Raw genomic sequence first — 132,402 nt, 5'->3', positions numbered from 1 at the left:
TACATAAAAAGTAAGCCATACAAACAGATACACAAATGTACAAAGAGAGTCCCAAGTACAAAGACAACGGCCTTGAATACACATACAGCCATGTACTATACACCCACACACGGTGAAATGCACTTGCATGTTTTCCCTAAAACTAGCCCCCTACGCCCACTTCCAAACAGACACGCAACCACCAAAAAGAAGGACTCAAAGAGAGCTCAGCTGAGCTGCACTGGTGCTAAGCAGCCCTCTTGAGGAGTGACAAGGCCTTGCTCTGACGGACATGTTGACGAGGCAGTGCGAAAGGATGGAGAGCTGCGTGACAGACAGACAGTGAGGTTGAGGTGGTGTTGGTGGGGGCTGTTGACCTGGGAATGTTGCAAAAGTCTGGTTCACCGATTAGAGCTTTAGACAGATCAGACAGACAGCTGAAAGACTCAGTTTATGACCTCCAATTGGCCCTTGCAGCTGTAAACACGGGGATGCTGGAGTGGCAGAAGGCTGACCTTTGACCCTGACAAGTGCATGAGGGAAAGGAAATGAGTTGGCGTTGTGTGTTTGTGCACACACTTGTGTATACATCAAAGAGGAAGATGATGCGGGTTGTCAATCACTGTGTTGAACGCCCCTCCCACCTCCATTCTTCCTTTTTTTCTATACAGCCTTTTCACTTTCAGATCTTCATTTAGTCTGTTTTCTCCCCACTCACCTTTCCAGCACGTCTTTAGGCTTTGATGTTTAAAAGCACATAAAAAATCTGCAACCCTCTGCTTTAAATCCCTTTTCACGTCTCATAAACCAACCATACTTCCCCTTTTCTTCTCCTTTGCTTTCTATGCAATTACTGCCTCCCTTTCTTCCTGTCTAACTATACTTGTCTCTCATTCTTGGGTTTGCTGTGTCAAAGGGTGGGCAAGCGCGTGCACGAACATGTCTGTAATACTAATAGCATGCGCCATACTGTGCAGATGGCCTTGTTGCTCTCATTATGGTTACAGCAGCTCAAAGTGAGCAGAGGCAGCGCTTATGCGAGGCCATTTTTATGTGAGACACAACATAGAATAACTGGCCCACAGTGGGAGTATTTTTTTCCATTCTTCCTATTCAATAAATAATTTATGTTGCAACACTACATTACATTTAAAAGGGAAAATAAATCAACAGTTATACGCTTCTGTCATATTTGTGTGAATATTTCTAATGGTGTACATGTACAACAGAGACAGTCATCCAACAGCTGATTATTCTGACCACACAGCGAGACGGCTACGCCACACTGCTGTCACAAAGTACTCCATCGTGCCGGCTGTTGCTACTGTATTCTGTTTGCTCCCCACATCAGTGGTCTCTTTCTCAATTTACTCTTCATCAAAGTGTGTCTGCATGCTTGTGTGTGCGTGTGTGTGTGTGTGTGTGTGCGTGTGTGTGTAGCATGTGCGAGTGTGATGGCGTATTGATCGAGCCCAGCTGAAGTGGCGGGCTTTCAGGTGCAGTCGATCAAAACAATGGGATGGGGAGCCTATCATGGGAGCACAGCATTTCACAGGAGCTATCTGATTGGCTATTACCAAGAAGCAGATTGCCATGATGACAAATAAGATCCTAACTGAGGATATGCCTTCATCAATGATGGGATGGAAGCGGTGGTATTTCATTGTTATTGAGAGCTATTGACAGCATTAGACAGAGAAGATTACAGCATCTATACTCAAAGCAGAAGAAGGGGGGGTGGAGGAGATGGAGAGCCGTGATAGAAGTAAGGAGAATGAGAAGCAGAGGGAACGGTGCTGGGGACGATGAGGGAATTAAAGAACAGAATTGAATACAGAGAGAAGAGATTGGAAAGTGTTTCTGTAAAAAGGGATGCGGAGCAGGATAGAGAGAGAAAGACGGAAAGTAACCTCGTACTGAAGCGCTGCACTCAGGTATACTCGCTGCATTTCAGAGGGAAACATTTTAGTTTTCACTCAACCACTATTTATTGGACAGCTACTAGTTACTTTGCAAAAATAAGATGAACCTACAAAAGACATGGTTCATTTATAAAGTAGGATGCATCGTTATAGTATATTAAGTCATTAAAATGATCTCCACCTCACCAAGTCGCCACGTTAAAATGCTGCTTTTACATTACAGTAATTCACAGGGATCCATAATAAAAGGTAGTATAATGGGGACACTCAGAACAGTCACACTGCGCCGTCTTTACTTCAGCAGATAAACCCGGTTTATCACGGTGTGTTACGCTTTAAGGTCAATCACAAATTTCATACCCGTCACTGCTGTGTAACTAATTTGTATGCACTCTCTTACCGACAAGAAGAAATAATCATCACATCGTATTCATTTCTCAAAGCACTACAGCTAAAGCTTCTAAACTACCTCACATCTCTCCTCTCTCCGCAACTTAACTTAAGTCTCCTGTTCTCAGGTCTCTCTTGAAAAAAAGGGGGCTATTTTGTGTAATGAGGACTTTTGATGAATTACTGTTAGTATAATGTATCTCTAATACTTCTTTACTTTGGTAACATTTTTAAAGCAGGGCTATTTTTACATTGTGGTATTAGTGGTTTTACTTAAGGATCGGAGAACTTCATCCACCACTGCAGGAGAGAGGCAAGTATACCGTGTTCGTGAAGGGGGGAGGGAGTCAGAGGTAATTCAGTCAGAGAGACAGAGAGAGCAAACGGTGAGATGCTATTGCCGTGTTTAATCTGCGAGGACTGCGTGTCTGGCTGATGTATGTGCTCTGTTGCTGTAGTAGTACACGGCCGAGTCCCTGTAGCAGTTGGGTGTCACTCTGCAGGGAGCTGGAACAGCAAGAGGGCCAAGCGGAGCCAGACTAGTCTGAGCTGTACAAAAAAATACTGCTTCTTGCCCCCCTCGCTCGCTTTCATTCTGCACCCTGCTGTAAATCACCCGGCACGCTGGCACCACTGACAAATACACAAAAGCAAAAATACATAAATATCCGGACTCGCTGTGTGCGAGAGAGAGAGAGAGAGCGAGAGAGAAAGTGTGTGTGTGTGTGTGTGTGTGTGCGTGTGTGTGTGTGTGTATACAAGAGAGAGAGAGAGAGAATTGAGAGTTTGAGAGGGGACATTCATCCTAGTTGGAGATTTAGTTGTTTGGTGCATGTATTCATCTTAGTGTGCATAAAGGCATATGCATTTGTGTGTGTTTGCTGCTCAATGTGTGCGTGTGTGTGTGTGTGTGTGTGTGTGTGTTTGCGCGCACAGGAGACTTGGCGTCTTGCTTATAGTGTCTGCAGTGCCTATTATGAAAGAGAAAACCGTAAAATCACAGAACTTAATTATCTAGAGAGAGCGTGAGGGAGAAGGGGGGAGTAGGAGAGGGAGGGGAAGCAAAGGGAGGGCCAGAGTGGGATGAAGGGAAGCAGGGAGGGGGGGGGTGGAGGAAATCGGAAAACGAGGGAACGCTATCTCGCCTCACACCCCCAGGCAGATGAGGAGAGGATGAACAGAGACTAAGGCAGAGGAAGCAGGATGAGGGATAGCAAGGGGAGAAGAGAGGGATGCAGAGAAAGACAAAAAAAACTGAGCTGGAGAAAAGCAGCTTGGGGGGGGGGGGGGGGGGAATGAAGGAGAGGAGAAGGGTGTCGGTGGGGGGGCTGGCAAATCATTTGTTTTTCCCCTTCTGCCTTATTGTATGACACAAGGAAATCTGACAGTTATCACAATGGAAGGATGAATCATTCCCATAATTGAATTTGCAAGTGGAACGTCTACAGAGGCTGTGGATTTAAGACGACTCTACCGCCGGCCATTACGGGACAGAAGTGTTATATTTTGCTCATTCTTCTCACAATTAAAAGTCATTGTTGACGAGAGAGCGCCTGCAGACAACCGGGCTGCTGTCCCTGAATGAGCACGCTCAGGCCATTTCAGAGCATTTGTCTTCCCCCCCAAACAATATGGATGAGCAGGGAGGTCGGGTTGGTGTGTGTGTGTCAGTGGTAGAGGAGAAAATACCAAGGACCTTCCGTTCAACCCTTTTGGCTTTTTGTAGGATTAAGTGTTTCGTACTTTTTGTCTGCATCTAGCATCAAATCTAATCTCACCATCTCTGCCTTTTACTTTTTATCTCACCATTGTCCTCCACGCTATACCACCATCTCCCTGTTCCTCTTACCCCTTTCGTTTCAGTATTTCCAATTCTCTATGAGGATTTTGACTCTCACCTCTCCTTCTTGTTGCCATACGGGCTTTTGAGAATTTGTATTTGAGGCATGCCTGTAAGGTGAGGTTAAACATTTTGAGCAAAACATGATTTATTCATGTTATGTTGCCTGCCAGGAAGCTGGTATGTACGTATATCTTAAATAGGATTTTTGAAAATGTTTACTTGACTGCAGAATGCTGGGTAAAAGGTATAATCTTAGCTCGCCCATACGGAATAAGAAACAACAATAACAGGAACAGGTATTACAAATAATGCAATTCAATACAAGTACTGCAATGAACACAACCTTGTGAAGCATATAGTGTTGAGTGTTTGTCCCTCTAACTCTAGTAAGGGACACTAAAATAAGGAAAATCTAACAATGTAGTGAAATCGAATACGGCAACATCACAAACTTCAGCCTGAGCAAACTGAGCAAAACCATTTTCTCCTGCAGTCTTCTGCACAAAACTCATAGGCACTACATAAAAGTGCCACTGCCACATTAGAGGGCACACCACTTCCTGCAATGTTATTATATTATTTGCACCGAACACTGGCAATGGAGATAAATTATGCACCACAGAACTCTACAATGCGAACAGAGATGCTGGGCTGTTCAGACGAGACAATTTGATAGTTGTTAAATGTTTAAATCATTTATGAAGCAAAAATCGGCAACTCATATATGAGCAGTTGTTGCGTAACTTTTTCAAAACTTTGTAAATTGAGTTTCTTTGAGTTTTGGGATGTCTGTCGGACAAGATGAGCAGTCTGAAAGCGTCGCCTTGGTTTCTGGGAGAGTGCATTTTTGACAATATATGGAATAGTGATGAAAAGAGTTATGCTCCATTTATCTAGTTAAGTAGACAATGTTTCGATCCCAGTTGGATTTGGTCAATAACAAAAGGAGTCAAACGCATGTCCGACTGGGATCGAAACGTTGTCTTTGTAGACAAATAAGTGTGTCGGTTTTATAAAAGCCTTGCACCAACCTGTGATGTGCACACAGCTACATGCCTTCTAATTGTTCCAACCTTAATTATAAGCATCACAACCTTTATTTCATGGCAGTCATATTGTGGGTTGCGTTAGGTGTTTGTGTAATTGTGTCCAACCCAAATATCTCCGGCTTTCTGTCTCACTGTTACTCCCCCCACTTCCTATAGGTTTTCACCTTGTCCTCCCCTCAGCAGGGCTGCGGAGACTTTGATCTCTCATTTTCAGCCTCTCTGCCCTCTCCTCTCCCTCTCTCTCTCTCTCTCTCTCTCTCTCTCTCTCTCTCTCTCTGTCGCACTCTCTTCTCACACAGCCTCTATCTATTTTGTCTCAGGAACACTCTATACCCCTGTCTCTTTACTGACCTCTCTCTCTTCTCTCTCCCCATCTTAGCGCTCACTGGTCTCTTCAATCTCAACAGTGCACTTTCTCTGTTACAGTCCCCAGCTATCCGTCTCCCTCTCTCTCTCTCTCTCTCTCTCTCTCTCTCTCTCCACCTCTCTCTCCCCGTTCATTGGACGTGGATAAATTCTTCCCCAGTGTTCTCCTTGACAAAGAGGCCCTCAGTCAGTGACACAGCCTGCTTGGGGAACCACCGTGCTCCTCTGACACTGTCACATCCGAGCATGTCACGCACAAACATACCCACACAAACACACACACACGCGTCCACTAGCTGCACATACGTACACCAACTCTCGAGGAAGGTTCAAAGAACATTGTGCGTGTGCTTGCTTATGTGTAAGCGCGCGTCTTTTTGTTTCATCCACGTCTGCATGCCTGCGTATTATGTGTTTGTACGTGCCAGCAGTGAGTTTGCATTTCAGCCGTCCTGCATGCATATTTACCACCCGCTGTTCGGATCAGTGCAGCTGGGGGTCGGTTGGGGGGGGTGAAGCTCGGTGTGCTGCTTTCCCCAGGAGCTGTTTGAAAAAGATGTACCGTTCAGTGTCACTAGCTGTCGACGCAGGTCCAACTTGTTGCAGCTGTGGTTTATGTAAGCACAGCAGTTTAATCACAATTAGGAAGCTCTCCTTGAACTCACTCGCCCTCTGGCTTGTTTGAAGAGCTAACATTTGCATTCAGAATGAAGCCTTGGAAATACAAGAATGATATTATTACACACAGCGCTGAAAAGAGAACAATGTCTGAGTGAGAATAGAGTGCTGTCAATTAAAATCAGTGTTTCCTATCAGTGAACTTTCATCATGGTAGGTTTAGTTATTGGGTTTTTTTATAATAGGATTGGTATTTCACTTATTATAATCCCATCGTTGGACTATAAACCCCTTGTGATTTGAATTTTTACAAACTGTTACAATTTCTTGCTCTTTTTTTGTACTTCTTTTTTCCCCAACTGCTGCTTCTGCTGAAGAGGCGGCCATCCGAGGAGGGATGTCTTTTTGAATTTCTTCTCTCAAGGCTTCTCTCTATTATTTTTGTTAGAGAGCTTAGCACCAATGGTGTGAGCCTGTGAAGCCCATTGAGAAAAATGGGTTTACTTGGCAATAAAAATAAATCTGACTTAATTTGGTGCAGCGGCATCAGGACCTCGTATCAACACAAACATCTTCTGTTACGTTTCAGCCGACTATTGACGCAGCATATTTAAATAACGTCTGTTACTGTAATGTAAGAGAAGCTTTGTTAAATCAAGAAAGTGCTTCAGTCGGGACTTGACTTTGTTCTCTCTGTCAGAGCACAAAGGCTTCACAAAAGAGATGTTTGTGAATCACTTAGAGGGCACATTGCTTTAAAATAACCAGAGATTTGCAGCGAACATGAAATAGAAAACGGAAACAGCACTGCTATATGCAGTAAGACAGACAAAGGTAGTGTTTGCCTTCGCACTGCCATAGCTCTGTGATGAACCGATGAACCGACTCCACGCAGCTTCCCACTTAGACACCCACGCGCCATACACACACACACCAGACACACACACACACACACACACAAATACACATCAGATACACACACACTCAACAGATACATAGAGATGTACACAAACATATCCAACATATTCACCTACATGCTCTCACACACACACACACACACACACACAGGTTGTAGATTAAATGACTCAGATGGCATTTGCTCACTCTGTCTCTCTCTCTCTCTCTCTCTCTCAATGTCATGTTTTGCTGCCGTGGCAACAGAGTCGAGGGTGAGAGGAGGAGGGAGTGGGAGTGGGGAGGAGAGGGAGGGAGACGGAGAGGGAAGAGAGGAGCCATGGAACAGGTAAAAGAGAGATCGGGAGGGTCAGAGCTTACTGGTCATCTGAGGCGGGGCTTTGTCGCTGCTGCAGTTTGTTTTTTTCTGTGTGTGTGATTGACTCTCGAAGTGAGAGGCAGAAACACAAGGAATGTGTTTGTGCCACGTGGCTGGAAACAAGTGTGCACACTGCCCACGACTCGAGTGTGTGTGCCGTATGACTAGGACATGTTGCATGTCCACTCAGGAAATTGGTCATCTGAGATCGAGCCATCACACTCTCAGTGCAGACAGAGAGCGACTGGGAGTGGGAGAGTAAAAAAAAAAAAACACCCCCAAAAACATGAAAAGGGGCAACTGAGTGTTGTCAAAGTGCTCTTGTGATTCAAGTTTACATTTGGGGCTTCTGGTTTTTGTTTTCGTCTGTACTAATTTGCTCTGCAGAAAGCAGCATGCTCAAATTTGGTTTGTTTTCAGCTGCCGCGGGCAAGAGACAAATTCTCTCTGACTGCACTTCTCAGACTCAGTTTAACATCTAAAAAGGATTCACTTGCAACTATGCAAAGTAACTATGCAAAGACCGAAGTATGTAGGCCAAGCCTCTGTTGCTCATTCAGGAGAGGAATGATCACGCTTTCTCATAGAGTGAAATAGTCGAGTATTCATGTAGAATGCCAAATCTTACATCATGCTTTTTTTTCCCCGAGGATTTGTATCAGATCTTTCATTTGAGACATTTCACTATGAAATGTATGTAATGTGTAACAGATGAGCAAGACTTGAATCATCTCTGAGTTATATGAGGTGTGTTTGTGTGATCGCTACAGGTATCAAGGAAGGCTTTCATCAATATGACAAGATGAAAACATCATTATGAGTTTCCAGTAAATGTCCTTCTGTGAACAGACGTTGAACTTGATCATTAATATCATCAGACACGGTGATGATTTCAAATCAACAACAGCACAAGGACAGTGAGTTTAAAGTAATTGCCATTTGTAAGTACTTGCCGTAAGTAGCTTTCTTAATATTATTCACTTCCGTTACTGTAATACATGTTTTTAAGTTGAGTAGGCACCAGGCAGTGGATGGAAAAATAATGTAATTTAATGAGCACAAATGTAGTAATTATCTTGTTTACGCCACGTTTCTTAGTCTGACATTGTTTTCTGGGTGAGTTTAGGATTGTGCCTTGGGATAGATGCATGAAAAATACATTTTTACTTTTGCTGCTGCTAAAATAGCTGAGAACTTTGCATTGGTGCCAGACGGTGAATATAAGCCCTGAATAATGCCATGCGACTCGAGACAGCGCCAGTCTGTGTTGACTCAGTGACAATCTTAAGTCTGCGTCTTAATAGATAATACTGACTTTGGCCTTCGTGTCACTATAGCAGGAAAATCTGACTGTCGTCGAAAAACAAATTCTAAATACGGAATCTACAATTAAAGGAATAAATAACTCTATTTGTTATCCCTAAACGTGCATGTGCACAGATAAAAGAACACAAACTGCGAACACTCCTGCTGGCCCTATTGGATTACATAATTGATCAAATTATTTATGAGCAATTTCATTGCAACAGAAAGAAACAGCACCATCCATTTTAAAAAGGTCACAGAAGCGATAGGATAACACAATGAAGCCCTGAGGGATTTACTTTCATCGTGTCTCATGTTGAAAACAACATGGGTATGAATATAGCTCATGACCTTGGTTGATGTCATTCCCTCTCTTCCATGGTGTCTTTCATTCTGCACTCTGCAATATCCAGCACACTGGAAATGCCAGAAGAATATTTTTTAATAATGTCCTTTGTCAGATTGTGGAGTTGCTTTAATGCATAGAAAATGCCATGTTGCTGGAGGATGCAACAAAAGGACTTTCAGTATTCTATTTGTGTTAGGTCATAAATTATCATTTTATTCAAATGATTTCATCAGTGTTACTCTCCTTATTCAATTTTACTGCAAAAGCCTACGGACCATAACAACATTCATATCTGTACTGTAATAGTGAGAAAAAGCTGCTTTCATCCGACCATATTTTATTACACTAATCCTAAGGCTGTGCATATGTTCTATCATGGCTGCTTGTTACAGATTATAATTATATATTATGAAATAAAAGTTTCATTCATTGGTATTTATGTAAATTGCCGAGAGATAGTTTGTCTGATTGATGTCAGCCTGGTTGAGCTATTTTACCGGCTGCGATACATTTTAATCAGATCAAATTAGTCTTATAACTTTGTTTCTATTAAGACGCAGACTTAAGATTGTGGTCTAACCAGGGGCTAATGGTCGATACTTATCTGAAAGTTATTCCCTTATAAGTATTTCACAGTTTTCCTCAATATGTTCAATTCAATTCAATTTATTTTTGTATAGCCCAAAATCACAAATTACAAATTTGCCTCAGAGGGCTTTACAATATGTACACATTTGACATCCTCTTGTCCCAGGAAAAACTCCCCCAAAAAACCCCTTTAACGGGGAGAAAAGAGGAAGTAACCTGTGGGAGAGCAATAGACATCATGACATGACATCATGACTCCTCGGGATGTTGTGTAATTCTGTCACCCATGACTGAGTCTGAAATTGGTCATCTCCACTCAACACGAGACATCACACTATTAGGCCTGATAGGGACTGACTCGAGAAGGGAAAGGGAGGAGCAGCGGGATTCAGCAAAATACACAAAAATGGAGTGACTGGGCAATTTCCAGAAATATTGTTGTGCATCAGTTTTGCATAAAAAGCTTTTTATTTGTGTATCCATCTGTGCTAAATGCATTACCGACAACAGCATTCTCAAATTGTTTCCAGATGCCCCGGGCATGAGGCATTTTTCTCCTTTTCTGTACCTCTCAGGCCTAGTTAAGAAACAAAAAAAGGGACATCGTGCATGAATCAGTGACAACGTTTTTTAAGGATTCAACCACTTTGTGTGATTAATGATCAAAAGTTTTATATCCATGTTTGTGAAAAGACGAATGCTATTTACTGTCGTTAAATCAAATCCCTTTTTTTCAGTGTAATACAACAGTTGTGCAAACTTCCAAAGAAGTCTTTTTTACAACATGACACACATTGCTGTTCTGTACATTACTAAATATGCAAGGAAGGATTTAAAGGACTGCAAAAAAACTCTCAGCTACCAACAGTAATTACAAACAATTGATTTAGAAACCGTAAAATGATTACAAAAATACAACTATCTTCTGTAAACAAGTATAAATAAAGGTAAAAGACTGTTTTGTTGTGAGTAAAATCAGCAATATTCTCCTAGCGCACCAGATGAGTTTATTATCAATGTTTTCAGCTGCTTAGATTAAAGAAGTAAGCTGTTAACTTTAATATGGATTTCATCTTAACATGGGTATGATGGGATCCAGCTCAAGGTCAGCAGCACTGGAGGCCAGAGGTCTGAAACATAACAATGTCTAAAATGATCAAAAACATCGTATCAGACAAATGTTTATGTTTATTTTATTTGATATGGACATCACAGTAGCATTAGAATTGTAACATACATTTTTGCACAAAGCCCAGATGCACTGTGTTAGGTGTTTGTAGCGAAATGCTAATTTACAACACCTGTCCACATGATGAATCATTTCTTGCCATTTGGGCCTCGATTCTATCTGTGAGTCAATATTTAATGTCCCTCACCAGCAGGACAGATTGGCTCTTCAACCATCTCCACCAACCAGCTTAGTAGGAGAGCTGCTCACTGTAGAACTATAAAACTAAAACTAAGTGACATACTGCTTATTTTTAGCAAAAACTGCAGGTCACTTTCAGGCCGTGTGTTTGTGTGTGTCATCATGACCGGGGTGTCACATTCACGAGGTCAATTAAGTGATTCAGTTTGCCATTCAGTGGTCAAACACTGCTGCACTACATTCAGTTCGGCTTTCTCATGCTAAATAGTTGGTTATCCCTCCACCGGCTTTATGCTAATAGATGGTAGCATATGCTAAAAGCGATGTCTGTTAGAATATTTATGCAACAGCGCCGTATTTAAGGAGGATTAGCATTTGTTTGCTCCATTGTTCAGTAAATCAGTACCAGGCACTGGTGAATAAATGCATACTCAGTTAGTTAGCCCATGGTACATTAGCCTTAGAAGTTCCACAACTTACTACAGAATTATGAATATCCACATTAATTTTTTTATATGTCGTACTACTTGTATCTCAAATTAGAATCTCTCATTTACGTAACTTAATCAAAGTCAGGTTTGAATTAATTATGAATGAGAGATGTGTGTTTATTGAATTGCTTATTTATTTGAATTACTATTTGTAGTGTAGTATCACCTTTTTTCATGCCTGACAGCTGTATTTTTCCACTTTTGGATTCAGTCTGCGTGAAATGTATTAAAATGGCATGGTTTAAGAGTCATGTAATATGCACTATATAATGTCTGATCACACAATGTGATTTCATGTCTATTAGCATGCATTTATGTACTATTTGTGCTGCACGTTATGCAGGCGGGAATGATGATAACACTTATGTGTGCTATGTTAGTAATGATACACACTGCACTGCATTGCACTTGTTTATGGAAAGCACCTAATTAGGTAGTTGGCATGCAGCACATGTACCAGAATTAGGTTTATATATGTACAGTATTCATAATAGCATCTGGCCTGAACCCAAATGTCAAAGGCTCCCTCTATTAGATCAGCTCCATGACACAAAAGCTATTCCACTGTCAAAGGACCTGCTGCAAAAAGCTCTGTAATCATTACGACAATGTCCAAAAACTGCCTGAGAGAAGAGAAAACAACTCTATTTATTCATAATAATCCATAAAAGAGTCGACACAAAACACTACAAAATGGTGTTATGGGCGATGGAAAAGAGATTGTTTAAATTGAATCGCCCATATTAGCATTTTAACTGGGGCGTATGTCTTACAGTGTGTTGCTGTCCATGCTGCAGTGGTGATTATTGAGGAGCAAGGCTCAGGATTTGGCAACAACAAAGCAAGCTGGGTTTGTTTTCTCTAAAAAAAAAACGGCACTTTTGATATGCTGCATGTCTGAGATAAATGTAAAACAATATAATATGACGGCAAGGGAGACTAGTCCCAGCAGTTACTGAATTTACTCGTCTGTGTTATTACCGGTGTTCTCATGGTCAAAAACACGTTCCCCGGGGAAGAAAAAGGGCGTGATTTGAAAGTTGCCCTATATTTGGCTCAGAGGCTTTCAAATGCAGCCTGTCAAGTTGCCCTGCATTATGCAGCACCTTTCCATCCGCTTGCCTGCCTGCCTGCCCGGCGGCGGTTCGCTTGGTCAGGTGAGTTATTGCCAGTACTGTTCCTTAAACACCCCCAACAACCACACACGGGCGTGCACTCCAAGCCGTCCATTACTGTGCCTGTCAGCCAAGCGTGCAATCAATACTCCCCCTCCGACAGCGTGCACACATGTGATGGAAGGCAAAAAGCGAGCGGAGGAAGAAGACAGCGAGGGTACCGAAGGGATGCTGGAGGGAGGAGGGGGGAGAGAGGGGGCAGAAAGGCTGGGGAGGAGGGGAGTGTTAGTGATGGGGAGTGCAGGGCTCGGGGGCAGCGGGTGAAGGAACAGGGGGAAAAAAGAGAGATGACAAGAAAAATGTCCAGAGACCGGACACAAACAACATAGAGCGGTAATATATAACAAAACACAGAGATAGAGTGAGTGTGGGAGTAGGAGATGGAGGACAGAGATGAGGAGTGGCAGAGGAGAGACGGAAAATAGAGGCAAAATAAAAAGAGAAATTGGGTATGTGAGAATGAGAAATGGAGAGAGGTTGTGGGTGGATGAGAAGAATGCTATATATGATGGCAGAGGTTCAGGAATAGACCAGAGTGATTGTGTTTTGTGATTACCTAACACTCACATCTGCAAACAGTAGCAGCCACCAAGCTGACATCAAAGACCACACACACAAATACTCTACATACACACGCGCACTCATTGACACACATGCGCGCAGGTATACGGTCGGCAAAGTAGCGCTGGCACGCGCGGGCCGGCAAACCTCATCTTCATGCTGAACTGAACTAACTAAAGAGCTTCTGTCGTCTGGCCTGAAATGATAACAGCAGCAAACAAACACAAACACTCGGACACAAACACACGCTTGTCGTGCTATGAACACATCTCATACACATAAAAAGATTCATAATCACATATAAACACACAGACATGGCTGTGTTGTAAACACTCCACCCAAGCGGCCACGCTACTCTTTGGCCACAAACAGGCAGACACAAAACACACACAATGAGCCAGGAAGGGGCTTAATTGTTCATTTTCAGCTCTGCAAGAACTCTAACCTTTTTCTTCTGTGGTTTGCACGGAGGGCTAACAAGAAGGGTTGGATACTGACAATCGAGCTCCCGTTGTTACCTGAAATTCAAGTTTTTAAAGAGATGAATAGCTGTGGGAACTCACTGTGCTTGTTCATATTTGTTGAAACAAAGAAAAGACGTATTGAAACTGGTAACAGGTTTTATTGAAAAGCATAGAATCAAATGATTCAGTACGATTGGAACTGCGTTTTTTTTAGCTCAAAGATAGTGTAATTTTAAGAGAAATTGTTTTTCAACTAAATGTATTATCACATAATCTAATAAATACAAATTAGTACCATAAAAAATATACATTATCTGCAGCTGTGTGTTTAAAATCCAACTAAAATCAGAACTGAGAGAGCAATCATTTAAAAATCAAGGAAAAACTTTCAACCCTAGTACTGGGGGGGTGCATGATTGTGTGTGTGTTGTGTGTGTGTGTGTGTGTGTGTGTGTGTGTGTGTGTGTGTGTGTGTGTGTGTGTGTGTGTGTGTGTGTGTGTGTGTGTGTGTGTGTGTGTGTCTGAATGCCAAACAGCTTCCTTCAGCCTTCCTCCTCCTTTGATTCCCAGCGATTGTGTGTGTGAGTGTGAACCGTTTGTGTGTGTGAGTGTGAACCGTTTGTGTGTGTGTGTGTGTGTGTGTGTGTGTGTGTTTCCTTCCAGTCTGAGGTGGTGAGAGGGAAGGCTGAGGGCTCAGAGGGAATGCTACAGCCGGGGCACAGGAGGAGCCTCTCTCCTCTCTACTTAAGACAACAAATTACTAACAAAAGTCAGCGATCACAGTGTGTCTCCTTACCAAGCAGTGGAGTGCAAGAATATCTGAGCGGGGAGGTAGGTATGGAGGTGCTCCAGTTTCATGCCTGCATAGAGCAGGCGGTGAGCTGCAAGCAGCCAAGGTGATCCCTGCCAGCCATTTTGCCCTGCATTTAGTATTCATTTTCCAGGTGATCAAACCCGCTGCCAGGAGGTAGAGAGTGTGTGTGCGTGAGAGAGTATTAACACGCACACACATACTGAATGTGTGTGAGAGCGCGCCTACATTAACAAACACATGGGTGTGGGTGTGCAGATGTAGGCTTAACACCCTCACAGACTCATGTACAACAGAAGTGTTGGTGCACATGCGTGAGGATGTGCGTAAGTTAATGAATTTGCAAACACGTGTGCATCATGCAGCAGGGCTGATTAGGAACACGGGGATGGAGCCAGAATAGGCCAGGGGCCAGCAGACCCCGGCTCCCTGTACACAGCCAGTGGAGTAAACCTGGATGCACACAGCTTCCTGCTGGGGAAGGATAAGGCAGAAAGAGGGGGAACATAGGAAGTAATGAGAAGGGAAAGAACAAAGGAAACAGTAAAGAGGGGTGAAGCGGGGAGAAGGAGGATGAGCGGAGGAAGCGGGTTTGGGGAGAAAAGACAAAACAGCGCAGTAACAGGATGAGCAGGAGAGGGGAGCAAGGGAAGCGAGTGATAAGGGGCAGAGTGAGCAGAAAGAGAAACCAAGAGGGGGATGAAACGTGCTCTGTTCTGGTGGTGCAGAAGGAGAAGAAGGAGGAGGAGGAGAACACAGAAGAAACGGGGATAGACGACAAGAGGGAAGGAGCTGAGCAGCAGTGCCCTGGCAGCATGCAGTGGAGGCAGGCAAGATGGCTGCAGGGGACAGAGCACCCGGCCAAATATGGTCATCGGGACCCAGCTCTGTCCTACTTTCTCTAATGGGCTAAACCAAAGACTGGAGGATGCAGGAAGAACCATGTATGGTCAGCGGGGCAGCAGCGTCCGCTCCTGCCTCTCTGATGTGTCGTGCTACAATGAGTGATGCAGGACTTGGGCCTAATATACAAACAGAGCCCTACAGCGTGCTTACACACACTCACACACACACACTCTCACACACACACACACACACACACACACACACACACACACACACACACACACACACACATTCACAAACTCATTTCTCTAATTCCCTTTCTTTCATGGCGAGCAAGTTGACATGCCGACCCCATCTCGAAAATGGTGGTGAGTGATGCTTCGAGAGTGCGTGAGGGTGACTGAGCAGGTGGTGAATACATTGGGCCTGTCTATTTGTGTTTGTGCGTGAATGTGTGTGCCTGCTGGCCTTTGTGTGACTGTGGTCACGCCATCCAGGGCTCCACTAAGCTGTGTGAACGCCCATCAAGCTATGAAGGCTACCCTCAGGTTTCACTTCAGGCTCTGCGGTGTGTTAGACCGGAGACAGGTACCGTTCCCACACCATGTGGCCAGGTCAACAACCCTCAGCTGTAACAGCTGTATGCATGGTGGGCAATCAGGGATGTACAAATACGGATTGACCAAGGGCATCGCCGCAAGTGGCTCTCCTTCTGTTGTTGTTTTGTGTCCTCTCTAGCTTTAGAAGTGAAGGCAGTGCTCTCAGATAAATGCAACAGTGTATCTACGTTGTAAACATTCTTTTTCTTTTTAATTATTCCCACTCTTAATTAGCTTATTGTATCCACAGTGTTTTTCTTGGCAATGTTGTCTACCCCAGAATGTGGGGACAAATTGACAAACGCTGATTACAAAGGCGGTGCCGTGGCCAGGAGATAAAGCATGCCAACAGTAAAGCACTGCTACTGATTCATCTCATCTATTTCAGTTGTCCTACGCAGGTCTTGTTGCTATGTGAGTTGCTATGATTGACCAGCGGGTCTCACATCCGTATATCCACAGCGAATTCCATTCCTGCCTGAATTAAGTCATTATATGAGAAGCAGTGCTTCTGTTATGGCTGCTGTGTCAGGAGCTGCAGAAACAATCACCATGCTGCAGCTGTGGAAGCAACTTACACGACTCAAATACTGTACGGCAAAGCCAGTCAGGCTGCAGGAAGTGCCTTCAAAAGAATGAGGCTTCTAGGTGAGGTGGCTCTAAATGTGACAAAGTGAAGTCCCTTTACACTGTTCAATATATGGACACATAAAGGGAGGTGTCACTCTTCCTGTCATTGAAGTGAATAAGTCTTAAACCATCCCATCACAAGGGCCTGCAGGCTAAAACAACAACAGCTGAAAAAAACTATATACAAGCTGTTGGGGCAGTCAGGAAGGCAGCATATGTATTTAAAGAATTGTGACTTTATTATTAAGATTCAGAGGAGTAAACATACATTCTAGGGGGAAACTGAAATATACACCTACGATGTATCTGCCAGCATACTGTAAACACTGAAGAGATGCTGCACACAGTGTGTTTTGTAACAACCCACACACAAATGAACTATTATCATCACAAAATATGCGCAATAACAGCACATTTTCAAATCCCTCCCCTCCGCCGAGGAACTGTTTTCAACAAGGACCCTGGGAATTGGACAAGTGTTGAAATGTCACTTGCATCCTTCTGCAAGGCACCGTCTTTTTCATCAACCGCGCATCTGGTGTGCACTTGAATCAAGCCCCAGTGTGGGTCTTATTCCTGTTCTTCCTGACAGCTACACTTACAATGAGGCCTGTTGGCATCACAGTATTGGTTAACATTCAGCTACAATGCTGCTTAACAACTCCGCTGTGGCTGCTAAGCCCCGTATTAAAGCATAGATAGCACGCCAAAATACTTCTCTGCATGCCATGTTAGACAGACACGAGTCCTGCTGAGCTGGGAAAAAAATGACAGACACCCTGAAAACTCCCCAAAAAACACCAATTTCAAATAAATAATTACATGTACAGTGTATCCTGGCAACTGCAGTTTAAAAAAAATGATGATTAAAACTCCACCAGTGGTCAGAGACAGAAACTAGAAATGTGACAGTGTTAAGTCAACTTCAGTTGAATTTAAGTGCCGAGGTTAAGAGTCTGCCTCGGGTTAAATGAGGTTGGACTGAAGGAAAATGGGATAGCGAGGGAGGAAGACAGCCCTGAGTTCCTGTCAGGTGAGCTGACACACACTCACAGTTTCTGACAGTGTTTTGTTACGAGTTTGCATAACATGGACACTCACCGACGGCCAGTGGGAGAACTGACAGAGCAGGAAGCATGTGCGCGCACGTGGGAGCACGCGTGTGTCCTGTATTTGTCTATGCTCGCAGAATGCCTAATAAGGAGTACATTACGCACGCCACTGTGTGTGCGTGTGTGTGTTTGTGCGCATTTAAATAGTTGTGCGTTTGTGAAGGTGCGTCCATCTCTGTCAAGTGTTCAGAATGTAGCCAGCAGTGCGCTGATGGCTGCGCTGCGTGGATGACACCTCCCGTTGACAGGGGGCTCGGAGCAAGGACGCTAGTCATAACATAACAGCAGGAAGGTGGGAGGACATCACCTCCAAGCACACACACACACACACATACACAGTGACACACTATGACAGTGTTAAAGTCATATCAAGGTCCTTATTTAGATTGGCTATCATCTCTGACCTCTCTCTCCATCCTCATTAGTCGGACTAGACAGCCTCTGCAGGCCTGACGCTGCCACAGGCCCACACACAAGATGTCACATTGCTTCATCAGTGGCACAGTAACTAACGCACACAGCCCCTAGGTTTCATCCTGCTCGTTTGTTGTGCCACAATTGACTGTTTGATTGACAGGTCTGGTTGTTATGATAGCCTTTTTGCTAATCTGGAACCAGGTCCCAAATAAACTCAACATTGAGCTTTAAGAATCAAAATACAGCATTTTCTCAGAATTTGATGTGAAACACATGACAGTGACTATTATACAACACCAGGGCGGTGAGATTTGAAGACTCCCGTTGTCATTGGAGGAACAGTTAGAGGTGCAGAATGACTGGAGAGCAGGGCACAACAAGTAGTCAAGCAATGCTCCAGTACTGACATGAGAGCCAGAAATGGGTTTAAATCAGGCCTGTGTCACATTTCTCTCTCTTCACATTTTAGCTTTAATGTACTGTGCAAAAGAACAAAAAAAACACGAATAAAATGCCAAAGTGAAGTCCACTGAGTACTCCTTTTAAATGTCAGATGTCAAAATGTCAAATGCCCCTCGAGTACGACCTTAAAAATCAAAATGAAGGTTGAAACCAGCATTATCTAAGGACGTCATCTGCCCTTATCGAGGGACCCCATCCATCCAGCCTAGTCTTTAATTATTAATGTTAGCAGGGGTGGCAGAAGAAAATGGCAGGTCTTCTTCACCTGGAGGACAAAACCTTTCATTATCTCTTGCTTTCGTCTGGTCTTTGTTCCTAATTCCATTTCTCTTTCTCTTTTTTCTTCTCCTCCCCCTTTCTCCGCATGTCTCAAGTCAATTCGGTTCAGTTCAAAGGGTCTTTATTAGCGTGACCGACCCTGTGGCGTAGTGCCAGCTCACTGAGAGGGAACGCTATGATGGAACATCAACAAACCACAGGAATCTCAGCACCGCTACGTATCAGGTGAAGAACAATCAACATAGATATGAGAAAATCCATATGTGTGTGTGTGTGTGTGTGTGTGTGTGTGTGTGTGTGTGGTGTGTGAGGTCTGTGCATGCGATCTTGTATCGTATGTTATAATCCAGGATTAAGTATATTTAGCAAATGAAATTACTTCATCAAGCACGACAGGTAAATGTGAGAATGCTCTCGCCCACACACGTCTAGCTTGCTTTGACTGGCAGATATATTGTGTGTTCCCTGCATTAGTCATGTCTGCAAAAGAGGACACATCCACAGCATGCCAAGCAGCTACTGCTGGAATCACAGCGAGAGAGAGAGAGAGAAGGTGGTGATTGGAGGGACTTATTGGCTGTAGGAGAACAGGGGATTAGCATCAGTGACATCACTTTAAGGTGTCTGATGGGAGGTTTTAAACCCTGAAGTTAGATTAATTGCCTGAGATACCAAAGCCAGAAATTCAAAACTTTGGCAAAGGCCCAGCGGCTGTGTGGAGCTGACATGGTCACTCCATGGAGCCTAGATAGCCGTTTCCACTAGCTTTATGCTTTATGCTAAGCTAACGATAACCACCTCCAGGCTTTAGCTCCATAATAAGCATACAGTATCGATCTTCTCATTCAACTTTCCGCAGAAACGCGTCAAAGCGTATTTCCCAAAATGTTGAACTATTCCTTCATCCAACAACAGGCTTCAGCATGTGGGACAGAGAAATGTTTTTGAATTAAGGCCCCTGAAAACCAGTCTTTTTTTTCTTTATTTTTTAATGACCACCCTGTCTACACAAATGGAGCGCTGCACAACATATAAGTGTGGTTATGTTCGGTTACATTGGGCAGGAATCATACGTTCTGGTTGAACTTCTGGTTGAGCACATAGCATCCACATAATAGCCTAACGAGCTCAACCAAGGCGAACGCAGCTACACACTCTCACACACACACACACACCGCTGTCAAACCTGCCATGAAACACGTGTGCACGTACAGACACCCAGGTGGTCCCGTATACTCGGTGTGTCTCAAGCCACCTTACCTATTAGAAAACCAATCATGTTGTGCACCTGGGCCTATCAACCGTAGAGATTTGGAGCAACTTGTTTTCCTGCAATCTGCTTATTTCTTGTCCTACAAATGCTCCATTTGTCGTAGAAGGAAAACCATAAATACTACCGGAAAACCTGAGCAGCATTTGGTAGACTGTTTGTCAATTGGAATAAATGGTTTGTGTCAGGCAGGTACGTTTTTGTGTGTTTGTGTGAGTGAGAGAGAAGGTAATAGAGAGAGAACGGGAGGCTAAACAGGGCAGGGAAAGAGCACACAGTTTATGTGTACAGAATCACTTTAAACGCATAAAGGATAACAACGGAGATGGTCAACAAAGGGCAAAATGGTCAACACCCTCTCTGTGTTATTTTGTATAACAATATAAAGGAAGGGAGAGGGAGAAGAGTTGGTAAGTGACTGATTCAAACATTATGGCAAATACAGGGGTCAACACAATAGCATGAACTCCTGTATAGTATAATATCATTCTCAGGGTGTTTATGAATAAAAACCTTTCTGACAGAATCAACAGAACGGCATCACAACGGTAGTGATTGCAGAGCTTACGACCTAAACAGCCAAATTATTATTTCCCTCACACCACTTTGTTTTCTGGTTCGTAATGAGCATCACAACCTCATGGAATTCAATACACTAGGGCTGTCATTTTATATTGCAAGTTCAAATTACCTTTCAAGTAAATATTGGATCTGGTAGGCCGTGCCTTCTACTCTAGAAGGGAGCTTTGCTAAAATGCTTTCGTACCAATAGGATACGATACAATATGTATTCAACTCCTCGATTTTCCTTTTTGTATTGCATTGAGCAGAGTGTAAATCACATGGATATGCGGCGGAGAACTGGATAACAAGTTCAAAGATAACACCAATTAAATTTACTAACTTTCTGCTGGCCGAGCCGGCCAACTTCCTGTTGGCTCCCCACAGACATTAATGGGATAGAACAATTATATAAAATGGCTCCCTCTCGACTTTCTAAATGTTACTGGGCCATTTCGGGGGGGGGGGGGTTGAGATGCTCAGAAAAATGTAGTCACTGTTTTACAGCTGCTCCGTTTCCAGTGATTGTGCAGCTTTTTAGGACAGCGTGCGTGTTGAGATGATCCTCGACGCTGGTATTTGGTATCAACAAGACACTCAAAAATCAAGCAATCTTTGAATGCTGACTGTTGGTAATAATGGAATAGGGACACAGCTTCAGTCTTGCTAAACCTCAAAATATGAAAGTCTGACTAAATTCAGAAAAGAGACTTTTAAGTGTGCCTGTGTCCTCTGTGACACTGTGTTAGCAAACTGCAGCCCTCTAATTATCCCGGGGTGTAAATGTTGTATAATTACATATTGAGCACAGGGGCAACACATCCGGTACTAAATACCACTGATAAGAGATGACACTCCAACGCCTCCACCTGTAGCCGCGCCCCCTGCCTCACCTTTCACCTGTCTCTCAACATGCGTGATCATCATCCCTCCCACACACACAAACCACCCAGTGTGCCATCCACCACAATCACTTTCACACCACAGAGGGACAGAGACAGGGACGAGAAGCAGAGAAAAAAAATTTGTGGCAGAGTGATTAGCTTGACATCACACAAAATACGGGTGTGATAGAGGAGGGAGCAGCGAGTGTAAGAGAAAAATGAACAGGTGAGATGCAGGGAATGAGAACAAAGCTAATGAGACTGTGAGACACAACAGAAGCATAGAAATGAGAGAGAGAGGGAAAAAGAAAGAGATGGGGCAGTTGGCGCTGAAATAGAGATGCGACGTGGAGACAGTGAAGGCAGACAATGAAAATCAACACTATTTCATTTCTATTCAAAAGAGAGAGGCAACGGAGAGAGAGAAGAATTCCTTAATGGTCGAGGAAAAAAGAGCGATAGATGGAACATGCCTGAAGGATATCACTATATTTATACTCTACTATGCCATTATTTATTTATTTCTCTCCCCTACTTCGTTGCTCCCTTTGACAGACCTGATATTTAATAACATGCATATCTTTGTTCTTCTTCTTGATTAAGGGATAGAGATTGGGAAGACAATGCCGCAGGGGCCACACTCCTGCTGGATGGAGGACAAATCCCCCCCCCCGCCTTATGTATCTTCATCCTATATCATCAGCATTCCCTCTGGCTTGACTTGTCTTCCCTCGCTGATCCTGGGGGGTAGCCTCCTTCTGCCCCTCCCCGACTCCCTCTCTCCCCCGTTTCCCCGTCTACACGCCCCTCATCTTCATCTCATCAACCACTTTCTGCATCCACGATCATTTGGCCTCTATTCCACTTGTCTGTTGAATCATTTTGTGGGAATACATCACGCACTGAAGTTGGTCCTTCTATATTAGAGCGGGAAAACATATTTTAAATCAATAACAGGATATTAATTACAGTATTTTTCGCATGTTAATATGTATCAAAATATCTATATGCAAAATCACATATAAAATAGTCAATGACGTCCAGCAATGGTCCACAGAGGACTATGACCAAAATGAGTAGCTAATGATTAAGTAATTAGTAATGAATGAGTCGTTACAAGTTTGTGCCGCTCAGCTAGTTTAATAGAGTTCCTGATTGGAGTTAATCAGGAACAAAATGATTAACGTCATTTCGATTCACAGATGCATATGAACTGATTCATTATTATCTTCCAGTCTCTCTAACTCATAATTATCTGTTATATAGTCTCGAATCAGAGTTATTCAGGGTCTACTCATTAAAGATGCGTTAATCGTCGGGTCATTCTTTAATAACTACTTGGTTTTGTGTACCATAGTGTTACCGATCTCTCCATGCCTAAATCTTCTTTTTAAAATAAAAATATGAATATTTAAATAAATAATAAAATATTTTTGTTCCCCCCTACACAGCCCCCCTTCTCCTCTCCTCGCCTCTCCTCTGCTCTTCTTTACTCCTCCAACTCATCCTGCTGGTAACGACCGAGTCCTCCAGCCTCCCCGGCATATTAACATGACAGCCGTCAGCACGTCTGTGCGCCGCGGCCTTTGCGCTGGGAGTCTGTAAGGAAGCGTGGATGCCAGTGTATCTGCAAGATGTGTCACGGCACATGTGGTTCAGTCAAGTGTGCGGGAGTTGTGAGCGCAAGCACCCATGGCATGCATGAATACTTGATCATAGTTGAGAGTTGTGTATTTTGAGCTGTTTGGTGCTCTTTGGTATATTGTAGATTTTACTCCATCACTTTAATGTGACAGCTATAGTTACCTATAATATAATATATAACAACTTTGCATAGTACTGAGTTCTGTTAAATATCTTAATTTTGATAGTTTGGGCTTTAGTTGGTCGGATTTTGCTGTCATTGGTTTTAATTGTGACTATTTCTTGGTTAGAAAATGGTTTCAATGAAAACTGTTGACTGTAAAGTCTGTGGATCATCCAGAGTAATTGGGACATTGTTTCTGGAAGGACACGATGCTGCTGAATTTTTAAAAGGTAATAATTCATTGCTGTGAGCGCCACACCAACATAGGGGAAGGGGAGAGGAAGCGGTAATCTCAGGGACGGATGTCTCGGGTGATCAAACTATCTTAAGCAGCGGATCTCAACACTTCCTCCATCACTGCTTTCTGCCTTGGCGAGCATCACCACAGCAACCAACCCCAGACAGGCCTCTGCCTGCTATTATTTTATTGGTCCAATGAAGCTTCAACAGCGCGCCGTTGCCTGCAATCAGCTGCTATAACTAAATATGTGGGCGCGTGGCACTGCATTTGTCTTCTGTGAATGAGCATAGAACACTTTGTGTGTCTACAGAATGTATGTGCCCGTGTCATATATCACATTTAACGCATCGCTTCACTCACCACCCGTTGAGGCAAATCTCTTACTACCATGATGATGATCTCTGCATCTATCACTCGTTTCTTTTTGCCATTTTGCGTTATCCTTCTCAATGTGACGCATTTCCCCCCCTTAAGCCTGTAATGCACGCGTGTACACACACACACACACACACACACCCCCACGGATTGCAGATTTGCTGACACAATGATATTCTTCCTTCCGCATGAGCCTTCTCCTCTAAGCTTCTGGTCAGAGCATCCACACACCAGTAACAGCTTCAAGACTGGATTGCATTCTCTGAAACTGACTACACACACACGCGCACACATACGTGCTTTTTCATTATCCTTCACCTTTTCTGGAAAACAACACTTGCCTATAGCCGTCTTTCCCTCCCTCGTTCCCTCCTGGAACAAAGGTGAAGGGCACAGAAAAGAGCAGATGAGGGAGGGAAAGAGAGGAAGACTATAATGTTGATGTTTTTCAATGGGGTTGATTTATGGCTGGCTGTTACCGTTATTTTACCATTTGCTCCAGCGGACTGGAGGAACCAGGCTGGACAGCTCAAGCCGGAGGGGGGGACAGAGAGCGGAAGAGGGAAAAGGCAAATACCGCAGCAACAGGAAACATACAGTCTAAGTGGGACACAATGAAGTAGAAATCAGCCAGGCTTTTAAAGGCAAAGACAACTCGGGCAGTGAGTGAAAGATAGGAGAGCATGAAGGAATAAAGTAGTGAGAGGGAGAAAGATAAAGAGGGGACAGAGGGGAGAGCAGAGGGGGCTTAATGAATGTAAAGGCTGTACCAATGAGGTGAGGTAAATTGTCCATTAACTCAAGAGTTTCTCATGCGTGTGTGTTGCCTCACCATAACGTTCCAATTTAGCAGGTTACACTCTGATGCTTCCTGGACAGAGACATGCAAAGCGTCTTTAGGATACGGAGTTTGGCTGAAGTGAGAGAGAAGAGAGCGATTGAGGTGGACAGGTGGTGAGAAAAGAAAAGGTAGGAGAGTGAGACAGAGAGAACAAGATGGAGGAAATGTAGTGGTGAAGCAGAGATAAGGGGAGAGGATGGTGACGCCAGAGAGGGAATATTGAAAGTTGAGAAAGAGAGCCATAGTGGACGAATGGTTAATTCAGCTGGAGAGGAGGAAATTCACAGGGGGAGGGAGATACCATCAGTTCTTCAGACACGGAGGGAGACAGCCACTGCAGAGGGACGGGATCGAGATTTCAATACAGACTCGAAAGGAACAGAGAGCACCGCATTATCACACAGCAAGAAACACAATTATTCGTTTCGACAGCCCCCTGAGAGAGAGGAACAAAAAACAAAGATTGAGCCATGATGCTCAACAAATGACACAACAATTTGGTGGCAGAAAGAGGCAAACTGGATGGGAGGTTAATCCGTTTTAATTGGTCTGTGCAATCACAGGGTGCGATGAGGAAGATAATGACAGGAGGGACAAAATGACTTCTCACTCGGGTGTGGCCTAACTGGCTAAATTGAGTCTGTCACATCAATGTCATTAAAGTGATTCAACAATGGATATCAAATGTCAGATATCAATTAATTTTTAATGAGTTGAACGAGTGCGCAGCACTAGATAAGGCAACCCGTAGCTGCAGAATATTTGCACACCGAAGCGTTTGACGCTAGTAATGGCAGGAATTTGGCAACGTTTCCGTCCTGCAAACCAAACACAAAGGGACACCTGTCATTAGCACTTATAATGAGTCAATTTGGATTCTAAGTAGCTTGTAGTGCCTTGCCAGGAAAAGTCCCACACACACACACTCCTTTAGCACCTTAGCCGCTAGCATGAGCGGAGCAATGCTTTCCGGCGATGCTCTTTGTAGGAGGACGACATTTATGGGGCTACGGCTGCCTGAGCAATTTTGACAGATGTCGAGTTGAAATGATGAAACACGTCGAGATGTTATCAACAGTTCAAATGCCTCTCCATTCATCAGTTCAGCCAGGACTACTACAGTGTGTGTTGCTGCACTGTTTTACTTAGTGTTGATGAATGCATGTGTCTGTGCCTGTGTGTGCACATCTGTGAATGCTTTTGGATGTTGCCAATGTGTGTAGGAAAGGAAGACAGACAGACACACACACTGTATGAAAAAGGATTAGCTCACTATTGTGGAGGAGCTGTCAAATGCCTTTAAGACCAAAACACATTCCCCCTCCCGTCTCCCTTTAACCGATGTTGCTTAATCTCCACGCCGATCCGCCTCAGAAAGACTTAAGGGCTGTTACTGATTCCTCTAATGCTTTCAGATGAAACCTATGCTCTGACATGTATTCAGTTAGCAAGAAAGAAAAACTCAAAGTGCAGAGCAAATAACACTGAAAGAAAGGCAGTGAAAACTGTGTGTTTCACCCTGAGTGATGTGGGGGAGGGTCGGTTATGCGGCGTGTTATTCATAACCAGCAGCCTGCCATACTGGAGGCTATCAAACTCCAGTGAGTGTATTAGCTGTTGACCAGGCAGGGTTTCTAACCACACCACCGCTGCACAGGGCTGCATGGGCTTATAAGGTGCTGGTTCATATTCTCAGCCTTGGGGGAGTACTGGGATAATATTACAACTGCCTAAGGATGAGTTATGATTTGGAGTGGAAATGCAGAGAGCGTTATGTAATTAGCGCTGTCGTTATCAACAGTACTAGACATTATCATCAGTTTGTTTCCGTCAATCTACCTAAAATTACTTTACAACGAAACTCCAGAGAGATTAATGGCTTTCTTAATACATGTTCTGACAAAACAAAGTATCATTAGGGTAATCTACAACATGATTGGTGGGTTATTTTGAAATACTGAGCAAGGAATAGATAATACAGTCGAGGCAATGATCTCTGATGTTTGCGTGTCTGCATGGTTCACTTCGGCTTTGGGGAATTTACTTTTTAATTAGTGCCTCTATTTCATTTCATCGGTGCACACGAGATTAGATGAACACAATGGGGTTAAAATGATGAATACGAGCGGATAAACTTGCAGGGCCTTTCAGTGCAGTAAATGATCGCAGCCACAGACCTTTACATCAACATGGCCTCTTGGCCTCTAATGAGCTTCACACCATCAGCTGTGCTTTGCTCGAAAGCAAACATTGCTCATGTGTATTCATGATATGCCAATATGTGCCACTTCAAAAGATTGTCCGGTTGGTACTTTCAAGAGAGTTGCTCTCTCTCTCTCTCTCTCTCTCTCTCTCTCTCTCTCTCTCTCCCCCCCCCCCCCCCCCCCCCCCCACACCCCCGAGTTACAGTAGCTCCCCTTTGGCCCAGCCTGCTGCACCTGTCTCCTTGCCAGGACTCGAGCTTTATTTACCGTAAAGATTTCACACAGATCATCACAGCAACACAGCACCTGCCGTGCGCGGGCGCGCGCACACACACACACGCACACACACACACACACACACTGGCACGCTCTCCGATTTTGGCTTGCGATCAGAGCAAAACAAAACACAACTGTTCTGGCCTCGCCTGTTAGTTTGATTCCTGTCTTTCCTTTTTGTCAATTGTTCTCGCTCAACACACACATTTTTGATTGCTCCCCCTCCATCTTCAATCGTCTCTCTGCTACAGCTGGACGTTCCCGTGAGAAAGCAGCGGCCTGAGCTGCAGGAGGTGGTCGGAGGTGGAGGGTAAAAGGGAGGCTAGGGAGAGAGTTAGCCCGCCCCTCCCTCTCTCTGTCTCCCCCACGTTCCTGACGGCTAATCGATGTGTTTGGGTTTCCCCCTGTGGCTGTGGCCCAGGCGCCTTGAAAGGTGAGCCCAGCAGAGCTTTCGCCTTCCTCCGTGAGGGCACGGAGAAAGCCGGCCGTCCTAAGCCTGGCAGATTAGCTAGCCACTGGAGGACTTTACACCTTTCTGCTGAGCTATCGCTTCCTATCTTCTCACCCCCCACACCTTCCTCCCCCCTGCCGCCAACATCCCCTCACTAAAGAAGCCTCGGAGGATACGGTTGTACACACACACACACTTCCTATTAGCATATTTCTGAATTTGGGTTTTCTCTTCAAATTAATTATTGTACAACAGGTGTTTTAATATTAAAGCCTTGGTGGGAGAATAAATCAGGATGCTGTTGCAATGGCAGGAGCCCCACGTTGTCTGCTTCAGAGCATCACTGAGTGAGATGGATACGTGGCGGCAGCATTGATGATGGCCCACAGGTAAGCATTTAGGTGACTTACACACACATATGCAGACAATCACACACTTTACAAACATCCAAATGATGCATCGATCTCTGCGGCAGCTTGGCTCGACAGGCCAGATTGCCGAATGAAAACAAAGGCTGCATGTACAGTGCGGACACACACCATCAGTCACAGATAGCCTGCAGTCACAATGATTACCTGCTGTATGTAAATTGAGCAATAAGGCAGGTTATCCCCTTATGAGACGCAGTTGTTATTATCGTGGACGGGATATCACCGGCAAGTGCCACTGGCGAACTGCTTGCCTCTGATTATGTCCCGTTGAGACTCGATGGCAAAATTGGAAAACGGTGTTATCAGGGGACCGAGGTTACACAAGTCTTCAGGCAGTGCAAATGACGGCTGTGCCTTTTGTCCTCATTTGTCAGAGTGGGCAAAGGTCTGACATTGTCAGGGAAACAATGAATCGTCTCTGGGGAAAGATATAAACTGGTAATTAGCTACCTGGGATGTATTTTCACCAGGATACAATCAGCCTGACATCTTATTTTCTGCATCTTATGCAGATCATTCCTAACTGGACCGTTCAATCCGCTGTATGTAATGTGAAAGGGGGTCGTTTGTAGTTCTGACACAGACAATTATCAACAGACTCTGCAGTTCCCCTCAGCCTCAAAGAGCACAAAAGAGAACAAAACAGATCTGAAATCAGGCGACAAGACGACTGCTTATGTTTCTCCGTATCTGTTGGGTGTTCAAACACGCAACTGTTTGCTAACGAGGCCGCCATATAAACTTTATGAGGAGATAATAAGTCAGTGTTTTGTTTCAAGCTTGTTTCCCCAGTTATTGTTGGTTTAGATGCCATTCAATGAAATTAAAGTCAATATAGCGCCTGGTGTAAAATATCTAAAATCTATTCCTGATCCACAATCTGCTCACTAAGCCCAACTCTTAACTGCTTTATTAATCTCGCATCTTTTAAGTAAGACACACAATATGTTGCGTCCCACGTTATCCCTCTGACTTTCTTCTGTCATCTTCTACGACTGACCTGCAGACAGCAGAGCCGAGGCTGATTGCAGGTGCTAATAAACTGTGTGGATCATCAGATTATCTGCTCTCTCGCAGTCTGCTGTACTTTCAGATCCAAGACCGTCTCATGAGCAGTCTGGAATCGCCTGTGCCTCTCAGCATTGATACATTGACTCTACCAGACACCAGCGTAAACAGAATGCACAGATGAAGACGCCTACGCAACATTTATATTAGACATATAAGCGTGTGCATAAACATGGCTCACACATGCACACATGCTACATCTTATGGGCACGTATAACCAGACACACAACACGCTCACGCAAAAAGACAAGCTCGTCCTCAAACCACTTGTAGTATTTTGTATTCTTGCGATAACATTTTTGGGGTTTGGTGAAGGTGAAAAATCCCAGCTACACGAGGAGATCCAGTGAAGAGCGCAAGATAAATTGCTCGGCTTTGATTCCTCAGCAAGTGAATAGCTCAGGAGGACTTGAAATGAACACTGGTCAAACAACTCTGTGGATTACATCAAGTACCACTGAAGCAGAGACAAAAAATTGTTTTTTCATTTGAACTGAGCTTCTTGGATGATGTGCTGCTATTGTTCAGCTTAAGTGACGCAGAGAAGTATGGCCCTCAGCAAGGTGTCAAGCCGTTTCAAGAGTTACTTTGCTTTAGCGAAGCATTTTTGCTTTATGTCGCGCACACCTCCATATGAGCTTAATTACAGTGAACGCTTCTTTCCCTGGGAGTCTGATTTAACATTATACACCGTTAATCTGAAAGTTACACCCCCGCAAAGCAAATGATGCAGATAATATTGTACTATTTTGTGACATCTCTGTACGTGGTCGTCATCACAGCCAAGTTTTGATTGGAAAAACAAATGCTGCCACATTTTCCAGACCCACCGATCAGCGGACAATCTAAAACCCATAAAACCAAAATGTGTAAATGAATCACAGCTGTTGTATATATATTTTTTTTAATTCAGTTATAAGGACATGGCTTCAGCCCATTTGGAGTATTATGTTTCATTGAGCCAATTAAATATTCAGCAGTATAAAATCAAGCAGTAGCTCATAATCAACTGCTACATCCCCATTTGGGCCGAGGCAGCTGAGCTGGAACGGACTCGTGTGTTACTTCTGATTGGTGGAGCTGATTGCGGGCTCTTGACTCACAATCCCAAATACCAGCGTGGTGGAGACAAAGGGACACAGGGCAAAACATGGGAGTGGTGAGGAAATTTGGCCTCAGATTATATTTTTAAGAACAAAAAGCAGAGATGGCATCTTTTGTATTTAAATCAAGCTGTATTGATATACACTGATGTAACATGTACACATCACTGACACATATAAATCTAACCTGCTGTACATACTGATTATACTGTAAATTGACATGTTTACAGGCACATACTGTACATATCCACCTACATCATGTACATAAAGCAACATGTTACATTAGTCATTTAATAGTAATTCCAGCATATTTGCACCATTGGACTTCTGTATTATCGTTTACAATTTACAGAAATAGCCCGACTTATAGACACTAATTGAATGTTATTCTTATTGTTTGTGTTGTTAATATTATTATTATAATTTTTAACATTGTTGTTATTATCTCATTGAAACTGGACCAAGATAACAGTGCAGCAGTTCTTATAACTTTAGTTTTATGAGTTTTGAGTTGTCTTTAGACACAAGAAGAAGAACAATTGAAAGTGCTAACCTCTGATCGCTAATGTTCAAGACCACAGAGTCAGAAATCTTGGTGTAGTCACATTATTCTTAACATGCACATTAAGAAAATTACAAAAACCTCACCTTAAGAATAAATCAAGAATTAAAGCACTTACTGTGTCCCAGCAGGGTTTAGAAAAACGTCTCCGTGGCTTTATCTTCAGGAGGCTCTTCTACGGTAACGCCGTCTTAGTCCTCACTAGGACCAGGAGATCACTTCCCTCTTGTTCTCAGATCTTTACTGGCTTCCTGATTTTCAAAGATTTGATTTTAAAATATAACTGTGGGTTTATAAAGCACTGAATGGTTTAGGGCCAAAATATCTGCTGTGAACCGTCCAGACAAGTAAGCGTTCAGTTGTTATACATCACGTATTTGGAACAAAACTCCCCAGAAAACCTGAGATGTGCTCTTCTATTTCATTTTGTTTCATTATTCTTTTTAAATCTTGTTGCGCTTTTATTTAAATAGCCGTTTATATCCTGTTTTAATGCCTTATGTAAATCATTTTGAATTACCATTGTTGAAAGGTTCTCTAGAAACTTGCCTTGCCTTAAAAGTGCTATATATCAGTAGGCTGCAGTTTTGGCTGTTCACAGTTTTAATTAAGAAATTGTTGAAAGACCTGGATGACTAATTGAAGAGTCCAAAGTCCCATATGGGGGACAACGTCTTGGTAATGAAATTAACATTCTACTGATTATTTAACAGAGGACGATGCATCTGCTGTGCTGTCCTCAACTACACAAGTATTTCATAGCATAGTTGTTGCTTTTGGCCAAATTGTTTGTGAAATATGTGGAAATTCTATCTGCTGCAGGTCCACCATGGAGTCCTTTTCCTCTGGGGACCCACTTTTTAAAAATGACAAACCATCACAACCCAGTTCACAGAAGGCATTATCTATAAATCATGACGAGAGTGAATTTGTGTGTAAATGAACGTCCCTGATCATTTTCTTACGCATCAGCTTCTATTTTCTTGAAAAAAGAAACCAGCAATTTTGAAAAGATATACGTTGGATAAATCACAACTCTGTTTGATGCACGTGTTATTGAAAACACATACACATGTTAGATACTTTGTAAATGAGACAGAATAAATGCATTTTGGCGGAGTTTGTCAGGCTCACGTTTTTTTTCATTTAAACAAAGAACATGTGTGCAAGTCTTTTATGTTAGATTAAATGTAATCAGTATGCTACAATTATCAGGAAAAATACGAACACGATCGCTCATGTCACCAAAAGTGTACTACAGATTTAAATGTTGAATAAGACGAAGGAAGAAATTCTGCAAATGCATTTGGCGACCCTTAAGTCCTCCTGCGACCCACCTGCGGGTCCTGATCCATCGCTCTAGAGTCTGGCAGAGCTGATATCATATAATATATTAATGACCGGCTTCAGAGAGAGGCGATACCTGTAGATATCATGATGAGTGCTATTATTACACTGTCAGGAAAACTGCTGCTCGGCAGGAGCCACAGTGGAACATTAAAATGGAAAATAGACTCACTAGACCAAGGCTGACAATGCTGTTACCTGAATGATTTTGGAACAATTTTTCACACAAAAGCAATTATATAAAATTGGACAAGAGTGGATAAACAGTACAAGACTGTTTGCAGAGTGCTCCAGTTTATACATTTGTAAGAAAAGACATTCTACTGTGGCAACACTTACTAAATATGGGGTTCTCAAACATCTTCACAAAAAGGTTCAACAAACAGATGCACTATTGGTTACAATGGTTTATACTGTTGACGAACGACAATGAAATGGCTGATCACAGCAGTCACTCCTGTAATATGCCCTCACTATCATATCTCAAAATAAAATGACAAGGAAATTAAACAAGTTTTCCTCATTTTGCAGCATGACCCCCCAACTCCTCCTCTGGAGTCTGCAGACGGGTTTGATCGGTGATTGCAGTATGACACCCCCTGCTGAGTCTCCATTTCCCAGCTACGGGCTTCGCCCGCTCAGTAACTGATTAGATTAAAAGGTGCGCCCTTTCACTCTGATACATGGACTGACACCATTGGACAGATAAATATGGTTATTACCCATGAGTGCGTGTTAAACAGTGTAGTGAAATACACCTCTATTTTGAGTTAAGTGCTTTGCAAAGTTGTGTGTTGGTCAAACTATTGACCCTCCGTCTGGGCTCAATATAAAGATTGCTCTTTTCCGTTTCATTATTTTATCCTGTGATTGAATGTTAGGTCTGCCTACAAACTAGTTTCCCCTTGTGGTGCAATGACGGCTGCATTTCATTGAATACAACACGTGAACGAGACAAGCTGGACCGCAGCTGAAGTTTAAAAAACATGACGAGCACAGTGACATGAGCAAACCCTCCGGTAAGAATCAAGAAATTGACATAGAATTAATGAGCAGTCATGCCACCATGAAAACAACACGCAACACTACCCAGAATGCCTTTCGCCGGCCTTGCCACATTCTCTCGGGGACGCGTCCTGACATGACCTCAAATCAAGCCTTCCAGCCTTTGTCACGACGCTCACGACGCTCACACAAGGCAGCGGCACTCTAGCGGTGAAACCTTATAGCTGTGACTTTCTGAGCCTCCGCCAGCCGGCTGATTAGGGCGAGCCGGGTCAGGACTGAGCCTCAGACCGTATTACAATTACACTGATAGAATACTGACCTTTTCTGCTGAAGCTAATGCAAAAGAGTGTCACTTGCCTCCTTTAGTGTTGTCCTGGATGCATCTCCTGGGTGTATCGTCTGACACACTAAATAACTAGAAACACACAAAAGCGGTTCCAGTAAAAGTACAAATATACAAACGATCACACTTCCACTCGGTTCACACACATTATACACATTTCTTTTATCTTCTTGCAATCCAATCTTAATGACTCCATTAACCGAGAGGCCATTAGCAGCGTTCGCTTTATGGCCATTCAAACTGCCCAGCCGGGAGCACATTATGGAAAGGGCATGTGTGTCCTAATGTCCAATTGTTGTCATCCTCCTCGCTCACACACACACACACACACACACTCACTCACTCACTCAATCTTTCCCTCCAAGGCCAGCTAGCCTGCAGGCAGGAGTGGACAAACGACTACGCAAACAGGGCCATTTTTTGTGCTCCATTAGGCAATGAGGAGCAAAGGTTTAGTGCAGGCTGCAGTGCCTCGCGCTGGTGGTCAAGCGGGCGGAGGATTGAAGGCAGAGGAAACCGAAGTGCTGCTCAGTGTTAGAACAGATCTCACGTCCCAAATTAAGCCCTGCTCTCCTCGGAGCAGAGGCTGTCTGAGACACTTCAGGGGTGAACTACCACGCGAGAGGCAGCATGGGGCACGATAGCAGATGCCAGTCACAGAAAATGATGGATTCAGCGTTGATCACAGTCTTGCAGTTATCTTTCCCTGCGATAACACCACAAAGCTACATGGACCTTTTTGAGAAGCGTTGCCTGCTACGTTACAGCTCAGTTAAAGAAACAACAGCTGCCGATCACCTTTAAAGAAACAACAGCTGTTCCCACCAAAGAACTGCAAAACGATTAATGATGCAGGCAAATGAGGAAATGTGTTTTTGCCTTAACAGTAAGTAGAGAATCATCAAGGAACGCTGTTGTGAATTGGAAACCAGCAAATACAAATCTGCAATATGCAATTACAAAATCCAACCCTGAGGGATGATGGGACCACTGATCTGAAAGGACCTCACTGGTAACAAACAGGGGCACTGGGAAGCTCTGAAACCCAACGCGGAGGAATATCATATGAACCGTGTGACTCTCTGCTATAGATCAGGTCGAGTGAAATGATTGGAGCATACTGTACCAACGCAGAATACTGCTGCGGTGAAAAGCACTTAAAAAAGGGGAGACCGAATGACAGGAAACACACAACTGATCATTTGACACATCGTGTCCATATTGCCCTTCTGTTTCTGCATGTCTGGACACAGAGTGTATGTGAATACGTGGATGCTTTTTGACTGGAGCTGTACTGGTTCTGCTGAATGACTCACACAGTTACTTTGTGACTGTGGGGCTCAGCTGGGGAGGGTCCGGTGTCAAAGTTCATTCGATGTCACTGAAGCAAATACACTCCATGACATGTACAAGAAACCTCCATTAGATGACAAATGTGCTGCACAGGAACAGAAAAACGGAAATGAATGGTTGCCAACGTGCTGTGGTTTCGGGCTGTTAGAAGCTGCATGTTTGTGCCGTGTGTCATATTTCATTGATTTTGTTTTGTGCCCTCCGCTCCGGTTTGTTATTTGTTACTCTGGTACTATAACATCACATGCTAAATGCATCCTTTTCTATTTCCTGCTCCCAGCTAATCTTAAGCTCTGCAGGCAAATGGTTGTTCCTGCTGAGAGGAGCGCGGAGATACTTTTTATCTCTTGGAGGGAGGTTTGAGACGAGCCCAACCCTGATATTAGCTCGCTACTCTGGGAGCAGTGGGTTTCAGACGGTTGTACTTTACTTCCGCTGAGCAGAACTGGACAGCGGCTTCTGCTGCCTGCTTGTTTTTCCACTCTCCAGAGAGGGGTGTGAGACCATTTATCAGCTACCAGAAGAACACATATCGATGTGCAACACAGCCTGGGAATTCAGCTTTTATTACACTTTAAACTGCAAGGTCAACTTGGCAGGAATCTGTGTCAAAGCTGTCAAGCGTGGAAACATGAAACAAATAGCCCACGCAGAGGGTGCGGTGTAAAACATCGAGATAAGGGGGCCGACGTCTCGCCGTGAGAGCCGTGGTTTATGTTTACACATGTGGAATCAGGTCATATACTGAGAGGTTCCTCTGTTTACTTGCTTTTTAGTCCCTTTTGGAGCTGACAGCGCAACATCAACAACCGGAGAAAATATAAGGCGAGTCAAGATTTATGTCACATGATCGAAACCCGGGCTAACATTATTTCTGCCTCGGCGTCCCTTTGCATACGGCCACTTGTCATATTAAAAGTCACACCGTGTCTTTCCACTTTCACTCAGCGGCGAGCGGAGAAGGGATGTTGTGAAGCACGGGCCCTTTGTGACAGCGTAATGCAGTCAGTGCTGCCATGCCTTTGATGTCGTCATATGCCAGTCCTCCTCTCTTCTCTGGGTTTTCTGACAGTGACAAAAGGGGGATCGGCGGCAGTGTGTTATCAGCGTGCAGCTGCAGTAATCGTATTATTTAGTAATCTTAATTCTGAGAGGCTGACCAACAGTGTGAACAAAGCGGGGTCTTGCTAAGCCCATCAGAGCGCTCCCATGGAGCAGAGGTCTTTTCCTGCTCCGCGGCCCCTCTAGACCTACACCCGCCCTTCTCCCCTCTCCGTTTCTCACCCTCCCTCCTCTCTGTGTCCTCCTCTCTGTTGCTTTCTGTCTCTCTCTCTCTCATTCCCCTTCTGTTATTGCTCTTCAATCTCCAGCATGTTTCTCATTCTCCCTCTCTCGCCTTTTTTCCTTCCTTTCCTTTTTTTTTTCCACCCTCCCAATCTTTCTGTCCCTGTTACGCTCTGAGCTGGGAGTTTGTGTAATGGCGTTATTCACAGTTCATTGGTCTGTTTGAAGGGACTATCTTGATTGAGCGTCTCCCGGTGCAGGGCCTGGTGACTGTGGTAGTGTATAAAGATGTGGATGTGTCCACGGAGATAGATGGGCTTAGTAATACGCAGGACATTGCAGAGGCCGGGTTTCAGTATATGGTTTCATCCAAGGCAACACATAAGGAGATAAAAGGAGGCTGAAATTATCTGCAGCCGGGGTGTAATGCTCAGGGCATTAAACGTGAAATGGAGGCAACAAAGAACTAGTCAGGGAATCACAGTCATTCCCATTAGCTGGTTCGCCCTCTTCAGTTTTAGCCCCTTTCCATCTCACCCTAATGAATGCAAGTACACTGACACAGGACCCAAAAATGCTCTGAGAAGCAAAAATACTCACCACTAATTAGCTCAAATTAACCTCAGGACCAATATGTTGGCATGCACACACACACACACACACACACACACACACACACACAGAGACAGATCCACACACACAGGGAAAGGCAGCTCCTTTGCCTCTTTCTGACACCACTCTGATGCTGTTGTAAGCTTGGCTGTAAGATCAAAATCTCTTTCTTTGGCACACACAAACCTACACACACACACACACACGCTCAAATTGCCTGGAGCAGAGGAAGCACAAGAAAGCAAATCCGCTGTGAAGACACCACAAAACCAACACTGCAGGAAGAGGGACCACGCCGGTGTTCCTGCATACATGAGCTAAATACACGCTAATGACATCTGAACACATACGCACACACACACAAAGAGAGAGAGAGTCCTACTTACAGAATGAATCAGACGGTATCAGAAGTGCTGTGCCATATTATCGCTGTAGTAGTGAGTCAACACAGGCATGGAGATCTGAGACCACAGGGTTTTAGCACTTCAGCTGAGGGGGGGGGGGGGCACCGTGGAGGAGTCAGAGGGGTTCACACTGTGTCATTGGGGGTGAGGACACAGAGGGAACCTGGAGGATTCCAGTGTTTGTACTCGGGTGGAGAAAATAATCCCTTTTGAGCAAGGCAAGAAAAATCAACAATTGATGAAAGAAGAGGTTCAGTTCTGTGCACAAAGAAAACGAGGGATTGATTGGTCCGCAGGTTCTTTTTCCTCTCTTTAACTTTAAGAAAAAAAGTGAAAGATACAACAACAGCCCGTCTTGACAATTTAGAAAAGGAAGAGAGGGGAAATTAGTCTCTTGAAAAGGGCCCCGCCTTTCCTTGTATGCTGTCTGTTTTTTGCCTTCTTCTGTCTGCCCACCTCTTGTTTTTCTCTGGATTGCAGAGGGCCTATGAGCAGAGGAACGCCGGCATCACAAAACCAATCACCTCGCCAGACGACGAGAGAACATAAAGGAGTAAATGACAAGCAGATGAAGGGGAGGATTTTCGACACCTGCTCTCTCTCTCCCTCTGTTTCTCTGCCTTCCTCTATCTCTCTCTCTCTCTATCTATCCAACCTGTATTTCCTTTCTAGTAACAGCCTCCTCACTCCCGGCCTGTTCTTTTTAGTGCATGGGCTTGCCACAGTACTGACTGAGGTGGATGCAGAGGAGGTGAGATTCTCCAGAAGCTACAAACACAGGGATGTTCCCCTTCTTTCTTTCTTTCCTTCACTCTGTCTCTCCCTCACACACTGCATAGAATGACAATGAATTGCAAGCTGTCTACTGTGCCAGCACTGGGTTTCTGTCTAGCTCTCTGCCTGACACTTGGAATAGGCTGTGTACCCGTCTTCCTGTCTGTCCGTCTGTCTTACCAGCCTCAGAGCTTGTCTGTCAGTATAGCTGTCAGTTCACCAGGCCATATTTCAGTCTGTCTTCCTGCCAAACACTAAGATACAGACCAGGAAGGTACAGGGGGGACATAACCCGACTCTCCTGCTCAAGTGCCCCCCCTGGTGTAAATCCTGACCCTGCCCATCGCGCTAACTAGCCCCCAACAAGGCACGGGCGAATTAGAAAGAGGCTTTGAGTCTCCAAGAGGATTTGGAACAATCCTAGTTAATTCTCTATTTTACCTCTTCTTCTGTCTCCTTCTACCTGTTTCCTTCTATTTTCTGCCTCTTTTCCACCGTCTCCTCTCCTCGGTGCCAGTCTCCTTGCTCGTTATCTATTCTGGACAGTCTGTCCCTCCTCTCTCGCCGTCACCGAGGAAGGATGAAGAAGAATGGCGCTGCTTCATAATGTATTTCTCCGCAATGTGTGAGAAAGATGGTGAAAAAGAAAAAAAATCGGAAAGTGTGGGATAAAAGGGAGGGTTTCTTTTTAGATTGTTCCTTTGAAAAAAAGAGAAAGAAATCCCTCCTCCCCCACAACAAATCAGAATAGAGACCCTCTCGAGGGGGGATTTTCAATTACTCGCTTTTGCCCACAAGCCAATCTGTAAAAGTGGCCCAGCTCTGAGGTGTGAACGAAAATGTCGTAATCTTGATACGATATCCGGGCGATAAATCCAGACATGTCTGAAAGCTTCATACCTTTGCTCAAGCATCACTGCAGCCTATTTCATTTCAGATGAAGTTCAAGGAGCTCAATCGTATGCTCAACAGGTTGATCGGTTTGTTGTAGGTCAACTCCTCCGAGGCCTGTCGCCCTCTGCCTTCCTCCGCTTCCTGTAGACAGCTTCTGGTATCTCAGTCTAGCTTGACCGGCCTCAACCCTGCAGGTTCAGTCCTCGCTGGGAAGGTTCGAGCTGATGGCTGGAGATGGTGGAGGCGGTTAGGTGTGGAAAGCTCGTCGCCGGAGGGTGTATGTTGGCTTCCATGATGCCCATTTGGTGTCCATCTCTGCAGGGCTTCCGATCTGGAAGGAGAGGAAAGAGGAGAGGCAAAGTAGAGGGGTGAGAGCGTGAGAGTGCATGAAAGGTTAGTATGGTGACATTCATGTCACTCTGCCTTATCACGTACGTCATTCTCCTCCTCGTCACACTCCACCCTGCCTGTCGTCCTGCTGTCTATTCCGTCCTTGTCACTCTTCCTCCGACTTTGCTGCTTGTTTGCTCCTTCCTCCTCTCCACTCACTCTATGATTTGATCCTTTCACTCTCTCCCAAACAAGCCCCATCTTCAAACACTCCCATCTGTCACGTCTCTCTTCTACTCCCCATATCCCATCCTATATCTACACCTCGCCTCCTTTCATTATCTCATTTTCTCCTGTCTTTTTCTATAATTCCAGTTTGGCTGTCCATCACACTCCACAGTATCCAAGATGCATGTGATGGGAGCCCACTGAGGGCCGGGGAAGGACCTCTGACTGGTAAATGTGCCTGAGGCAGCTGGAGGATGGCAGACCAGGCTCAAAGCATCGGTCAGGTACAAGAAGTCACACTTGAGGGGTGAAGACAGCCTGGAATTTTAATTCGAAATTCAAACTAGCATACGAACTTGGGAAAACGTAAAATATTTGATCTGCTAGGACGTATTCGAATTTGAAATTCTGCGGTGCAGAAGTGCAATGGGATGTGCCTTGTAATCCAGTCCTAAAACAAACTGTTCCTCTGATCCACTGCGTGCCCTGCCCCGAACTGCCTTTGCTCTCTTCGCTGGAGTAAAAAAGGAAATGAGCGACATGAGAGCTGTGCTGAATGTTTAATCATGACACCATCGCAGAGGTAATTGGAGGAAGCATTTCGGATTCAACACCATCGATAGAGAAATGCTTGTGGGTGTTTGCAAACTTTGTTAACTGCCTTCTAGCTACGCTAGCTTGTCACTGAAGTGAGGCGGCTGAGGCACCACGAATGAATGAAACATTCTAAAGTGTATTTTATGAGAAGGGTACATGTGTTGCATTCAAGCAAATTACATGTCAGTTAGAATTTGTTCAACCTGAAAATGTGACTAATAGGGAGGCAGGTATAGTCAGCTAATGTTCCGGTATAATACACGAAACAGGCATCATGTAAACATTGTTGGATTTGTGCTTTTGAGTTTTACTTTTCACACTATTTCTTTTAGGGCAAATGCAAATATTGGAATCTCTCATATTCGTCATCGAGCAGCACTGAATTGTTCAAGTTTTATTCTACATATAAATAAACAGAAGAATAAAATTAAATAATATTGAATAAAAATGTCCTCATTAAGATAACTTGCAGATGTCTGAACTCATTTCCATGTTGTTACACAAACAGATTTTAGATTTGGAAATAACACGGAAGATTTTCAGGCAGCATTTGAGACCTCTGTCATAACGTCGGAATTTGATTGTGCTCACTTGCATTCAATGGATGGAAATTTGGATTAGTGTCTTTTTTGAAAGTCTGATCAGATTTAGTTTACACTTTGATCAATTGTTCATCTCCATGATGCACGTTGTCACATTTGTGTTCCTTTATATTGTGCCAAAACATTCTAAGCTTTTAATTCCTCTCCATTCCTTCAGACTAACAATGTTCCAAGCAGACAGGTACGCACGCAGAGACGACAGATGGCAAAACTAATACTGGCCTGAGCTTAGACTGACGGTTGAGTTTCTTTTTTTTATCATCTCCTCATAATTGTACCGCCTTTTGTTATATAAAGATTGGCTAAATCTGAAAATAGCAGCAGGGTGACAAATCCTAACAGGTAGTCTCGCTTCTGTTACTATGCAACAGTTTGCATCTGTTGAATATATAAAAGTGACTAAAGGGACTCTTTAACAGAAAGTAAATAAAATCATGAAACAGGTTTAGTGACCCCTTCCTTCATCCAGTCTAGTCAGATGATGGTCCATTGAAAAAGGAAAATTAGAGGCCATTCTGTGTATCAGCTCCAATCAATAATGCTGTGTGGATAGATGTGACCCTCCTGTGACACCTACATCCTCCAAGGACCATTTAGTATGAGACCATACGTTTGTTTGTGTGTGTGTGCGTGTGTGTGTGTGTGTGTGTGTGTGTGTGTGTGTGTGTTCGCTCACTGGTTAGTCAGGGCTCAGTGTCTGTATGCGTGTGTGTCACACGTGTGAAAAGACGTAGGTGGGTGTTAATTGGTGTGCAGAAGGTAGATCAGCAAGGAGTGCAAAGGGGAAGGTGCGTGTCAAGCGAGAGACAGCGTCTGTCTCTGTGTGTCTCTGTGTGTTTGTGTGTGTGTGTGTTTGTGTGTGCGCGTACATGTCTCAGCTGTCATGCTTGCAGCAATTAATCACATTGATCCACTTCATAAGCTTTTGTTCTACAGATCCCACACACTGAACACACACCTCTGCCCTCTCTGCATTGTGGCACAGATGCACACACATGAAAACGCTGTGGAAATGATTGACACAGACGCAGAAATAGCAATCCTTTCACTCACACACACAAACACGCAGCATCTCCATTCATTGTGTCAGGAAAGAGACTCAAACGTCTTCGGCGTGTCTGAATTCAAACAGAATGTGGAGAGGAGCTTGAAGAGACCGAGAGAGGGTTTCAGGCGACGAGGGGGGAGGGGAGGGGAGGGGAGACACAGCTGAAGACGGGAGGAGAGAGGGCAGCAGAGAGGGAATGGGGGGGGGGGGGGGGGAGAGAAGCAACAAATAGAAGTGAGCCATTCAGATTCCTTCCAAATCCATCAAACTGGACAGGCCGGTTTGATGGATTTTCAGAGGACAGGCGGTGGGACGGGGGGACACAGGTGGGGGAGTGGTGGGGGAGTGATGGGGGAGTGGGTTGGACTGCGTGAGTGGGTGAGAAACACAAGGAATCGAAGGGAAGACCCATCAGTGGTGAAAATGCTCTGAACAGAACTGCACGCTGAAGACGAGGAAGCAGACGGAGAGATTCAAGAAACGAGAAAATGAGAGGTGATGGAGAATGGAAAGAGAGAGGAGGAAAAAAAAAGGGAAGAGGAGGACGGACACTCACTCATTTCAGCGGGCTCTCAACAGGCGAGCACAATCCCCGCTCTGTGATCCCATCCTGGGGGAAAAGGCGCAGCGAGATCCTGGAGCTCCCTCCGCTGAATACCAATGGGGCTAATATCAGCTCACACTCGCACACACCAGCGCTGTGGAGGAAAAGGCACAAACACACAGAGTCAAGTCTGAGGTAGTTGGTTGAAGAATAAAAAGCTGTTCAGTGATGCAAACAGCAGATCACAATAGAAGAGACGTTGCAGCACAACTGCCTTTGCATTCCTTTCTTCCTCTCTTATTTTCTCTTTCTTCATAAAAAAAAAGCATCAGAGGCAGTGCACAAGCTAGAGGCATCCACACACACACACACACACACACACACACATACACACACAGATATTTGCAGCCTATACAAATACTTACTGAGCATATATTCAATCCCAGCGAGTCCCAAAGTCGACTCTATTCTGGCTCACAGCTCCGCGGCTTCCGAGGGTGTTGGAGAGAAATGAGTTGTCCGCTATTTTTCCCTTCCCTCCCCGAGGGTTCCTCACAGCAGTATCTGATGCAAAGATCAAAGGATGTGAAGGCAGACTCTTCGTCCTCCCTGATTGTCTCCTCATATGCAGTGTACATCCAGTTTTCCTGTATCCATTTGTTGATTCAGGTCCAATCCGCCCGCCTGCCCGTGGACTTCGCTGTGATTCCGCAACACGCGACGGCAAACTGCATTCACTTAGTCACCCTCCCTTCTGCCTCTCTCCTCTCTGTCTCTCCCCCTTGCTCAATAGTATGCCCGTACCCCCTTGGCTTTCTCCAATCTAATCAGCGCTCCCTCTCTCTCTCTCTCTCTCTCTCTCTCTCTCTCTCTCTCTCTCTCTCTCCCTGCACCCTCCCACTCTCTCACCTCCCTCCCTCCTCCTTCCCAGCACCCACTCCTCTACTCTATCTCTCTCCTAGGTATTTTTTCTCAAAGATGAATATCAACTCCCCCCCCTCCCCATTCTCTCTCTCTCTTCTCTCTGTCAGTCTCATCGATAAGCATTTGAAATAAGGGGAAAGGCAAAAAACTGGCCATGAAGGAAACACACACTATCTGAAACACACACACACACACACACACACACGCCAACAGTGAGAGTAATCAGGGGGATGTGTTACATCCCTAGCCGGGGTAAACTACCCTGACAGAGTTTGACATGGCTACATGCTCGGGGTGACAAACACTATCACACCACCACGCCACTGGCCTCATACCCTATGACACACATCACGCACTGACACACACACACACACAAACACACACACACATATCTACACACACACAGCCGAATCAGATGTAAACACACAATTGGGCTGACATACTGGGGCACATATTGACATAATGTCACTTATATGCACAAACATAAGCGGGGAAAGTCGAGGTAAACAAGTAAACACACACACACACACATACATACATAAATTCTATCAGAGTTAGAGGTTAGATCAAACATGTATGCAGTCGTACACAGTGGTGCAAAGTAAATCTGTATATTTACACAAGTGCTGTACAATTCGGAAGTATTCCACGTGCTTCCCCGAGTACTTTACCAACATGAGTAGTTCCATTTTATGCTACTTAATACTGTATTTCAGAGGGAAAATGTCGTCTTAATTCTACAACCTTTATTTGACAATAATAGCTACTAGTTGCTTTGTAGATTTAGAAAGATATCGTTTCCTATTTGGTTGGTTTTCATGTCTGTATTGGACAGCCGACAGTCGTGAGATGACAAGAACCAGTGATGATTACTATTTCACAATCAAACCATGTTATCATCTTAAAAAATAAAATGCATTTTTATAGATTTACCATACAGCTGTACAGTTTATATACGACACAGTATATAAAGTATAAATAATGATCTCCACTTTAATTGTTAAGACATAAATGCTTTTATAATAGTAATGCACTACTCTGGAAAGGCCCTTACTGCACAGTGAGGACATAGTCAGTACACGTTGTATAGTTGTACTCCTACTTTCGCTGAAATGAATTATTAAAATACTTCTTCTACCACTGGGCAAACACAAATACTGTACACTCACACATTGCTGAAGATCCTTTCTCCTCTCACCAGAGCCCCCTGACACTTCATGTGGATTGTGGGACTCCCTTGAATGGAGCTGACATCCTCCTCACTATTTATAATGTTCACTCATATCAGGCACAACTCCACAACAGTGTGAGCCCACTGCAAGCAGACAGCGGTCTCCAGAGAAGCCACTCGCACTATATGATGTCACTGCCGAACTCCCGTATGCCGCTTCTATCACGCCACGCTGTCTCATCCCTCCTAACGAGACCGGGACGTTGGCCTTATGAAGCCTTCGCTCCTCTCTGGTACCCTGGTCGGTCCAAGTAGCCTTTTCAATATAGATCTTTTTCTTAACCTTGCAGCCCCGATGCTCCTGTAGCAATTCATGTTCTCCGAGGCCATTAAACTCACCGCAGTGTGTTGAATCATTGATTTTGTCACTCTCTGCATTAGGTGGCTCTATAATTGTGACAACACTGTGTTGGCCTACAGTGATATTTGGAAGTTAAGATTTTAGAAGAGATGTTCAGTTAGAAGATTGCTGTTAGATCTTAAATTAACAAAATGACGACTAAATCTGTTATGTGTCCATTACTAATTAATCCACATTGCTCCAGTCCAACGAAAAACACACAGTGACGTGATGTAAAGAAAGGGCCTGTTTGTGTCTCCCATATTGACTAATACCCTCTGATTTGAGCCTTTGGATGCATCAACTCTGGTTCGTCGACTAAGCTGTCCCCTAATCAAACAGGGAAGAAAATATAGTATGTGACAATGCTGAGCTGTCTCCTCTGCTTTGGTCTCAAACAGCCCCCCCCCCCCCCCCCCCCCCCCAATGCTTCATCGTGTTTTCACCTATCTTTGCATCTCATAAAATAATTCGCATTTCAAGATGTCTTTGTCGAGTGGGCGGACAGTGCTGGAACACCTATTACTCACTCATGCTTGGGCCTATTAGACTGCAGCCATGTCACGCCAGAGGTTCCCTTAGGCCATGGCTTCTTCTTTTTTTTCAGTGTGTGTGTTTGTGTGGACATTTGGATATGACTGTTTCTGCATCCGTCCGACTTGCAAATTCTAAATTCTTTATTTGGCTCTGTGCACGTGTTTTGTGTGTGTGTGTGTGTGTGTGTGTGTGTGTGTGTGTGTGTGTGTGTGTTAGGGTAGTGAGGGTTGCCTACACAGCTTACCCCTGGCTGTGACCCACAGCTGCAGTTTTTAGGAAGTCAGGAGGAGTCTCGCGCTGTCTCTACCATTCCATCACACCCACTGACACACGGCCCGCAGTCCCAGTGTGTGTGTGTTGTCTAATTTACCCCTCTCTTGGTTTTCAGCACGACTAGGTGACACTGAAACTGCTCTGTGAGATTGACTGCCTGTGTATTATACCTCAGTCTTTTCAGGTTTGAACTATGAATTGATAATCCAACATGCAAAAACAACAACTTAACTTTACTGGAGATTTAGGCCTCACTGCAGCCGCTAAAAGTCTGCTGCCACTCTCTGTTTTAGTCTCCCTCCTTTCTCTAAATATGCATTTAACAGCTGTCTCTCTCTCATCTCCATCCCACACCACTTTGCTCTTGACAAATTGATGTGGAGTGCTTTTACATAACAACTACGTATCACGCACACATACACTCCAAATACCATCCGCAGCACAAATGTAAACCTTGCTCAACCATTACACTTTGCTGCAGGTGTTGGGAGCCCGGTGTTTACCAATGTCTTTACTTTTGTAGAACACAAATGGGGCTCCCGTATTAACTATTGCTTGGAAAGCATGTAAAAGAGGGGAGGGAGAGGAAGACAGAGGGAGGGGGGGAGAATTGACATTCTGCCCGAGCACTGCGCTCTGCTCGTGGAATAATGATTAGCTCCTCAGCATTCTAGTCACAAATACTTCACTATCAATGAGAGAGAGGGGGGGGGAGGGAACATGAGGGAGGGGGGGGGGGGGGGGGGGAGGGAGGAGACAAGCAGCGGGGGGGTGTGGGAAGTGAAGGGGAGAGAGGATGGAGCACGAAAGAAGAGGAGCACACGGGGAGATACAAGGTGATCAAGGGGGCGAGGAATGAAAAAAGTGAGGAGTAATGGAGGACAGAACAGATGAGTATATAGTATGACAGCAGTGGACGTAGGTGCTAGTATGCTGCAGTATGCTCACACACACACACACACACAGAGGCTCGCTGCGTGTGTTCAATGTGCACATTTAAACAAATCAAGTCAGACAATTTTGCAAGCTAAAAATGAAGCTATAGTGCAAAGCAGTGTACGCACACAAACACTGTTGTGCACCCTTGCAATGCATTCACACAGAGAGAGAGAGAGAGAGAGAGAGAGAGAGAGAGAGAGAGAAAGAGAGAGCGAGAGAGAGAAATACACCACTACATGTGTGGAGACTACTTTGTCAAAGTCACAGCAGGTACAGCCACCTCAGCAAAGAGAGAGACAGAGGCTATGTCGCAGGGGGGGAGAGAGAGGGAGAGACAGAGAGACAGAACAGGGGAGAGATGGATAAAAAAAGAAAAAAGGAGAGGACAGAGGGTGCAGAGGAAGCATGTGCAAGTAATAAATATGTAACCACAAAGCATAGAGAATGATAAATGTAAACCATTACTTAAATAGGTCAATCATACATTAATAACTATGATATGTTAATAGAGTCGGGAAGTCAGCTGTAGCCGACTGAGTAAGTTTGCATAAGTGTGCTCACTTAGTCAAATACAAAGAACTACATCATGTTTTTGCACGCCCCCCTAACTCAGACTCTATTTTTTTTAAGATGGATTATCATAAAGAAGTGAAATGTTTTTTAATTAAGATGGAAAGTCTTGAGATGCGGTGTTATAATTTAATAATGTCACTTGTAGAGCAGAGCAAATGGTATCAATCACTGTAATAGATAACATTAATATTTAACGGCATAAACAATAGATGGAACAAATGTCGATGGTGTGATTTTAGACAGCCGAACATTCTTAAATGTACATCAGTTCTGCTAAAGTGCATCTACAGCTTCATGCTATTGCACATGGCATTGCATCTTAATCATCCCAATGTCTCCGGGCTGCATGTGTAAAAGAGACAGTAAACAGTAACAGTAAAGTAGAGCCACTAAGGTTATTTGGATGCATGCTTTTGACTAACATATATAACACACCCCGAGCAGAGGTCACTGTTGTCCTTTGAGATTCTATTTCTACATCTTTGAGAGTGTATAAAACCTAATAAAACATGTCTGACTCTCATATAAAAACAGTATTATTTCTCTCGTCGGGACATATTGTGTAGCGCTGCACACACGGTGCATTGACCTTAACGTGATTTATGATATTTTCCTTCTCCTTTAGCATTACCGCGATATGTGATTTTCACTGGTAACGTTTTTGACCTTTAATGGATGATAGTTTTGCTGTTATACGAATATTGCGTCCCTTGGAAACACAGTACATTGCAGTGTTACGTATAGTTCTTTGTTTAAGGGCTGGATGAAATCAGTTGCCTCTCTATCAGGCCTAACTGCCAAGGGCAACAATTACTCGTGTGCATATATGCATCAATCGATCCATTGAGAATGATCATACAGCACATGAAGACATTACAACACACATGTCACTTTAAAGACAACACGGCAACACCGCAATTACTATAAAGAAAAAAAAGGCAAACCGAATTTTAAATCGTGTTACCTTGGAAACAAAGAAGCGACTGCATCTCCAATTTGCCAAGATGTCAATAAAAACGTCATCATCAAAACATGAATTCAACACTGCAGGGACTTCAGCATCTCCAGGGTGGTTAGTGGGTTTTCGGAGACTGCACAGACTTTTACTGTTGGTCTATATTTCTTATTTCCAATGATTTACTGGAACACACCTCCAGGATATTGTAGCCTAATCTTGCACTTACATTTGTAGCGTATCCTTTTTAGACAGATCATTATATCATTACTGTGTAGACCGTTGTACTAGAGGACCATATTTCAGACTTAAATATATATACATTTAACAGGAAGTCAAGAGTACTGATAATGCAGTAGTATTTACTCATTTGTTTGTTATAAATTGATAATCAAACATGCAAAAACAATTCAGGAAATACAACTTAACGTTACTGGAGATTTAGGCCTCAATGCAGCCACTAAAAGTCTGCTGCCACTCTCTGTTTTAGTCTCCCTCCTTTCTCTAAATATGTATTTAACAGCTGTCTCTCTCTCATCTCCGAGACAGGATATCTTGACAACACTACAAGATGAGGATATATGGTTGAAAACGCTAAAAGTAGAGGATATATATAGCTAAAAAAGCGCTAAAGGTAGAGGATATATATAGCTAAAAAAAGCGCTAAAAGTAGAGAATATATATAGCTAAAAAAAACGCTAAAGGTAGAGGATATATATAGCTAAATAAAGCGCTAAAAGTAGAGGATATATATAGCTAAATAAAGCCTTAAAAGTAGACGATATATATAGCTAAAAAAGCGCTAAAGGTAGAGGATATATATAGCTAAATAAAGCCCTAAAAGTAGAGGATATATATAGCTAAAAAAGCGCTAAAAGTAGAGGATATATATAGCTAAATAAAACCCTAAAAGTAGAGGATATATATAGCTAAATAAAGCCCTAAAAGTAGAGGATATATATATAGCTAAAAAAGCGCTAAAGGTAGAGGATATATATAGCTAAAAAAGCACTAAAAGTAGAGGATATATATAGCTAAAAAAGAGCTAAAAGTAGAGGATATATATAGCTAAAAAAAGCGCTAAACGTAGAGGATATATATAGCTAAAAAAGCGCTAAACGTAGAGGATATATATAGCTAAAAAAGAGCTAAAAGTAGAGGATATATATAGCTAAACAAAGCGCTAAACGTAGAGGATATATATAGCTAAAAAAGCGCTAAAAGTAGAGGATATATATAGCTAAAAAAAGCGCTAAACGTAGAGGATATATATAGCTAAAAAAGCGCTAAAAGTAGAGGATATATATAGCTAAAAAAGCACTAAAAGTAGAGAATATATATAGCTAAAAAAGCGCTAAAAGAAGAGGATATATATAGCTAAATAAAGCGCTAAAAGTAGAGGATATATATAGCTAAATAAAGCCCTAAAAGTAGAGGATACATATAGCTAAAAAAGCACTAAAAGTAGAGGATATATATAGCTAAAAAAGCACTAAAAGTAGAGAATATATATAGCTAAAAAAGCGCTAAAAGAAGAGGATATATATAGCTAAATAAAGCCCTAAAAGTAGAGGATATATATAGCTAAATAAAGCCCTAAAAGTAGAGGATACATATAGCTAAAAAAGCACTAAAAGTAGAGGATATATATAGCTAAATAAAGCCCTAAAAGTAGAGGATACATATAGCTAAAAAAGCACTAAAAGTAGAGGATATATATAGCTAAATAAAGCCCTAAAAGTAGAGGATATATATAGCTAAAAAAGCACTAAAAGTAGAGAATATATATAGCTAAAAAAGCGCTAAAAGAAGAGGATATATATAGCTAAATAAAGCGCTAAAAGTAGAGGATATATATAGCTAAAAAAGAGCTAAAAGTAGAGGATATATATAGCTAAATAAAGCCCTAAAAGTAGAGGATATATATAGCTAAATAAAGCCCTAAAAGTAGAGGATATATATAGCTAAAAAAGCGCTAAAAGAGGATATATAGCTAAATAAAGCGCTAAAAGTAGAGGATATATGTAGCTAAACAAGCACTAAAAGTAGAGGATATATATAGCTAAAAAAGAGCTAAAAGTAGAGGATATATATAGCTAAAAAAAGCGCTAAACGTAGAGGATATATATAGCTAAAAAAGCGCTAAAAGTAGAGGATATATATAGCTAAAAAAAGCGCTAAACGTAGAGGATATATATAGCTAAAAAAGCGCTAAAAGTAGAGGATATATATAGCTAAAAAAGCACTAAAAGTAGAGAATATATATAGCTAAAAAAGCGCTAAAAGAAGAGGATATATATAGCTAAATAAAGCGCTAAAAGTAGAGGATATATATAGCTAAATAAAGCCCTAAAAGTAGAGGATACATATAGCTAAAAAAGCACTAAAAGTAGAGGATATATATAGCTAAAAAAGCACTAAAAGTAGAGAATATATATAGCTAAAAAAGCGCTAAAAGAAGAGGATATATATAGCTAAAAAAGAGCTAAAAGTAGAGGATATATATAGCTAAAAAAAGCGCTAAACGTAGAGGATATATATAGCTAAAAAAGCGCTAAAAGTAGAGGATATATATAGCTAAAAAAGCACTAAAAGTAGAGGATATATATAGCTAAAAAAGAGCTAAAAGTAGAGGATATATATAGCTAAAAAAAGCGCTAAACGTAGAGGATATATATAGCTAAAAAAGCGCTAAACGTAGAGGATATATATAGCTAAAAAAGAGCTAAAAGTAGAGGATATATATAGCTAAAAAAAGCGCTAAACGTAGAGGATATATATAGCTAAAAAAGCGCTAAAAGTAGAGGATATATATAGCTAAAAAAAGCGCTAAACGTAGAGGATATATATAGCTAAAAAAGCGCTAAAAGTAGAGGATATATATAGCTAAAAAAGCACTAAAAGTAGAGAATATATATAGCTAAAAAAGCGCTAAAAGAAGAGGATATATATAGCTAAATAAAGCGCTAAAAGTAGAGGATATATATAGCTAAATAAAGCCCTAAAAGTAGAGGATACATATAGCTAAAAAAGCACTAAAAGTAGAGGATATATATAGCTAAAAAAGCACTAAAAGTAGAGAATATATATAGCTAAAAAAGCGCTAAAAGAAGAGGATATATATAGCTAAATAAAGCCCTAAAAGTAGAGGATATATATAGCTAAATAAAGCCCTAAAAGTAGAGGATACATATAGCTAAAAAAGCACTAAAAGTAGAGGATATATATAGCTAAATAAAGCCCTAAAAGTAGAGGATACATATAGCTAAAAAAGCACTAAAAGTAGAGGATATATATAGCTAAATAAAGCCCTAAAAGTAGAGGATATATATAGCTAAAAAAGCACTAAAAGTAGAGAATATATATAGCTAAAAAAGCGCTAAAAGAAGAGGATATATATAGCTAAAAAAAGCGCTAAACGTAGAGGATATATATAGCTAAAAAAGCGCTAAAAGTAGAGGATATATATAGCTAAAAAAAGCGCTAAACGTAGAGGATATATATAGCTAAAAAAGCGCTAAAAGTAGAGGATATATATAGCTAAAAAAGCACTAAAAGTAGAGAATATATATAGCTAAAAAAGCGCTAAAAGAAGAGGATATATATAGCTAAATAAAGCGCTAAAAGTAGAGGATATATATAGCTAAATAAAGCCCTAAAAGTAGAGGATACATATAGCTAAAAAAGCACTAAAAGTAGAGGATATATATAGCTAAAAAAGCACTAAAAGTAGAGAATATATATAGCTAAAAAAGCGCTAAACGTAGAGGATATATATAGCTAAAAAAGAGCTAAAAGTAGAGGATATATATAGCTAAAAAAAGCGCTAAACGTAGAGGATATATATAGCTAAAAAAGCGCTAAAAGTAGAGGATATATATAGCTAAAAAAAGCGCTAAACGTAGAGGATATATATAGCTAAAAAAGCGCTAAAAGTAGAGGATATATATAGCTAAAAAAGCACTAAAAGTAGAGAATATATATAGCTAAAAAAGCGCTAAAAGAAGAGGATATATATAGCTAAATAAAGCGCTAAAAGTAGAGGATATATATAGCTAAATAAAGCCCTAAAAGTAGAGGATACATATAGCTAAAAAAGCACTAAAAGTAGAGGATATATATAGCTAAAAAAGCACTAAAAGTAGAGAATATATATAGCTAAAAAAGCGCTAAAAGAAGAGGATATATATAGCTAAATAAAGCCCTAAAAGTAGAGGATATATATAGCTAAATAAAGCCCTAAAAGTAGAGGATACATATAGCTAAAAAAGCACTAAAAGTAGAGGATATATATAGCTAAATAAAGCCCTAAAAGTAGAGGATACATATAGCTAAAAAAGCACTAAAAGTAGAGGATATATATAGCTAAATAAAGCCCTAAAAGTAGAGGATATATATAGCTAAAAAAGCACTAAAAGTAGAGAATATATATAGCTAAAAAAGCGCTAAAAGAAGAGGATATATATAGCTAAATAAAGCGCTAAAAGTAGAGGATATATATAGCTAAAAAAGAGCTAAAAGTAGAGGATATATATAGCTAAATAAAGCCCTAAAAGTAGAGGATATATATAGCTAAATAAAGCCCTAAAAGTAGAGGATATATATAGCTAAAAAAGCGCTAAAAGAGGATATATAGCTAAATAAAGCGCTAAAAGTAGAGGATATATGTAGCTAAACAAGCACTAAAAGTAGAGGATATATATAGCTAAATAAAGCCCTAAAAGTAGAGGATATATATAGCTAAAAAAGCGCTAAAAGAGGATATATAGCTAAATAAAGCGCTAAAAGTAGAGGATATATGTAGCTAAACAAGCACTAAAAGTAGAGGATATATATAGCTAAATAAAGCCCTAAAAGTAGAGGATATATATAGCTAAAAAAGCGCTAAAAGAGGATATATAGCTAAATAAAGCGCTAAAAGTAGAGGATATATATAGCTAAAAAAAGAGCTAAAAGTAGAGGATATATATAGCTAAAAAAAGAGCTAAAAGTAGAGGATATATATAGTTAAATAAAGCCCTAAAAGTAGATGATATATAGCTGAAAATGCTAAAAGTAGATGATATACTGTATATAGCCGTAACGCTAAAAGTAGCCCGCTACTTGACTTAAAACATATCGGACATTAGCTAAAAGCTAATGGATAAACAGTTGAAACGTCTTTTGCATCGAACATAAAGGGTCCCTACATGAAAACACTAGAAATATTAGCTGTTGTTTTTTTAAACGCCACACAAAGCAATGTTTAACAGTTGACATCCGCTCTAACGTCACTACTACTTCTACCTGGAGGTGCAGCATAAGGCAGCACCAGAGCTCGTGGTGTCCTCCACCTGCACGGGACACCGTGATGTCAGCGAGTTTACTGACGCGAGAGCTGAATGTGCACATTGCTCTCCTGAGGGTCACTTGGGTATTTTTAGTGTTTATGATATGAAAAGAGGTGAGAATCAAAAGGGATGCCAGCAGTGAGGGCAGCTACTGCATGTGTGCGTGTTTCTCCTGTTTTAATTTGTAACAAGGACATTCCTAACTCTGACGGTTGTTTTAGGGCCATGAATCTGCATAATCGTCCATTATATTTGGTTGTATTAAAAGATTTTTTTTTTTTTAAACTCTTTTGCCCGCCTGCTTCTACAGCTTATAAATGCCATGAATAATTTAAATACACAATTGTAGAAACGATCGCACGTACAAGCCTAGGTTTATATTCATATCAGCTTTGAGCATGCATGATTATGAATCATATACTTGCCATTGGTTTGTGTGCATTTTCATCAGTGAAGTGAAAAATAGAGTTTAGTTTAAACACTTGCCACATCAGTTTTCAGTGACATTGAAAATATTTCCTGTGAACAATATTTCCTGTGAACTGAAGGTTGTCGTTCTTTTACCAAAAGGTGTCCTTGAAATTGTTTTATAAATACTCACTGGTGCCAAGGTCCTTACCCTTGCCGACATCATGATATAACGTACAAATCACACTTAAAGTCGTAAGTTAAACTATAGTCTAGGCACAATTGTAAAGTGCATAGAAGTCAGGTTTTCAAGATTTTCTAGTTTCAAAAATCAGATTTTGTTTATCCGTCCTCATCACCGATCCAGAACCCCCCAAAAAAACAAAACAAGAGCACAATGTTAAGTCTGAGCTCAGGCATAAACACAGTCAAGAATACACTTCTGTAAAGCAAATAGATCATTATACTTCAGGCAGGCTGCTTCCCGAGAGCATACAAGTCTCATGATTTCACCTCCAGCGTCAACAACTTCCTTACACATCTGCGTGTTTGTTGAGTGTTTTCAGTTTCAATGTTTGGCAGCATGTATGATAAACGGCACTCCAGCAGAATATCAGCGCTCAAGATGTTCTAGGAGGAAAAAAAAAAGCATGTATTTATGGACTGGTTGCCTGTTGACTCTCTCTCAGAGAAGCATTGAATAGCAGCTAGATTCTTGGCTCTGGCTTCGTTTTGCTCCCGAGGAGCCCTCCATATTTCCTGATATGCTACTCACACTCTGCAGGAATGCTGCTATTTCCCCATTTCAGTACTCCGCGAAATCATCAGCATTTCTCCCTCCATGACATGAAAACAAACTAAGACAGATTGCCTGTGTGTGTGTGGTTTCAAACCCCCCCTGTCAGCAATCACTGGGTGGGAGACAGCCATAAACTGTGCTTTGGAAGCCTATAATGGTCTAGTGCAGCGCTGGCAAAACTTATATCATATTATGCCCCTTCCCATTTAGACACAAATTGGATCATTATTTTTGATAACTATACAGCAAGTGCTGAATAATTTCATTGCTCTACTTGCCACTGCATAATGCTGCACTTCCGCTAAATCATCATAGATCTCGCCGTATCCTTACCATTGTATTTAATTACAGCACAAAACCAATCGATAACATAAATGCTCTATAAATTATCGGAACATGGGAGTTGATCCATACACACGTGTCTACTTCGTCCTGCCTTTCAGTAACATTAGTGTGCATGTGACGGAGAGACAGAGCTGTCCGCTCACTTGTCTGTATATTTCGCAGTAGAAGACCTCGTATTGACCTCGTATTGTCCATTTACAGCGGGGCCTATAAAAACCATCCCAGCTGACGGGACGGGGGTAATGCCCCTCGTGTCACGCACCCTATAAATTGATGGACGCTCACAAGTGTGAAAGCTGAAGCGTTTTATTATAAAGAAAGCAGAAGACATTTCAGGGGTCGCCACTCGTCTTCCCCTAATAAATAGGGGCTGTAAATACACATCTGTATATACATATATAATCAAAGGCCAATTTAACAATCGGTTTGTTCAATTAAAGGTACATTCTGTTCCCCCGAGCATTTCATGCGTGTATGAACCTTTTATGAACAAGCTTATCCAATTTTATTCTCAAGAAAAGAACCTGGCTTAGAAACCTATCAAACAATATATATATATATATTTATAAAAAAGTAATTACTCAATATGCTTCAATTATCAAACTTTTGACTCGAGCAGTCTATATTCTCAACTAGTCGCTCAGATGTTCTCTACCGTGTTGCCATTTCCACAATAGTTTTTGAATCCTCCATTTATACGGTCTCCTCCACAATGAACTCGATGGCGTGATGCGATTGCGACTGGTTCGTCTCCACCATGGTGATTTCATTTCCGTCCATGGTGATCGTGGGAACATTAATGCCCTGAGCTCCCAGAACAGAGGAGGGCAGGATGACGACCTGCGAGGTGCCGTCCATGCCGGTGAACTGATCGGCCGGGATCATGACCGTGTCGCCGCCTCCTTCGGTCCCCTGCAGTACGTAGATGGTCTGCACCAAGCCAGAATCTATCTCCCCTGTGGCGGCCAGAGAGGACAGCACCTTGGCCCCCTCCAGCACCTTCTGGACGTGGGCGGCCTCGGCGTCCTGTGCAGCCTGCTCCGCGCTGTCCATGGGCAGGTCTCCGTGCAGCCGGATGTGTTTGTCCAGGTTGGAGCGAGAGCGGAAGGCCGCCGAGCAGTGGGGACAGGGGTACGGCTTCTCCCCGCTGTGGGTGCGGGCGTGCTCGGTGAGCCGGGCGGCCACGCTGAAACTCTTGCCGCAAATCCAGCAGCAGAAAGGGCGGATGCCGCTGTGGATGCGCTCATGGTCCTGCAGATGAGGCAGCTGGCGGAAGCGCTTGCCACATGTGGCGCACTGGTGGAGGAGAATGGGGGACAGTGGAAAAGTGTTTAAAACACAGAAAGGTAAGGAGGTGTCAAGAAAGTACAGTTCACAACAGTGCCAATGCACAAAACTCTACTACAATTAGTATTATTCTAAAGATGCAGCGGGGGTAGAAGAGCAGGGGGGGGGGGGGGGGGGCAGATTCAAAGGAATAAAAAGAACACAAGTGTGTTACACAATTTCTTTCATATCCTATTAATCCCCCGATTATTTTCAGACAATCAGTTAGCCGTTTGCTCTATGAATCATCAGAGGACGGTTTAAAAATTACAATTTCCGAGCAAATATTTACATTTAAGAAGCTGGAACCAGAGAATAGTTTTTTTGCTTGATGAATGACGAACAATTATCAGAGTATCTGCGGACTAATATCTGTTGACCAACTAATGGATTAATGGTTGCGGCTCTACAAGTGTGTAAGGGATAGTACACACTTGTACTATCCCTTACACACTTCTGCTTTGTGCCACCTGAGCACAGACAATGAACTTCAACCAGATACGAGATTAAACCTGAGGCTCGACACAACAACGACTTTGTTGTGCTTTGCTTTGATTCCCACTGGGGACACTCAGATCGAATCTGTAACCCCCCGTTTGTCAGTTTTGCAGCGTCAGTATCTCTGTGAGATATACTCTAATGAAATCACCTTTCCAGATGGTTTGCGCTTCATATACTTGGTAAATAAATATAGCTATCCCTCCAGGAACACACAGTATATTTCATTAAAATTCATTACCATAATGCTTGAACATATGTCCATAGCATGCCTGATAGATACGGCCACAAAAGTGAATTAAATTTCTACAGTCGGATGTGCCGTGATGGGCTTGGGTATGTCTATGGTTGATGTCCTGCCTCGTCACCAGAGCAACAGGGAGAGAGGGAGAGAGTCCCAGAATAGTAACAGACACGGGGGGGGGGGCTGATGGGCCTTAACTCAGCCCTGTCATTAATCACAGGTACACAGGGAGGGAGGAAACACCCGCAGAACACACGCTGCACATATGACCATGGTCCGGAACCGGAGAGATGGCCACAGCCATGAACGGGAGTGACCATGGGGGTGAAGAAGTGCTGGATGTCAATTTAAAATACGGCCGTTAGAGGGTTTGAAAGCATTTTATAAGAAAAAGGACAAAATGTGATTCAGAAGGAGAAAGATATTCCCTTTTTATGCAAACACACACACACACACACGCACACGCACACGCACACACACCATCCTTCTTACCTCAAAGGGCCTCTCATCAGTGTGGGTCCTCATGTGAACATTAAAGGTGGAATTGTAGGAAAACTCCTTGAGGCAAATCTGACAGCGGAAGCGGGGTCGGTTTTTGGACTTGCCGAGCGTGCCCTGGAAATGGGCCACCACGTGCTCCTCCAGGGTACTGTTGGAGGTAAATCGGCGGCGGCAGGGCCTCACCGGGCACTTGAGGGGCGTCTGGCCCGTGTGGGATAACCGATGGAGGTCGAGGCCCTCCTGGGTCATGCAACGGTGGCCGCATAGGTCACACTCGACCTGAAAGAGGAGACAAACCGGAAAGTGAGGAGACGGAGAATGAACAGACGAGGGGCAATTAATGAAAAGAGAAAAGGTCTGTGTCTGTATGGGCTGACGTAACCACAACGTCACACAACCGGGGACCTTTGTTACATCACCCCCCCTCTAATGCTAACCCCACTTTCTTTCCATCTGGACTGGTGACCTAGTTTCATCCAAATGTGTCTCTTAGGATTTAGCAATCCCTCACACTGTGAGTATTTTTGCAGTGGAGAAGAAAAACCTTCATTTATGTTGCTGTGTTCCCAACCTGTCCGGTGCATCGTCCCCGGCCCTGACCCCGTCCACGACCCGTGTTCTTGTCCTCCTCTGTTGAAGGGCAACGCTGCATGTGGATTTCCAGCACCGACTGGTTCACGAACTGGGTTGAACAGTGGTGACACGTCGCCGGCTGCTTGTCTGCAATGGAACAGCGTCAGGTTTTTAGGCAGGCGGTCATACTCGGTCATCGTGCTGCAAAAGGCTTCCCTGTCACGGTGACATCTGATGGCGGATTCGAGCTCGTCGCCGTCGCTCTAACAATTGTGCAGCAGCAGGTGGTGCAGACAGAAATGGTTGGTGATTCAGATGCAGACAATTTTGGTTGCATCCGAGACAATATGTTTCCCTGTGTTTATTTGGCACGCTGTCATAGCAATGAGCATCAAAAAGATACACTGTGCAGTCCCAATTCCTTTACAAGTGCTGTTTAAAGAATGAACTATTTACTTTACTCCGATGATTCTTTTCCTCGTTGTAACCCGTCTGCTCTTAGCTGGCTACCTGAGGCTGGTGTTGCATGCACATTGAAATCATGACGGAAACAAAAACTAATTTATTTTCTCTTCTTGAATAACGTGGTCTCCTCGAAGCTTATGACAAACCAACGAGATGTTCCTCAGGCTACCGTGTGTCGTCTACTCAACAAGAAGCCGTCACGGCTGCTAGAGATGGAGACGGACAGCGAATGCGTACAGGGACACATACTGCAGCGGGCCTACAGGAAGCTATATATTATATACTGCATTACAATGTAAACTCCTGTCCCGTCCCAGCCTCGTTCCTGTGGTTATTTCTATTAGAACTGCATTTTTATTGAGTAAAAACTAGACAACTAGACAATTTTCTTGGCCGATTCAGATTTATTATATTAGTATTATATACTGTGTGTGTAGGCCTACTGTAGTCAACTATTTATACATGTAAAACTATGTATTTATTCATCTATTTATTTATACAAATCTATTTATGAATCAGTATCCATTTACAAGAATGTAAAGGAGTGTGTATTCATTTATATTAACTCCTGCCTGCCCCACACACAACAAGAGCAGAGGGAGAGACCCTGTGCTGTGGTTGAGCCTCTGTGTGCAGGTGTCTCATGTTAATGTGACCGGCACAGAATCGCCTACATCTGAGACTCTGACCTATTGTCATTAGGAGTGCTGCTCCCGTTCTGTCCGAGTTACGCCATGAAAGGTGAAATTGAGTCCCAATCTACAGGAATACCATTAACATCTGCCTTTAATTAGAACTATACACAGTACAGTCATTTAAAAAGCATTTCAAACAGCTGCACTGTACCAGACAGAGAATAAAATTCAGTACATTCCGAAGCTGTCTGTTTCATTACTTTATAATCATGTAATGAATATATCATTTACAAATTAGACGGTTATCTGTATGATGTTATAATAATCATAAGCTCGTAGTGATACACGTTTCCCACTGTAAATATAATTATTTTTGTTGGACTGACAAAACGTCTGTCAAATGCAACAGACCTTTCTTTTCACATTTTTCACAGACAAATCAATACAATCATAGACAGATTAATCAATAATAATTATTTGCAGAACTACAACTAATAATTATTCTCATCATAAATTGATCGTGCAGATTTCCCAGGGTGATCGTGACGTTGGCTTTTTTTTCCAAATCATATAAATATCCAATTTACATATTTATTTAAGCTTAAATATAGAGAAAAAAGAGAAAAGCAGTCGATCCTCACAACTGAGATCAGCAAATATTTGGCTTTTTCACCTGATTAAAGTGAATAAACAATAGTTAAAAGTGTTGCAGATTATGTTCCCGTCAATTGGCTGATCAATTAATCTGCTCATCATCTCAGCTGTGATCAGCTGGTGCCCTAGTTGGATTTTGGCAAAGCCAACCACACTCTCGCTGCGTTGCTCTTGAGAAGCTGGCTGGCAAATCGCTGACACTGACGGTTCATCAGTGAGCCTACAGGTCGACGAGCCAACGTCTATGCAATCTGCTAACCATCTGTAGCGTCTATCCCATTAAGGAGCGAGCCCCTCCGCTCCCCACCGGGACCCTCTGATTAAACCTTTAATAAGGACGGCCTCCGCCTTTGGCCCCGGACTGATCAATGGATCAATCTCTCCCATCTACTCTCTCTCTGAGGAGCGTCGTACCTCTGAACCCTGCGGCGCACTGACTCTTCAAGCTTCACTAATGAGGTTGCCGTGCCAGCCCAGCCCCCCTGATTAAGATGAAGAGCCAACATGTTGACCCAATTCATTTACCTCCATCTTCCTCCCTCCTGCGTTCCATATGGGACGCAAATCAATGGAAAGTCATTGACTCAATGCATCAGAGGAGCAAAGCACATATGACACGGATGCATGTTGATAAATAAAAGAAGATGGGCCGCCCGGGCAGGCTGATGGGGGCATTTATCGCCTATGCATTAATCAATTCCCAGCATGCTGTCCCGATAAGATAAAAACATCTAAATTAGGTTTCCATTACAAGCAGGCAAAAGGGCTTGCATTTAATTTCTTGATTAGGTCTAATGGGAATGTTTACACAGTGAAAGGATGTGACATACTGTCTGTGACACTAACCGCTGAACAAAAGAGATGTTGCATAACGGAGGAAAACACTGCAGCCCAGATGACGGCTGTCTGCAGTTTATATCAGCTTTAGGTTGCTCCTGCTAACCATGAAAGTATAGGGGTGAACGACATAATGCCAGGCTGAGCCCTGAACACTCACCTTGGTGAGTGAGCGAGTGCAGATCCAGTTCTCTCCGCCGTTTGAAGGCCTCTCCACATTCGTGGCAGGGGAATGGATGGCTGGTGTGGAGCAGTCTGTTTAAAAACACAAAAACATATTCACATGAGAGCTTTAATCCTCCAGCAGATTATTGACACGGACACGTTTCAAACTATCCTGCAAAAGGAATAACGCGGACGTGTGCTCCACGTAGGGAAATGGGCCAGAAATGCCTCACAGGGAGAGGGAATAGTCACACAAACAATTAAATAGCACTGAATAAAGACTGGAAATGGCACAAACGAAAGACACATGCAGAATGTAAAGAGTGGGGGAAAGTAATGTTTTGGTTTTAAGCTGCCACCCTTTATTTGACTTGTATGAGGATTACCAGTAAGTATGTGCTTAGCTGCGCTTCAGGTTAAATAAAGGGTATTAGCCGAGTGTATAACGGCTGCAGATTTAACAAATATAAATGCAATAAACTGGGAGGAGTCCGAGTCAGGACATGAAAGACTATATTTATCCATTGCATAACGTTACACTGGATATCGCCGTAGGGGAGGAGAGAAGTGTTGGGATGTGTTCACCTAACGCTGCATCAGGCCTGCTCTCAGGACAAACACGGATGATGTTGAAGTTTAGGGATCATGATGTTGCACACATACGGCTTTATGCGTTATGTATATTACTGCTGCAGTTGCAGCAAAAGACACGAGTCACTTAAGGTGAAGCGGGATGCTAGAGGTGATGTGCAAGGACCTCTCAATGGCCGTAGAAGAGGCCAGGCTGTTTCTGTTCCCCGTTAAATAGACAAGAGAAATCAATATTTCAGGGACAGCTGACCCTGAGGCAGCTGGGAGGATTACATTTTCAGCCAGGGTCACCTCTTCTCCCAGCCAGATGTTCTTTAATGAGAAGGGGTGACACTGCACACTCAGCATTATTACTACACTGACTAGAGCTCAGAAACATGAATCTAAAACAATTTTGATAATCACTGAAAAATTGCAATCTTTTGCTTTTCCTCATCTTCTAAACTTATTGTCGTGACGTTGGGAATAAACATAACAATCTGAAATATTCTTCAGTAATTAAAGTATGTGTAAACTGCATCTGCATGAAGGAGACTGTGAGATGAAGTTGAAAGCTCTTAAGTGCCCTTTGAGTTGCGATTGTTGGGTTTTGGACAGAATAATATATTTAAGGCTGTTATTAAACAGACCAATTAATGTTGATTTCCCTAAAATATTATCTGCTGATTAACTGAAAAGTCTCAACACTGACTCTTGCTAGCATGGCACTAAATTGCCTGTATGGTCCACTGTTTTCCAGAACATGCAACTGGTGTTTGTCAGTCAGTATCAACACAAACGCCCAAAGGTATTTGAACAGTAAAACTTTTTTTTTGGGGGGTGGGGGGGTGTGTGTGTCTGGTTTCTGCTTGTGGCTCAGTACATCCATCCATCCGTCCAGCGCGCCACACACACACACACACACACACACACACACACACAGACACACACACACACACACAATGTCCTCTCCACCTTGCTCACCCAGGCAGGACAGCAGCAGCCTCTTCCCCCGCCCTGGGTTGTTATCGTTATCATCTTAATTTACTGGGCCTCTGTCTGTCAATCATATGTGGCTGAGGCTCAAGGGCACGCAGACATCTCAGTCAGTGTGCTTGCTATACGGCTTTAAGGTCTTGCTCAGCAGTCAGACACGGCTCAACTACTGCGGCTCTGGCGAGGGTCGGGCGGCGGCGTCAGGTTTATCTAAATCCTGTCCGCGGTTCTGTTTGGAACCGTAATTCTCAAGTCTTTACGCCGTAAACAGGGTTGTAACTGATTGAATATTGACAATCTCGCGTGTATATGGAAATCGAGAGGTTTCAAGCTTTTGGAGTGTTGAATATGATGCACAGTATGTAACGGGAGTGGTTAGATGGGTTGTGGTCATTTCCTCCTACACTTCCACAAATACAGAATGCGGAACAACTAATGCGATATTGTTGTTGTGTTATTACTTGTGATGGTTGAGCTGATCCTCCGTGTTGAACCGTGACGGGCAGTGAGGACAGGAGAAGAGATGAGCAGATCCCTCATTGTCCAGCGTACACACCTGCAGGGTGACACAGCAGTCAAGGTCAGTAGAAATAAGAAAAAGAAAAAAGGATTCCACTCCAAGTTATCTACCAAAAATAACAGAATCAAAGATATCTCTCGCAATCATTTCAACATGACAAATGCTGATTAAATATGCTTTCATTTTACAAAATGATAGATACAACATTTTGTAATATTTGAGAGGTATTTCAGAGACAGTACCGGTTTGCGTCCACGCTTGCGTCGCGGCTGTGTTGACATGTGGATGCGTTGGTGTCTCTTCAGGGTGGCCGCCTGGGAGAAGTTTTTGCCACAAACGTCGCAGCTGAAGGGTTTGTTGCCCGTGTGGCTCATGCTGTGGCGCAGCAGGCTCTGGGAGTTAGTGAAGGACTTTGTGCAAACCTTCACAGCAACAACAATCAGGATCAGAGCCATAATCGTATATATACAAACTTTTTAAGCACCTAATTTTTAAGGAAAATAAATAAAGTTGCATATGGCTACATTTTCTCAAATCCAAATTTTTGAAAACAATCTCCATTGTGCAGAGAAACTGTCAAATATAATGAGGTCGGAGGTTCAAGATTGTGTTTGACTCAAACCTGAAACACTTCAAAAGCATTACATCATCTCGACGATGTCTGCTGCGTAACGAAGGTGACATTTCCAACAAATACAATGATCCCCCAGACATAAGAAAAGGACAGATTTTGATCCAGTTTTGATTGGTACCTTGCACGTGAAGAGCTTTTCTCCGGTGTGGCTGAAGACGTGTGTGCGGAGGAAGACGCGCCGGGTGAAGGTTTTGCCGCAGTAGGGGCACACATGGGGTAGTGGGGTGCGGGCCCAGTCCTGCAGCAGCTTGGCAGGTGGAGGGTGGTTGGTGTTGTCCAAGTCTGCTGCAGTACTGCCCTCTGATTCCTCTTTGATGGCTTTGTTTCCTGACAACACAAAAAAAAAAACTGTTCACTAAGGACCAAAACATCCTGCGACAAATGCACAAATGGGCTTTTAAAACTAATGTTTTTCACTTACCGGCACCACTGCCGCTCAGGATCCTGAAAGAGGGCCGACTTCTCTTAGCTAGCGGTGAACCGGGATCACTAGCAGTGGCGTGCGGGGAAAGCAGCCGCTTTGAGCTCTGTGGGGCGTCCTGAGGTTTAGCTGCTTCATCGCCCGTTTCAGCTACTTCCGCCACCTCTGTCCCCGGTGTGAAGCGATGCTGCCGGCGATGGTACAGGTACTGGGTGGTGTTCATGAAGCTCTCGTCACAATGGGGGCAAATGTGTAGCGGCTCCTTTAGGCCGTGCTTCTGCTTACGATGGGTGCCCAGCCCTCCCTCGTCACTGAAGCTCTCCCCACACTGGGTGCACATGAACAACTCGGGCTGTGTGAAACTGGAGGCGACACCGGTGGTGGGGGGAGTGGCGTCGGTCCCGTTGCTCAGAGTAAAAACTTGCTTCGAGTTCTCTTCGGGGACCTCGACCGACCTTTCCTCACCTTTCTGCCGGTGTTGCTTGCGGTGGTAGAGAAAAAGTGTGGTGTTGAGAAAGCTTTCCCCGCACACAGAGCAGCGGTGCAGAGCTTCCTCAAAGCCGTGTTGGGTCTTGCGGTGGGACACTAGTTCAGACACCAGGCCGAAGCAAGAGCCACAGTCCACACACAGGAGCACGGGTTCAGGCTTGGGCTTTTTGTTGACCCCTCTCCTCTTGGGAGACCACTCCTCTTGATTGGAGGTTGAGGCCGCCGCCACCTCAGAAACCGGAGGATCAGAGCTCTGAACTGAAGAGGTCTCTGCAACCTGCTGCCTCTCTTCCTCTGCTTCGGGAGTCTCCACTTGTTCAGGTTGAAGATTTTCACTAGTTTCGTGTGTAGTTTCCTCTGTGTTTAAAGTTAAATCCGAGCTCTGAGCTGAAGCGGTCTCTGGCTCAGGTTGTGAATCAGGGTTCGACTTCCTCCCAGAGGCGGACTGCTGACATGCCTCTTCTTTACGGTGTTGCTGCCAAAGGTCCAGGCTCTTGAAAAGCTCATCACAGTCCCCACATTGGTAGAGGATTCTGGGCTGGTCTGATGCTACATCTGCACAGACTGCAGCCTGCTGGAGAACAGGTTGCACCGAGGAGTGTCCTGCTTGGACTTCAATCTGTGGGACTGTTAATGTCTTTGATATATTGATGACCTGTTGCTGCAAAGACATGGGGAGGACAAAAAAAAAAAGAGGAAATTGGAGATTAGACTCTCTTTAATGTTTCACTTGTTGCGTTTGTTTCTGCGCACAAAGGAAATGACTCAAGTAGACCTGCAGCGTTTTGTATTCATTTCATTCTCTCTGGCAGATGAGGGATGAGAATTCAGTGTTGGGGTACTGAGGTCAATTAGAGCGGCATGTGTTTAGAGCTGAGGTTGCTCTGAGAGCTCCAGACAGCCAAGTTAAGGCCTCAGCCCGGCTGATAACTATCAAAGGCCCATCGGGGTGGAATGGGTCACTCCACAGGGTTTTACATTTGCTCCCCGAGTCTATTTGAACGATAAAAACAGAACATCAAGGTCGAGGTTAAAGACGTCGACAGTTCGGTACGTCACTCTCACATAATGCAGTGATTTATGGGCCTTAGTTTTAGCATTCTATTTATGTAAAGAGTTAATGTGGTCCGGCTGATTCAACAGCATTCTGATTGTTCCTCTTATAAATACAGACAGCATGTTAACACCAGGTGTAAATGACGTCACAGCCTGCAGCCATCGGTCTGCCGAGTGTGGTTTTCTTACTTGTGATCTTAAAGCAAATGTCTTCAAAATAACGTCGGCTTTAAATGGTATCACAAGACAGATGTGTCTGGGCTAGCTGGTTAGTAGTTATCTCGTTTCTGCCCCTTTGGATATGAACTAATAAATAAACTATAACACTTACACGGACCCGGTTCGTGGCACAGTAAATGGTAATAGACAATTTAAAGAAATAACAATGTGCCGTTTTAGTTTTTGTTTGCATTAGTTGATTTTTGTTACAGCTGCTTTCTTTGGAGAGAATCCTCAATTTCTTGGCAACAAAGGGCATATCTTGTGAAATTGTACTTTTTTTTTTTTTTCAAAAGGCGAACAATAAATCAATTTATTCTGACCATTGTGATAAGTTTTGAGCATTCCTTGTTTCATATTGTGATTAATACTAAATAAGCGACCGTCTTCCGTGCATATACAGTATAGTCGGACAAAATACAGTAGAGGTGAGCGATGTGACCTAACATTTATGATATATTCATGTTCTGTTATTTCAAAGGTTTTTTTACCACAGTCAAAATGGGAATTACTTTACACTTAAAAGAATTCACATCTTTGAACCGTTTACGTCTTAACCCACATGAAAAAACATGGACGCTGTTGGATCAGTACTGTGCTAAAGACACGTGGACCGTGAGAAGCTCAGCTTGGCGGATCATCTAGAGATTCAACGTGTGTCGCCCGTTGAAAAGCTCGAGGCTAGAGAGAGTAGAAGATCATACCTCGAACAAAAACACACATTCACAAGTGAGGAGACAAGACTCCCGTCCTACAAGCAGTGTTTCCCATTAATTACATAGATTTTACAGTAAAAATCGGTGCTCACTTCCTGCGCAGTGACCAGCTGTAGTTCGGTAAAAGTAAACTCATTATGCATAACGACCCATTTCAAATAATACATTTACGATACGCCTTCGTCATAGAATAATTACTGATGCATTGATGTGTTCATGACTTTAATGAGGCAGCTGGTAACGCTGGAGCTAATTTTAAATACATCATATTATTTGTTGATTTATATTTTGTTCTGGAGGAGCCTAAATATGCATTCCAGCGCTAGACCAACAGCAGGAGCACTGTTTACAAGAGCACACAGTCCATCATAGATCTGGCCTCTTAATGCTCTCAAAGTGCACCAGATTGAAGCATTTAACTTGAAAATGGACAAAATGTTTTTCCGGGGGAGCATGCCCCCGGAGCCCCATAGAGGGTCCACGGTCCACCCACCAGTCCCACAAAACCCTGTGGGAAACACGGAACATTTGGACAGTTAAATGCTAAATAAATGGGCCGTGGCAAGTGTTTCTTGGTGCAGAACACGACGTCAAAGCTCTCTATGTATTTTATTTAGGTTGTGGCGTTTATCCACTGCTTACATTTTGCTGTTAATTACAATTACTGAAACTACAAAAATGGCAGACACAAGTCCCATAATATAAATCGGCCTCTTGTTTAAAACAGACTAAACTATATCAGCCAGACGGCGATGCAAGCAGCTGGCCAGGGCACTAAGACTGAAACGCACTCCAACAACACTTGAGCATGCAGTTGAGTTATTACACTTTTCAGAATCAAAATATTGAAGCTTTTAGAGGGCAGCTCAAGTGAATTTGATGAACAAATTACACTTATTTAACTACTCTTACTCCTATTACTCTCATTATTGATAGATGTTAATGGCTGCCATATGTGAAGTAAACCAACTTAAGCAAAGGGGGGGGGGGTCAGGAAGTCATAAGGTGCGCAGCTTTCATAGTGTTTGTCCTGCTGATTCCTCCATGTGAAGGCCAATGAGCGATCCATCAGGAGAAAGGGTACCGCTGACAGATGCATTTCTCATGCTTCCCCCCCCGAGCGACTCAGGATGCAATTTGTCTGTCATGAGTGTCACTGTGCTTTATGGACGCGTGTTGAAGACTGTAAGGATGGAAGTTCGGGCACGAGTTCATGCAGCCAAACTGGTGCCAACGACTGCTTTTAAACCTGAAGGGCTTTCTGAAGCCGTCATGAGAAAGCCAAAAGAAAAGAAGAAGAAATGCCACTGAGACTCAGCTCAGTGTGTCAAAGTTAAATGGAGTAACTCGGCCTGTTATACAACTCTACAACTCTGCAATTCAAATAGCATCTTCGCAGAAGTCAAATTAAATACGGCGAATAATTTTGATGAAATTCATCCGAGAAGAATATCTTCCAAACAGGACACATGAAGTAAAAAATATTGAGTGCACTGCAAAAATCCATTTTAATCCAAAACAATATAACTACAACTGAATTCCCATAGAGAAGCACACAGAGGGAAAGAAAAGCCGCTGCATATCAAAACTAGAGTTACCGCGTCCCGGTTCTATCCCTTCACCAACCAGTCAAGTTGCAGCGTACATCCATGTCTGTCCGAAAATCCCTTAATAACTTTATCCGAGTAGACATTTGTGTATAATTGTCATTATTACCATATGGATTTTTGAGTTATGGCCAAAGAATTGTATTTGTGAAGTCACAGGAACCACCAAATTCTAATCAATTAATTCTTGAGTCCCAGTGGACATTAGTGCAAAATGTGAAGGAATTCCCGCCAGGCGTTCCTGAGGCACCGCTTCATGAGAACGGACGTTCAGACAAACGTACAACCCTGAAACATCACGCCTCCGGCCAAGGCTGCAGACACAGAGGCACGAAAAGTTCTTCCCTAAACTAAGAGCGTGCCACCAACAAGTGATCAAAATATTTTGGCTTCTATTTTAGGGAGCCGTCATGCCGCTGAGCACAACCCTGCAGCATTTATCAAATTAATACCCAAAGTGCATTACTGGCTTATTTCTTTTTTTTTAAACTATGTCGCCATTGTACTGTATCATATTACCAAAAACAACCTCTCCATTAAGCTGAAAACTGTATGCTCTGATTCAACAAATTATTGTGAACACCAACACTTTCAGAACATAGCTCAACCAACAGCACTGGTACGTATGATGTATGCCAGATCTGATTTATTTCAAAACATAAAACATGCACCGACTAAGAAGCCAACACTCCATAATTAATCAACATTTAGCACTGCCACATGTTTGCCCGTTACACCTGTTTGCATCACTAGAGACTCGTTACTCTGATACACAATGTGCTAATGTGCTATTTTGCCATTACCCTGGACAGAAGGCAGTTCCAGGTAGAACGACGGTATTGCAACGATAATTGGATTTGCAATAAATAAATAAATAAATGTGCATAAGAAAAGTATGCATATCATACATTATGTATGTCAGCCAGCAGTTTTTACAGTTTTTGAATTTGACAAATTATAAAATACATGGCTAACAGAGCTAAACAGCTGGACTACATACAGATAGCTTTTGTTTTAGATTGTGTAGTCGCGGTTTACGCTGTAATAAAATAATAACGCGGAGGCTCTGTCGTCTACTTGTTTGTAAAACAGCAGCAGCGGAGGACAGACTGTTTTGGTCTTTTGCGACGTGTTTATCACGCATTTTCATATTGCGATGATGATGAAAATACGACTTATCTGTCAGCACTAATAAGCCGGATTACTATCCAACACAAAAAACAGCTATTGGTTGTTCTATGACTAATCATTACATCAGAGAACACTTTGATATTAATACACAACCCCTCGAAATGAGACAATAAATCACGGCAAACGACTCAATGTTAAGTGCTCTGGCCAAGGTCACTGTTACTATGATGAGTAGCAGAACATTGTCAATTTATTACTTCGTTTATACTTGTCACTTCAATGTCATTCTCCACATCGCATTCAGAGGATTTTATGCAATCACACCTCTTGTCGTTTCAGGCCACAATATTGATGTTCTTCGCTCCTGTAGGAGCAGCTAAAGCTCCTGCATTCTTTTGATAAAAAGGGGACAATGTTGACGGTGCCAGTATTTACCCGAGTCTGTAGCAGTGGAACCGTGACAGGGGCGGTTCCAGGTGTTTCCAGCTGTTCATCCTCGGCGGTGCACGTCAACTGGTGCTCGAGCACCTCTTCCAGGGTGTTGAACTCCTGGTAGCAGGGGAAGCACATGTACACCGACGAACTCTCCATGGCTGCCAAGGGATTAGAAATTAAAAACATTTCATAAGAAAGGCAGCAGCGCAAAACTGATTCTTAGATAAAAGGTGAAACAGTTCACAAAACTCAGCATGCTTGGAATATGAAAGTAATATCCCGACGTGAGCCTTATATAGATGCCTACCCACCAATGCATTACATCTGAAGTTAGGTTGTGAACATTGCCCTCTCCTGATGAAAAGAAGTGCCTGCATATATTATCAAGACAACAGCTTGGACACAAGCGCCAAGAGGCTAACCCTGGGGTTGCCAGGATGACTCACCGTGCGCTGAGCCTGGGCTAATTGTTATTTTGACCATGCAGGTTGCTGCTCAGTGGACACCTCGCCAAGTCTCTCTCTCTCTGCCATTTCATGGGCCAGGCAGACGTTTTGCTCCAACATCAATTAGATATGTGCTGTAATTGGACCCACTGGAAGTGCATGCTGCTGGTGAATGAAGCTAGCTATAATCAAACACAATTTCTGCAATCCTTCCCACCTACTAGACACCAGTCGGACCTCATACTGCACTAGTACAGCTCTAGAGCCTCACAAATCAAAGAAATCCACTGAAGGACACACATCAATACCTTTTAATAACATCAGTGTGACACACCTTCTAGTTGATCATCTTAACTGGCAGACACGTCTGTGGCTTAAAGGATGAGGCTGGCGATATTCCATGTTTATTATTGTCGACAAATCCCATGACAAGACTGAAAACACTGCTATTTGAATCTGTCTCTCAATGCTTTACAACAGGTCTTTGACACCCAGCGCCAAGCCAATGTGTTCTTACTAAAGATTGTTTAAATGTACACAGATATATAGATTACATTTATTTAAAGATCCCAAAAAAGTAATGATGTAAAACAGCTGGACGCTGTAGGTTTTAGGTTACAGCAGCAGGATGGTGTCCATGGGATGAACTTTTACTTTTACTTTTATACAGTGTTAAAGGTCTGAGGGTTTATCGGGCATTTGAAATTCCCACATGGGCAGTACTTGTTAGTGTGATAAATCCATTGTTGGTTTCGGCCTTTGCTTGGGTTTTATTAATAGTACAAAACATAAAGAATATAACCACATCATAAACCGTCAATTACGGAACAATAATGCCCCCACTGCCCCCTGTTGGGATGATGGACTAGTGGTCTGGGACAAATTTGCGCCCTTCTTCTCTGGTCAGATTCAAAGCAGTGGTTTTATGCAAGACTGCATCACCTCAGTTCGGCATCAACGTTAAATCATCAGATGTGTGCTGGTCTGCATCTGATTACGCCTATTGCAAACACCTGTTGTAATTTGCTTTTTGTTCATCCATTACTGAGCCGAGTGGACCTAACAGGTGTCTAAACGCCATGAATGTTAACGTTGATTACATGACATGCATTGTGGAGGATAACATAACGTTGGCCGATACTTATGAGTGTTTTCTGCAGGGACAATAACCGATATTGACAATAGATATTAGTCCTAGCTCATGCAATCCCCGGCTAACACAAAGCATCATGTTAGCTCCTTTGACCGGTTTGAGTAGGGGTTTGGTTTGGCTCGCGCTACCAGCGAGTCAATGCTATCTGTTAACAGCTAGCTAGCTAAACTGTGTTATCTCTGTCCAGTACTATGTCGCTAACATGCAACGATGGCCATTTTTCCGAGCAACATGGCTAACTGGTGTCCCCAGCGTGGTAGCTAGCTTTCTTGCTAGCTCGGAAAGCTAACACAACAACCGTCGGATCATTCCTTTGACGTCGGGCATAGAGGCCGATTTAGCCGGTGACTAAACCCCTTTTACCACTTGGACCAGTGGTGCTTACTTTCTGGTAACGTTACCAAGCAGGAGAAGAAGAAGAAAAGACCGAAGAAGGAGGGCGGGATACGCTTCTTCGGTGGTATAATGGCGGCGACAGACTAAAAGTTAACGTTAGCTGTCTCCCCCCGTTGAAAACCTCCATACATAAATATCAGTGTGGCATATGTCATCGAAAAAGTAGCATCCACATAAAATAAGTAAAATTAATTCAACATAACTCACCGCACTCAGACATTACCGGTCGAGGAAATAGGACAACAACTTCAGTTTTTTCTGCATGTTAGAAGGCTTGATCTGATTGGCTGTAACGGTCACTTCATGAACCAATAGTTTTGTACTACACATAACACTGAGGGAGTTTGTAGTCCAAAAGCGCGCCAGTACTGCAGCAGAGTCAGTGCAGTCCAGTCAGAGATACTGATGAGCAGTATTAAGTACAATTCTGAGACACGAGGCTACTTTAGAGTTACTTTCGTGACTTTGCTGATTTATTTATTGGTTTATTTGATAAGGGACAGTGCACAATAATAAAAACATTGTTGTAAATGCGCCAGAGTTATTAGCCAAGATGCCATTTTCATCTGTAGTCACAAGGCAGATGTTACAAAGTAAACCTAAAAACAGAATATAAGATCAAATGTACAAAGAGCCTTTACAATGCGTGCACAAACAATGAAAGAAGTGAGAATATTAATAGAAGTAGTATCATTCAGGATATTCTTATACTACATTGTCAAGTACTAACAAGACATGCAACACAGAAGCTCTCAAATTCAACACACACAAAGCAAAAAGGCACAACACATATAGACATATAATATAAATAGCTAAATAGCTGATAAATATAATATAAAAATGTTAGAATATAATACTCTGAAAGAGGCCACTTAGCATAATTACATTTAATACTGTGACTACATTGTACTGATAATACTTACATTAACGAACAATAATTATCCGAAATAATAGTTTGACATAACACTGCCTACTCAAGGTTCACTTAGGGGCGACGGAGGACCAGGGAGTGTTGTAACACTAGCTGCGGTGATGTCATCAATAGCACACACTCCCATTTCCCTTTTGAGCTCACAGGAGAAATGGCATGTTTCTGTGATCAATATTATGGATTTTATGACCAAAACAAATATTTTCAGGTAAGAAAGTGAAAAAAAAAACTGCATCGAGATCATCTTTTGCCTGGCGTTCATTATAATGTGGTTTCACTTCACATAAAGTAGCATTTTCTTTTAATTTGGTGCTTCTTATTGGTGCTAACTTAACACCCACATTACTGTAATGGCTGCTTGGGGGAGGACAGTTGTAACAGTTTATTAAAAAGTCAGTTTGTTGCCCACAAAGCCTGCACCCCAGAGACAAATTGTGTCAGTGATTGAGCCCTTAGGCCTATGATACAGATGCACATTCAGGAATACAGTCCACACACTTTCACTTCAAATTGTTCACTTTATAAAACAGTTTATTCTTTATTCTTCAATAGAGTTATAAATTGGATAGCATGGATCGTATCTCAGCAAATTACCTTTCATTGTTACATCTATATTTCTATCTAGTAATATAATAATGTGTGATTGTGGAGCAGATGTCCAGGTGAGTGTTATTTGTAGGAGACAAATATGAGTACTGGGTAAAGTTTGAGCGATCTAGCACAAACAACTACTGAGTTACTGATGTGAAGTGTTACTACCATCCCCGGTCTCCCCAAAGACTTTTGTTTTTGTTGTTTTGCATAGCATTAGACTGTTCAAAGTCTGCTTTGACATGAATGCTGTTAATGATTTAATTCATAATTCATTCTCTTTTGGTCTGAAGCTTTATTTGTTAATGATCATGTGACACTGTTGAAAAGTCCAGAAAAAGCTGCATGGTAGTGGACTCTTGAGTTTTTGGAGTGTTTTGTCAAACTATTATTTCCAGCGTCAATGAAGCCAAATTGAACACAAGGTCCTAAAACACCAATGAAAACAGCTCATGAAAAAACTAGTAAGAGGGGACACTGAGTTGGGTAAACTATTTCCAAGAATTACACTTCAAGCTTTTAAGAAATGATATGTGAGTCCATAAGGTATTGTTAGTAAAATCAATATGTTTTCTTCCCTTGTTAAGATAGCGTTGGATCCCATATGTCAAACACGACAAAGCCAATAGGTATTGTGTTTAACCTCATGGACCAACGTCCTAGTTTACACAAAGTTAGGACAGTTAATCTGCAGAACCCACACTGCAGATGCCTTTGTGTATCTGACACACATGTTGTGTGTTTGACACACAAAGCCATCCCAGAAAATCAACTAGAGATCTTTTCCATTATTATTATTGTCTGAGTTTCCCCCTTTCCAACTTAAAACATCATTATATCAACACCAGTTATTTAGAATAGCTTGGATCTCCAAAACATTAAAGATGTTAGAAGAGCAGTCTTTTCTGTTTGAGGAGGAAGAGCAAAGAGAGGAAGAATTAAGATTATATCCGAGCAGGCAAAAGTCTGCCTGACTTTCAAAAAATGTTATAGGCAGCAATAACAATGAGTTACAGACAAACAGCACAAGACAAATAACACAAAATGTGCCCCAAATCAAAATGAAATCATGACTAAGTACAATCACGTACAATATACCAACCTACAGACTAACACAATGCATTATTAAAACCTTCAGTACATAAACAAACACACACACAGCCGTCTGCAAATGTGTCAGCTGCTGATCAGCAACTTTGTTTACGTCACATTGAAACCACAGTCTGAGTTTGTTCCTGCAGCTGTTCAATGGCCGACTGTCTTCACCTCTTTGTATGCAGCGACAGCAATAACTGCCTCATGTGACCTCAACTGCACTTGAATGCCCACAGAGGTTTATTAATACACTATATAGCCTTACACTTACCAGATTTACCCTCCTCAGAGTGAGCACAGCCAGCTGCATCAGGTATTATATACAGAGGTCAGTGAAAGTATAGACTAGCCCACTCCACTCTTTTCCCAGAATTACACAGTGCCCTGATGTGCCCCATTGGAGGATTGGGAAGATGAGCAGCTCCTCCAGACTGCTTAACTGGACTCCAAATGGTATTAAAGAGCCGGCCGGGCATTCAGCCAGAAGGGCCGGGGCCACTCAGGCTCCAGAGAAACTGTGCAATCTGTTCCACACATCGCGGGATAACATTATTTAACCTTGTCGTCTCGTATCAGCACGATGACGACTTAGCAGCCATGTTTTTCATTCACGCCACGGTTCAGAGACTGCAGGTCCCAGCAGTGGGGGGGGGGGGGGGGGGGGGGCTCACACAGAGCATTTTATTCCTCTTTATCTCTGTTGTTTTCTCAGCATCTCTACCGTAGGCTTGTGTGAGCAGATGCCGTTTCACTCCAGGCAAAAATAGACACTATTTGACATGATGTTAGTACAAACATTGATATTGTGAGATTCACTCAATACACCAATTTCATACATCATAAATTTAGATTCTCATCAATAATAACCACATGATTACAAATGTATTTTGGCAGAATCTCCTTGATTCTATGTATTTTTGGTTGAAATTAAATAACAGAGTGGAAGGGATCATTTATAAATATAAGCCTGTATCAGTTAGTAATGGATTTATAAGGTGGAAATTGTAAATGTCATTACGCCTCCTTGTAGTCAACAAGGTCACAAACAAAAAAGACAACAAAAGAAACAGTTTCAGTTAACAAGCTGATTTCAGCATTTAGTCCAAAGCACCGCTGTACCTTAGTTCAGCCTCAGAGAGCCACAAGCAGAGACTCTCAGTCTCGTTATTCACTATCTTTATTCTTTTAGGGTCGATGAGCTGGATTTGTTCCACACAAAAAACTGATAACAGACTAATTTCAGCAGTTATCAAGAGGATCATTTTTTTGAGATTATGAAGCTTCTTAAGAGCTTGATTCCTCTGATCTAAAAGAAAAGCAGATTTTTATCTTTGCCATTTGCCTCTAGTTAAGCACATTATTAAACAAAAACAACTAACATCTATTCATCACGCTATGGTTTTGTTACAAAAGTCACATTTGAAAAATGTATTTCTCTTTCAATTATGATTTTTATTGTTTCCTTCACACAGCCATCCAAGAAGGCTTTAAATATGACACTAAAAACACAGCCGGTACAAAGAAAACAAAAAGAAAACAATTAGGAATAGACCTAAAGAAACTAAAAAGAAAACAAATATTTCATACATATATTCACAAACAAGTATACATATACATATTTACACATACCCTGTAAAATAAATGACATCCACATCTATCATTAAATATTGATAATTTTTCAGTTTAGCTTTCCCAGATTAGATTCTTTCCAGACAATCTTCCCTCGAATATATCTTATGTGGTGAATCATTTCTATCAATTCCATATTAATACCCCAAATTGGAAAATTTCAACCCACAAATACACCTTGTTTATGACTGATTTTCCAAACTAATAACAAACATAATTCACGCAGTATAACAGGATTTCTTCTGCCTCTTAATTACATTGCCCTGCTACAAACTTAAGTCAAAAATGAACAAACTCAGAAGTGAACACACAATGCAAAATGTCAATCTAAGACTTGAGTTCATGTTTACGATCAGAGACCAAGGACAGGGCCTCATACAAGGACAACGTGTTCATTTATCTGAGCTGAACTTGAAGGGCCGGCTAACTGGTAATCAAGCAATTTTGATCAATCTCCGGCCAGCAAAGGTTCTGCCAGAGCTTATGAATATCTTGATACCCAACACAGAGAAAGACGAAAAAAGAAAGTTCACAGACACCCTGAGACTTCATTAAATCCTTCTCTTCTTCTGTGACAGTGAAAAGCAGATTGTGGTCTGAATGAAACATTGAGATAGATGTGTTGGAGAGGTTTCCTTGAGCGACTATGAAGATATTCTGCTGTGTTTGAGTTTTGTGCTCATGGTCCTTGAAGCCATGCAGTCAAAGGAGACCTGAATTCAATGTGATGCTCAGATATCTTGAAACAAATGTCAAAAAGAGAGGAAACGGTTAAAAGATAAACACACAGAGCAGTATGAATATGTTAATTGTCCGTGAACCGGCCTCCCTGGCTTACCAGCAGGCTGAGAAATATCCGTCATTTCCACCGCATCCTCAGAGGGATAGCCAGGTTGTATCAGATGGAATTACTCAACACATGTCTCTCTCTACTACATTCATCTTCACTTCTTCATTACTACTGCACTCTGCAGGAGAAGAAGTACTCTTCCTTTGCTCAATATAAAGTACCACTACCATAGTGTAGAAATACTCCGTCGCAAGTCCTGCATTCAAAATGTAACTTACGTAAAAGTGCAGAAGTAATATCAGCTAAATGTACTTAAAATGCTTAAAGTACTCATTATGCAGGATTATTTTATAATCGAATTACTGACGCATTAACATGTTGGCAGAATTTTAACGTTATATTACGGTGGAACTAATTAGAATAATTTGATATATTTTGGGGTAGTTTAATTCACAGTGTATTGATACATTTTGCTTCATAAGAGCATTGCAGGTCTTTATGCTGTTAATCTGAAAAGTAAATAGCTGTCAAATAAATGTGGTGCATGAAGTAAAAGTGGAACATTTAGGGTGAGGGTTTAGGGTTAGTTAGTTTTTCTACTCAACTGTAGTGGAGTGGAAAAATAAAAAAACAAAATTGAAAAACTCCAGTATAAGTAGTCATCTTATAAACATACTTAATCACAGCACCTGAATAAATCAATTATGAATATTCTGTTTACCACATTAACCTTCTAGGAGGCCCTGAAGCAGTTGCCCTCATTAACCCTTTTCTCTCATTGTTTTTTACACTGAAATATATGAACACAGTATTGGTGGATAATTAAGAAAAAGTTTTAATTGTTCCAATAGGGGAATTTCAGTTAAAAATGATGTTCTACAATATTCAGAATGAGTACTTTTACTTTTGTTACTTTAAGCACATTTTGCAAACTAATGCCTCTGTACATCTGTACATAATGCAGGACATTCACTAGTATTTAAGTTATTACAATGTTGTATTAGTACTTTAACTTAAGTTCTGTAAAGATTCTTAAAACCTCTTGCACTGCTGGTCCACACTCCCTGGTACTGAAGAACCTAGAGATCGAGATTATTCGAACAGAGGAAAAAAAACTGAAAATCTAGTTTGTCTTCTTTCCCCTCATCCCATTTTTGCAATTTCAATAGTCTCATCATTGGTTATTTTATCAGAATCAGCCACGACAAACAGATAATCAGTTATTATTGGCCCTGAAATCCCATATTAGTTTATCACTACTGGAGTACTACTGGGGCCAAGGGCTGCGGTGTAAATTAAAAAAATAAAACACATTAATCTAAGACTATGCCACATATTAACACGAGCTCCGTGAGTCATCAATAAATCCTCTGTGCTCATGTAAACACGGCTCACTTACAGTTCAATCATGAATGTGAGACAGGAACAGTTTCATCACTTTATTAATGAGTTTAATTATTTATACCAACAAACAAAAACTGTTTCTCTCCCTCCATCCCTCTCTCTTCATCATCTCCTTTATCCAACCGTTCTGTTCCCAACAAAGACATTTTACCCTCAGACAATGGTGATAAAAGAGCAGGGTCACAGCAAATTAAAAACAAAGTGTGACAGATCAGAAGATGGAAAAAACAAACATTAAAATAGCACATTTAGTCAGCTCTTCATTTAGGAAAAAGTCAGGAGTACTGAGAATAATGTCCATGGACTGCCAGCACACACACATACACACACACATACATACACTCCCTGCAGCTGTGCTCAAGAAACTCGTCATGTATCTGTGACGCATACACACTGTACTAACAGGACAAACCCGTTACACTCACACTACAGTCAGCGAAAACAGGAGACGGTCGGACACAGGAGATGATACATGTCAATAGACAGATTCATTATTTCCCCTTTCCTCCACACACACACACTCTCACTCACACACACGCACACACTCAGGGTGATCCGTGCTCCCTCCCAACACCACAACCCCATAGATCCAGAGGCTTGTAACATTCCCTTCACATTGAAGTTAAATGGAAAACTGGAGTTCCACCTGTTGGCTAGCATGTGCACCTGCAGACATACAAGACCACTGATTGAAAAGGACACACCGACGTCTGATCTCCGTACAGTATCTTGGATGTGAAATCGTTTTGCATGTGACATTGCTGGACTAAAATTTGGAATAAGAAAAAAAACTTTAAACCCTCAATTGTACCACCCAAGTGGATAAGAAATTACCCCCCCCCCCCCCTCCCACTAAAAAACTAAAAACCCACAATACAATAAATAAAACAGTCATGTCAACATTTATGGGGGAAAACAGAAAGTGGTGGAGAGAAATTGAGGGAGAGAGAGAATAAAAATGAAACTTTTTGTTCTGTTTTTCCCTCCTGAACCAGGGACTGAAATTAAATCGTATTTACAGACTGCGACTGAGGATAAACAGTCCGGCAGCTGCTGCGCCGGTCTACTAGAGAAAAAAAAAAAAATTACAAGAACAACAATATAATAACAATAATAACAAAAAAATAACAAAATAAAAGGTACTTGATATTTACAGTTTAGCAGTGAAAAAAGGAGGAAAGAGGGAGGCAGAAGGCAGAGGGAGGACAAAAAGGAATGGACGGGGAGGCTCCAAAAGCTGTTGGGTTTCGGGGATTTGAGCATCATTTCTGGTCTGATTATTACTGAGATTAGTGGAAGTAATATAGTGTGGTCAACTCGGGCTGGACATGCACATTTGCGTGGTGGAAAGAAAGACAACCGGTTCATGCCGACAGCGGACCGTTAGGCCGAGTAAATTATTTGCTATGAGTTCCTTCCGCCACCACAGGCCAAGAAGAACATGATATGAGCGTCACAGGCAGGCTGTTTGGGAAGTGGACGAAGAGGGTTTCAAAAAATCTCTCTCACAAACCAAACTAAATTCATTCAGAGTCCTCCTCCTGCACAAACAACAACTGTGTACACTAGCTGAAATGACAATGACGAGCAGCGAGAGCGGGCAGTAGTCTCTCTGCACCCTCCGTACCGGAGTCTTTAACATAATCAAGCCGATATGAAACTTAACACTGTAAAGTGACATAATTAATGAGGTGACATCTCACCCTACAGTGCTGGGCAACTGTGTTGATGACATGCGAGACATCATTGAGGCTTTCTGTATTTGAAGCGACCGGAGCCCCACACCAACGGCTCCCCTCACCGTGTGAAGTAATGCCGACAGCTGGACACGACGAGCACAACTCGCCCCTTCGCTTCCGCCCTCCTCCCTTTGGAGATGTGCAATACTCATTTGAGAATCAACATGAATCGCTTGGTTTCCAGCTTAACCAATGACAACATGAGCTTATACTGAGGAAACTGAAAAAAATGTGCACTCTGCTCCTTCTCATTCCCATAAAAAGGCAGTTGAGGAGCTAATATTCAAAAAAATAGAAACTGTAAAGACAAGGCTGTGGTGCCCTCACTTACCAATACAATTTAAAACCAACTCTTATCTAAAATGAGCCAAATATCCATCTGGTGACAAATTGGGAGATTTAAAAGTAATCCTTCACATTTGTTCCCCCTTTGGCCGGGTGAACTGACAATACTCGAGTAGAGTTCAGGGTAGAAAGTGACAGAAGAGCCACTATTTCTACATTCTACAGTGGGTTGTACGATCAAACATGTACACTACAAGAGCGGCATTTATGACCCCACTAAGGATGATTGTCAATATTAGGCGGGCCTTACATACGGCCCCTTATTCTCAACCCCATAGTCAATCAGGATCCCATTCAACGGCACCACGGCCCCACATAAAATACACCAATGCAAATAAAATGAACATAAAAAGGGATAAAAGTCGACTGTATATTATAATACAGAAAATCCATATAACATGGACAAACCCCCTCCTCGTCTCCCAAACATCCCAACCAATGTAAAGTTTCCTTATTCTAACAGGCCAGACAAGGGCCAGCGTAGACTTACAACTGCAGCTTATATTAAGCCCAAGCATGGCTCCCTAAATATCCTTAAAAACAACCCCCACACCTTCCTGAAGCCGGCAGCCAAAGAAAGTGTTTTCTATTGGAAATGGTTAAAATCCAGGGAGAATAGCAACACTGAGTGTTTACGTGGGTGTGTATATTCATTTCTTTTTCTATTTTAAAGGGTTTGGAGCCAGAGGGGAGGTTGAGAGGGAGAAGAGCAGAGGAGAGAAAAGGAAAAATGGGGGAAGACAAAAAAGAAAGGATGACAGAGGGATGGATGCTCAGGTGCTGTTGTTGATGGATCCGGGTGCTGAGCTGGGCTGGGCGGTACTGTCTGACACACTGCCCTCTGCAGGGGGAGAGAGGGAGCACACGTGTCACCAACACAGGCCAACCTCAGAAGCAATGATAGATAGTTCAGTGACGATAGTTAACGGCCTATCAAGTGATTATAATGGGTCCAATAGTAAAAACAAACAGCCAGATAAAACCGGCAAATAACTAGATGGATAAATGTTGAAATAAAAACCCCGCCTGAGTAAGATGTGTTTGTATTTTCTGATACACACCATGTGAGGCCGGCGATGTCTGTGCACGAGCGTGAGGAGGAATGAGGTTGGAGTTCAACTGGGGCTGGATAGACAGCTCTGAGAGAGAGAGCAGAAACACAAACAAATGTTTAGTTATCCATAAAATACAACGGGTGCATCGGAGGTCAAATACAAGAAGGACACGGAGGTGAACTGACCGACGGGACTGAAGTTGAAGAGGAGCGGCAGTTCCCGTCCGCTGGGCAGGCGGGTGTTGGGCTGACGCAGCTCTTCGAAGAAGGGGTGCGCACACGCCTCCAGAGGAGACAGCCTGGTCACCGGCGTGTATTCCAGCAGTCGAGAGCAGAGGGCGATGGCCTCTGGTGGGGTGCGAGGCTTAAACACCTGACGGAGGAGAGAAATTTAGCTTTATGTAAATCCAAAGACTCGAGGCGCCGTCAGACGTCGGCAACTTGAAGAGGGAGCACAGCCGGCGCTCGCACGGCTCTTTGCAACAACAACAACTTATCCTATGAACGCCAAAAAAGCTGTTTAGATATTTGACAGGTATACACAGTACAACTTCAGAATGGTGTTTGGATAACCACTATCCATGATCCATGACTTTCCAGTCATGGGAACATACCTTTGTCCAAGGGTGTGCTTTGATCTGAGGGAACTTGAACTCTGTGTAGTTAGGGTTCATCTCTCGGATCTGCTCCCTCGTTGGTGTCCCCAGAACCTGAAACAAAAATTAAAATATTAAATCACAATCATTGGTACGTCCTGCATGCCTGTAAATATACCTAATACCTGTATTTGAATGTATTCAAATACTATATTTACATACTCACACATTTAACAATAGTTAATAGCAGTTTCTTGATGCTCAAAGCCAATACTGACGGCACTTTCAATCTCAAACTTTAGACCATGTCTCCTTTCAGCCACTGTAGCATCCCGACTGTACCTTGATGATCTCTACTAGCTGGTCCACACCACTGTCCCCGGGGAAGATGGGCTGGCCCAGCAGCAGCTCAGCCAGCACGCAGCCGGCCGACCAGATGTCGATGTTGGATGTGTAGTCTGTGGCACCAAAGATGAGCTCTGGGGCGCGGTAGTACCGTGAGCAGATATAGGACACATTCGGCTCCCCCCGCACTAACTGCTTCGCACTAGAAGGCGGTAAAAATGGAGATGAAGCAGAGGAGGACAGTTCAGGAAGGGGAACGCCAGTGAACCTCTCATTTCTCAGTGCGTCCGTTTTCACAAAACCACAGCATGAGAGCAGTCAGAGGTGAGAAAAACACACGACGGATGAAAACGGGGGAAGTCGAGGCTGAGAAAGAGATGGTTACACAAACAGACAGCCTGCTAAACATGCACGCCGAGACACAGTCGACACTGGAAAGAACGACGGAGACAGACCGACGCGTCCGGAGGCGGAGTCTGGTACTGACCTGCCAAAGTCACAGAGTTTGAGGATGGCCGTCTCTGGGTCCACCAGGAGGTTCTGGGGCTTGATGTCTCTGTGACACACGCCCTGGGAATGGATATAAGCCAGACTGCGGAACAGCTGATACATGTACACCTGAGGGGAGGGGGAGACACAAGAGATGGTTGGCATAAAGGTTTTAACAACTTGGACAGAATCATACAGATATTCCAGGAAGAAAAGAAGAATTTGAGGATACCAAAGTTCACCACTGTCATGTCTTTTCCCTGTTCTCATGTTGAGTTTAATACCGCTTTCATTATCATACTGGCCAAAGTATGAAAGTATGACGGAAAACTAGTAGGGACAATATGGCCTTGAATTATCACAATCCCAGCAGTAGATTACAATTCCTAATGAAATAAATTATTTACTGAATACAACCTGGATAAGAGGCAGAAAAGGATGGATGGCTTAACCAGTTGAAAATGATTAATTTGATTAAGATAATTTATATTTTTGCTTAAACTGTCAACTCCACTTTTAGTTTATAGATATTCCTTCTAAATAAAATAGAGAAAAGACTAAATATTTCTGAAAAAACGAAAGAAAAAGAAGTGAAAAGACTTTTTTGTTGTTGAGGAAACTACATTCATTCAGACATGAGCTGGCTGTGTGAAAGGGGTTTGTGTGTGTGTGTGTGTAGGTTTTTCATCATGTGTCCTGATTGTGTTTTTGGGTGCACTGTGTGTGATGAAAGACACAGCTGTGTGTCTGATGCAGCCCGCGGTGCCGTGTTTCTACAACAAAACAACAATCCTCCCTGAAGACGTGCAACTATCTTCATCTCCTATTTGACATTTGTCTACTCGTCCTCGGTCAATGGTGTCATTCTCGATTCACCCAGTTAAGTCTGCACCCATTTAATGCGTCTGTGAAATGCAGACCGTAAGCATCTTAATATGACAAGTCATCACCATCATCGTCACTACTACCCCCATGATGCAGTGACAGCAGGCTGGCAACCGATTACAAAACGATTACAGAGAACATGATGACTGAGAGGTGATGTTTAAAAAGGGGGCAGAGGGAGAGGAGGAGGAGACCGGTGAGGAAGAGGGAAACAATGAGACCCAGGGGACAGGGAGGGGGGGGGGGGGGGGGGGGAGAAGACCCCCAGACCGGCTGTGATAGAAGTGTGTCGCTGGAGGACGGAGGGGCGACAGTGGAGAGAGAGAGAGAGATCAGTGTGCATCTCAAAGCCACAGGGGAGCAGCAGGCTGAGGAAGGGAAATGGGCCGTGAGACAGCTTTAACGTCCTCTCTGCTGCTGGAGGCACAGCGAACACACAAACACTCTCCCCCTTTTAATAACAGGGAACCAAGTGTGTTACTAACTGATTAACTCCTCTGGGACCATCGTTCCCTTTCTGCTTTCAAATTCCTTCAACAGAGAGTCGTCTGGGGAAAAGCAAACAGGAAACTACTTGCTTGTTTTGTTTTACACCCACAGGCAATTACTGAACAAAATGTTACTTTCATTTCCCGTTCAATTTTGTCAAAATTCTCAATTGAAACGACTAGGACGAGCCATCTAAATCTAATCCCTTTTATTATTTCACAGAGACTGAGAGAGCTTTTCCATGCCTGGATACAGACTGTGACTTAAAAGTTTCATCTTCTTAGAATTAAGTATTTACAGTAGTATACTTCTACCCATGAAAGCACAGAGAGTACAGATCTCTGCCAAAGATGAACAATCCTCCAACTTGCGAAGCAGCTGCCTTTCTCACAAATAGTTCTGTATGCGTGTGTCATCTAAATGTTTTCTACAAAGCAGCACATGTTTGTCTGGATGTTAGAGGTTCCCACTACTAACTAAAGCATGCAGCATTATCAGTTACAGCTGGAATGAACTTCAGACGCATTTATCCGACAGAAAAGACCACAAAGACCAGACAGAATATTTCCTTCTAGGATTATAACACTTTTAACTTATAATACACAGAGAAACCCCCGAATAACTGACTTGAATCAACCTTTGGATGACCGTAATGTTTAAATGTGTGCCCACCTTAACATAGATGATGGGGATGGTGGTCTTGGCTTTGTTGAAATGCCGAGCCACCCTGTACACTGTCTCTGGGACGTAGTCCAGCACCAGATTCAAATACACCTCATCTTTCTGGAAAAGAGGAAACAGTAAGAAAGGAAAGAAGAGTGTATAATTAGAGGCCGACAATGAACTCTTAACTACTGTAAATCTGATGTCATGAGTAGAAAACAAACCAATCTCATGAAACGAGTGTAAGTAATCAAACAATAACTATTGTAGCTGTATGCAATGATTAGTTTTATGATTGAAGATGGCAACATTCATCTTATGCTTTACACTTATTAGCGACGAATATCTGAAGCAAACAATGATTGAATACAAATTTACAGTCGATGCCGGTCATTGACAACATTTACACGTCATTAGTAAAAACAACAGATCTATAGTTACGAGTGTAAACAGTTAGCTTGCCACAGTTATTACTGATAAAGTACAATTGAGTGTAAACATTGTCAGACTCACGGAGGATATTCAGACTCACTGACACCAATGTTATACTTAATTAATTAACAGCGATACTTATTTCTAGACCGCACGTTTTAGAGGTTATGGATCAAAAGTCAAGTTTGGCCGATACAGCTCATGTACTTGAATCTTTAAAATGTTGACTTAAGGGTGTGAATTTGATGTACACTGAAGACCTGGATCAACTTGTCTGAAACATGTCTATGAATCACCATTGACTGGCCGGGTGTGGAGGCAGAGTGATTCATCTAGAAACACAGAAAAAGGTGAAGTCAGTGCACACACACACCTTCTCTCCACTGGAGTAGAAGAAGTAGCGTAGCCTCACAATGTTACAGTGGTCCAATTTCCTCATAATTTGCAGCTCCCTATTCTGCAATGAGGAAAGGAAAAAGGAAGTGAAATGGAAAAAATGTTAATTGTGCAAAAATATGACAAACTAGCACAGGTCAGTAAGTCAGGACCATTACTGAAGAACATCATATTCTAATCCACAGAGCAAAAGTAATGAACAATGTCATTTTTGAAGGTGTATTACTACCTTCTCTGCAGATGCAAAGTTTACAACTTTACTGTAACTGTTTGACAGTAAGCCCGTGTAAACATACCTTAAACCTCTTGTCTTGGAGAACTTTCTTAATGGCCACCATCTCCTGGCTGTCGATGAGGCGAGCCTGGTAGACCACCCCGAAGGAGCCATTTCCTATAACCTTTATGTCTGTATAGGACACTTCCTGTGGGCGGTCGGGGCCCTGCCCGGGTGTGGCTACCACCGTCGTCACCTTGCCACTGTCTCCTGTGGACGAGAGCACAAATACGCCTTGTTAAAAAAGACCCTGATAGGACTCAGTAGAAATTCACTGCAACATAATTTCCATGGATGAAGGGATGTTTAGACATGTGAGAAACACAGTGACATGACTCTGTTCAGTTCAGCCTTTAAAACCAGCGGTTCTCTAAGACAGAGACGTTAAACCAAACCCCTTTCATACCGGAGACACAACCACAACGCAGGTCTACTGAGCCCGCATTCAACCGGAGTTAGACCCACTCATACGCGGCCGCTGTCAAACATTAAATCACCCCAACAATATTCTAAACATGCTAACAGCTAAAATACAATACCACTCATGTAATAACCAATTACATTAAATTCCCATTCCGGATAGGAGAGCCTGGAGCACTATCCCTGCAGCCCACGTGTCACCCAATTCAGGACTAAAGTCTCAAAGTCAGGTCGACGCGTGTTAATGCAGATTGCAGGTTTAACCTTCGTCTCTGTGTTGATCTGAATGAGGTGCGCACATTCCAATAATATCACAAGTATAGGTCGATGTACTCCCTGTGTAAAGAGCCTGTTTAGCACATACAATAGTTGTATTTAGTGCACTATTCTTTTGTTATTATCACATTATAGATGTTCTGTTGGTATTAAAGTTCATACAACAGATATATACATAGAATGGAATGCTATAAGCGGTATATTTTATGGTGTTTTATTTGCCGTTATGGTTTCTTTCAGAGCTAAAATACAGGTACATGTATTATTGTTAAATGAGATGTTTACGGTCTGAGAGTAACTGACAGCTCTAGTTAGGGTCAAGTAGCTGCTCAGTGCCCGCGTTAGGTCAAAAATGATTTGACAAATCGGCACCAGAAGCAACGACACTGGGAGGGGAAGAGCAGCAGAGAGGAGGCCCGTTGCCAAAAGGCTTGTCAGAGCCTGTGATAAAAAATTGCGTGGACAGTAGCACACCCAGAAGTGCTACCATTTCCTGGGCTTGCTCACTTCGCCTGTCTCAACAGGACCCCTCCTGATCCCTAGTAGGTCTCCCAAGTCTTAAAATGGAGTCAGATAATGAAGCATTTTGGTCTCTCCCATAAATTGACAAAACAAAAAAATAACTTGGCTTCATCAACTGCTATTTCTTTAACACTTAATAGTTGAATAAATTACAAATTAGATACCCATCTCCAATTGATTCTTGGTCACAAAAAACAACTCTATACTCTGCTATTTTTTAACTTTCTTTTTCAAGGTTATCGTTAAACGGCAGCCGGTAGCGTAGCCACATGATTGGCCTAGATGTGATCTCAGCCCTCAGGTCAGCAGGAAACATTCAGCTTTTGAGATCAGTCAAGTTTGGTTCATGCACATTCCTGTATCCTCTATTCCTGCTCCACAACATAATGCTCCTCTGTACCTCCTTTTAGCATCACTTTCACACTCTTTTCAAACACGTTCGGTCAGAGGGGAGCACATTAAATATGGAGCAGCTGTGGCATGATAGTCCCTTGAATAATGAATGCAAAAAAAAATAAAAAATGAGCACTTTGCCCAGCTGTCAGTGAATAGCTTTGGTTTCTAATAGCTAAAAGGAAGCCTGATGAGTAAGAGAAAAGGAATTAGCAGAGTGACTCTCATCACACCCACACTAATAAGCAATTAGCTTGGTTATAAGTGGAAAACTCCAACACAGTTTTGACTTCAGCAACTGCATGATGAATTACAACAGGTCTTTTATCATGCATCGCCTATAGCAGCGGTATTCAATTAAAGTTCAACGAGGTCCATTTAGAACTTCCTCACGTAAAGGTTCTGAACATCACAATAATGTCTAACTTGCTCTGATTTAGTGCCATATATATTGAGTTAGCCAACAGCTGTTTTAACATCTGTATGTAGCCAACAACTGACTGTCAAATCAAACCAAGAACGTTCAATTGAATTGATTCAGTTCATTCAGGTGTGAAGTGATGTCAACCAAGAAAACCACAATATCATATTTGTCTTATCTTCAAATAAGAGAAATTTGTGTGCAGGGACTTTATCTGTGGTTATTGAAACCACTCGTTTCAGCTCTATTCCTCTCTGTTAACATCACTGTTGGGAAGTGAATTAACATGTTAGGATTCTGATCATATTGGGCTCTTAGATTGTTTATTAGCTGTGACTTCATTTCAGATTCGAGTGGGTACGTTTACACAAAAGACGTGTGCTTTGTCTCGTAGTGGCGCTTCACATTACCGCGTATAATACGGAATACACATATTTGATTGGCTGAGTAGCATCACCTGAGATGATTTACAACGCATGTAATTGGTCAGAAAACTAGACTGCACAACTATTGAAGTTCATGTTCTTGTACCACACAGACTCACGATGGTGCTCTTGCCATGCACTGATCTCTTAGGCGTTGACAGATACCAGGTGCTGATCCAATATGGTGCTCCCCTACATTTAAAATCTATATCACTCTGCATGGATCGGGATCATTTTGAAGTACGGTAGCTTGAGGCCAGAGATAGCCGTGATTCCCGTGGCACAACATACTGAGTCAGAGGCGCACCGAGAGACTGAATTTCATAATATTGGTGAAGAAACTGTATCTAATGTGGATTCGTCACGTCACGTCTCCACTGTCTTGGTAAACTATTTCCACTATCTTAAGCTACAATTCTCACCGTCTTGATGAAAGATTACCTGAGGTGGATTCACGTACTTGACCAGCTGTTGGAACACATGTATAGACGCTATACACGTATACACGTTCATATACTACTATTATATTATATAAAAAAATAATTGTCCAACCATATTTCAAATGTGTGAACACACTGGAACAGGTATTAATGAGGTTTTAAAGTATTAAACTTTTTTTTTTTTTATTTTTTTTTTTTTTTAGGTACAAACTGTAATGTGTCCTTTGAGTATTGAAAATTGTCTCCCTCAGATTCATACTCTATTTAATATTTGATCAGGCCATTTCGGATTAAATCTTTGACTGTTTTAATTAGGCCAAGTTCTAGTACAACTACTTGTGAAATTGAGAAACTTAATTTCAAATGACGAAGAGGCTTTGTCGGGTGGAAAAGGCTTAAATCCCTCAACATACGGTATTGAACAAAGTGCTGTTTTGGTATGATACTTACACTCTGGTAATAAATTTGCCATTGGTATCAAATAATTTGAAATGATACCAAGTCCTAAGAATTAATTTGCATTGCATTTGTTTGGCCAGTTCTAATCACTTTACATCAACGATTGGCATTATCCCTAAAGGCTTTGATCGGCCAAACTGTATAATTTGTCAGTCTCCATTGGTCTTTGTCTCCTCTTGCTCTCAATGATCACTTATAGTGTCTTTTAATTTGTCAATGACACCATCAAGTTGTTCCTGTTGACATGCTTTTCTCTTTCTGTTGTCAGACAACTGAATGAGTATTAAGTAGTGATTCAATCGTGGCTTGTTAATGCAACCTGTTAATAAAGAACCGTTATTCCTTCACTTCTGCACTAAAAGGTATTGATCAGTAAACACTAACCAGAGGTTAACGGTGACATCTGTTTCGTGCGACTGGCAGTATTGGAAAAATCCCAGTGAGAGTAGAGGTAGCAGAAAGTGACCTTCATATTATTGCTGCCACACAGCATCTCACCATGTCTGAGCAGCAGACACCATCCTCCCTCAAGCTCAGCTTTGGCCATGCATATTGATCCACAACAGAGGGCTTCGTTTTGGGTGTGAAAATATTTTCAGATTTAGTACCAATGTAGTCTAAAACAGCATTTTTGTGTTGTTTCCGCAGGGTCTAGGCACCTCCGACACAAGAACAATGCTTTCACGGAATGCAGAATATCCTGATGACCAAGACTGAGACATTATGAGAAGTGAAAAGTGAGCTCATATTCCACAGCAATGGATATGAATGAGCCAAATCACCTGATGGAGATCTGCGGATTGGCCGCATGCACGAACTTTAGTAAAGATTTACTACAGAGCAGCAGGAGTCGACTTTGATCTTTGACTTCCATTCATGTTCTTTCATAGTCATTTCTCTTTTTCAAATAATCAATTATTGATCAAACATGCTATTTTCTGTCAGGGCCCCAAACGTTTCTCTTTCCAGTTTTGAAAATGCTATTTGACACGAGAGCTGTGATGCTATTTTCTTCCATCTCTCCCAGTCTGTCCTTCTGCACACCTCTGTCCAACCCTACAGATCTTCAGCCAACTGCTACTGCTGCATAGCTACATGACCGCTGAGCATTCTGCAAGTACTTCATCACACCAGCGAAACCAACTGCTGGGACTTTGCTGTTGGCAAACCAGAGTTTCCAGTAGAGGTGTCATAACAGTAAAGATAGTGAGTATGTTCAACCTTCAGCGTAAAAAGTAGACATGCTACAGGAATAATGGCCTCCACTGAGATGTTCAGCAACGGAATTCAATTTAGAAATTGTCTTCCACTTAGAAATGGTGCCAACACTTAAACGTTTACCAAACTGTTTCAACTATACTAAGCTAGAATTCTCACTTTCTTGGTGAAAGATGACCTGAGGTGGATTTATGTACTGGACCAGTCGTTTAAATACACTGATGCTTTCATATATGCATTAATGTAGCCATCCAGGTAAGTGGTTAGATTAGTTTACGGTTAGGTCACCACACGCTGGTTAATCAGTAGTTTGGGATACTTTTAATGATTATAATTTCCATTTCTTCAGGCTACCACACGACATACAGTGTTGCAACCCTAGTTTTGCACTCTGTGTGCAAGATCTGACCTAACCGAGGACGACGCCTAAAAAAAGTTAGACCTTATAATTTCCACCTGAAGCTCACTTTACAAACGTTAGCAAGCTAGCTAGCTTCTACATCTGATATTAATGACGAATATATTAGAGCATTGGCTAACACCAACTCTATTCTTGGGTTACAATGCAAAAATAATGGTTAGGTAATTTTGCCGAAAACATTTACATAACGTCATTTACCGTCGAAATATGAAACGGCTTAGTTCAAATCGTGCCACCAGCAGCTAACGATAACGTTAGCTATGCGATAAAAGCCCCTTGATCGCAATGGTTCCTTAATGAAAAACACAGCTAACGTTAGCCGGACAGCTAACTTAAGTTAGCTCACCAGCTAACAGCTTGGTTAGCTAAGGTTAGCTCCGTGACAATGATCGACACTTAAGTACACTCTGACACATTTCTCTAAAAAAAGAACGTACAACCCGATCATTTGTGTTAACATGTAAAGCGGGCTTATGAAATAAATATAAAAATAATACTTACTGGGAAGTTTCAGATTCCCAAAGCTCGTCGAGCTGCTTCCACTAGCTTGTGAAGCCCCAGTCTTTCCTGTCGAGCTTCCGCCGGCTACTGCTGATCCGGCACCGGCTGCAGCGGACCCGGTAGCTCCGGGAGGCTCAGCGAAGGAGCTGGTCCTGGGCCGCCCGCTGCCGCTCATCTTTGTGTGAACTAAAGCCGGGGCGAGGTTGAACGTTAACGAAAGCCAGACCGGCACAAACTTCCGCTCTATATGTATGTATTTTAATATTCGAAATAAATATAAACTACACTTACAGCGTTCTGTATAGGTTGCCCGTCTCCCCCTTTCTTCCTCTGTAGAACGGTGATGGTGGGGGGGGGGGGGGGACTGGGGAGTTGACGCACAACGACGTAAAAAGCTCGCAAGGGTTGTTGGGAAAGTGAGTTCTTGGGGGTCTTCAAGCGAACGAAAATATGAACTCAAATTTAAAATAATCACGGTTGTAATTCATAATACCTCAATGATACTGAAACTGGGTTAAGAACATGTAGCCAACACACATTGATCGTTTTAATCAAAATCAAGTAACAATGTTTGTAAGCATAAATTATTCTGATCAATTACAGTAAAAAAAAAAAAAAAAAACGTCTCGGGGGGGAATTGTTCGCTAACGTTCGACAGAAAAAACTACAATGCCCAGCAGGAAAGCACAGTTTATGATTGACAGTCAGTCTGTCCAATCACAGCTCCTGAAATCTTGACACTACCGCATTGGGCACGGCTTCGTATCACACGAATGGAGGCGATCAGCGGGCAAACGTTTCATTTTACTCAATGAAATGCAATTTCCCACGGACACTTTTCAAATGTCTGCATCTCCACGCCACAGATGGTGATACGGGACTAGCAAAAGAAAAAAGAAGAAGAAGGCGTACGCCCGTGTGACCGAAAGGGTGATGGTGACTACACGAGGGATTGTCCAACGAGAGTAAATGAGAGGTAAAGGGAAAGAAGGGCCCGCCGTCATAGCCGGAGAGCTTCGGGGAAAAGTGGGTAGCGCCGCCTGACGGACCGCCAGATGAACCGGGGAGCCGCCGTCAGGAAACCGCGGTGCCGAGAAAACAGGTCTGCGATATCGGAGGGAGCGCCGCCAACAGCTCTCCATACGCTATCACACACTGTAAACAAAGATAGGAATCACGTTTAGTGTGGCGAATCGGACAATTGATTAGCGAGGATCTAGTGAGTGGTGGTCGTACTGTTAGCATTAGAGGGCCTCCATTTAGCTAACGGCTGAAAATAGCGATGTTTGTTTGCGGTGCTGTTCTTATCTGTGGAGACACTTGATGACACTGAAACCATGTATTAACCATTTGATTGCTGCTACACAACTGCTGATTTAATATGGATACGTTTTAGTTTAACATGTTTATTTTTTTATTTCTTTTACCTCAGGTGTGCTCTGACACTGACCTTAATTGATTGGACACAGACCTCATCACCTGTCATCTATCATCTTTCATGATACACTTGCATCCTACACAAAAACACACATTTTAATACACACACGCACAGTACCAGCATGGCCGAGCAGCAGCAGGAGGAGGAGGCAGCAGAGGGTGTGTATGTGGAGCACCAGTACATGTGCAGTGAGTGCCACCAGCTCTTCAACACCCTGGAGGATGTGCTGATCCACCAGCAGATCCACACCGGCCAAGAGGGAGACGGGGAGGTCATGACCATCCAGGGCATCGCAGAGATGGGGCAGAACCAGCAGTACCAGTGTCTGGAGTGTGGGTCCCTCCTCATGAACCCAGAAGAACTGCTGCAGCACCAGGAGATGCACATGAGAGAGGCGGGGATGGAGGTGGAGCATCAAGGTGAGAGATCTGATGGCGTGTAATTGATGCAACGGAAGTAAATGTATGACTTTTTTTTTTTCATAGCTACTACTTATACTAAGACACAACACTAACTGACTTTGTGTACGTTCCCCAGAGCTGTGTGAGGTTTTGGAGACTGAGGAAGGGTCTGAGGGTCAGATGTCTGGACCGGTTCAGTACCAGTGCCTGGACTGCCTGGCTCTGTTTGACTCACCCGAGACCTGGCTGGAGCACCGGCGGACCCACAGTAGGAGCAGTACACACAGTAACACAGAGATCGTGGTAAGGGAGATTTATTTAACATACGCATAACTGTAAAACATTTTTGTTCTTATCTGGGATGTAGAATTCATTTAACTTTTTACTGTATGAGTACTACAGTAGTCTTTCTGTTATTGTCACAGTAATTTTGCTTTCTAAATTGAACAGTCGTACCAAAAGCACGTTATTGAGCTGTAACAATGATGAATAAAGTGTGTATATTGGGCTACAGGAGTTAATGATGTAGGTTATATTCTGCTGACCCATTCACATCCTCGAACTAGATTTATGTGGAGTGTAAAGTGCATTGTCATCTTAGTTGAGACTATCAAAGTAGAGTTTGTGTGCATCAAAAATATAACAAGCCGTGTCTTCTTTGTTGGCCCTTGCAACAGGAGTATGTGCTCCAGCCCGATGGCACCATCACTCCACTGAACAACATGCAGAACTACGTACTGAGTGAGCAGCAGGCCGGGGAGATCTTGGCACAGGTACTTGGGATCGTAAACACCTCACAACAAGAGGAGTTAAAAGAGAACATGATAACGAGTTTTAAGGTTTGTACATTGCTGTGTGTCTGCTCCAGGTACTCGCTCAGCAGCAGCAGCAGCAGCAGCAGCAGCAGCAGCAGAAGAAACTTCAGTCCAAACCTGCTGCATCGTCCCGCTCCGCCCTGATGCCTCCCGTGACGGCCATCCCTGGCTCTGCCACCATGCACCTGCAGATTCTCACGGCTCAAGCTCTGGCAGACAACTCCAGTGCCCCCGGGCAACGCCGCTCCAAGCTGCCCCCCCTGTTGCCCGCAGTGGGCCGAGGCTTTTCTTCGGGAAAGCTGGGGGTCCAGGAGAACGGGGATCAGAGACTGGACTTAAGGTTGGCCCCCAGTGTCCAGGATGACACCCAGCAGCGGCAGCAGCCAACAGAGGTGGTGGTCATCCACCCGTATGAGTGCTCAGAATGCTCCCTTCTCTTCCAGACCCCGGAGGACTTCCTCCAGCACCAGGGAGAGCACTTCCTGGCTCAGGATAAAGAGAGTGGAGAGCCAGGCGTTATGAGTGGCTTCGAGGAGGTGCGAGGGAGGGAGGAGACGACGGAGAAGGTGGAGGACGTTAGGATTAGAGTGGCGGAGAAGAAAGCGGCGGTCTGGGCCAAGTCCCAACAGTGTGAGCTCTGCAACCGCACCTTCACCTCCGTCAACAGGCTGGCTGCTCACAAGCGCGTGCACGAGCAGGGAACGCACGAGTGTCCGGAGTGCGGCAAGGTGTTCAAGAAGGCGACGTCACTGCAGACGCACATGCGCACACACTCTGGTGTGGCCAGGTACTTGTGTGTGGACTGCGGCAATGGCTTCACCACTGAGATGACGCTTATCATGCACAGGTAAGCACCACAGCAGTCTACGTAACAGCTGACATGAACCTTTAATTCTTCTTCTGTCTGTTTCACCTTTTCCTCCTGGTGTCTTACAGGAAGTCCCACATTGCAGATCCACTTCACAAGTGTCAGTTCTGCAACAAAACCTTCACCAACATGACCAAGTACCTCTACCACCGTAGAACCCACCTCAACCGGGACTCATCCGGCACACCCGCCCCTGTCTCCATGGTAGTAAAATAAGCATACCCCCCCCACACACACAATTGCGTCCGCAACCTCAAGTTAGTATATCATTTCAATTTGGCATGTGCTTGTTTTCTTTTCCGCAGGCCTCAGCTCCAATAAGAGCATCTCTCTCTGCACTTGCCATCCTACAGAGAGCCAGAGAGAAGAATTCTCTCACTGATGAGGCGAAGCGCAACCTGCTGGCCCCTCTCTCAGAAGATGAGATGGAAAAAATGGGGGAAGATCCAATGCAGAGTTCTCAGAGCAAAGTGGTAGGAGGTGAAGTGGAGAAGCAAGCGGAGGACACCAACATGGAGGTGACTGCCCTGCTTGAAGGCAACACCGATGACCCGCAGCAGGTGGAGGAGGCCACAGAGTCTGACTCGGCTACAAACCATGCTCCCCCGGACGACGCCGGTGTTTTGGTCGCAGCTTCAGCTGCACCATCCGGCAAAGGGCCCTTTTCTTGTCGTTCGTGCCCTAAGACCTTCCTCTCCCAGCTGCAGCTCGTCCACCATCGACGCAAGTCACACGTCACCGAGCGCAGCTTTATTTGCGGCATCTGTGGCAAGTCTTTTAAGAAGCAGATCCACGTGCGCAACCACATCCGCATTCACACCGGTGAGCGGCCCTTCCAATGTTCCGACTGCGGCAAAACCTTCTCGTCTCTCGCCAATCTGATGAGGCACAATCTCATCCACTCCGGCGTGCGACCGTACCGCTGTGACGTCTGCCACCGCTCCTTCTCGCAGTCCTCCAACCTCCGCCAGCACAGCCTGCTGCACGCCAACGCTGCGACACTGGGCTGCCCGGACTGCCCTGCTACCTTTCGCTGGCCCACCAAGTTGGCGGCACATCGCTACACCCAACATCCAGGGTCTCCGGCCCCTTTCCCGTGTCCCCACTGTGAGGCCGGCTTCCTGACCAGGAGACAGCGAGACGGCCACTTTCTGGAGCAGCACCCCACGCTGGTGCAGGCCGGCACGGGGATCGAAGCGGGCAAAGAGACGGACAACCAAGCAGAGTCGGGCAAAGATCTGACCTCGGTGGCCTCCACCTCAACCACAGCTGGGACAGAATCAGGAGATTCGGCCAGTGTCGGGCGGGGGGGCCAAGATTGTAATATTTGCGGGAAGAAGCTCAATTCTCCCGCCAATCTGCGACTCCACAGACTGAGCCACTTCGCCTTAGGCCCCGGGCGGCCGCGGTGCACTGCCGGGAAGCGGCCTAAAGCCCACCAGTGTCTTATCTGCGGCAAACTGTTTGTGTCGTCCTCCGGAGTCGCTCTTCACCAGCGAGTCCACACCGGCGAGCGCCCGTTTCCCTGCCAAGTGTGCGGCAAGCGCTTCCGTCAGAACACGCACCTGCGAGAGCACCTGCGCACGCACTCGGGCGAACGGCCGTTTCGCTGTGAGGTGTGTGGAAAGGGTTTCATCCAGAGTATGCACCTGGCTGAACACCGGCGGACGCACACGGGCGAGCGGCCGCACGCGTGTCCGCAGTGCGGCAAAGCCTTCAAGACCTTCTCCAACCTGAGGAACCACAAGAAGACCCACGCCCGGCAGCAGAGGCTGGACGAAGAGGCCGCCGCCCAAGCCGCCATGGAGACCAGCTCTGCCGTGGCAGTGGTGGACGCTTCGGCGGTGGAGCTCGCTAACGGGCAGCCTCAGCTAATCCAGATCCAAGCCTCCGATCTTCAGCAGGTCAGGATGTATATCCTTCTTACGTTTTGTCTGTGTACTCTGTGCTGTTGGTTGAACTAACTCTGTATCCGGTTTTCCTCCTCTTAGACACAGGGCACTCCCACGATCATGTGCAATGAGTTTGGGGAGACCATAGCCATCATTGAGACCAGCGAGGGAGGAGCGCTGCCTCTGGAGCAGGCCTTGGAGATCTACCACACGGCTCTGGAGAACGGCCTCGCCATGGACACGGGCTTTATGGACGAACTGCAGCTCCTCTGAGCCGACAAAATAAATAACTGCCAAGTTCAGTATTGGTCTCGATACGGACTCCAACAAAGACGAATTGACTGCCGAGAGGTCGAGTATCCAGCTCAGACTTACTAGAGCTGGACTAAACAGATGTGAAGTTCAGCAATCAGACCAAAGTAATTCATCTTCCATCTTTTTACAAAGCTATGAGAGGGATCAGTATTAAAGTTTATTTAAATGATGCATAATAAAATAAAGGATTTGGCATTCATGAAGAAGGACTATTGGTTGTGCCTCAGATGACATTTGTACGATTCATTTTACCATTTATATGAACTTGATGTGACTTTTCTTCTGTTTAAAGGTTCGGTCGTGCTGTTGTAAATGGGTGAAATCAATAAATGTTTTTTCAAGGCGATACACATTTGTGACCCACGCGCTCATGCAACACCACCGTGTTACAGTTCACACAGCTCGACTCAACTGTACACTGGAGAGATGATGTGAACTTAATTACATTTTAGAAGGTGCTTCATTTTTAACATTCTTGAACCACGTATTGCATCTGTGCGTAAAGAAAAACCCATTTGTCACATGGCCAGCGATACAATCACTTTAATTGAACACCTATTTTTATTTGCATACTGAAAGATACAGATACAAACTTAAGATATTCATATAAATTCCTCTTGTATACTGGAACAGTAAAACAAGGAGTATAACACAAAAACATTAATAGCCATATTTATTGTTTTTTTCCATTTCATTTGTTTTACCTGCGGTAACGGGTGTCTTAAAAGTCAACTCATGTTCAATGACATTTTTCCTTAATAATATGAGTCTACAGACTCTACAGTAATTATTTACAACACAACCAAGTATTAGATCCTACCAGCTCTTTGATTCATTACCCTCCCCTCACTTCCCCCAGTTTTCTCTCTGCCTGCCTAAAAAGGTCCAGAGAGAGCAATAAAGTGACAAAGGGAGGAAGAAGGGAAGGAAAGAGGCGGAGGAAGGAGATGTACAGGTGTTGAGGCTATAAAATCAAACTTAGCGGGGGGGGGGGGGGTTGTCTAAAAACATACGGCTTATTACTGCTGAAAGAACAGAAAGGTCCACGTCGTGTTCGTCGTCCTCTCTGTAATGAACAATAAAAATAACTGCACCGCAGGTACTCGCTGAGGTGAGAGGCCAGTCAAGGGAAGACGAGAACGGAGGAACTGTACAAGAGCCGAGCAGCTTCTCACACCTGCCTCCAAAATGATTAAAAAAAAAAAAAAAACAGCTGGTAAAAATAAAAGGAAACATCTGCCAGCAATGAGAACAGAAGTAAGGAACGGGGTTCACTGCAATGATAAGAGTAATAATCATAATAATAACCATAGGAATAGTACAACAACAAACTGAATATGACAACGTTAAATACAAATCAAATTTTTAAAAAAAAGTTAATAAAACGGCTTGGCAATAGAGGATGAAGGCCTCATCAGCCTGACCTCTATGACTAAGAGCCAGGATGTGCCCGTTGACTCTGACCCACCTCCTTCCTTCATGGCCAGCGAATGAGAGGCACAGGAATGCTCGGTTCCGACCTACTGGCATGTGCTTGGGTCAATCGCAAAAAGGGAGGACACGGCCAGACAGGTACCCGCAGGAATGATGGCACTGCCGGAAGTCCACTTTGAGTTTCAGTCAATTTCTCAGACACTCCTGGTACATCTCTCCCCCTGAAGGTCTACATGTGGACAATAAAATGGAGAATAAGCTCTTTCCAGGTCCAGAGCAATAGTTCTCTTGTTGATTCAAATGGTTTCCGGCTGTTGAGGGCCCAGCCCCCTAATGTCAGCAGAAACAAGACACGAGCTGAGAACAGTTCAGTCTAAATACAGGTTTGTTCCTCACGCAGATACGTACTGCTTTACTCCTCTAACGCTATTAAAACAAATATCAAAACATATAATGTTCTTGTTTTAAAGCCGCTGACTTTTCATTGTCTCTCGATGGGTTGAGCAGGTCTCTGCGTCCAAAAAAACAAGAACCCTCTATTCTTCAAGGCAAATGAGTGCACAATGGTCCTTCGTTCACTGGCATCAATGGGAGCGTTTCCCACGGAGGTTAATACAGAGTGCGAATTCAAGTGTGGTAATTAAGAGTTTGCAGTGTATATGTATATGTATATATATATATATATATATATGTATATGTATACATATATATATATATATATATGTATATATATATATATATATATATATATATGTGTGCATTGTGGTGGTGTCAGGAAGTAGTTCTTGTGCCATGGGAGTTTCATGCATCTTACCAAAAAAATAAAGTCCCAACATTGCATAAAAAACATCATTCCGTCTCACCGGTTGGGTGCTAAGGATGGAAGGAAACCAGGATCAGGCCAGAGGAGGGTTAAGAGTGTGGATTAAAGTAAGTGTGTGTGTGTAGGGGGTGGAAAGGTGTGACTTCAACAGTCACTGATTGGTCAATTTCATTTGTCAGCGTCCCTCATCTAGAAGACTCCTGTGAATCACGAGGATCATCGGGGCTCCCCTCAGTCCCTTGCTCCACGTCTTCATCCTGCAGGTCCCCACCTCCCCTCATGGACCCTTCTCCTGACTGGGAGCCGGAAGGTCCAGGGAGGGGGCCGAGTGAGTCAGGGATGCCCAAAGCGGAGACATCAGAGGGGGCAGCCGTCTGCATGATCTTCTGCCGTACCTCCCTGATCTTCAGCTGCAGACACACCTTGGTAGGAAAGATATCGGAGTATCTCGCCTGGAAGGCTGCAGTGGCTTGAGCTAAAAACACGACAACAAAATAAACCCGACAGGAATCAACAAGGGTAAATGAATGCTGAATATGCTTGTAGATATACTGTAGTGTGTGTTCTTATCTTACCTGAGGGAAAGAAGCCCTGCTCCTGGAACAGCTGCATGACCAGCGCTCGTCTCTGGTCCAGTGTTCGCCTCAGGGAGGAGTAGGGCACCTTATCAAACTCCATATCGGTCAAGATGTCTTCTCCGTCTGTGGCTGGGTGAGGGACAAACATGTGGAGAGGACGAGTCTTTAGGGAACTAGTTACAATAACCTTTTTTTGAATTTAGTTTATGTCCCTTCAGGCCCATCATCTTTGATACACTGTGAGAGGACGGAGCAACAAAGCAGGAGAAATACAGCAGTGGCTACAACATTTCTCCATACATACGACAAATGACCTTAAATGAGACACATTGAGACTCTTAGCACTGCCCCGTGTGTGTTACCTGCTCTGTCAAAGGTGAAGATGTCTCCCTCACACTTGGCGGCACTTTTCGGCGTGTTGGGCTCTGAGCTGCAGCTTGAGCGCCGCCGACTCTTTCTCTTAGGAGACACTTGCTCGTCAGTGGCTGAGTCCAAATCTAGAAGCAGCCAAAATAAAAAAAGTTAATCAGCGGAGATCAAATTTATCAGGATTCATCACAAAAATCTATATGGAGCATCATGTAACTCAATAAACACTAGAGACAGTTCTACCTTTTGCTTCCTTGAACAACAGCAACTATTCGCCAAATAAATGCACAGTCATGACGGTCACTGCAGCTCTTCTACAGTGCTCAGGTTAAAAGCATGTAGTCAGAGTATCACGAGAGTCAAACCTGTAGAGTTCTTCCTCTTGCGGCGATAACTGCCCAGAATGGCTCGTGGTGAAGTGGCCAGACTCTGCAGGGTGGGTGAAGGCAAAACCTCCTCAGGCCGAAACTCCGGCAGCTCAGCAAAGCGCTCCTCGAAATACACCTCTGACAGCACCCTGCCCGACCAACACACACACACACACACACACACAATATACAGTATATACACACCGTCCAGCAAAGGTTTATGCAACCTCACTACACACAAGATTCATAAAGGTGTTAACTCACTTGTCTACCGAGTCAAAAGTCTTCTTAAGTGGTGGTGGGCGGGCTTTGACTTTTTTGGTTGGAGGACCCTCTTTGTCAGCCTGTGGGGGGGGCAGGGTTAGTTCTGTGGCTGATGGAGGGGGGTGAGGTGAGGAGGGGAGGGACTCCTTCCATCCAGCCTGCACGGAAAGTTGAAATGAGGAGTTATCTATTAGCACTTTGTCGCATTTCGCGACAAAAACCTAAACAGGGTGGCAGCTGGCTTGAAGGAGATCGCCTGAACGTTTCCTAATTGCTGTGGGTTATACTGCATTGCATTTGATTTCCATTGATTATAATATAAAACATGTTTTCTGTAGTGCAAATGTCAGAAGCGGCTACATCTCCAGTCTGATCTCAAGCGCACAGCTGATAGGTACGTGATGTCTTTACATGACGTAAGGTAGCGCTCTCTGTGGTCGAGTTCTCTGCCACCGTTACGGCTGTAGTAGAATTATTAGATGTTACGCTTGACCAAACTTCATTTTGAATTAGTGACAGCGCTGCTTTTCCCCCCCAAAATGTAATATTAATTTTGATATTCGAATATCTGGTATTTTTTTTAAATATCTGGTATAATTTCATTATGTTAGAGGTTGTGTGTGGGGTTCTTCTCACCTCTTTGGTGGTTGTGCTTTCTCTGTGTTGTGTGTCAAAGGAGTCCGCTGCACTGGAGCCCTCCAGGGGTCGGTCACAGGACGGCGGCTCCTCAGCAGGATGCCCCGCCAGCTCAGCATCAAAGGAGAAGCGACTGGTGGCTGCAGCTACTCTCTCTTTCTCCCTCTCTCTCTCCCTTTCTCTCTCTTTTCCTCGGCCTCCTCCTTCATAGCTGCCTACGGGAATGTTCGCCAGCGTTGCCTTCACCTTCTGAGGGGTCCTGACTGGAAGCTGGGTTAGTTTCGGTGTACCTGGTACACTGCCTGTAAAAAAACGGTAAAGAGGAAGACAAGTTTAAAATAGAACATCAACAAAATAATTCCCTTAAAATTAGAACCACGTGAATCCAAATGAGACATGCCGCCGTACCAGGTGTCTGGATTGGAAGAGGACTGCAGGGCCTCGTGGACACAGCTGAGCCACTTGGAGGTGCCACTGAGCTGCAACTGCCGGAGGTCTGCCTCTCCAGATGTCTGTCCGAATGAGTCAGCAGCTCCGTCTGCCTCTCAGCCGGTCTGTCTGCCTGTCGATCTGCAGGTCTGTCCGGCGGCAGGTGCCTGTCTGCCTGTCTGTCCGGATGGGGCTGCGGATGCGGGTGTGTGATGGTGCTGGGGGTGACTGTGTGTTTGGACAGGATGTGGGGGGACACGGTGGAAGGGCTGGAGATGGAGTACACCACGCTGGGGGGTACTGCTGTCATGGAGACCATCCCTGTTGCCATGGTGACGTTCGGAGAAGGAGGGTAGATGGCGGCGACTATCTGGCCCCCGGAGCCTGAGCCGGGGGCCGAGGGGGGGGGCTGTGGAGACTGAGCCGTGGCCAGGAGAGGTGGCTGCCCTGAATGAAGGGAACAGGACCAGGAAGACAAATGTTATTTTTGTTACATACAACACATTGTATAACATGTTCACATCATTAAATGTCCATTTGGCTGCTTTATTCCTGATTATTATCACAAATTAGTGATTCAATCTCTCTTGTCAACTGTCCAGATTATAACCTGTGAATGTTTTAGCATGGGGAGGTATTTAACTAGACCTACTGCGATTGGTAGATGTGAATCTAATCAAGAGACACATGTGGATCGACAAACAAGTTAAAGTGTAAGCCAGCTGGTTTAGCATTGTTCATCAGACGGCAGATGTTAATGTTAAATCAGGTGCAGTTAATACATTTTATTTCATGAAAGAATACATTTTTTGGTATAAAACTGTTGTAACGGAGGGCAGACTTTATTTCCCCAGCATGTTTGAGCTAACGGCGTTAAAGCAGCTTAGAGACACACATTGACAGAGGATCTTTAGGCCGGTCAGCAGAAAGAAGATCATCATCATCTGAAAGTTAGGAACCTGAAGATTAATTTGAGAAGTAGCTCAGTAGTGTGAGTCAAGCTGTTCTAATCAGAAATAAATATTAATCAATAATTCATGAATTTAAAAAAATCAAAATAAATTGTGAAACTGTAGAAGGGTTTAGAACATTATGATGGAAGTATGTGATGACCATTCCCATACTTACCTATGTCTCATAACTCTAATGTTTGGGTTGATATTGGGTTGTAAGAATCCTTACAAAATACCAAATTAATACACCAAGACCTTGAGGAACACCATAGACTGTAGACATTTGCTCTCAGGTGAGCACTTCTGTTATGCAAACTGTTAGGAAATAGGTCATTTTATACAAATGGTCTCACTCCAATGAAATGGCTAATATACAATTGCATAAAGAACAGAACCAATGAGCTCTCCACAGCACTGACCTGCAATCAGTGGCTGAACCAGCGTCTGACCCGGCGGTGCGATAGCTGTGAATCCGAGTGTGGCCAGGGGCGATTGCCCGTATGCAGATCCGGGCACCGACAGGCTGGTGGAAGAGCCTGTTGTGGTGGAGACCAGAGGCAGAGTGGAGGAGACCCCTGGAGTGGACTGGACATAAGTGATCCTGGACGAGGAGGTACCGTAAAAGGGAAGAGGTGATAAGAGGAAAGAAATATGAGGAATTAAATATGAAGAGAGGGAGAGTGAAGATGGCGTTTTTTTTTGTCACGACAAAATGTGAATAAAGGTGACAGAAAGTGTTTATTATAAGAAGTTATTGTACAATAATGAGCCAGAACAGGAACAAAGGGAACAGACACATGATTAGAAAGAAAGAGGAAGACATAAGAGAAGTGGTGCAGTGAGGGTCAGTGGGTGAGTGTACATCACATCGAGCAGCACTGGATGACTAGTGCTATAAGTGTGTGTGTGGAGCTGAGAGGTAGTGTGGGGGTGGCAGGCAGAGGCAACTTGTGCCACCAGCAGCATGACTAACACACCCAGAATAGAGCTGCACTGCTGCAGCTGCACCCCTGCTGCAGTTTTTGTTTCTCGTATATTGTTTTGCTCGCTGTGCTTTAAGAGATATGAACTTCCTTATACATGGCATCATTTATCAACAACCAGAACGTAACTGGAGTGACTTCAATCCATAAACTACGTATTTATTTTTAACACCTTTTAAACTGTAGTCAGCTAAATATAACTACCTTCTTTGAAACCGTGGTAGACATGAAGTGGCCTATTTGGAAAGATACTTCATTGTGTCTGAAACGGTTGAAAGCACCTTCATCATCTGTCCAATGAGTGAAAATTGTAAATATTCTTTTTGATTGTTTTCTATTTTTATATACACAATTTCTGAGCATGTTCCCTCAATTTCCAATTCCAAGATGGGTGCAGCAGAATTAGATTTGGTTAAGTGATGTTTACTGCAATGCCCATTAGTGGTCTAATGACTGCTGGAGTAGTATATTCTGAAATATGCTTCAATAGCCAGCACAGCACAGCACCAAAGCAATAATGGGGATCAGAGCTGGTCCATCTTTCTCATGTTTGCTCTTGTGTTGAAACTCCTTTTTCTAAATATCTATTCTGGAGCATGTAGACAGGACATGCGAGCAGCACACCTGATCCAATTATTTTCTGAAGCACTCTGTGAATACTTTGATGGAGATCATCCGTTGGATTGATATCACACAGAAACAAATATTTGGCTGATATAAAACCTCTCCTGAGATCCACAGGGTAGGATGAGTGAGGCGGGCATATGTTCATGACAGAGCTGAGTCAAGCTTTACTGGCACATCATGTGTTTACATCCCCTTTCAGACATCTGATCTGTAACCTTGTTGGGTTTATTCATCTCCCTAAAATCTGGCTCGTGTAGAGTATTTTGTTGGTAAAAGGGTTTATTAGACAGATTTGATTTCCGTGCGCACATGAAATGCTAATTAAAATGTATTACACAGCTATCTTAAGAGGGCGGCATGAGACGCTTGATTAGATCACAACATTGTGTTTTGAAGAACACAAAATACTGCAAACATAGGAGCAACATGCTGAAATGTTTACTTACAAGGTGAAGTGCATTTCTGAAAGAGCCTATGTACAGTGAAAGGTGGGAGGGTTTCACCTCATCCAAATAAATAAATTGCGAGGCAGGCAATGTCAGAAAAGCTTTTCACAGTCAATTTAGAATAACTGTTGGGGCTGAAAACTAATTTGCACTCTTTGCTGAGTTTATTCTGGTGCACCAAAGTGGTGACGTTTAGCGTTTAGCACAGACTATTAGTTAGTTGACATAGTATTGCTGTTCACCAGTTATCAAGTCAGCAGTGGAGAGCAAAAGCACAAAAGGGCGGTGAAGGTTCAAGAGGGATAGGATCCATATTCATTCTTTCACTGTGTTTTGTTGGTCATCGTCTACCTGGTGGGAGCTGGAGGCAGGAGTACAGCCTGGGAGGGGGCCGATCCTGGAGCCACCACAGCAGCTGTGCCCACCGTTACAGGGAAGGGGCTGCCAGGGTGGACCGCTCCACCGTGGGACAGCTGGGACTGGACCACAGGCATGGGAGCTATTTGGATGATCTGGCATGGGAAGAGGAACCCATAAAGAAAGGTATACGACAAATACAAACTGGCAGTGATAGTGGTGAGCTAATCATCTGTTTTCACTTAGCGTTATTAAAGTTCTCATGTCAGTGTCTCCACTGAAGAGCTCACTGACCTTGCTTCCCATCTGAGCACCGTTCTGAACCGGAAGAGGCGGAGCAACAATGGGAACCTGCTGGGCTGGTGCTGTCCGTAGTGTTGCCATCGGAACAAACATTTTGCCCTGGAGCACTGGAGACTGTGTGTGCACTGAGGCAAAGAAGGACAAAGAGGGAGAGTGGGCATTTTATTATAAGTCACAACATGACTATACTTACTTACTGTGATGATTGCAGTTCTAAGACTCTCACCTCTCGTTCCAGGGCTAACCACTCCCACTGCTGAGCTGGACGAATACCCCGTCAGTGAACTTGTCATCTGCTGCCTTCCATTGGCCAGGGACATGTGTGTGGGTGGAGCTGTGGGCAGGTTGAAGATACTGGTTGGCTGGCTGAGCTGCTGAGGTGGACTCTTTGGGTTGGCGTTGGCAGGTAGGGTGGGCAGGATGTACTGAACCTGTGTGATACCCTTACCCCCAGGGGACGCTAGGGAGGAGGCGGGAAGGAACTGGGGCTGAAGCAGGGACAGAGGCAGAGGCCCGTTGGTTTGGTTGTGCGGTACTGAAACAGCGGAGGAGGAAAAGGCCTGCTGCTGGGAGGGATGGTGGTGGTGGTGGTGGGAGGGTGTGATGAGCTGTACAGCGGGTTGAGCAGACAGAGCCCCTCCTAACACCAAATTAGTCACTACACCACCAGGGCCAATGCCTCCAGCTAAAGGATTAAGTGATGAGGAGTAGTACCCACCCCCTGTGGCTGGAACCCCTCCTCCTGAACCAATCAGAAGGTGTGGCTGCTGATGGGGAGTCAGGGACTTCCTCTCTGGCGGATGCGGGCTGGATGTGCCTCCATCTCTGGTTCTGCTGGCGATTGGGAGGGGCGTGCTGATGACAGGGCGCATTACATTGGTCACCACCGTAGACGCCACCCTGACAGCGCCAATCCCCATGAGGGGGTTCACCCCCAGGGAACCTGCTGATGAGGTAGTGGAGATGACCGAATGGCCAGAAGAGAGGGAGAGAGATGTGGCTTGCACTCCGCCGCCGCCGCCGCCGCCTCCTCCTCCTCCTCCTCCTCCTCCCTCTCCCCCAAATGTGTCCTTACTCTCTCCCTCTCCTCTTTCCTTCCTCCTGTGATCTGAAAACCCTCCCCCTCCTGATCTCCCCTCATCATAACGCTTGCTGCTGGGGTAAGAGGACAGTGAGACACTCCTGACATGAGGGGTATGGTGTGAGGAAGACGATAAGGCAGAGGAGCAAATGACTGGAGCAAAAACTCTCTGAAAAGAAAGAAAGAGACAAACAGATACAATTATTTAGAGAAAACAACACAATTAAATACTAGAACAGGAGTAAAAAAATGATTGTTCAAACCGGTTACCTTCCGATCACTTTCGTCTCCAGAACCGTTCTCACTATCGCTGTCAGTCACCCGCTCCTTACACTTGAGGTCTATGGAGCTGCTCGGATAAGGGTCCTCTGTGGAGAAGAGAAACACACTACAGCTACACTTGACAATCCTTGCAATTCATAATCCGATCAAGTCAGATGTACTTAGAGTCTGAATCAGCTCTTAAAGCCACCGGATCTTTATAATCAAAACATGGAAGTGGTCAAAAACTGGACTCAATTTAGCCACATTAGGAGCTAGTAAGATTTCAACATGCAGTTGCTGGAAATGTACAAAGTGGGTCAGAGTCGCAGGAAGCAGTGGTGCCATCAATTGTTAACTAATCTAATCTAACATTCGGCTTCATGGGCAGCGAAGGTCTGATTTCTCACCAATGACATCATCGTCTCCCTCCTCCTCACAGATGACCATGCGCTCCTCGTCACTGGTCATGTCCTCGCTGACCCCCCTCTGGGACCGGGACAGGGGCGGGGCATGACTGGGGAACTGACTGCCACCATCCCCACACATCTTTAAAAAAAAATAAAAAATAAAAAATAAAAAGAGTAAGAGATCCTGTAGCAGAGACGCCTTTGAAACAAGTGATTTCTCATTGATGTGTGTTTTATAACTTGTACATGCCTGGAGTGTCAAAATGTCTTCTCACTAAATGTTAATGTTAAGTATGAAAGATGACGTTTTATCATAGAAAAATGCCTTGTATTCCATTGTTACAAAAAACGAAAAATGATAATGAATGTTTTTACCTGTGCCAGTTCTGTCAGGGCCTGTGGATTCCCCCTGTCACTCTGCTCCAGGCTGTGCATGGCACTTTGAGAGAAGGCTCTGGGACGGGTCAGCTGGCCCACATGACCTTCTCCTGTGTTCCTCTCAGACACGCCCACCAGACCTGGACCGACCCCCTTGAGCTCCACAGAATGGGGCTCTATCAGGGGGGGGGGGGAAAGAGGTCCGTTAGAGGACTTGAAAGGACATCAACGTTGTAAATGAGATGTTACAAAAACATACATGTTGTATATTGTGATGTCTGAGTGAAACCAACCTGTGGACTCGGACATGCTCCTCTCTCTGATGTCTTTGCCCCCTGGCACCCCACGGCCCTCTGAGCTGGACTTCTTCCTGTCTTTGTTACACCACTTCCAGTCTGGGTGAGCCTTAAAGTGGGCCTCTTTTACCTGGGAACAGGATTAGAGACAGGAGGGAGGGATGAAGTAGGAAAAATATATAGCATACATTATCTGTGTCAACATTTACCAGCAGTATATCTTAACTAAAATAAATGACTATGGCTGTAACGGGGAATACCTGAAAAAGCTGTCTTGTGTCTTTATTAAAGGACTTGTAGGCTTGACATTAACTTGTTTGCTCACCAGACACTGTGACTCGTGGTTATCTAAAGTTACTAGCCACTAAGCATTTACATTAGCCACAATTTTGTTGTTGTAAAATGTTGTTTTTAGATGTTTTATTTGATTAAAGTTGACTGGTGTCCTACAAAAGACTCTGTATGGCATGCCCTATACACAGCTGGTACTAAAAGACGATGACTCATCAATTGGTGTCAATTTATCAACAACTTAATGCCACAGTTGGCCACATGGGGCACAAATACCAAACACACTCTAACAGAAAACTTTATTATAATAATAAGGAATTTAGCGTGTCTGTTTTGGCTCATACAGCCAGGTTTTTAATGCCCATGTGAACCCTGACGATAGTTCATCGTCATGTATCAAGAATCATTAAGCTGTACGTCAAACCTCTTCAATTTTTGTGGGTTTTTTGGGTCTGCAAATGCATCGGTGCGTACCTGGAAGGCCAAATCGTGGTACTTTTGTTTCTCCTTTGGTCCGAGAGCGTACCACCACTCCCCAAGGATCTTGCTGACTGTCCTGTTGTCCTGGTTCGGGTGCCGCTGGTGCACCAATGCTCGATGGCGCTTACTGAAAATCATGAATGCATTCATTGGACGCCGGATGTGGTCCTTCTCCCTCTGAAAGATTAAGTGACAAAGATTAGTAAATGGAGCATTTAGAATTATGACTTTGATGATGATGGGAGCGGTGAAAAGACTACCTTTCCAGGGCTGCTCTTATCTCCGTCTTTGGGCAGCGCACTGAGGGACTGAGTGCGTCTCTTTACTGGCGATGTAGAGAGGGGCTGCTCTGGTACGACACTTGGGAGGAAGCTGAAAGGAGACAAAACAGCCCTCCGTTTGTTATCTTTATTAGATATTTGCCTTGAGGACAATATGCACATGCAGGCTTACGCCTAAGCACTACTTACTCCTTCCCTCTTTAATATTTAAAACTGGGACATTTTCTACTTTGTAACCAGTATTATTTATCTTAGAACTGCAACTCTATCAGATATAGACACAGAGCACAAGTAGTTCATCTCTCATGAGATACATCAGCAGATTTAGCAGATAGCGCATCCATTTCAATGGCTGACAGCCTGGCCACTGCCTTTCATATAGTGATAGAGCCCAGAGATGGAATGCTTTTGTTCCCATCTGCTTTGTTCTGGCAGTGAGCTCTTCTGCCCAAATTAGCGTGAGGATACAGAAAATATCACACTCCCATACTGTATGTGTGGGTACACAGAACCACACTGAAAATGAGTATGAGGGCTGACTTGGACAAATAAATAACCCCTTTTTATGATAGGGTTGTATGTACAGTGTGTATCTTTATGTGTTCATGTAAGCTCAAAGGTTAGTACATAAAATCCCAGTAAAAAAAAAAATAAAAAAAAATTAAAACGTACAGGTCATCCACATCACTCTCCGTCTCGCTGTCAGGCCTCTCTCTCTCCGCATCTCCTTTCTCCTTCTCTGGAGGCAGCTCATCGGCAGAGGGGGGAGGCCGGCATGGAGGAGCTCTCTCTGTAGTGGGAGGTGCCTCTGCAGGCTGCTGTGACAGCGCTGCCACCCCCTGACACTCTGAGGAAGAACAACAAAGAGACGCATACGTGTTTAGGGCAAAGTAAACCATACCTGGTAATCAAAACAGTATTCAAATCTAAGGAAAACGACATGAAACTGGTGATGATACATTTTCTGGAACCATTTCGTCAAACATTAAATGTATTGAATACCTGTCTTCAGACTGGCTGCTTGGGGGTGGTTGACTGGGTGCTGGCCCTCTCCTGGCTGAGAAGAGGCATCTGATTGAGTGGGTGCCAGGAAAGGGACCAATGAATGCCAGGGGAAGACTGGAACTGACCGGGGCTCTACGTTGGTCCACACTGCAGAGGAAAAACAGCGTTGTTTATTACAGACAACAACCATCTGATTATTATCATTCAGAATACCAAAATGCTATTTCCTTATTTGGGGAATCAAGGCCCTCAGTGCAACACTCCCACAGGAGAAGCTTTTCCAAGTCAAACCATAAACTGTAATAATTTCTGTTGTTTTGGCATCAGACTAGGTGAATGCAATTAATTACCCGGCAGAATACAGAAATATCAGCACTTTGAGAACTGCAGAGAATATCAGCCCTGCCACAGTAGCCCACCTCCGGCCACTTAACTGGTTAAATCACTCCAACAACAACAGATCTACAGGACTCTCTGTTCTCAATAACAGGCTGGATGGAAGAACAGAAACTGGTACACTCTGAACCCCCACAAATAAGGAAGTGACTGTATAAATCATATCTTTATTTCCATTATTGAAAAAGATCTTTTAATGAGGATGATTTTCCCAAAAACTTTAAAGTAACAAAAGCTGCGTCCTATAAGCTTTCTAAAATATGATCGGTACCTCATTAACACATTTGTTGCATTAAACAACAAGTAAACAATATTGAAACATTGCTGTTATATGGAACAGATCTGGCAAAAAGAACATTGTATTCTCATAAAAACAGAAAGGTAATGACATGGACTAACCAAACATGCTCAATCCTTGGCGGAGATACTGAGGATTCTCTGATGAGTACATGGTTGAATGAAATCCTTGATGTTTCTCCCAAAAAGAATAATATGTCCCTTTAAAATCTCTCGTCCAAAACACACAAAAATCCAGCTAAAGAAACATCTTTAATCCAAAAATCTAGAGCTGATATTGCAGGGATGCTCACAGATGACAAGTGCCCAATGGTGTCCGTTTCATCCCCACAGGTTGCGGTCATCATTCACAATAATAACTGAATCATAGTGATTTCAAGATATGGCATGGAGAGGGAACCTTTAGTTCCAATGCGAGTACAAATGAAATAAATCTGTCAAGTGGAGTCCATCTCTCCGGATCGCATATCTAATAACGGAAACATCAGTGGACAAAATCTACTATAAACGATTGCAATACAAAACGCAACTCAAGTTAAATTTGTAAGAAATGCAACCGTTGTGTTGACGACCGGCTGAAACGACGATTGTGATCGAAAGTAAGGTCCCTCCTCCCTTTGGTCTAATTACCCCCGATGCCCTCTCTTCCCTGTTTGTTTACATTACTCCAGCAGCTTGGTCGTGAAGGGGTTAATAAGGCCTCTAGCCCATCCACGGCCTGGATTAAAACATCCGCCAGGAAACTACGCAGTCTTTCTGGGCCATGTAAAACTCTGCTCTGCGCTACGATACAGCGGCAGACAGGTGGGCTTGTCAGCTATTAGGAAGTACAATAAGCCCCCGAGTGAACCAGCTCACTGTAAGAGGGGTTGGAATCGATCAGGCTAAAGCAAAACTGCAACAAGCGAAATGGGGCGATCAAAGCTAAGGTGATCCGCCTAACTTGGAAGAGCGTCGAAAGAAACTGCCTAATGTCCAAGTACGAGCTATTTAGTCACACACATACTTTTAATACTTGTTGATTCGTGTAATAAACCAATTTAGCGACCTCTTGAAACAACAAGAGCCTCGTGTGCGCCGCTCCAAATTGGACCAACCTCTCGGGAACGCCCCTGGTCGTGCACCCGCCGTTCAAACAGAGGCGAGAGAAACGCAATTGTTCTCATGTCGCAACTACAAAAGGCGTATTCACGCGCACTGGCTTCCCAAAATAATCCAGCAACGACTGTTTGACAAGTGCATTTCACCAAATACTAACTTGTTTTTTTCCAATTCGCTGCTAGCAGAATTGTACTGTGCACCTGTCTTAACCTGACAGCTCAGTTAACACCTACACAACATCCGAAATCGCCTATAAAAAGGATGGCGACCAACTTCAGTTCATCCGTGTTTACTCGGCATTTAGCAAGCGTCGTTGCCTGTAAATCTGGTGCATTCATCCATCACCCATCAGCTGGTTATCAAGAGAGCTATCAACACTACTGTATATCCACTCCGAGCTCTTGGCTGGTCCCTGTGCAGTCCTATCCTACCTAGGACTTGACGTTAGCTAGCAACTGATGGATAAAAGCCACCACTGTGCGGGCTCCTCGCTTCAATCGGCGAGGAGAAAAGGGGGAGAAATCGCGGTTCGTTGTCATCTTCAAGGCAGCGAACGAAGCCCCAGTATTGGACCTACACCGGACGGGGGATGCTTCGCATGAAGCGACACAGAAATATCAGGTTAAAGCCGCTGCTGGTATCCGTCTCCGTCTGCAGCAGGTTAGCTAGCCACTTCGTGAGGACGACATCGGAGCGCGCACGCCGTCCAGTTCACTTAATACTTGATGTTACGAGTGTTGTTGTGGTCCTGAAAAGTCCTCGTTTAGCATCTCACCAGCTCCTAGACCGTGATTACTCCCTTATTTGTGTCTCGTTCTCTCGCCCTTTCTTCCTCTTTCCCTCCCTCTTCCTCTTGTTGTAAACTAGGCTGCTTTGCCCCCCCCTGTAGTCGCCCCCTCCCCTTCTCGTCCTGTCAACCTCGCCCAGCCTTGTCCCGCCTCTCTCGGCCTATTCCACTCAGCTATTGGCCAAAGCAGTCCCCTGTCATCGCCGCGCCGCGGACCCTGATTGGTCAGAGTGTGCACTGGAATGTCAGTAATATGCAAATTATACCCGATTTCACGACCAACGGCTCTTCTTGCCACATAAACTGACTTAACTTACTTAACTCAAATATACAATAACAATAAAATAAAATAAAAACCATCGTATAGTTCCAGTATATTTTTGTGGAAACACCAGCTGGCATTCAAGTTATTAATCTAAAAGTATTTTTATGTTTTTTTCAGTTAGCCCACCCCCACGCTGTCATTGGTGCAAGAGTCGTAGTAAATCTTGACTGAAGCGTGAAACCACCAACCAAAAGCCGACATTCAGATGTAGGCCAACCAATGGCTTAACAGAAGTTGGACAAGATCCCGCCCCTCTTACAATTTCTCGGCAAAAGCTGTAATACCCATAAAGACCACCCGATGAAAGAAGGCGCTAGTGAGCTTTCTACTGTTTACTTTCCGCTCCTTTCGGTCTTTTTATGCAGTCTGCACGGGAGGCGGAGGGCTCTTGGGTCAAGATGACAATGCACATCCACGTACAATAAACCTATTATGATTATGCACAGTCATTCGGCGTGCTATTTGTGTGTTTTAAGTGTTTCCATGCAAACACAAATGCTGCCTGTATTATAAATCAGCAATATTCACTTATGAGAGGTATTATAAGTCCTTTATCTGGCAACTCTTACTTTGCGTTTGGGAATGCAACTAACAGCTGAGAGGCAAGTGATGTAACTTTCCACTATAAAAAGCCCCTTTTCCATCCCTCCATCGTGCAAATGTGCCTCCTCCAGACAGAATGTTCAATGTTCTGATGCAACACTCACGGGGACAGGAAGAGAGGGAGAAAAAGAGAGAGAAGAGAGTTGAAAACAGGAGTGTAGGGGTGGTCAGAAAGAGAGGGAAAAAGGGTGGAGAGGACCAGAGGGTAAAAATAGACTGAGAGTCATTTTCAGCAGGAGAGGCAGTGAGGGAGGGAGGCATGGAGGAGGTTGGGTGGGTGGGTGGAGAGAAAACAACTTGTGAAAACAGAACTTCTCTTAAAGAGAGGAAGGGCATGGGGGGGCCAGAGATGGGGGAGGCAAAGGGAGACAAAGGCAAAGCATTTTAAGATATAGATTTGAGGTATAACACAGCTAAGACTTTGGTTTCCCGTCATACTGTATGAGTCAAGAAGTCATGCTCAGTTTAGCTCATCTATCCATAAGACAAATACAATACTGGGAGGAGCTTAATAAGCCAGTCGGCTCATCAGGAGCTCAGTAACTGACCAATAAGGCAGTGAGAGCCACTGGCAGCAGCTGTCCTCAGGAGTAAAAAAGTAAACCCTCTCAGTCCTGGGTTTCATTTCCCTAAATGAAAAACGGTATTCAAACATCTAGTACATTGGCAGTGTACCTAAGCTCCTCCGGCTGTAGTCTGCAAGGCCATTGTCAGCATCTTGTGTCAAGTTAAAATATGGGGTGACTGTCTGTACGTCTTTTAAGACTTGGGGGGGGGGGGGGGGGGAGAGAGAGAGAGAGAGAGAGAGAGAGAGAGAGAGAGAGAGAGAGAGAGAGAGAGAGAGAGAGGGTTATCAACCGCACCGAGCTCTCAACAAATCAACCTCGGCCCACACAAAGTGCAGAAAGCGGAGGGAGTTGGACAGTTTGAGCAGCCACAGTAATCCCTCATCAGCCAGTGGTTACAACCCTGGGTAAACAATACAAGCCCTCGATAATGAACTTCGTCTGACCAATGATTCAGAGCAGAGTCTTTCCTTTTGGCCTGGTTTGTATACGCTGATACGTTCTAGAGTGACTCACAACTAAATGCTGCAAATACACTTGCGTAAAAAGTCACCGTTGTCTCCCTTCAGAGGTAATTTCGATCGTCATTCAGCAGCCATTTGGGCACAAAAGATTTAAGAAAAACCGTTGCATGTAAAGTTGCAAAAGAGGAGGTGAGGTAGACATGAGATGATGGTGGGAAACCACAGAATTCTAGTTCTTAGTCATATATATATAAAAGAGATAAGAGAGAGAGCGAGAAGGTGTGAAACAAAACAGGAGAGAAATTACCCTTCAGCTGAGCTTAGCCATCTCTCTCCCTACTGCAGTGCAATATCTGTGTAGGTGTACAGCGGCTTTCATTGGCTGTCTCCATCATGCTTTTAATGTGCATATGAATGCATGTCTCTCTCTCTCTCTCTCTCTACCCCCCCCCCCCCCATTACATCTGTCAAACACCACGTGACCTCACCTCCCTATACCTACACTTTGGAGGCGGAGCATCACCTTCGCTCACCCTCCCATCCCATCTCATCTCTCTCTCGTCCCTTTAATTCATCTTCCGCCCCTGTGCTCTGCGTCTCTCTCTCTCTCTCCGTCCAATTATAACTCGATTCACCAGTCCCTTTTGCAGTTACCATGGCAACAGCTCTGTTGGGGCATACAGGTCCCCGTGTCACTCGTGTGGTCAACACAGTCTGCCACTAGACCATAAGCATCTATTGCGTCAGAGTAAAGTCAAGCATTCATTTTTTACATGTCTTTTGGACACTGGACGCGATCATGGTTTGTTTTCTAGTTCCAGTTAAAGTAAACAACAACAAAGCTACTCTTTATTTCGTTCAATGTTGCAAAGGGAAGACTGCACCTCTGAGTATTGAAAAGAAAAATGGAAATTACTGGGAACTGAATAGATGTTGTCACCCACGAAACACACACACACACTCTGTGGCTTCACTTGAAGAGTCACTGACTCTCTCTTCTCAACGGTGAATAATCAGCATTGGGGGAAAAAAATACACGAAAGGCAAACTTGTGACCAGTGTTCGCAGACCCAGATTCCTTCATCCACTTTGTGAAGGAACTTGTAATGTTCGTGTTTGGCCATCTGGGGGCAGTACTGGCCTGCAGATAAATGGCCAATAGACGGGCAAGCAGCAGAAAAAAAACGGTGAAAAAGAGACTGTGGAGCTAGAGATGCAAGGAAAGGAGAGGAGGAGGAGGAGAGTGGGATGAAGGAGAGAAAAGACATTCCTGTGCTAAATAAAAACTCCTCTCATTCCAAACTTGTGAATGTGAGGAACACAGGAAACCTGTGAGCTCCTGAGAACAGTGAATGTGGGTTTCAACTGAGATCCTGAAGATGCAAATCTGAATTTTTGGTCCAACTTCAACATGCATGTAGTGAAAGTGTCCGACTAAGGAGCCCCACTGCACCAGTGCATTTTGAGAATCTCCCCAAAGTACGCTTCGCCCAATAGGAAAACAGGATTATTGTTGCACATTACTTTTTGTGGTAAGTGTTGAGGGGCTTCACATGTGCTTTTGGTGCCAGTCTGGATGTGCTGTGTGATCCAGATGTGGTTGTTGCCATGGCCAGGGAGGATATGCGGGGCTTTAAGAGTTACGTAAAGCAAGGGGCGGGGGGGGGGGGGAGCGGGGATGTTATTCCCGGGTATCCGTATCCGGGTAGACCAGGATGAAGAGAGCCAAGTCGAGAGGAGGGGAAGCGGAAAAAAAACACTGCAATGCGATGGAGTGAAGGGTTAAAACAAATGTGTCATAAATTTGTAGAAATAAAAATTTTGAAAAATGAGAAGGAAAGGAAAGCAAGAGGGCAGAGAAAATAATACGAATCTGAGTGTGAAATAACAAAAAAAAGTGTATTTGTACTGAAGGGAGTGTGACCTGTTTACTCAGTGTTATTTAATATTTAAACGCATCTCATACGACACTCATTGAAGATGCTGAAAGCGCCCAATAAAAGATGCTCTGCTTTAGAAACAATGACGCTGATGATAATTATGCTCACAGACACAATCATGCAGCACAGTGTGCGAGAGGCCGAGAGGCCGAGCGGTTTCACTACGTGGTCAAACTGAGAAATCCGGTGTTTCTGTTGAAACCCGAATTTGGAGACAAGAGAACAAAAAAAAAAAAAAAGACTCATGTGAGACCTTTACAGCAACAGAGTCATCTCGGTGCTCTCTATAAAAAGGACACCGTGCACACTTTTGAAGGAAGTTGACATTCAACAATGTTACAAAAGCAAAATATTTTCTAAATAAAATCCTATAATAAGGGTTGTTAATTTTCAAAAATAGGAAAAACAGGAGTAGAAGTGGCAAAATAATAAAATATATTCGACCTGAAACACTTTACAGGAAACCCTCCGATTATCATCATGTTGACTAAAACACCCAAAGACGGATTAAAGAGGAGCCAATAATAACCAAATGTTGGTGTGTACACACATGTCAGCATGTTGAGGTTCACACACACACACACACACACACACACACACACACACACACACACACACACACACACACACACACACACACACACACACACACACACACACACACACACACACACACACACACACACACACACACACACACACACACACACACACACACACACACACACACACACACACACACACACACACACACACACGGCTGCTATTCTCTAATTGCGAATATTCTGTGTTATGTTGTACCGCCTACATCGGTGTGATGTTTGCTTTGTTGCCATGGCAACAGACATTTGGGCGCTCACACATCATATCCGGTTCTCAATGATTGACGCTCGGTGACTCTGTGTCTCTCACACACACACACACACACACGTACGTGACACCATTAAAAAAAAAAAAAGAACCGGGCTCATCCTTCACCTTGCCGCTGATCCCTGAACAGTTTAGATTTTACAGGAAGTTACAGTTACATTTGATTTACTGACTAATTAACACGTTGTAGTTTGGAAAGCGCACACACACACACACACACACACACAGACACACACACAGAGAGACAACGTCCGCAGCTTTGTCTTAAAAGTGTGTGACAGTGTTAGATAAGGAGCTCAACTGAGCCGAGGGGGATTGATGCCTAAATTTAGTGTCAATTACAAAAACACAGAATATAAATGTGTGTGTGTGTGTGCAGGATTACAACGTATGTAACACAGACAAGAGAGGAGGAACTCACTGACTATCTAAGAATTGTTTGACATTTATTAAACTGCCCCCTTCGTCTTAAGTAGTGTGGTCTATTTTCCTTCTTACACATTAAATCAACACTTTTTATAAGATTGTTAAACTATTAGAACTGTATTGGTTTGCTTAATATGTTGTCCTTTTATTTCATTCACTCCTGATGAAATGAAAGTTCCTGCCTGACCACAGGAACATAGTACTGAACATTTAGTTTGCCTATTTGATTTATTCTTCTATTTCATTAAAAGGCCTGGTGTATGCTATCCCTGACTAGGTGTAATGTGCCATCATTGATAACTCATGGAGGATCATTTAAAACACTCTGGGCTTCATTGCTTTCTCCCTCACATGAACATAATTCTGACCAACATCAAATGTGGGTACTTTTTGACATAAATATGATAACATTGACACTGATCTGCTATGTATTACCATTACACAAATATAAACGTATTTAATACGATAATATAATCCAAGATCAAGAAGTGTCAGCACTATTCCTCCGGAGGGTTTTTACTGTAATTACTTTTGTTTTTGTTAAACAATTCCTAATGACTTCAGGGAATAACAATTGGCAAGATTTGTATAATAATATATTAATAATTAAGATAATTTGAAAAACACTAAATTAACCTTTTTAAAAGAAAATGTAGTGTTTACCATTTGCTCATATTTCACAAGCTGTTGAGACGACACCAACACCTACACAAAGTGGCACGTCACAAACACAACACACGTGTGATCGCACACACACACACACACACACACACACACACACACACACACACACACACACACACACACACACACACACACACACACACACACACACACACACACACACACACACACACACACACACACACACACACACGGTGTTTCCTACTTTCCCTCGTGCTTCACACTCTCCTACGACCATATGCAAAAGCTCACACACCCTTTCCAACTCCCACATGTGCTCCTCGCTCAACGATCTTCAACATAAATGCACACGCAAACAGGCAAGCGTGCATGCACACACACACACACACACACACACACACAAAGGACACTATTCATTCAGCGTCCTTTCAGCTGCAAAGGATCTGAGGAGGGAGCGTACGCTCAAAACGGCAGCGTTCCCTTTCCTGTCCACTTCTCTGTCACACTCGGGACAAGTCCACACACACACAGTGATAAGTACATACACACTGAGGGCAAAGGGCTCCGGTGAAGTGAATAGCACAAACTGATACTTTATGTCCATAAAAAACGGAGAAGTAGGCTCTTATTTTCAGCTGTGAATAATGCTCACACACTCTTTATAGTACAGTGTTTTCCCACACCGCAGCTTGAGAATCGAATTCTTCACACACCCACTCAATACACTGAAACGTACAACATATATCCTACACATAAACACACACACACACACTCCATTTAGAATCAACCCACCTCAGCATTAGAGGCCAAGAACTCAGCCCACACCTTGTTTCACTATATTGTGACATGAGTCACTAATAATCAAACAAACACATGAACATACACACAGAGAGAGTACGCGGAAATAGTTTGCAGTGAGTAAGAAGATAATAGTCGCTAGGATGAGGAAGTCACACACACACTCATACGCAAACGTTGGTCAGACATTTTCAAGAGTTTGACAACTGCAAGATAACTGTTGTTAAATGCTCCTCTTTTCCTCCATCGTCTTTATTAACAACTGCAAGATAACTGTTGTTAAATGCTCCTCTTTTCCTCCATCGTCTTTATTAACAACTGCAAGATAACTGTTGTTAAATGCTCCTCTTTTCCTCCATCGTCTTTATTAATCTGTGCTGTCGTCCTCCGAGGCATTCCTCATTCTCTTTCTAATCCTCTTTATTCTCTCTCTCTAAAACACTAAATCAAAAACAAGTTGATGGAAACTGGCCTACATACATGTAGCCCACTCGCTCCGTACCAACTCTTTTGCTTTCGTTGTGAAATGTTCATTTTCGTGCGTAGATCCGACGCAGGGAACGGCGACACTTCTTCACTCCTCCATTAATTTATTATTGTTCAGATTCTTATCGAACTTCCTCTTTGGTTACTGATATAAATCTATGCATCGTCTTGACTGTATAGTGTAGGTATGATTGCCACTCAGCCACACAGGTTTTGTCTATAATGACGTGGAATATAAGAGGTGCTCTCCAGTATCAACAAAGCTAATCAACGCACGATCTAATCACAATACCAAAAATACACAAAACACTCATACCCATGCATACATTTCCTTTTTTTGCACTCTCTCTCTTTCACTAATACACAGAAATAATTTAGCATGGGCTTACATGGCTGATCATTTAGTTTAGTGTTACGTGAGGCTGGTGGACAGAGCACTATGAAGCCATATGGGACAACAGAATGTTGTCTAACTGGAGCTTCTTTCACTGGGCATCACACACACACACACACACACACACACACACACACACACACACACACACACACACACACACACACACACACACAGGTCGTGGCCTGTTCATGTGAATCGAAGCCTCTGTTAAACTGTGGGTGTTATCAGACAAGTTAAGTTTAATTAAAAATCACTTTTAATACTTTGATCATCTTGAAGGAATATTTTTTAGCTAAATCAGATTTATTTGGTAAAGGAATGTGTTAATAGTTGGTTGGTATTTGATTTTATATATATATATATATATATATATATATATATAGGAAGAAACAAATAACTAAGCAAGGTCCTTTCTTTTTATTTTATTTAACAGAAAAATGTCCTTTTAAAATAAAGGCTTCAATACATCTTTCTCTTTCAACTGTGTGTGTGTGTGTGTGTGTGTGTGTGTGTGTGTGTGTGTGTACAAAATAAAAGTAAAGTAAAGCTACAGCTATAATTTGCCTAGTCATCTCATTATTTTAATACTAATGCCACGTGTAGTAGCTGCAACTGCATACACATTAATAAAGTGATTTTGTTTTCTCAGTTACTGCTCTGGTATTTTTCTAAAGACGGAGCTGCACTGTCACTGCATTTCTCTGTGGAGTCGCAGCTTCTGAGTGTAAGAATTAACTACTATTTTAATGCAAAATGCTGGTTAACCTGCAGCTAGTCCAAAGCCTGTAAACTAGTCTGAGTCGACACGCTGTGTGTGTCGACCTTTAAAAAGGGTATGACACAGGTCTAACAACAATTTAATTTAGTGAGTATACTCTATGGATGGTTATTAAATGGTACATGCAAACTAAATATGCAGAGAATTATGCCACACAATTGAGGATGTTGCAGCTGTTAGGTTGGGATAATATTGGGATTCATTAAAAATGAAAAAGAGGAAAAAGAGGATTTGTGTGTGCAGAGCTGAAATGTAGGAGTAAAGTTTGAGTGATATTTCAGGAAAGCTGTAACAGAAAGTCTTCTTGTGTGTGTAATTATTCTTCACTCTATGATACATTTTTCAACACATTATCCATAATTAATGTTATTATTTTCTCATTTACAAGATATATATATATATATATATTTTATTTTATTTTTTAATTCTTTTGGAATAAAGACACTAAACATATTACATTAAAACGTATTTCTGAAGATAATACAGCATTTAATATACATGTTCCACATATCTCCTGTTTTCTAACATGCAGCCCAATTCACACATTGTGAATAAAAGCTCCATAGTTTCCACATTTTCTCGTCATTCCTTCACAGCCACCGACCTCACACACAAAATACACCCACTCGAATACGCATCGATTCTCACCTGTGCCAGGACGTCCCATGATGATGTCCTTTCGTGGAGCGGGGTGAAGGCTTTCAGCCGGGAGGATCAGTGGCAGCAGAGCGGTGGGAGAAGGGTGACACGCAACCGGCTGCTGGACCTCACCCCTAAACCCTGTCCCCCTGTTCTCCTCTCGGTCCACAGAGCTGTCCGAGCTACTCGGTGCGGGGGCTGTGACTGCTGTGCTGACGGTAACTGACAGGGCCTGCAGGGGGGTGGCTGGGGTGGCGGTGGTGGGCAGGGAGGACGGTGTTGGGGAGACGAAGACTAAAGTTTGGGCTGGGCTCCGCAAGAGGACGGTGCCATTGGGAACTGTGGCTGCAGCAGCGTTAATGGGGACGGGAACCTGGAGGCCTGAAATTGGCTGAGGGGTGAGGGGTGCTAAGCCGATGTCTTTTGGTGAGGTTTTATCTGCTCCTCCATCGTTTCCAACTCCTCCTCTTTCTAAGAGACACTCAGGATTCCTCACAATGACAGGGGAGTCCCGCAGGGCCTGCTGGGAAACGGGGACCACACGACGAGGCCCTCCGTCGGGAGTGAGAGGGGAAGGGGGAGTCGGAGATACCAGCAGAGGAGGAGGGGAGACGGCAGTGGAGGATGGTGGCCTGCTGGACGAGGGGGTGGAGACTCCTCTGGGTCGGGAGAAGGTGGGTGTGTGTGTGCGGGAATGTGAGGCTGGTGTCTGGGGGGACAGCACCCTAAAAGAGTTGTTCAGCTCCCCCTGCTCCAGCTCTGTCTTGGGTGTGTAGTCGTGGTGGTGTGAGGGGAGGGGTGGTGGAGGAAGTGCGTCGGGCTTTCGTTTGCTGGGGCTCATGGGGACCGTAAACATCAGGTTGCTGTGGAAGGAGGGCTGCACACCTGAAGGGTGTCTCTCCCTTTCTCCTCCTCCTCCGGCTGAGGTCGTTACCTTACTGCCCCCTGCCCCCCCTCCCCCAGTACCGCTGGGCTGCCTGTGCCTCCGGGGTTGCAGGACCGGGGAGGCGGTAATCGGGGAGAAATTGGCGGGCCTGAAGCCGAACAGCGGAGAAGGTGAGGGAGAGGGGGCGGGGGAGAAGGGCGACTGGGTGGAGATGGGAGAAAAGGAGGGGGTGCCAGAGCGGGAGCTCCCTAAGGACACGAGCATGGTGGCGGCCTCGCACTCGTCAAAGTCAAAGCGGGACGACAGGTCATGGGGGAGGAGGGAGGGGAGGACCAGGCGGGGTCTGGAGTCTCCTCTGCTGCTGGTCTCACTGCTCTCTCTCGATGTGTCGTCCCACTCAAACTCACTGCTCGCTCTCCCCCGCAGGTCAGGGGTGACGGTCCCTGAGCTGCTGCCTCCTCCTCCCCCCGCTCCCGTCTCCATCTCTTTGCTCCTCATGGACAAGTGTCTTGAGCAGTATCCTCGACGCTGAGACTCCTTCATACAGCCCTCCCTGGAGCACAGCCTCCTCCACTGCTTACCGTTGAACTTCTTACGGATACCATTAGGCGTGCACACCACATCGCCCTTCTTGTACTTCTGCTGAGCCAATGACAGGGGAGTCCTGGAGTGAGAGGAGGTAGAGGAGGACCCCCCACCAGAAGTGGGAGTAGGGGTCTGAGTGGGAGTGGACTTTGATGGAGGTAGGCTTGGAGTGGTGCTGTTGATTTCAGACCCCAGTAAGGCAGGGGAACGGGGTGGCTGGGGACTCGCTAGGCTGGAGAGATGTGGGGGTGCCAGGCCTTGCACCAGAGAGAGGTGGGGTGAGGAGGGGGGGTAGCAGCTGGACTTGGAGACGATGTTTCTGTGCGGAGAGGTCCCAGCGTTCGTCTTGGGGCCGACAGTGAGCGCCATGTTAAAACGAGACACCTCAACGTCCTCCTCTGGCTGGTTCTGTCTCTCTCTGGCAGAGTAGTTCTCTCCGCAGTCATGAACTGTGCTGCCAGCTACACCAGGAGTCACGGTGGAGGAGCGGGATGGTGGGTGTGCGTTTCCGTAGGGCCCTCCTGCAACTCCTTCATGGGAAAAACCATGGCCCAACCTGGCTCCCCCTCCCAGCACCCCCATCCCAATACTTAACTGGCAAACTTCCCTCTCGACCTCCAACTCCTCCCTCCGCTCCCTCTCTTCCCTCTCCCTCTCACGCTCTCTTTCCTGGGCTCTCCCACCATCCCAATGCGGGACCTCCCAGGGAGGGGTGAGCAGCCTAAGACTTTGCCGGGACACCCACACGGCCTGAGAATTGGCATTGGCTCTCCTCTTCTCTTTCTCTTCGCCCACATCTGCATTGTCCAGCGTCTCTCTGTCTTCACTCAGGAGCACCTGGTAAGGAAAAGACACCCCGGGGTGGGGATCCACCTGAGTGACGACGCCCTCTCTGTACAGCAGGGGACCCCCCTCCTCTCCACCGAAGGGCACGCACACTTGGGTCCTGACAGCCACGGGTGCCATGCCAGGCGGTGGGGCGTCCAAAATGAACTCCACAGTGCTCTTGGCCACGGATGACGACGTCATCGCGGTGCCACCATGGAAAGGGTATTTAACAAGGGTCTCCTCTCCTTGGAGCTGGACTTCAACAGCGCCTCCACTCACCCTACGCACCACCCCCGGTCTGAACACAGGTGATAAAAGACAGGAGTCAACCTCCTTAACCCCAACCCCTCTCTCCATGGTCCTCTTCATCTGGCGAGCGAGAACTCTCTGGTTTTTCATGCCTTTGGCCAGAGCTTCAGCGAGTCCCTCTGAAAGCCGGGCCTCTTTCTGGTGCGAGTTATGGAGAGGAGCTGGGTAGCGGGAGTTCTTTTGATGAAGGCTCGCTCCTGTTGCTTCCATCCCGTCCAGGTCAGCCGAGTGCTCACTCGCCGTGTCAGTGGAGGAAGAGCGCACGGAGTTCGGGGCCCCTTCGGACTCGTTCTCCCCAGCTTGGGAATCTCTTTCCTGGGATTCTGCCGTCCTGAGGGTTTTATCCTCTGTGGAAACAAAGTGGTTTGCTTCTGGAGCTTTGCTATCCACAATTAGCACTGATGGCTGATTACCTGAGCAATTATTACTTCTGCTATTACTGCTGTTGATAAGAGTATTATGGCTACCGTCACTACGGTTAGCCATGTTGTTAATACCACTTGTAGTGTTACTTTTAGTACTACTATTTATACTAAAATGAATGCTGTTGTTAGTGCTTTTACTAATATTGTTACTACTCTTGAAATTATTATTGGGTGTATTCAAACTATCGCTGATTCTGCTGTGAATATTGCAGTAACTGTTGTGTATGAGTGCAGGGCTGGAGGTAGTAATGGTAGTCAGGCTACTTGCATTGTTTGCAAAGTGCTCATATGTGTATTTTTTCTTGGGTACACGAGCCTTAAATGTGGCGGTTTTCCTGCTAGAGACAGAGCCTAAACTGGGGCTATGATTGGTGGTCGGAGGGGGCGTGGCTGTGGAGAGTGGCGTTGGGGTCGAGGTAGGAAATGCTACAATATCAGTGGACACTGCCTTATTTCCATTCGTGCCCACTGTCTTTCCCTTTTCTGTCTTTTCTTCTGCCTCTTTGTCTTCCCTCTCGACTGACTCCACAGGTTTCCGCGGCTCAGTGGACTCCTCCCTCGCGGGGGTATTGCTGCTCGTGATCGGCTCTTCGTTGGAGCTGACGGCCGTGTGCGAGATCTGCTTGCTTGTGGGAGTGCTGGGTGTCTGCTGTGTGGTTCTGACGAGCGTTTCCCTCTTGACTCTTTTGGGGTCTTTCTCTTGAAGGGGCTGAGAGCCCCCTCTCCTTCTCCCCCCTCTACCTCTGGTTAACGGGGGAGTGCGCCCTCTGTGTTTCTTTAATGGTCTCATCTCGTCTTCGCCGTTCACAAAGTGCAGATTTTGTGGGGTTTCACTTCTAAGGCACTCCTTTTTTCCCGTCTTTCTCCGTTTTCCTTGTCTCCCGTCCTTCTGTCCTCTGTATTGCAAGCTGGAAAGGAAGAGGGAGACACAGAAGACAGGGGGTCATTTATTATCTTCATAATCAAAAATTGCTGAGAATAAAAGTGACGTCATACCTGGAAGTGTGCTACACTGCACTGGCTATCACATTGGCTCTCGTTTACCCTCCATTTCTTCCTGATCCACTAAAGTGTGCATGCAAGCGTGTCTGCGTGTGATACTTGAAATAATAAAAATTTTAATTTCCCAGATTATTCTGGCCAAGTATGTCCGAGATCTGGTTAACCTTGTGTGATCATGAAATCACTTAGTGGGTTAGTTTACTCTCTTAAAATAGAGTTCAGTTAAAAAAAAAAAAAAAAAAGTAAAATTCGAGCCAAAAGAAAGAAATGTAAACAAACATCCAAGGTCTCTCACTTCAATTTGTCTCTTACTCCTGAATCCAACTATCTGTCGTTAATGAGGCCTACACTTATTTAATTTAAAATGCAGGCAGAGACAAAACTGATTTTCTCTCGGTCTCTCACACACACACACACACCTCCCCACTGTACTCCCTCCAGCTACTTCGACATGCGACAGGGTAGCTTTCTCACGCTATGCATTATAGACTGGATTCTCCGTGTTCGACGTCGGATCGCATCAACAACACAGCATTTATTTTGACTTCCATCGGGAGGAAAAGGGCTGGCAGTGGCCTGTGTGAGGTCACCCGACAACGTGAGAGAAAGAGAAAGAGAAGAGAGAGAGAGAGAGAGAGAGAGAGAGAGAGAGAGAGAGAGAGAGAGAGAGAGAGAGAGAGAGAGAGAGAGAGAGAGAGAGAGAGGTGGGAGTATGCGGCTGTTTGGCTGTTTGTTCAAATAGGCCGTTCTTGTGTAGTCATTGGGAATTTCCACAGTCATTCTAGCACTCGCTGGCCCTCTCTCACTCACAATGTCTCAGTCTTTCCCAGTCGTCTTTGGCTCTATCTCTCTATCTCTCACACACACGTTTCTACAAAAAGACAATATAATTGGAATAATCTGCCATGGCAAAATACGCCTAAAATGAGAGAAATTAAAAGGCTAGCACAGGTTTCGGCACAGTCACTGATGCAAGATTACAGGCTAAATACAGTCACACACACACACACACACACACACACACACACACACACACACACACACACACACACACACACACACACACACACACACACACACACACACACACACACACACACACACACACACACACACACACACACACACACACACACACACACACACAGTGTCCTAAACATTGGAAAAGATCGTTGCACACACAGATAAGGTGACCTTGTTGTTAACTGTTTGTTTGCTGTTACAAACAAAACACACTATAGACCAGTAACACCACCACCACTTCCAACTCCTGCGGTACAGAAAAGCATCTCTTCCTGGTCCTGAGTGACAAATAAACAACCACGTCTGCCCCCACGTTCAGTGTTTACTGTAGAAACAGGCATTGATCATCACCCTGGTATTTTTCTGCAGATACTAATCTTAAAAGCAGTACTGATGTTTCGTATTTCATTGCGACAGCACCGCGTGGGAAGCTTAACATCTGGAGTTTACCCACTGTACTGAAACTGTGATGCTTGGTGAAAAACACTGCTCTGTTAAAATGTTTATTCTTTTACCAACGACACAACTCTTCCTTAGAGTCTGAAGAACTGAAGAAGATGAGCACCAGTTACTCCAACGCTTCTCATTTAAATGTATGAAAATGAATTAAACAGATATGAGGTAAATATGAAGCTTCCCTGTCTAATGACTCACATAATGAATGCATCCTATGAACCCAAAATATCAGCCTTACTTTTGATATTAGTGCCGATAAGAAAATATATTTTTAAACAAACCCTGATGCCAATTAGCTGACCATACTTGTATACTAACACAAACTAAATCAAGAGATCATGAAGGGAAACTTCACAGTTCATCACTCCCTTTCTAGTTAAGAGTCTATTTTTCTAAATTAAATGTATAAATCTCAGACAAAGCATGGGGACAGAAGAAAGACAATCTGGACTGCAGGAAAGTCTACCATCTACCAGCACCAGTGCTGCTTCACCAGAGTAGACGCTGAGGCCTGGACTGGGCGTGTTGGTCCCACACTCTGTAAAGACAGGAAGGAGTCAGAGCCACTTCACTGACTGTCTGGCTCACTGGATTTCTCTGGAGGATCTGATCTTAGCTGAGAAAAATGTGTTTGTTCATGCTCATGGCCTTCGGAAAAACGCTGTAGGATTTGGCTGATAAGCCAGCAGCAGCCATTTGTGTATATTCACATTCTGTAACTCTGAAAGTACACAACAGAGTATGTGCTCACCGTGTAGATAACCGGAGTCTCAGAATTAGCCATCGACGACTTTTACGACATTTGTCACCGAACTAAAACTATCCATCACCCGAGTGTGCAAGCAGCAGTTCCATTTAAGTTGATGGAAATGCTTAAACTCTTCAAACGGGTGCACCCATTTGTGAATCCATCCTTAATGTGTGGACGAGCAATGAGCTCATCCACAGAGTTTAATTTGAAATTCCAGACAATATATCATATTGTAACATGTTGTAATTAAATTACAGGGATAAGTATGTGAATTCATGCAGGAGGCTTCTGTAATTCCAATGCTGCCTTGTAATAAATGGTATAGGATTTTAATGTTTCACATATAGTCCTAATTCTTCCCTATCAAAGGTCAACCCCAGAGTCCAGGAGCACGTCTGAATCGCTCCTCTTGGGTTTTTCGTGCATTAGTTATTGGGACTGAAAAATATAAAGGAATTTGTTGGAGAATCCTGATTGTGCTGTGGGATGCATCCAGACGAAGCAGAGTGGAACTCAGTCATAATTTAGGTGATTCAAGACGTCTGCACCTTCCAGTATTAGAGCGGGTTGAGAGTGAGATATGTGCTGCTCTGGTCTAAAGCGACTGTAAATCCCGAATAGACGGATAAACGACGGCTATCGCCTCCGTGGCGTTGGACCGGACTCCTCCTTCAACAGCAAAAAGATGCTGTTTCACCCAACACACACACACACACGGACACAATGCAACCCCCCCTGCACAGCATAGCAACATCAAACTTTACACACACTAAACGCTCTCCCTGGAATTTACAGTGCAGTCATGCATACACTGTTAAAATCTCTCTTGGACCAATATATTGTCTCATACTCACATATTCATTGTGCCGTATAAACACCCGTGTACACACACACACACGTTTTGCTTTTCTTTAATAAGAAACATAAAAAATAACTTTTATGATATCAAATTCTGATATTCAAAATATAGATGTTCAAGCAAAGAGCACCATGCTGGAGATTTCTTAGCAGGTCGCACAAGGGAACGTGCACGCCAGGAAATCTCATCTCAATGTCAACACTATAAGAAGAAGTTATTACTGGTCTATACAACTTTAATAAGCCTCAACCTTGATGCCAATTTATCTGGTTATTTGTTAGCCTATACATGGCACAGGATGTGTGTGTGTGTGTGTGTGTGTGTGTGTGAGAGACGTGGGGGCATGACTGCATGCGGCTGTCTTCAGGTTGTGTATACCTTGTTCAACGCTGCATTTTGCACTATATGTGAGTGTGTACGTAGTTACCAGGCACACTGCAGCTCATCCCTCTCCTAAAAAGCATTTTATGGGTGTCTGTATGGGCGCAGGGCTGCAGTGACGGGGACAGGGATGGAGCAGGGAGAGTATGTGCCACGGTACAACAGAAGAAGACAGTATGTGCCACGTACAACAAAGAAGAAGACAGTATGTGCCACGGTACAACAAAGAAGAAGACCGTATGTGCCACGGTACAACAAAGAAGAAGACCGTATGTGCCACGGTACAACAGAAGAAGACCGTATGTGCCACGGTACAACAGAAGAAGACCGTATGTGCCACGGTACAACAGAAGAAGAAGACAGTATATGTGCCACGGTACAACAGAAGAAGACAGTATGTGCCACGGTACAACAGAAGAAGACAGTATGTGCCACAGTACAACAGAAGAAGACAGTATGTGCCACGGTTCAACAGAAGAAGACAGTATGTGCCACGGTTCAACAGAAGAAGACAGTATGTGCCACGGTACAACAGAAGAAGACAGTATGTGCTACGGTACAACAGAAGAAGACAGTATGTGCCACGGTACAACAGAAGAAGACAGTATGTGCTACGGTACAACAGAAGAAGACAGTATGTGCCACGGTACAACAGAAGAAGACCGTATGTAAGCCTAGTGTGGCCCTTGTACACTCCTGCATGGCAGGGCGGCTTTGCCCTTAACTGGGTCACCGGGGAACACACTCACACATGAAACAGCAAAAAAAAAAAAAAAAAAAACGAAGAACATGCTCTCGGTTACACACACACACACACACACACACACACACACACACACACACACACACACACACACACACACACACACACACACACACACACACACACACGAGTGAGTGGGATGTGATCATTCATGCAACATGAGACGAGTGAAAGAAAACATTTCGTTCAGGTATTTGAGGTGTAGCAAGAGGCCGAGCTGGGAAGTGTGTGAGCATGCCAGTGTGTGTGACTGCGCTTGTTATGGAGAACATCCATTGTGACGTAGTATGAATACTGGCATGCTGTTTAGCGGCTGGCATATATGTGACACTGAATTACATAAATAAAAGAGAGAACATTGAGCCCTGGAATGTGTGCATTCTGAGCCCATATTGATCAAGAGGCCATACAAGCATAGATCAGAGGTGACTGTGATGCCACATCAATGACCAACTGCTCCACAATGTGCACAGATGCTTATATACGCACATGAGAGATGTGTCTTCTGCCTAAATGGAGGTACGAGGAATGCATGCCACGTTTGTAAAAAAATCTGCAAGACAGACCGAGGACACTTTAAAGTCTAAATGTCATCTAATTCCTGAGACTGTAAAATACACCCAAAGACAAAATATGACAAAAACTGTGAAGAACTGCCCAGTCACAGATGTCAAAGGGTGCATGCATTGCAGGAAAGTGGAGCGTTGACGAGGGGGGGGGAAAGCCGAGAAAAGACAAAACCTCCAGCTTCTTCTTTACGCTGATCTCTGCGAGTACTACGAGCGGCGCTTACACAATGTCAAAGGAGTATTATGACTCGAGGTAGTCAGCCGGTCTGCTCCGCTGCACGACAAACACAAACAACCCGTTTCAAGTGACATTTTTATTCTCCCAACTACAAAGAGCTTAATTATTTTCCTCATATGCATGCAGACGGATCTCACACTACAACGCCTAGTAGTGTGTACACGCAACCACTCCGCTGAAGCTTCCTTACTGGAGCCTGTAAGGTGACACTATGTGCATTTTAAAAAACTTAAAAAGCATGAATCTTTGTTGGTGTTTGGCTCTAGTAAGCGGCTCAGTAACGTTAGTAGTAGTGGTGGTGGTGGTGGTTGTAGTAGTCGTAGTACGCAACAGAATGACACCGTCAGCCAGACCTCAAGGAGACGGGATATTACACGCTGTCGTGTTTATATTTATGTATATATGTTCGTTCCGTTTTTTTTAATAAATTCTCTTGCGATGCTGTTGGTAAACATTTTGGGCTGCAATGCTGCAAAATAGGTCGGTCGCTTTTTGACTACGCGACGGTCAAGGAAAAGTCCTCAACATGTACCACAATGTAGTAATGACACCGGAGGAAGGCTGACATGTTTTTCCCCGGTCCGTCCGTGTGGGACTGCGGAAAAAAACATTAGAGAAAAGTTTTTAGGCTGTTACACCCCCCTGCACACCCCCCTCCTCTCTCTCTCTCTCTCTCTCTCTCTCTCTCGGCTCTTCCTCGGTGTCTCACTATTTCTTCGGACGGTGTTTCCTCGCTGCTCCTGAGAATGTAATATTCGTGTCAGTTGAGCGTCGCTACCTTCTGCTAACTTTAGTTTCAACTCACCCAAACAGAGCGTTTCCTCCTCGCAGCAGAACGATTTACGGTGTTATTGTGCCGATGAGGAGGCGGGCACAACTGTCGGTAACGTCCCTTCTTGGCTGTCGGCTCTGACGACTGCGCGGTCCGGACTCGCACTTTACTTTTCCTCCGCAAAACATGTCCTTACCCCCGCAGAAACTCAAACAAGGCTGTAAAAAAAACAAAAAACTATCGGTCTTCTTTTCCACTACAGTCACAAAATGGTGAATGAACCACCAACAGCTGGGCAAGCCGACCAATGAGAGGTCGCTGACAGTTACAGTAGCCAATCAGCGCCGGGCCTACAGACCAGGGGGCGTGGCTCGCTGTCAAAGTCCAGTTGACAGACGGGGGGATCCAGCCAATGGCGACGGAGGATGCTTAGCCAGACCGGTGTCCTGTCCCAAACTTTACAGTATCCAATAAGAGCTCTGGGAACCATAGGAACAGCGCGAGGGAGGGTCGAGAGGAGGGAGCAAATTACCGAGGGCCAATAGAAAGGCACAAATGCCCCCTCCGCTCCTGAAAAGAAGTATGTTTACCATAATTGACAGCACTAGTGCCATCCCTGAGCAGACGGTGATAATGCATCAATCTTTCTGCTGCTCCCTACAGACGTTGGTGCAGCAGGGTTAAACCACCACAATGCGGCGGTTTGTACTCTGTGGCCCAAGCATGCGAACTGTTGCATCAAGTGCATTTCAATAGTTCTTAAATTATTATTGAGGAAGGTGAAGAATACGCACGAGTGCGTGATTTAAAAGTTTCTTAATAAGGAGACAACACTTCAGTGCTGCAGACACAGCCGACGCATCGGTGCCCCTTTGCAAACTCGCTCTCCCTCTCTCCCTCTCCCTCTCCCTCTCTCTCACTTTTCTCTCAG

General features: G+C 43.9%; 4 protein-coding genes across 8 annotated transcripts; 1 reads left to right on the top strand and 3 right to left on the bottom strand.

The window, feature by feature from the left end:
- Nucleotides 1–55,284: 55,284 nt before the first annotated feature.
- On the bottom strand, nucleotides 55,285–71,979 carry znf574 (zinc finger protein 574). Of its 2 annotated transcripts, none has more exons than XM_076109177.1 (10): nucleotides 71,889–71,979; nucleotides 69,687–69,844; nucleotides 64,034–65,183; nucleotides 63,731–63,939; nucleotides 63,221–63,400; nucleotides 62,920–63,014; nucleotides 60,888–60,982; nucleotides 58,135–58,283; nucleotides 57,555–57,842; nucleotides 55,285–56,290 (listed from the first exon to the last, which is right to left on the bottom strand). In XM_076109177.1, exons 1-10 carry the CDS (start codon nucleotides 71,899–71,901, stop codon nucleotides 55,688–55,690), a joined length of 2,940 nt encoding a protein of 979 aa, XP_075965292.1. In that variant the 5' UTR covers nucleotides 71,902–71,979; the 3' UTR covers nucleotides 55,285–55,687. The 2 variants fall into 2 exon arrangements, with proteins under 2 accessions (XP_075965292.1, XP_075965291.1); XM_076109176.1 differs by lacking the exon at nucleotides 71,889–71,979 and adding an exon at nucleotides 70,133–71,812.
- Nucleotides 71,980–78,142: 6,163 nt separating this feature from the next.
- On the bottom strand, nucleotides 78,143–91,720 carry gsk3ab (glycogen synthase kinase 3 alpha b). The gene is made up of 11 exons (XM_076108824.1): nucleotides 91,616–91,720; nucleotides 91,325–91,510; nucleotides 85,851–86,038; nucleotides 85,532–85,615; nucleotides 84,736–84,846; nucleotides 82,688–82,818; nucleotides 82,198–82,402; nucleotides 81,874–81,969; nucleotides 81,446–81,632; nucleotides 81,267–81,344; nucleotides 78,143–81,046 (listed from the first exon to the last, which is right to left on the bottom strand). The coding sequence occupies exons 2-11, from the start codon at nucleotides 91,497–91,499 to the stop codon at nucleotides 80,979–80,981; spliced, it is 1,323 nt and encodes a 440-aa protein (XP_075964939.1). The 5' UTR covers nucleotides 91,500–91,510; nucleotides 91,616–91,720; the 3' UTR covers nucleotides 78,143–80,978.
- A 244-nt stretch (nucleotides 91,721–91,964) lies between these two features.
- On the top strand, nucleotides 91,965–97,399 carry znf526 (zinc finger protein 526). 2 transcript variants are annotated; one of them, XM_076108822.1, is made up of 8 exons: nucleotides 91,965–92,300; nucleotides 92,757–93,181; nucleotides 93,300–93,466; nucleotides 93,841–93,936; nucleotides 94,032–94,825; nucleotides 94,915–95,050; nucleotides 95,152–96,750; nucleotides 96,838–97,399. In XM_076108822.1, the coding sequence occupies exons 2-8, from the start codon at nucleotides 92,884–92,886 to the stop codon at nucleotides 97,009–97,011; spliced, it is 3,264 nt and encodes a 1,087-aa protein (XP_075964937.1). In that variant the 5' UTR covers nucleotides 91,965–92,300; nucleotides 92,757–92,883; the 3' UTR covers nucleotides 97,012–97,399. The 2 variants fall into 2 exon arrangements, with proteins under 2 accessions (XP_075964937.1, XP_075964936.1); XM_076108821.1 differs by having other exon boundaries at nucleotides 91,965–92,426.
- Nucleotides 97,400–97,580: 181 nt separating this feature from the next.
- cicb (capicua transcriptional repressor b) lies at nucleotides 97,581–131,737 on the bottom strand. Of its 3 annotated transcripts, XR_012959087.1 has the most exons (22): nucleotides 131,505–131,737; nucleotides 121,634–125,565; nucleotides 110,104–110,253; nucleotides 109,774–109,948; nucleotides 109,081–109,192; nucleotides 108,815–108,997; nucleotides 108,047–108,179; nucleotides 107,751–107,929; nucleotides 107,376–107,514; nucleotides 106,975–107,072; nucleotides 105,850–106,873; nucleotides 105,615–105,748; nucleotides 105,315–105,475; nucleotides 103,327–103,508; nucleotides 101,934–102,401; nucleotides 101,526–101,827; nucleotides 100,890–101,047; nucleotides 100,623–100,783; nucleotides 100,251–100,385; nucleotides 99,886–100,017; nucleotides 98,522–99,785; nucleotides 97,581–98,230 (listed from the first exon to the last, which is right to left on the bottom strand). XR_012959087.1 is itself a non-coding variant. In XM_076108819.1 (21 exons), exons 2-21 carry the CDS (start codon nucleotides 125,445–125,447, stop codon nucleotides 99,496–99,498), a joined length of 8,130 nt encoding a protein of 2,709 aa, XP_075964934.1. In that variant the 5' UTR covers nucleotides 125,448–125,565; nucleotides 131,505–131,737; the 3' UTR covers nucleotides 97,581–99,495. The 3 variants fall into 3 exon arrangements, 2 of the variants coding, with proteins under 2 accessions (XP_075964934.1, XP_075964935.1); XM_076108819.1 differs by having other exon boundaries at nucleotides 97,581–99,785; XM_076108820.1 differs by having other exon boundaries at nucleotides 97,581–99,785; nucleotides 100,623–100,774.
- Between the last annotated feature and the right edge of the window lie 665 nt (nucleotides 131,738–132,402).

Source organism: Anarhichas minor, unplaced genomic scaffold (assembly GCF_050575085.1).
Source record: "Anarhichas minor isolate MPS153535 unplaced genomic scaffold, ASM5057508v1 ptg000041l, whole genome shotgun sequence".
In the NCBI taxonomy this organism is placed as follows: domain Eukaryota; kingdom Metazoa; phylum Chordata; class Actinopteri; order Perciformes; family Anarhichadidae; genus Anarhichas; species Anarhichas minor.
The sequence above is the reverse complement of the archived record's forward strand: the minus strand, read 5'-3'. Positions and strand labels throughout refer to the sequence as shown.

What these genes read in the sequence shown, in the direction of transcription:
- znf574 (XM_076109176.1), bottom strand. Translation starts at nt 70,169, where the DNA reads ATGGTCAAAATAACAATTAGCCCAGGCTCAGCGCACG. An exon ending in TAGCCCAGGCTCAGCGCACG is followed by an intron (nt 69,845 to 70,132) that starts GTGAGTCATCCT and finishes ATCCCTTGGCAG; the next exon opens with CCATGGAGAGTTCGTCGGTG. An exon ending in AAAAGCTCTTCACGTGCAAG is followed by an intron (nt 63,401 to 63,730) that starts GTACCAATCAAA and finishes GTTGCTGTGAAG; the next exon opens with GTTTGCACAAAGTCCTTCAC.
- gsk3ab (XM_076108824.1), bottom strand. Translation starts at nt 91,499, where the DNA reads ATGAGCGGCAGCGGGCGGCCCAGGACCAGCTCCTTCGCTGAGCCTCCC. An exon ending in CTTCAACTTCAGTCCCGTCG is followed by an intron (nt 81,345 to 81,445) that starts GTCAGTTCACCT and finishes TCTCTCTCTCAG; the next exon opens with AGCTGTCTATCCAGCCCCAG. An exon ending in GACATCGCCGGCCTCACATG is followed by an intron (nt 81,047 to 81,266) that starts GTGTGTATCAGA and finishes CTCCCCCTGCAG; the next exon opens with AGGGCAGTGTGTCAGACAGT.
- znf526 (XM_076108822.1), top strand. Translation starts at nt 92,884, where the DNA reads ATGGCCGAGCAGCAGCAGGAGGAGGAGGCAGCAGAGGGTGTGTATGTG. An exon ending in CCGGGGAGATCTTGGCACAG is followed by an intron (nt 93,937 to 94,031) that starts GTACTTGGGATC and finishes TGTCTGCTCCAG; the next exon opens with GTACTCGCTCAGCAGCAGCA. An exon ending in ATGACGCTTATCATGCACAG is followed by an intron (nt 94,826 to 94,914) that starts GTAAGCACCACA and finishes GGTGTCTTACAG; the next exon opens with GAAGTCCCACATTGCAGATC.
- cicb (XM_076108819.1), bottom strand. Translation starts at nt 125,447, where the DNA reads ATGAGACCATTAAAGAAACACAGAGGGCGCACTCCCCCGTTAACCAGA. An exon ending in GAGAGTGATGTGGATGACCT is followed by an intron (nt 109,193 to 109,773) that starts GTACGTTTTAAT and finishes GTCTCCTTTCAG; the next exon opens with CTTCCTCCCAAGTGTCGTAC. An exon ending in AAAGCACAACCACCAAAGAG is followed by an intron (nt 101,048 to 101,525) that starts GTGAGAAGAACC and finishes CTTTCCGTGCAG; the next exon opens with GCTGGATGGAAGGAGTCCCT.